Source organism: Cetorhinus maximus, chromosome 20 (genome assembly GCF_964194155.1).
Source record: "Cetorhinus maximus chromosome 20, sCetMax3.hap1.1, whole genome shotgun sequence".
NCBI classification, from domain to species: Eukaryota; Metazoa; Chordata; class Chondrichthyes; order Lamniformes; family Cetorhinidae; genus Cetorhinus; species Cetorhinus maximus.
This window is the reverse complement of record NC_135898.1, coordinates 29,614,916-29,759,094: the sequence shown is the minus strand read 5'-3', so window position 1 is coordinate 29,759,094 and position 144,179 is coordinate 29,614,916. Positions and strand designations below refer to the sequence as shown.

At 45.3% G+C, this 144,179-nt stretch overlaps 2 protein-coding genes across 8 annotated transcripts; one reads left to right on the top strand and one right to left on the bottom strand.

The window, feature by feature from the left end:
* Positions 1-29,558: 29,558 nt before the first annotated feature.
* On the top strand, positions 29,559-120,920 carry rufy2 (RUN and FYVE domain containing 2). Of its 2 annotated transcripts, XM_078565830.1 has the most exons (18): positions 29,559-30,024; positions 34,769-34,942; positions 41,082-41,199; positions 45,014-45,115; positions 46,107-46,230; positions 48,583-48,647; positions 49,270-49,335; positions 53,274-53,343; positions 54,123-54,224; positions 59,433-59,549; positions 72,872-73,039; positions 83,737-83,834; positions 89,494-89,613; positions 94,133-94,262; positions 95,162-95,256; positions 102,046-102,094; positions 111,914-111,991; positions 119,643-120,920. In XM_078565830.1, exons 1-18 carry the CDS (start codon positions 29,781-29,783, stop codon positions 119,784-119,786), a joined length of 2,064 nt encoding a protein of 687 aa, XP_078421956.1. In that variant the 5' UTR covers positions 29,559-29,780; the 3' UTR covers positions 119,787-120,920. The 2 variants fall into 2 exon arrangements, with proteins under 2 accessions (XP_078421956.1, XP_078421957.1); XM_078565831.1 differs by lacking the exon at positions 45,014-45,115.
* Positions 120,921-122,102: 1,182 nt separating this feature from the next.
* On the bottom strand, positions 122,103-142,116 carry hnrnph3 (heterogeneous nuclear ribonucleoprotein H3 (2H9)). 6 transcript variants are annotated; one of them, XM_078565833.1, is made up of 13 exons: positions 141,981-142,116; positions 140,963-140,995; positions 140,777-140,878; positions 140,531-140,686; positions 138,126-138,269; positions 137,274-137,412; positions 135,988-136,175; positions 133,364-133,456; positions 132,043-132,158; positions 131,769-131,904; positions 130,234-130,320; positions 130,064-130,153; positions 122,103-122,482 (listed from the first exon to the last, which is right to left on the bottom strand). In XM_078565833.1, exons 1-13 carry the CDS (start codon positions 141,994-141,996, stop codon positions 122,316-122,318), a joined length of 1,467 nt encoding a protein of 488 aa, XP_078421959.1. In that variant the 5' UTR covers positions 141,997-142,116; the 3' UTR covers positions 122,103-122,315. The 6 variants fall into 6 exon arrangements, with proteins under 6 accessions (XP_078421959.1, XP_078421960.1, XP_078421961.1 ...); XM_078565834.1 differs by having other exon boundaries at positions 122,103-122,480; positions 130,067-130,153; XM_078565835.1 differs by having other exon boundaries at positions 122,103-122,164; positions 130,067-130,153; positions 141,981-142,115.
* Positions 142,117-144,179: the final 2,063 nt, after the last annotated feature.

The following is a 144,179-nucleotide window of genomic DNA, read 5'->3' as shown; positions in this document are numbered from 1 at the left end:
GGAAAATCTGTTACTATAATTGGAATGCAGAAAAGTTCTGGATGTAAGGGTACTGTGGGTTCCGAGGTTCAGGCACAGGATAAAACAATGGTTTGTGTACAGATAAAGCAGGAAGAATCAGTGATAGGTAAAGAAGTGGGAATGTGTTCACAATTTACCCAAGAGAATTCGGAGGAGCAGGTTGCAGAAATGTTTAAAGATTTTGTATGTGAAGGGAAAGTCTTTCCATGGGTACAGGGTGGAGCACAGGTAAATATATTAAAATTTTAAGAGACACAGGGGCTAGTCAGCCTTAATGTTATAGGATAGTGATATTTGTTGTTCAGAGGGAGTACTGCTGAAACAGGATAATAAGTGGGGTTCATGGAGATGCTAAACCTATTCCATTTGTGGAAGTTAAATTTAAAGAGTAAGTGGAAAATAGGTGAGGTGATTGTTGGAGTAGTGGAAAAACTGCCCATTGTAGAGGTTCAATTTATTTTAGGTAATGATTTAGCTGGGTCGCAGATGTGGGTGATGCCTATGGTAGTTGAGCAGCATGTAGAGGTGCTTTCAACAGAAGTGTTGCAGAAAGAACATCCTGGATTGTTTTGAGGTTGTGTAGTAGCGAGATCACAAGCTCACAGGTTCAAACAGGAAGAAGGGGAAGTTAAAAGACAGGGAAAAGGTGTTGAAGTTCAATTGGCTGATACTGTCTTTGATAAGATTGCTCAGGAAGAGAGAATGGAAGAGAATGAAGCTGAAGTGTTTTGCTCAAGGCTGTTGGTAGAGCTACAGCAAAAGGATCCACTTATAAAGCAGTTATATCAGGCAGCTTACTCAGGAACACAGTCCGAATATATGCCTGAATGTTATTATCTCAAGGATAATGTGTTAATGAGGAAGCGGTGAACATATCAAGTTTCAACAGATGAAAAATTGATGGAAGTGCATCAGATTGTGATACCATAGAATCACAGAATTTTAACGGCACAGAAGGAGGCCATTTGCCCATCACGTCTGCACCCACTCGCCAAATGAGCAATATAACGTAGTGCCAATGCCCTGCCTTTTACCCCTGCATGTTATTTCTATTCAAATAATCATCTAATGCCCTCTTGATGGCCTCAATTGAACCTGCCTCCACCACACTTCCAGGCATTGCATTCCAGACCTGAACCACTCGTTGTGTGAAAAAGTTCTCTCACGTCACACTTGCTTCATGTGCAAATCACTTTAAATCTGTGTCATCTTATTCTTGATCCTTTTATGAGCAGGAACAGCTTCTCCCCATCTACTGTCCAGTCCCCTCATGATTTTGAACATCTTGATCAAATCTCCTCTTAGCCTTCTTCTCTCCAAGGAGAAGGGTCCCAACCTCTCCAATTTATCTTCATAATTGAAGTTTCTCATCCTTGGAACCATTCTTGCAAACCTCTTCTGCACTCTCTCCAATGTGTTCACATCCTTCCTATAATGTGGCATCCAGAACTGTACACAATACTCCAACTGATATAGAAATGAGATACTGAGAATAACTCATGAAATTCTAATAAGGGGGCATTTAGGAATTAGGAGGACACAGCCAAAAATACAAAAACATTTTTAATGGCCTGGATTGCAAAGGGATGTAGTCAAATTCTGTAGAACATGTCACACATGTGAGGTGATAGGGAAACCACAAGCAATGATTAAGCCAGCACCTTTAATTCCAATTGAAGCATTTGAGGAACATTTTACTAGAGTTATGATTGATTGTGTAGGACCACTCCTTAAGACTGAAAGTGGAAATCAGTACTTGCTGACAATAATGGATGTGTACCAGGTTTCCTGAGCGATACCTTTGAGAAATATTACAAAGAATTGTGGAAGAGTTGACTGAATTTATTTTAAAAGATATGGCTTGCCAAAAGAAATACAATCAGCTAAGGGTTCAAATTTTATGTCACAGCAGTTTAAGGAAGTAATGAACAGTTTAAGTCAACAGCGTACCATCCTGAAACACGAGGAGTTTTAGATAGATGGCATAAAACTTTAAAAACCATGATGAGGGCTTATAGTCAGGACTATCCACAGGATTGGGATGGGGGAATTCCATTCTTGTTGTTATTTGCTATTGGGGATCCTCCTAATGCAATGATTGGATTTAGTCCTTTTGAATTAGTCTATGGTAATGAGGTAAGGGGACCACTAAAGCTCATTTATGAGAAATTGGTGGATCAAAATTCAGATGCTAATCTCCTGGATTATGTATCAAACTTCAGAGAAAGATTGAATTAAGCATGCGAGTTAGCTAGGAAACATTTAAAGATGTCACAGCAAGTGATGAAATTGAAGGCAGATAAGAGAGCCACAGCTGGTAGTTTTGTTGCTGGGGGGAAAGTATTAGTTTTGTTACCAGTACTGGGTGACTCATTAAAGGCAAGGTTTAGTGGGCCTTACAGGAATGAAAATAAACTGAGTGAAGTAAATTATTTAATAAATACTCCAGATAGAAGAAAAAAAAAAGCAGAGGGTGTATCATGTAAATATGCTTTAAAAGTACTTTGACAGGGAAGAGGACCAAAAGAAAGTATTAGTGGTGTTATAAATGCAGGGTGGGGTACTTAAAAAATTTAAATGTAATAGTGAGTTACCTTCCAGACAAGTGTCAAAGTAATTTGGAATGCTATTGCAGTAACACAAAGCTATTTGTGGGAATAAGCTGGGGAGGACAAATTTAGCTACACACGATGTGAGTATGGGGGATTCATCTTCAATAAGGCAACATCCTTCTAGATTAAGTCCAGAAAAGTCATCACAAGTACAGAGAGAAATTGAATTCATGCTTCAAAATGACATAATTGAGTCTAGTTGCAGTAACTAGAGTTTGCCTATTGTGATGGTACTGAAGCCAGATGGAATACAAAGACCATGTGTGGACTATCAAAATGTGAATGCAGTGACAAAAGTGGATTCCTATCCCATACCATGGGTGGAAGATTGCATTGAGAAAGTTTATCACAAAGATTGACTTGCCGAGAGCATATTGGCAATATTGGAGAGAGCAAAGGAGATATAAGCTTTTGTGACACCAGATGGACTACATCAGTTTAAAGTCATGCCACATGGTATGAAAAGTGCACTTGCAACATTTCAAAGACTTACAAAAAAGTAATAGCAGGGCTGAGAAATTGTGCTGTTTATATTGATGACTTGATAGTTTTCAGTCAAACATGGGACTAGCATACACAACATCTGGAACAATTATTTACTCGACTGCAAGAAGCTAATTTGGTGATGAACTTGGCTAAAAGTGAATTTGCAAAACAGCAAGTTACATATCTAGGCCATACCATTGGACATAGTAAGGTGGCTCCGAGAGATGTGAAAGTCAAAGCCATTGTGGATTTCCCCATGCCTACAAGAAAACGAGAAGTTTTAAGATTTCTGAGCATGAGTGGGTTTTACCAAAAATTTGTACCAAATTTTAGCAGTGTGGTTGCTCCATTGACTGAACAATTAAAAATGAACAAGAAATTTCAAAGGCCAGAGGAGTGTCAAAGGCATTTGACAGTTTAAAAACTATACTGACTACAACACCAGTTTTGGCAGTAGCTAATTATGCCAAGCAGTTTAAGTTGGCTGTTAACCCAAGTGATGTAGACATTGGTGCTGTACTCTTGCAAGATGAAGAAACTGGAATTGAGAAACCAATAGGGTATTTTTCAAGAAAGTTGATTGATTATTTTCTTTGTTTTACAACGATCAAAAAGGACACTCTAGATTTCATGTTAGTGTTGCAGCATTGAGGTTTATGTTGCAAACAATTCATCAGATACAATTGTTTATACAGATCACAATTCTTTAAAATTTCTGGACAAATTTCAAAATTGAAATGCAAAACTGTTCAGGTGGAGTTTATTATGGCAACCATTTAATTTACAGATTATACGTGCAGCTGGTCAAGACAATTTAATTACAGATGTACTGTTGAGAGTTTAAAGCTCAAAGGGAAATTGAACATTTAAAATGTGAACACTGGACTGAAATGTCCTCTGTTGATACAAAGAATTTATACATACATTAAGTTAAAGCATTCATCTGGTAATGTAATAGTGTGGGTATATAGATAAGTATAGTAGGTAGTGTAAGATGGGTTAAGAAAATGAAGCTGACTTATTAAATTATGACATTTCATTTTGTCATAAGGATGGAGGTGTCATGAAACTAACATTTTTTCATAATATTTTTCTGGTTTATTGTAAAGTAGGTTTATGGAGGTAAGTATAGGTGGGTGTGTCGGTGTGTGATTTAATTACATTTGGAGTCAAGTGGACTACAAGTTTAAATCAAAAGAAGGTGCTTGACATGCTAATGAGTAAACATGGATGTTGGTTTAGCATGTAAGGTGTGAAGGGAATTTGCATTTTTAGAAAAATGAAGGGACATTTAGATTTCAAAGGGATCTCAGTCTATGGAATGAAACTACTGGAAATAGTAGTAACATGAAAGTTTTTTATATTGTGAGGAAGATATAGTTTCAAAGACATATGAAACAATAGAATTTACATATTAGAAAGAGAGAAACATATATAAAAGGAGAATGAAGGGCTATGTAAAACAAGACCAGGTAAGATCTAACAGGAGTATGTAAAATAGCCTTAATGAAGCCTCCAGCATTTATGTACAAGTCTGCTATCCAACAAAACTGAAGGTGGAGAAAAGCCATTTGAACTGCCACTGTCCATGGTATTATGTTATTTTGCTGGATCTGTTTAAAATCTAAAATCTCCTTTTGGACCATTTCCTTTAAGGGAGTTTGACTGGGGCAGTCAGGTTAATTAGGAATTTTAGGAATTATTATAGTAGTAGTTGTGGTCTTATGATTGTGTTTGACATCTTTTCTTTTGTTAATAAATATTTTAATCTTTAGAATCTCTAAAGATCTTGGTGGATTTATTACTTCTGAATTTAGTGCACACAACTTCACGTAATTAATACAAATTACAAAACTGTTGTGATAGCGCAACAAAGTTTCCCTCAGATTTGGTCCGCCTGGCACTCATCATCTGCCATGTCATAACACATGACACGGATTTTCTTCACAATCAGCTTCTTGACACTGTTGTTGTCTACAAGTGTATGTTTCAAACCAGCCACAATCTGGATTTTTCCTCTTATCCAGCTGTGAAAGAACAACCCTGATAAGATGCTTGGATACTTAATGTTCCCAGTCTAGTTTGTGGATTGGTGATATCCAGCTGGGGGAAGCAGGAATTCCATGAGTGAATTGGTATCACCTTGGGCAAGAACTGATGGTCCAGTCTATATATGGTTTGCTATTATTTTGTGCCATTATTGTCAAGCAATCAGTCTCACATTCTGGCTCAGAGACTGTTTCATTTTTCTACTTCGTGTCAGGAATAATTTTGTGATCTTGATGGATTCTTCTGCAATTTGAATTATCACAATGGACTGGACATAAACAAGCTTCCAGGAGATTTGGACTGGCTAACCGACTGGGCAAGAACATGGCAGATAGAATATAGTGTGAATAACTGAAGTTATTCACTTTTGTAGAAAAATAGAGGCAGAATATTTCTTAAATTGAGAGACGTTGGGAAATGTTGATGTCCTTGGATCTGGGTGTCCTTGTTCATGGTCACTAAAAGCTAGCATGTAGGTGCAGCAAGCAATTAGGAAGGTGAATCGTACATTGGTGTTCATCACAAGGGGATTTGAGTACAGGAGTAAAGATGTCTTGCTGCAGTTGTACAGAGCCTTAGTGAGACCTCACTGTGTATTGTGTACAGTTAGATAAGGAGGGATATACTTGCTATAGAGCAGAGATTCACCGGACTAAATTCCTGGGATGGCAGGATTGTCTTGAGGAAAGATTGAGGAAACTGGAGCTATATTCTACAGAATTGATGAATGAGAGATGATCTCATTGAAAATTCTTAAAGGGTGGATGTGAATAGGATGTTTCCCTTGGCTGGTGAGTCTAGAACCAGGGAACACAGTCTCAGAATAAGGGGCAGTCCATTTAAGACTGAGATGAGGAGGAATTTCTTCACTCAGAGGGTGGAAAGTCTTTGGAATTCTCTACCCCAAGAGGGCTGTGGAGACTCATTGAGTATGTTCAAAACAGAAATCATTAGATTTCTGGACATTAATGACATCAAGGATATGGGGATAGCATGGGAAAGTGGCGTTGGGATAGATGACCAGCCATGAACTAGTTGAATGGTGCAGCAGGCTCGATGGGCTAAATGGCCTACTCCTGTTCTCATATTCCAAGAAGGACATAAGAAAATGTCATTTCATCCATTGACTTCAGCTCTAGAAAACCAACTCCCCCAGCCCAGATACCAACTGTAGGGTGAACCCCTCCAATGTCTTGAACTCATCCCATTGCCTGGTGGAACATTCCAAATATTGCTCACTCTTTGATTAGTGACTTTTTCTCCTCCATCTCTACCATTTTCCCTCTTTCCTGTAGACATTGTGAGCTGGTATATTTTAGTTCCAAGTCCTGACCATCTAGCAGCCATGCCTTTCCTGAACACTTTTGTCACTCAGAATTTTAAGTCCTCAATCCTTCACTTTTTGGAGCCAGATCCCCATTGTTGCCAATCAAAATCCCATGTGGGACATGTACCTACAACTCACCAAGCTTATTTACCAGACTGACTGGATTGTTTAAGGACATGCACAATCAATCTAAGACAACTTTACCTTTGCCCCTGTCTGGGGTAGGTGGTGTGACTGGAATTTGGGGTTGATGTGTGATGGGGAATGTGTTGTGTCTGAGAGTATGGGAGTGGTGTGTGATTGCTGACCCTCCATTCTTGGTGCTGGCTGGGCCCTGGCCTTCTGGCTTTTATGGTGCTCTAGAGATCCAGAGGATATTGAAACAAGGTGACCTGGTATATCACCTTCATGATGGATAGCACACATCCCATTGGAATTGTACATAGGCTTTCTGTCCACCACTTTGCCTATGTGAGAAGTCACTTGTGTCTGTAAACCAAGGGCTATGTAACCCATTTCCAAGGCCATAATCTTCTGGAATAAAACCATTAAATTCTTTGATCTGCTGCATCCCCCTGAGATATTGAGTCAGATATCCCTCTCCTGTTCTCCAGCCTAAAGCCTTGCAAGAACTGCTGGAAGCCAGAACCCTCTCCCATTACTTCCAACCCGCAGACTCCAAGATGTCAAAACCTTACCCAGTGTATTCAGACTGTCCCCAATGTGTCCAAAAGCTCTGCAGTGTAGACAAACGGATCAAAATCACCCTTAACTCTTGTGAACAAGAGCCATCCTTAACTAATGTTTGTATTCCAATTGGTTAAAGTCTCAATCAGGATTCTTGAATATCAATTCAGAGAAGTTTTAGAAAGTAAAATTATACTTAACATCAGGATAGTGACTTTACAGCCCTAATTAGTGCACATTCTGTTATAGCACAGGTCACAGATGTGACATATACCCTCTCTGGACTCCATGTTGACAACTGCTCATCATTTGCTGCCCCAAAATTCTGTTTTTAACCCCTTTCTGAACATCACACCACCACCATGCAGTCAGAGTTAAACTGGCCTGAAAATTGGCTCTGACAGTTAACAACCTAATTTGATTGCTTTTTAATTACAACTTTGAATTGACAAGACACCTACATAACATTCATGTAGTACAAGACACTATTCACTTCGTTACTCACTGCAATGATTGTAGTGGAAGGATTAATCCAGGCTGGTCTTTTAGTTCAAACTAGCTCCTCAGTGCTATTGACATCCAAGTAGCTTCCACACAAAGTGTTCCAGTTCTATCTTTTTATTCTGTTTAGATGGGATAATCAATGCCCATCACCTGTTTAACTAGCAGTTGTCTTTAACAAGGTGATTGCCATGTGGTGTGATTATTTATACATTGACCCTTTTCTTTTTTTAAAAAACTTTGAAAAAAGTTAAAGAACATTTTTTTGAAACAAACCAAAGGAAATAATGTCATGTATTTCCACACCTGTAGAACTGATATTTCCTTTACCAAATATATATAAAGGAATTATAAAACAAAAAATGGTTTTCTCTCCATCTCATCATTATAACAAATACCATACTCTTGACACATTTGTTCAATTTCCACAACTTTCCTTCTACATCACCGGCTTCTTTGGGAGGTTTCAAAAAAACTTCTCCCTGTAAAAATGCAGCCTTTATATCAATCAATTTGCACTCCCATGAACAGGATGCCAAAATAGCCAAAAAAATCTTCAAGCTCACTTTCCCTGCAATAGTGAGTCCACTCTGACATCCTGATCCCCTACTCTCTCTTCAAAGCCTTGGGCTACTAATCTCGCTTTGGCCTTGTGCCATCTGGGAGTACCTTTTCTGCACCGATCCATCTGAGAGATAAAGCTGGCTGTTCTCGCAGGTATTTCAGAATATACCCCAAATTCCTTTCAAACTCTTTCCGTTTGGCTTCCTTTATCAGCTTATTTTTCAATTTATTAGCAGCTACTAAAATCTCAGTCATAAGGACTTCTACTCCTATTGAGATTCCAAGCTTGCTCTCTAGTCTTCATTCTTGTTAAGCTACAGCCTCTACCTTGCATTCCTCTCCCTTTCTGACTACTGCATGATATGATCTTTCTCCCACGCAAGCAGAATCCTGTTTGCAAATCCGTGATTTATTTCTGGGTTCATGGCCACTCTCTGGTCCACTGTCAGAGCTCATACTGCACTTTCTGGGTTTCCACATCTTTACCTCGGTTTGCCAATCCATAAATCTTATCTCCTGACCTTCATCCCCATCACATTTAGCCAATGTTTGTATTTACCACTGGCCTTTCCTGCTCTCCCTATGATGGTGGCATCCCTCCACACACTGGTCCCTTCTGGCATGTATGTTACCTTTGTTCCTACTTTGGGTAGTTGCCCTTTTGGACAAATAGCTCTTAGCTGCAGTGTGCATAACTATGATGTTTAAACTTTCACACATTGAAATACCTCATTGGCAAATTCCCCACCATTATCTGCCAGGAACTTCATTGGTGTTCCTACCCTTTTCTCCATGACCCTATTGACAATGGTCCTTTTGTTTTTACTATGTACCACCGCGGATAGGCTAAATCTGATTGCCACATCTATGAAGTGTAGTAAAAAAATATCCCTATCCTTGTCCCAAACTTTCAAGTCCATTGCCACTGCATCGTTAAACTCCCTGGCTAGTGGCAAGCTCACAACAGGTCGCAATGGTGTCTTGATATTTAATACAAATTTCACACTGAGCAGTGATTTGTTCAAAAAGGTCATTATATCCTTTATCGACCACTCCCGCATCTCGAAGTAGTCTTCAGTTTCTGTGGCGCCGAATGCGCAAACTGTATATGTAATTTCCAGATGATCTTTGTGTCCACCAAATTCTTATTCCCAGAAGTTAACAAAACTTCATGAACTTTTTGATGAGAAATCTCTGGTTTCCTTAGTGGTAAGCAGTAATGACCGAGCAAAATGTGCATCCACATTTTTTCCAAACACAATGGCTCGATCATTCTTTAGATCTAGCATTATCTGAGCCTTTCTCATCACAGTTTTACTTAATAGTGGTACCTCACTAGAAACCACATCAGTACTGATGAACAGACTGATCACTGCTATCTTACAAAGGAAGACCATCCGTTTGGAGGGTGTTAATGAATTATCATTTTCGAACCTGAAGCAGGTAGAGCTGTGACACTTCTGGACGTTCTGCCAGTCTGCCTCATCGAGAGGCTCCAGAAAGCAGTTAAGCCAGTCCATGCCACACACCGTAGAAGTGCAACCACTGTCCAGAACTGCACAGTTGAAGGAATCTACCATCAAGATCACTGGATTCAAACTCTCAGTGATCAATACAATTCCATCATGGCAGTCAACATCATCATTTTCAGTTTCAGAGGAATCCGTCTCGTGGGTCACTTCAAATGCACGATTCCTTCGCTGTGAGCAGATCATTGCATAATGATACTGGGAATCACACCAAAAACACCGATTAACCATTCCCCGTGCATTTTTTGTGTTTAAACGCTTACATTCACCGTCCCAAGCATGCTTTTTGTCCGACTCTCAAATTGGCTAGGGTTACGACCATTTTCAGACCTCCTGTCATTAACCCCATCTTTGTATTGGAATCTTCATCTAATATCTGGGCAACCTCAAAATTTGGCCACCATTGCATCCTCTATCCTTTGTTTCACAGCATAGCTGTTTGCACTTGCTAAGAAAGTGGCTGAGAACAACTGTTTCCCCAGAATCATCTGGTGTCCCTGACATCGAGTCTCTCAATGCTGCTCACTGCACCAGATGGGAGGAAACAACAGCTGGGCTCAGTTTCACTCATTCCAGTCAGGATTGCTGGAGCCTGATTTGCGGCCTTGGAGCAGCCCAAAAATACCTGTATTAAATCACCCATCAGGCACGCCAAAGTAAGTTGCTCACCATCTTATCAATGTAGCAAGGGCACCATTGGATAAGGAAAACAAAATACACCCATCTGTAATGAACTGAATAAACAACACCAGCAACACGCAGAACATGGCAGTCCTGATCCCTTCAAGATCACAGAACTGGAGGCAGCATTAAGGAACCTGAAATGTGGCAAAGCAGCGGGATTTGACAACATTGCAGCAGAAGTTTGTGAATATATTAGAATGAGTGAAATGTGAATGTGACACAAAGAGTGTGAACTGGAAACACTCGGAAGAGTCTGAAGGGGCCGAGAAGGATATGTCGGCTCCTGGGGAGAAATTAAAGTAGTGCTGAAAGTCTATAGGCACTGGGAGGGTCTGAAGATACTGGTGTAGGTAGATTTGGGTGGTCTGACTTGGCTTAATTATACGATAATAACACTTTGGTTAAACGGTAGGTTTTATTTTATATCATTGCCTAAAGAGAAACCAATCAATTACAATTAAACCTAAAACTTGATTGAGCTATGTATGTATTGATTAAGTTACAGTATTGATTAATCAGCTTTATTAATGTAGAAGTTTAAACAATTGTTGAAATGTACTATAATTCAAGCATATGACTGTCTATGTTAGGCAGCACAAACTCCAGTGACCCTGGTAAGTTTAAAGTTGGTGGGCCTTGATACAGCCAAACCCTAATCAGGTTGTATCAGTGAAAATGAATAGAGTTTTGTGCAAAATTAATATCGTATCAGTAAAATGTATCAATGTATAAATAATCACACTGCATGGCAATCACCTTGTTAAAGACAATTGCAAGTTAAACAGGTGATGGGCATTGATTATCCCATTTAAACAGAATAAAAAGCAACAGCTGGAACACTTTGTGTGGAAGCTACTTGGAAGTCAGCAGTATTGAGGAGTTGTCTTGAAAATAAACCAGCTTGAATGAAAAGACCAACCTGGATTAATTCTTCCACTTATTGTGAGTAACATGGTAGCAGAGGATGAGCTTTAAGCTTTGCTGATTGATTACTGTCCTCGCCAACATCACTCCCTCACATAACCGCCAAATGATGAAAACCCACAAGTTGGTTGAAACAATCCATGTTGCACCTCACTTACCACTCCACAATGATATACTCAATCCACCTGCTGCCCACCTTCCATCTCAGTGCCCAATATGGGGTAATCTCCCTGAGCAAGGTCTACCAGCAGACATTCTTTGGACCAAGGAAGTCACTAATAACTTCCTTGTGACAAACACCACCTGTCGAATGGCAGGTTTTGATCTACCACTGCAGGAGTGGTCCTTGTTAAACAGATTCAGGACAAGTCAGAGTCCCTGTGCAGCCAAGCTCCAACACTCGGGCCTCAGTACAAACCCCTTGTGCACTTGTGGAGAGACACAAACAATGCTGCACATTACTGAGGAGTATCCCCTCTACAGACTAAGTGGCAGGCTAATCACCTTAAACTCAGATAATGAGGAGGCGATGGCTTGGCTCTGGGGATTTGCATTTGCTATTTATTTGCTATTATAAATAATAATTCACAAAATTTAAATTTTTAGAATTCAGAACCTCCATAGCTTATCAATCTGAATAATAACCAATTTTATAATAAACAAATCAACTACTCACAGATAAACAGCATAATTTATAACATAACAAGTGTGTGAAAACATTATAAAAATTCTTTCTAAATATATTCAGTATTTCCCAGAATAATTTTGGCATGAGGCATATATGAGCTCGGAAATTGAGCTTAGCTCAGAGGGTTATGTTCTGTCCCTGTCAACACTCTGGTGTGGCAGCTTTCTCACTGTCTTGTGTAATGCTAATGATATACTGCTGAATGCGGCAGATGAGTTTTACCCAGGATGGCACCGGGGATGAACAACTTCAGTTCCGTGGAGAAGTGAGAAAAACTGAGGTTGTTCTCCTCAGGACTGAGAAGGTTAAAGGGAAATTTGATGTAGGTGTTCAAAACCTTGAAGGGTTTTCATCATGCAAATAAGAACAATCTGTCTGCAGTAATAGCAGCGTCACTAACCAGAAGGCACAGTTTGAAGGCAATTGATAAAAGCACCAGAGACAACATGTGGAAACAGCCTTTTTTTAAACTGTCCAATTGTGATCTGGACTGCACTTTCTGAAAGAGTGGTGGAAGCAAATTCAATTATAAATATCAAAAGGGAATTAGATAAATGTTTGAGGGAGAAATGTTGCAGGGTAATGGGGAGAAGAGCAGGTTATTGGGAATAATTGGATAGCCCTTTCAAAGAGCTGGCACAGGTACAATGGGTCAAATGGCCTCCTTCTATGTTGCATGCTTCAATCGTTTTATGAATTACCAACTCAGCCCTTCTCCTGAGTGCTCCTGCACCCATCACTTCCACCAAGTATTTCCCACATCAGTGCTTCCTGCCTCAATGGCTCACCATCCCAGGTGCTTTGCCTGCCTGCCTACCTGTGCAGAGTTGCTTCCTGCCCACCTATTCACCCATATTCCACATACATAGCAACTGCCCTTGTCTCTCCAATCACATTAGTTCCCAATATACCTGAATGCCTGACCCCAGTGCCCTGTTCTACTGGTAAATGTAAAGCTTCAGTTGGTGCCTCCCTAACTGACCCCTCACAAATCTCATAACTCCTCCTTCTTTCCTCATTTCACTTTTCATACTGAATTTCAATGGATTTTTTAAAAATTGAGGTCCATTGTATATGAACCTGCCGTTGCTTTACCCCACATCCCTGTACACTTCCTCTCTCATTTCTTCCAACAATGCCTTATAGATCTGTTCTGATCTAAGGAGATTAAAGGGATGATTCTCTGCTGTTTCTAATGGCAGAATCTCACTGTTAAACCATTTCATGTCATGTGGTAATCATCAAACAAGAATTCCGTCTTTCATTTACTCAGCCTGAAGTCACCCTGTGTGTCCTCGATGACTCTGCACTGATATTTGAAGAAGAGTTATCAGTCCATTTCTAATCCGATGAATTTAAGAACCAAATTCTGTAAACAAATAGTTTTTGCTCACCAGTTTAGATTTACAAATTAAATGGATTAGATCTCCATTTTGATGAGGTTATAAACTGAGTTGCATTCATAAACAGTTTTGATCTCCACAGATTCTGAACACTTTGGTAAACATTAAACAAACTTCCCCTTCCTCCTTGAGAGCTTTTCAGCATCTGCACTTCAGCTACTGGGGAAAGCACTTCCCTCTGGGTTGCCATGGTTTTTACTGTGATGTCATGCCCCTCCTCCACTATAATGTGGAGGGAAACTCTTTCGAGTTACCAACAGTCACAGATTGCAACTTCTTTCGAGTACAATCACAGTTCTTGGTTTTCCGGGAGTGGGACATGAACCCACAACCCTCTGATTCAAAGGCGAGGGTGCTATGAACTGAGCCACAGCTGACACCTCAAAATTCTTTCGAGTTATCAACAGTCACACATTGCAACTCTTTTGAGTACAATCACAGTTCTTGGTTTCCGGGAGTGGGACACGAACCCACAACCCTCTGATTCAAAGGTGAGGGTGCTATGAACTGAGCCACAGCTGACACCTCTAATGTGGAGGGATGATGCAGTTCCTGGGCTGAGAGCCCATATAAGGACTGCAAGCTGTTTGAGGCTGGGTTGGACTTAAGCACAGACCCAAAATGCACTGGGGGAAATTTTAATCTAAGCTGCCATTGGGAAACCAACAGGGTCTGGTGCAAATCTGGTTTCACACCCCAACCCAATCTCACTCTCCACTGAAGCCATTATCTGGAGCATAAACACTGGCATAGGCATAACGAGCCAAATGGCCTGTTTCTGTGCTACAGCTTCAACGCAATTCTATTTAAATGTTGATTCATTTTCCCAGATCCTGCACTCTGGAGTTGTCCATTTTGTGAAACTAATGAAATGGAGGAGAGAATGGTGAACTATTAGCATGCAGCTGGATAAGGGGCATTAAGTTGACTGTCCACAATCAGCAAGGACAACTTATTTGACTAAAGAATGAAGGGAGGCAATATAAAATAAAGGTTACAATTCTAAAGAGGATACAGGAACAGAGTAGACCTGGGATATATGTTGAATTGTTGAAGTTGGCAGGGCAGGTTGAGAAAGTGTTTTAAAAGGGTGCACAGGATCCTTGGTTTTATAAATATACACAAGTACAAAAGTCTCAAGTGGAGTATTATATCCAGTTCTGATGCCTTAGGAAAGAATTGAAGGTTGTAGAGAGGGTGCAGAAAAGATTTACGAGAATAGCTTCAGAAATGAGGGACTTAGTTACATGAATAGATTGGAGAAGCTGGAAAATCTGAACACTTTGTATGACTGAATATTAAGAAGCCAGTCCTCACCATTTTTAAACGACGTTTCTGTAATTGCCACTACATCATGTTCCCACACATATGTTGTGCTTGTGGCTCACCAATCTTATTATCAGCACTGTGTCTGCATTGCCAACACATTTCAATAATTACCACACGATCCCGGCAACGATTTGTGTTTGTGGCAGTAGGTGGTATAATGTGGGTTGTGAGAAAGTTAGCAGCAGCTCAAATTCAGATTCACCTCCTTAATGGCAGGTGATCTTATACAGGAAGAAGGCTAATTATAACCTCACCCACCCAGCAGGAAGCTGATGAAACTGGATTGGGTACCAAAGGATCAGATGATGAGAGTGGAAGGGTGGATAGAGAAGAACTGGTTTTGGTGAGTGGGGAAATTTTCTTTTCTTTGTTTGTTCACTGGATGTGGGCATTCCTGGCTGGGCCAGCCTTCGTTGCCCATCCCTAATTGCCCTCGAGAAGGTGGTGGTGAGCTGCCTTCTTGAACCGCTGCAGTCCATGTGGTGTAGGTGTTGTTAGGGAGTTCCAAGATTTTGATCCAGCGACTAAAGGAACAGCGTTATATTTCTAAGTCATGATCGCAAAGAAAATATTTTTTTCCTAATAGTACTGTGGTAATAGTACTGAAGCAAGCTTGTGTTTGTGTATGTGAATAATTTAATTAAACTAAAGACAGTCAGACTGCAAGGAGTGAGGAATGGTGTGGTGAGTGGTAATGGGTTTTTAAGGATGAAGAATGGGATGTGGTGAGTGGGAATGTGTTCTTAAGAGTGACGAATAATGTTCTTCGGGGACTGGGTTTTTAAGAGTGAGAATGGTGTGGTGAGTGGGAATGGGTTTTTAAGATTGGGGAATGGGTTGGTGAGTGCGAATGTGTTTTTAGAAGTGGGGAATAGGCTGTGGTGAGTGGGATTGGGTTTTTAAGAGTGAGGAATGGGTTGAGGTGAGTGGGAATGTGGTTTTGAAATTGGGAAAAGGGGTATGGTCAGTGGTAATGGTTTTTTAAGAGTGGGGAATGTGGTGTGGTGAGTGGAAATGGGGTGGTGAGTGGTAATGCGTTTGTAAAAGTGAGTACTGGTGTGATGAGTGGGAATGTGTTTTTAAGAGTGAAGAATGGTGTCTGGTGAGTTGGAATGCGTTTCTAAGAGTGAGGAAAGTTGTGAGTGGGAATAGGTTTTACAGAGTGATGAAAGAGATCGAGAATGGGTTTTTAAGAGTGGGGAATAAAGAACAAAGAATAAAGAACAAAGAAAAATACAGTACAGGAACAGGCCCTTTGGCCCTCCAAGACTGCGCCGATCATATTGCCTGTCATACTAAAACATTTTGCACTTCCGGGGTCCGTATCCCTCTATTCCCATCCTATTTATGTATTTGTCAAGCTGCCACTTAAACACCACTATCGTACCTGCTTCCACCACCTCCTCTGGCAGCAAATTCCAGACACTCACTACCCTCTGCGTAAAAAACTTGCTCCGCACATCTCCTCTAAGGTTTTCTCCTCTCACCTTAAATCTATGTCCCCTAGTAATTGACTCTTCCACCCTGGGAAAAAGCTTCTGACTATCTACTCTGTCCATGCCACTCATAATTTTGTAAACTTCTATCAAGTAGCCCCTCAATCTCTGTGGCTCTAGTGAGAACAATCCAAGTTTCTCCAACCTCTCCTCATAGCTAATAACCTCCAGACCAGGCAGCATCCTGGTAAACCTCCTCTGCACCCTCTCCAATGCTTCCATATCCTTCTGGTAATGTGGCGAGCAGAATTGCACGCAATATTCCAAGTGTGGCCTAACCAAGGTTCTATACAGCTGCAGCATGACTTCCCAGCTTTTATACTCAATACCCCTGCAGATGAAGGCAAGCATGCCATATGCCTTCCTGACTACCTTATCCACCTGCGTTGCCACTTTCAGTGACCTGTGGACCTGTACACCCAGATCCCTCTGCCTGTCAATGAACTTAAGGGTTCTGCCATTTACTGTATAATTCCTACCTGTATTAGACCTTCCAAAATGCATTACCTTGCATTTGTCCAGATTAAACTCTATCTGCCATTTCTCTGCCCAAGTCTCCAACCGATCTACATCCCGTTGTATCCTTTGACAAACCTCTTCACTATCTGCAACTCCTCCAACCTTAGTGTCGTCTGCAAACTTACTAATTAGCCCAGTTACATTTTCCTCCAAATCATTTACGTATACTATAAACAGCAAAGGTCCCAGCACTGATCCCTGCGGAACACCACTAGTCACTGCTCTCCATTCAGAAAAGCACCCTTCCACTGCTACCCTCTGTTTTCTATGACCAAGCCAATTTTGTATCCATCTTGCCAGCTCACCTCTGATCCCATGCAACTTTACCTTCTGTACCAGTCTGCCATGAGGGACCTTGTCAAAGGCCTTACCGAAATCCATGTAGATAACATCCACTGCCCTTCCATCATAGATCATCTTTGTCACCTCCTCGAAAAACTCGATCAAGTTAGTGAGACACGACCTCCCCTTCACAAAACCATGCTGCCTCTCACTAATACGCCCATTTGCTTCCAAATGGTAGTAAATCCTGTCATGAAGAATCTTCTCCAATAATTTCCCTACCACTGACATTAGGCTCACCGGCCTGTAATTTCCTGGATTATCCCTGCTACCTTTCTTAAACAATGGAATAACATTGGCCATTCTCCAGTCCTCTGGGACCTCACCCATAGCCAGTGAGGATACAAAGATTTCTGTCAAGGCCCCAGCAATCTCCTCCCTTGCCTCCCTCATTACTCTGGGGTAGATCCCATCTGGCCCTGGGGACTTATCCACCTTAATATTCTTCAAGATGCCTAACACCTCTTTTTTGATCTCAACATGATCCAGGCTATCTACACACTCTTCCCTAGACAAATCGACTGCCAAGTCCTTCTCTTTGGTGAATACTGATGAGAAGTACTCATTTAGTATCTCTCCCATTTCTTCTGGCTCCATACATAGATTCCCACCTCTGTCCCTGAGTGGGTCTCCCCTTTCCCTGGCTACCCTTTTGCTTTTCACATATGTATAAAAGGCCTTGGGATTTTCCTTAATCCTGGTTGCCAATTACTTTCCATGACCCCTTTTAGCCCTCCTGACTCCTTGCTTAAGTTTCTTCCTACTTTCTTTATATTCTCCACGGGCTTCATCTGTTCCCAGCCTTCTAGCCCTTACAAATGCTTCCCTTTTCTTTTTGACTAATCTCACAATATCCTTCGTTATCCAAGGTTCCTGAAACTTGCCATACTTATCCTTCATCCTAGCAGGAACATGCCGGTCCTGAAATCTTAACAACAGACGTTTGAAAGCCCCCCACATGTCAGTTGTTGATTTGCCCTCAAACATCCGCCTCCAGTCTAGATTTCTCAGTTCCGGCCTAATATTGTTATAATTAGCCTTCCCCTAATTAAGCACCTGAACCCGAGGACTCCTGTTATCCTTATCTACCTGTACCTTGAAACTTGCTGAATTATGGTCACTTTTCCCGAAATGCTCCCCTACTGAAACTTCGACCACCTGGCTGGGTTCATTCCCTATTACCAGGTCCAGTATCACCCCTTCCCTAGTTGGACTATCTACATTTTGTCTCAGGAAGCCCTCCTGGATGCACCTTACAAATTTTGCACCCTCCAAACACCTAGCACTAAGTGATTCCCAGTCAATATAGGGAAAGTTAAAATCACCCACCACAACAACCCTATTGCTTTTACATCTTTCCAAAATCTGCCGACATAACTGTTCTTCAGTCTCCCACCAGTAATTGGGAGGCCGTTAGTAAACCCCCAACATTGTGACTGCACCCTTCCTATTCCAGAGCTCTACACATATTGCCTCGCTGCATCAGCCCTCCGAGGTGTCCTCCTGTCGTACAGCTGTGATATTCTCCGTAACCAGCAGTGCAACTCCCCCAGCTCTTCTACATCCCTCTCTATCCTGCCTGAAACATCTAAATCCTGGAACGTTTATCTGCCAATCCTGTCCATCCTTCAACCAAGTCTCTGTAATAGCAATAACATCATAGTCCCAAGTATTAATCCAAGCTCTAAACTCATCTGCCTTGCCTGTTATACTTCTTGCATTGAAACAATTGCATTTCAGACCCCCAGTCCCACTGTGTTCAGTAATTTCTCCCTGCCTGCTCTTCCTCTTAGTCCTACTGGCCATATTCACTAATTCCCAGTCATTTATTTCACCTGTTGACCCTATTGCTCTGGTTCCCATCCCCCTGCCATACTAGTTTAAACCCTCCCGAGTGACACTAGCAAACCTCGCAGCCAGGATATTGGTCCCGCTCCAGTTTAGATGCAACCCGTCCTTCTTGTACAGGTCCCACCTGCCCCAGAAGAGATTCCAATGATCCAGATATCGGAGGCCCTCCCTTCTACACCATCTGTTCAGCCACGTGTTTAGTTGCACTGTCTTCCTATTTCTAGCCTCATTGGCACGTGGCACAGGGAGTAATCCTGAGATTACAACTCTAGAGGTCCTGTTTTTTAACTTTCTGCCTAACTCCCTGAACTCCCATTCCCGCTGCAGGACCTCGTCCCTCTTTCTGCCTATGTCATTAATACCAATGTGTACCACAACCTCTGGCTGTTCTCCCTTCCCCTTCAGAATGTCCCATACCCGATCAGAGACATCCTGGACCCTGGCACCAGGGAGGCAACATACCATCCTGGTGTCTCTTTCACGACCACAGAAGCGCCTATCTGAGCCCCTGACTATAGAGTCCCCTATGACAATTGCTCTTCTGTGCTTTGACCCCCCTGCTGAACAACAGAGCCAGCCATGGTGCCACTGCTCTGGCTACTGCTGTTGTTTTCCCCTGAGTGGTCAGTGGGAATGGGTTTTTAAGAATGAGGAATGGTGCGGTAGAGGGATTGGATTTTTAGGAGTGAGGAATAGTGTGGTAGAGGGATTGGATTTTTAGGAGTGAGGAATGGTGTGGTGAGTGGGAATGGGTTTTCAAGAGTGAGGAATGGTGTGATGTGAGAATGCGTTTTTAATAGTGGGGAGTGGGGCAGTGAATGGCAATGGGTTTTTAAGAATGAGGAATGGTGCGTTAGTGGGAATGGGTATTTAAGACTGAGGAGTGGGGCATGGTGAGCAGGAATGGCTTTTTAAGAATGAGGGATCATGTAGTGAGTGGAAATGGGTTTCTTAGGGTGAAAAATGGGATATGGTGAGTGGGAATGTGTTTTTAAGAGTGACGAATAGTGTTCTTGCGGGAATGGGTTTTTAAGAGTGAGGAATGGTGTGGTTAGTAGGAATGGGTTTTCAAGAGTGTGGGATGGTGTGGTGAGTGAGTATGGGTTTTTAAGAGTGGGGAATGGGTTGGTGAGTGGGAATTATTTTTAAGACTGGGGAATGGGGTGTGGTGAGTGGGAATGAGTTTTCAGAGTGAGGAACGGTGTGATAGTGGGAATGTGGTTTTAAGATTGGAAAATGGAGTGTGGTCAGTGGGAATGAGTTTTTAAGAGTGGTGTGGTGAGTGGGAACGGGGTGGTGAGTGACAATGTGTTTGTAAAAGTGAGTAATGGTGTGGTGAGTGGGAATGGGATTTTAAGAGTGGGGAATATGGTGTGGCGAGTGGGAATGGGGTGGTGAGTGGTAATGGGTTTCTAGGAGTAAAGAATGGTATCTGGTGAGTTGGAATGGGATTTTAAGAGTGAGAAAAGTTGTGGTGAGTGCGAATGGGTTTTTAAGAATAAGGAATGGTGTGTTATTAGGAATGGGTTTTTGGGAGTGAGGAATGGTGTGAAGTAGGAATAGGTTTTTTAGAGTGGGGAGTGGGATATGGCGAGTGGGAATGGTTTTTTAAGAGTGAGGAATCGTGTAGTGAGTAGAAACGGGTTTTTAAGGGTGAAGGATAGGATGTGGTGAGTGGGAGAATGTGTTTTTGAGTGATGAATAGTTTTTTTGTGGGAATGGGTTTTTAAGGGTGAAGAATGGTGTGTGGTGTGTGGGAACGTGTTTTCAGAGTGAGGAATGGGGTGAGGTGAGTAGGAATGTGGTTTTAAGAGTGAGAAATGGTGTGGTGAGTGGGAATGTGTTTTCAGAGTGAGGAATGGTGAGGTAGTGGGAATGGGTTTTTAAGAGTGAGGAAAGTTGTGGAGAGTGGGAATGGATTTTATGGAGTGCGGAAAGGGGTAGTGAGTGGGAATGGGTTTTTAAGAGTGAGGAATGGGGTGTTAGTGGGAATGGGTTCTTAAGAGTGAGAAATCGTGTAGTGAGTAGAAATGGGTTTTTAAGGGTGAAGAATGGGATGTGGTGTGTGGGAATGTGTTTTTAAGAGTGGGGAATGGGTTGATGAATGGAAATGTGTTTCTGGGAGTGGGGGGTGGGGTATGGTGAGTGGAAATGGTTTTTTAAGAGCAAGGAATCATGTCGTGAATGGAAATGGGTTTTTAAGGGTGAAGAATGGGAAGAGGTTAGTGGGAATATGTATTTAAGAGCGACGAATAGTATTCTTGTGGGAATGCGTTTTTAAGAGTGAAGAATGGGGTGGTCAGTGGGAATGGGTTTTTAAGAGTGGGTAATGGGGTATGGTGAGTGGGAATGGGTTTTTAAGAGTGAGGAATGGGGTATGGTGAGTGGGAACAAGTTTTTAAGAGTAAAAAATCATGTAGTGAGTGGAAATGGGTTTTTAAGGGTGAAGAATAGGATGTGGTGTGTGGGAATGTGTTTTTAAGAGTGGGGAATGGGTTGGTGAGCAGGAATGTGTTTCTGGGAGTGGGGTATGGTGAGTGGGAATGGGTTTTTAAGAGTGAAAAATGGTATGTAGTGTCTGGGAATGTGTTTTTAAGAGAGGAATGTTGTGGTGAGTGGGAATGGGGTGGTTAGTGGTTACGCGTTTGTAAAAGTGAGTACTGGTGTGGTGAGTGAGAATGGGTTTTCAAGAGTGAAGAATGGTGTCTGGTGAGTTGGAATGGGATTTTTAGAATGAGGAAAGTTGTGGTGAGTGGCAATGGGTTTTACGGAGTGGGGAATGGGGTGTTGAGTGGGAATGGGTTTTTAAGAATGAGGAATGGTGTGGTAGGGGAATGGGTTTTTAAGGGTGAAGAATAGGATGTGGTGTGGGGGAAGGTGTTTTTAAGAGTGACAAATACTGTTCTTGTGGGAATGGGTTTTTAAGAGTGAGTAATCATGTAGTGAGTGGAAATAGGTATTTAAGGTGAAGAATGGGGTGTGGTGAGTGGGAATGTGTTTTCAGAGAGGAATGGGGTGATAGTGGGAATGTGGTTTTAAGATTGGGGAATGGGGTGTGGTCAATGGGAATGGGTTTTTAAGAGTGAAGAATGTTGTGGTGAGTGGGAATGGGATTTTAAGAGTAGGGAATGTGGTGTGGTGAGTTGGAATGGGACGGTGAGTGGTAATGCATTTGGAAAAGTGAATACTGGTGAGGTGAGTGGGAATGGGTCTTTACGAGTGAAGAATGGTTTATGGTGAGTTGGAATGGGTTTTTAAGGGTGAGGACAGTTGTGGTGAATGGGAATGGATTTTTAAGACTGAGAAATGGTGTGGTAGTGGGAATAGGTTTTGAAGAGTGGGGATTGGGTGATAGTCAGCAGCCAGTTGGTAAGTGCGTAGTGTACAGATGAATATTTACGCTCCCTCTCCTTGCTTGAGCAATGGATCTGTCCCTCAGCTCATAAAAACATTCCATCTGTCCCTATCTCATTGTGAACTTCCACCTCCAAACTGCTTCCTTGTATCCTCCGAGAGTGAAGTTGAGGCCAAGACATTAACAGTTAAAAATGGGCAGAATGACTTCAGATAAAAGTCAAAGAAAACTGAAGCTTGACTGTAATGTGGCTCGAACTTCCGGGTTTCACTGAGACCTATTTTCCTGCTTGTGAACCATTTGATCCCTGGAGTCAATGTCATCATTAGCACAGGCAGGTCGGCAATTACCACAGCATTTAACATCATAATTACATAGAAATGAGGGTATTTTACATTCATTATCATATTCCTTTGGATGTAATGCCTCTGGCACAGGTTTCCTGCGGACCAGGAAGCTCTCTGGTGAAAAGGAGGCGAGATTGAGCTGGGGTTAGGGGAGATCTATCAACTTCAGATAAACCAAACTCAATAAAGGCTGTGCTTCCAGCTGTTTGGCAGTTCCCTATGTCAAACACCTTGCAGAGATATTGGACTCAATTTTAAAATTCAGTCCTGCTCACAACTTGGGGAAGCTGGCAGTGGATCGGAAACCCAACAGATCAAAGATCAGGCTTTGCCGAGGCTTTTAACTCAGCCACAGTATTATCATCCTGCCTGCAGGTTTCCTGACCAATCAGAGCAGGCGGATTATTTAAAGAGACCCTAGCAGGGATCATAATTCATCCATTATCCAAGTATCAACACAAAGACAGCAACTTTTGTGATCAAGGGCTGCCATGGGATGGTCACTCCCCCTCGGTTCTCAGACACATTCCTGGAGCTAATGCTGCAGGTCAATAAAGAGCCACAGAGATGTGTTATCCCGGTGGATGGGAGGAAGAGGCTAGCATCTGTGAGCAAACAGGCATAGCTGGAAAGGAGGAAGTGAACAGCAGGGCTGTATTCCCACAATCCTGGTTACAAATGCCAGAAGAGGTTCCATGATCACATCAGGACAGGAAACGTGAGTGGAATGCCACCTTCAAGTGCAAAGCCCCTCACTCTGACATCCCCAGCCTTCCCCTGCACAGCACTCAGACCAATACTTGGGCCTCGATAAATGCACACAGACTGAAACTGGTTGTTGGGTTAGGAGGTACTTACTTGCAAACTATAACTGAGTAAACAAATGCTTCTAAAAGTATGTAAAGATTGGCTCCAGTTATAGCCTTCACTACCTCGTTTTCTGGTAGACAGCAATCATTACTGGATTGCGAGGAGAGTTAGTGTTGCTGATCTTGCTGTGGCCTGGAGCCTGGCGGAGGAAATGTTTTTGAGCAGCTTTGCTGTCGACAGGCCATGTTGGAAAGGGGAGGGAAGAAGTGAAAATAACAAGAATGAACAACATCTGCTTCAGAGGAGGGAGAGGGAAAGAGACCAGCTTTCACAGCGAGAGGTGACTGCTTGGTGCACTTTTTGATAAAGACTTAGTTGAAGATGGGGGGAAGGAAAGGAATATAGAGGTTGGAAGATTGTGAGGAGTGTACATGTGTGTGTTCCTGTAACTTGTTTAGGCCATGCACAAAAATGCCCCTCCCACATTGCCTAGCCTGGACCAGTTGGATTTGCCAGGGTAACAGTTTCTTTGAGACCTGGTGGGCGGACTGTGCCTGAGCAATTCTGGTCGTCCTCACAGAATCACACAGTGCAGGAGACCCTTCGGCTCATCGAGTCTGTACCAACACATGAGAAACACCTGACTGACCTACTTAATCCCATTTACCAGCACTAGGCCCATAGCCTTGAATGTTATGACGTGCCAAGTGCTCATCCAGGTACTTTTTAAAGGATGTGAGGCAACCTGCCTCCACCACCCTCCCAGGGAGCGCATTCCAGACTGTCACCACCCTCTGGGTAAAAAGGTATTTCCTCACATACCCCCTAAACCTCCTGAGCCTCACCTTGAACTTATGTCCCCTCATGACTGACCCTTCAACTAAGGGGAACAGCTGCTCCCTATCCACCCTGTCCATGCCCCTCATAATCTTGTACACCTCAATCAGGTCGCCCCTCAGTCTTCTCTGCTCCAACAAAAACCCATGTCTATCCAACCTCTCTTCATAACTTAAATGTTTCATCCCAGGCAACATCCTGGTGAATCTCCTCTGCACCCCCTCCAGTGCAATCGCATCCTTCCTATTATGTGGTGACCAGAACTGCACACAATACTCCAGCTGTGGCCTCACCAAGGTTCTATACAACTCCAACATGATCTCCCTACTTTTGTAATCTATGCCTCGATTGATAATGGCTAGTGTCCCATATGCCTTTTTCACCACCCCACTAACATGCCCCTCCACCTTCAGAGATCTATGGACACACACGCCAAGGTCCCTTTGTTCCTCAGAACTTCCTAGTGCCATGCCGTTCATTGTCAAATGACTCCTTCCAAAGTATATCACCTCACGCTTTTCAGGGTTAAATTCCATCTGCTACTTAACTGCCCATTTGACCATCCTGTCTATATCTTCCTGTAGCCCAAGACACTCAGCCTCACTGTTAACCACCCGGCCAATCTTTGTGCCATCCGCAAACTTACTAATCCTGTCCCCCACATAGTCATCTATGTCGTTTATATAAATGACGAATAATAGGGGACCCAGCACAGATCCGTGTGGTACACCACTGGACACAGGCTTCCAGTCACTAAAGCAGCCTTCTGTCATCACCTTCTGTCTCCTACAACTAAGCCAATTTTGAATCCAGCTTATCAAATTACTGTATCCCATGTGCATTTGCCTTCTTTATAAGTCTCCCATGTGGGACCTTGTCAAAGGCTTTGCTGAAATCCAAATAAACTACTTCAACTGCACTACCCTCATCTACACACCTGGTCACCTCCTCAAAAAGTTCAATCAAATTTGTTAGACATGACTTCCCTCTGACAAAGCCATGCTGACTATCCCTGATCAAGTCTTACCTCTCCAAGTGGAGATAGATTCTCTCCTTCAGAATTTTCTCCAAGAGTTTCCCTACCACTGATGTGAGACTCACTGGCCTGTAGTTCCTTGGCTTATCTCTACAACCCTTCTTAAATAGTGGAACCACATTAGCTGTTCTCCAGTCCTCTGGCACCTCCCCCATGGCCAGAGAGGAATTAAAAATTTGGGTCAGAGCCCCTGTGATCTCCTCCCTTGCCTCCCTCAGCAGTCTGGGACACAAATCATCTGGGCCTGGAGATTTGTCCACTTTTAAGCCTGCCAACACCTCCAATACCTTGTCACTCCCTATATCAATTTGCTCAAGAACCTTGCAGTCTCTCTCCCCGAGTTCAATACCTTCATCCTCATTCTCTTGAGTGAAGACGGATGTGAAGTATTCGTGCAACACTCTAACGATGTCCTCTGGCTCCACCCATAGATTGCCCCCTTGGTCTATTATGGGCCCTACTCTTTCCCTGGTTATCCTCTTCCCATTGATATACTTATAGAATATACTTTTACCAGCCAGAGCTTTCTCATATCCCCTCTTTGCTCTCCTAATTGCTTTCTTAAGCTCCACCCTGCACATTCTGTACTCCACTAGTGCCTCTGCTGATTTGCTTCCCTTGTACCTGCTAAAAGCCTCTCTTTCCTTTCTCATCCTATCCTGAATATCTCTGGTCATCTATGGTTCTCTGGGCTTGTTACTCCTTTCTATCACCCTAGAGGGAACATGTTGAGCCTGTACCCTCCCCATTTCCTTTTTGAATGCACTCCACTGCTCCTCTGTAGAGTTCCCTACAAGTAGCTGTTCCCAGTCTAGCTTGGCCAGATCCTGCCTTATTTTACTAAAATCCACTCTCCCTCAATCCACAAAATTTTTTTACAACCTGTCTATTTCTTTGTCCATAACAAGCTTAAATTGTACCACGTTGTGGTCGCTATCACTAAAATGCTCCCCCACCACCACCTCAGCCACCTGTCCGGCTTCATTCCCCAGAATTAGGTACAGCATTGCGCCATCCCTTTTTGGACCCTCTACATATTGACCTAAAAAGTTCTCCTGTACACATTTCAAGAAATCCTCTCCATCCAAGCCCTATGTCTATCCCAATCAATGTTGGGAAAGTTGAAATCACCTAATATAATTACCCCATCATTATTGTTTTTACACACCTCCGCAAATTGTGTACATATTTGCTCCTCAATTTCCCGCTGACAATCTGGGGGTCTATAATGAACACCCTTTTTATTCCTAAGCTCTACCCAAAGCTTCATTCGATGCCCCCTCCAAGATATCATCTCTCCTTACTGCAGTAACTGATTCCTTAACTAATAATGCAATGCCACCTCCTCTTTTACCCCCTCCCCTGAGGCGCCTGCAGATTCTATATCCCGAAATGTTGAGCTGCCAATCCTGCCCCTCCCTCAACCACGTCTCTGTAATGGCTACTATATCACAATTCCACGTGTCAGTCCTCACCCTTAACTCACCCGTTTTACCTGTAATGCTCCTGGCATTAAAGTAGGGGCCATCCAGCCTTGCCTTACTCCCTTGAAACTTAATGCAGTTGTACTCCCTCTGACTTGATTGTTTTACTGTATTATGATGTGTCTCTATTCTGCTAACAGTCTGTGTGTCACCCCCACCTGCTGAATTAGTTTAAACTCTTCCCAACTGCACTAGCAAATCCGCCTGCAAGGATGTTAGTCCCACTCTCGTTCAGATGTAGACTGTTCCGCTTGTACAGGTCCCACCTTCCCCAGAAACGGTCCCAGTGATCCAGGAATCTAAAACCCTCCCTCCACGTATTCATCTGCACTATTCTCCTATTTATGAGCTCGCTAGCACGTGGCGCTGGGAGTAATCCAGAGATTACAACCCGAGAGGTCCTGCTTTTTAGTCTACTGCCTAACTCCCTAAATTCTTGATGCAAGACCTCATCCCTCTTTCTACCTATGTCATTGGTACTAACATGTACCATGACCTCTGCCTTATCACCCTCCCTCTTCAGGATGCACTGCAGCCGTTCAGTGACATCCCGAACCCTGGCACCAGGGAGGCAACACACCATCCTGGAGTCACGTTGACAGCCACAGTAGCGCCTATCTGTTACCCTGACTATAGAATCCCCTATTCCTATTGCTCTTCCTCTCTTCCTCCCCTACTGTACAGACAGGCTGCTTGTGGTGCCAGAAGCTTGGTTCAGTCTGCACTCCTTGGAGGAACCAGCGCCCTCATAAGCCTCCAAAATGGAATACCGATTTGCAAGTGGGACCCCAGGGGACTCCTGAACTACTTGCCTGTTTCTCTTGGATTACCTGGTGGTTACCCATTCCCTTCCTTCCTCAAGTCCCTTCAGCTGCAGTGTAAACGTGCTATCCACAATGCTCTCAGACTCGCGGATGTTCCACAGTGTCCCCAGCCGCCGCTCCAGCTCTGAAACCTGAGCTTCCAGGAGCTGCAGCTGGACACACTTTCCGCACACATGCTGGTCCCAGGCACTGGAAATGTTCCCGGCTTCCCACATGGAGCAGGAGGAGCACACCACGGCTTTGAGCTCTCCTGCCATGATTTATCCCTTTAAATTAAACCTTTTAAATCAATTACTCTAGGGCACTTCTTTCCTGGTCCTTATTACTACAGAATATACAAACTATAAACCACAAAAAGACCTGAAACTATGTGATAAAAGTAGTAAATACTTATCCGACCTTACCCACTACTTACCAGTCATTCCTTTCCCTTGTAGCCTCTACTGCTGCAGCAGAGCAAGACCACTCTCTGAAGATTGAAGTAGCTGGATAGCAAAGAAAAAATGCAAAGAGCACCTCTTCCCCAATGCACCAAATTCCCACTGTGCACCAAATTGCCAATACCCACACTCACTGGCTGTGTCTCACTCACGATGAGGTCTCTCCCCTGTTTGTGTGCAAGCACACTGTAGTCCTGGATGAAGACATCTCCTTCCCCCCACCAGGAAAATCACTACCAGAGAATTAATTAATCTCCGGAAGGTGTACTCCTGAAGCACCCACTAAGCCCAACTTTGAGTTTCAGCCTTGCCCTGCACCGCACCCTTCTGAACTTTTTCTTTCTTTATCGCTCCCTTTGAGGGGTAACTGACTTGACCTTTGGAGTCCTCACGAATTATTGTTGTATTTTGGAACTGTGCAGAAGGGGAGAAGCCCCTCTCCCATCCCAATCTAAGGGGTGATGGCCTTTCCTTTTCAATGCCCTTCTGTGCAAAGGTTGCCATCAGGGGCATTAGGCCTGAGTCTTGGGGTGGGTGTAGCTCACAAAGCTTCAATAGTGACTACATTGGTGTGGGGTGACCGGTGCAGGGTTTGGGGGGACAGGAGTGACTGGTCTGGGAATGGAAAGAAGTTACTACTCCGGGAATGGGGATAGAATGGGGAGTGACTGGTTTGGGATTGGCAAAGAGTGACCGGTCCAGGTTTGGGAAGGAATGATTGGTCCAGAAAAGGGAACGAGTGACTGGCCTGGGAATGGGGACAGAGTGGGGCGTGTCCGGTACTGATTTGAGAACGAGTGACCGGTCTGGGAATGGGGTCAGGGTGAGGAGTGACCAGTCTGGGAACGGGAAGGAGTGACTGGACTGGGATTAGGAGGGAGTGACCAGTCCAGGATTGGGGAATAATTGGTCTGGGATTGGCAAAGAGTGACCAGTTCAGGATTGGGGAATGATTGGTTTGGGATTGGGGACAGAGTGGGGAGTGACTGGTCTGGGATTGGCAAAGAGTGACCAGTCCAGGATTGGGGAGTGATTGGTCTGGGATTGGGGACAGAGTGGGGAGTGACTGGTCTGGGATTGGCAAAGAGTGACCAGTCCAGGATTGGGGAGTGATTGGTCTGGGATTGGGGACAGAGTGGGGAGTGACTGGTCTGGGATTGGCAAAGAGTGACCAGTCCAGGATTGGGGAGTGATTGCTGTGGGATTAGGAGGGAGTGACCAGTCCAGGATTGGGGAGTGATTGATGTGGGATTAGGAGGGAGTGACCAGTCCAGGATTGGCGAGTGATTGATGTGGGATTAGGAGGGAGTGACCAGTCCAGGATTGGCGAGTGATTGATGTGGGATTAGGAGGGAGTGACCAGTCCAGGATTGGCGAGTGATTGATGTGGGATTAGGAGGGAGTGACCATTCCAGGATTGGGGAGTGATTCTGCTGGGATTGGGGACAGAGTGGGGAGTGACTGGTTAGGATTGGGAAGGAGTGACCGGTCCGGGATTGGGAGGGGCCGGATTGGAGGGAAGGTTCTGGAAGCCCCACTCGGGAGTCACCCACTGAGTGGGGGAGGAGCCGGAGCCGGAGTCAGAGCCGGGTTTAATCCAGAGGGTGGAGTGAGGCCGGGCCTTGAGGCCGGGGAATGGAGTCGGCGGAGCAGGAGCTGCCCCCGGGCCTGGGCCTGGCGGACGGGGAGAATCGGGATCGGGAGCGGCCTTTCGGCATCCTCCGGCTTCAGGAGGAGCGGGGCCCGGTGTCCGGGTCTGGGGCCGAGCCCGGCTGGCAGGCTCCCATCTTCGCCTTCGCCCGGAAAGCATCGGAAACCTTCACGGCGGCGGCACAGAGCCGAGTCCCGGCGACAGAGGGAGGAGTGCCGGAGCCGAGCGGTGAGCGGTAGGGGTAGTTGGGGTGGGAGGTATAGGTGAGGAGGGGGGGGGGGGGGGGGGAGAGGTGTAGGTGAGGGACGGGCGGAGGGGGAGGGGGGGGAGGGGAAGTGTAGGTGAGGGGCGGGCGGGCGGAGGGGGAGGGGAGGTGTAGGGGGGGGAGGGGAGGTGTAGGGGGGGGAGGGGAGGTGTAGGTGAGGGGGGGGGAGGTGTAGGTGAGGGGCGGGCGGAGGGGGAGGGGGGGGAGGGGAGGTGTAGGTGAGGGGCGGGCGGAGGGGGAGGGGGGGAGGGGAAGTGTAGGTGAGGGGCGGGCGGGCGGAGGGGGAGGGGAGGTGTAGGGGGGGAAGGGGAGGTGTAGGGGGGGGAAGGGGAGGTGTAGGGGGGGGAAGGGGAGGTGTAGGGGGGGAGGGGAGGTGTAGGTGAGGGGGGGGGAGGTGTAGGGGAGGGGGGAGGTGTAGGGGAGGGGCGGGCGGGGGGAGGGGGGGAGGTGTAGGTGAGGGGCGGGCGGGGGGAGGGGTGGGGGGGAGGTGTAGGAGAGGGGTGGGCGGGGGGGGAGGTGTAGGAGAGGGGTGGGCGGGGGGGGGAGGTGTAGGAGAGGGGTGGGCGGAGGGGGGAGGTGTAGGTGAGGGGCGGGGGGAGGGGGGAGGTGTAGGTGAGGGGAGGGGGGAGGTGTAAGTGAGGGGCGGGAGGAGGGGGGAGGTGTAAGTGAGGGGAGGGGGGAGGTGTAGGTGAGGGGCGGGCGGAGGGGGGAGGGGGGGAGGTGTAGTGAGGGGAGGGGGGAGGTGTAGGTGAGGGGCGGGGGGAGGGGGGGAGGTGTAGGTGAGGGGCGGGCAGAGGGGGGGGAGGTGTAGGTGAGGGGCGGGCGGAGGGGAGGAGGGGGGAGGGGGGAGGAGAGGAGGGGGAGGAGGTGTAGGTGAGGGGCGGGCGGAGGGGGGGAGGGGGGAGGGGGAGGTGTAGGTGAGGGGCGGGCGGAGGGGGGGAGGGGGGAGGTGTAGGTGAGGGGCGGGCGGAGGGGGGAGGTGTAGGTGAGGGGCGGGCGGAGGGGGGAGGGGGGGAGGTGTAGGTGAGGGGCGGGCGGAGGGGGGGAGGGGGGAGGTGTAGGTGAGGGGCGGGCGGAGGGGGGGAGGGGGGAGGTGTAGGTGAGGGGCGGGCGGAGGGGGGAGGGGGGGAGGTGTAGGTGAGGGGCGGGCTGGGGGGAGGGGGGAGGGGGGAGGTGTAGGTGAGGGGCGGGCGGAGGGGGGGAGGTGTAGGTGAGGGGCGGGCGGAGGGGGGGAGGTGTAGTGAGGGGCGGGCGGAGGGGGGGAGGTGTAGGTGAGGGGAGGGGGGAGGGGGGGAGGTGTAGTGAGGGGCGGGCGGAGGGGGGGAGGGGGGGTGAGGTGTAGGTGAGGGGCGGGCGGAGGGGGGGAGGTGTAGGTGAGGGGCGGGCGGAGGGGGGGAGGTGTAGGTGAGGGGCGGGCGGAGGGGGGGAGGTGTAGGTGAGGGGCGGGCGGAGGGGGGGAGGTGTAGGTGAGGGGCGGGCGGAGGGGGGGGGAGGTGTAGGTGAGGGGCGGGCGGAGGGGGGGGAGGTGTAGGTGAGGGGCGGGCGGAGGGGGGGGAGAGGTGTAGGTGAGGGGCGGGCGGAGGGGGGGGGGAGGTGTAGGTGAGGGGCGGGCGGAGGGGGGGGGAGGTGTAGGTGAGGGGCGGGCGGAGGGGGGGGGAGGTGTAGGTGAGGGGCGGGCGGAGGGGGGGAGGGGGGGAGGTGTAGGTGAGGGGCGGGCGGAGGGGGGGAGGTGTAGGTGAGGGGCGGGCGGAGGGGGGGAGGGGGGGAGGTGTAGGTGAGGGGCGGGCGGAGGGGGGGAGGGGGGGAGGTGTAGGTGAGGGGCGGGCGGAGGGGGGAGGTGTAGGTGAGGGGCGGGCGGAGGGGGGAGGTGTAGGTGAGGGGCGGGCGGAGGGGGGAGGTGTAGGTGAGGGGGGGAGGTGTAGGTGAGGGGGGGAGGTGTAGGTGAGGGGGGGAGGTGTAGGTGAGGGGGGGGGAGGTGTAGGTGAGGGGGGGGGAGGTGTAGGTGAGGGGCGGGGGGGGAGGTGTAGGTGAGGGGCGGAGGGGGGGGAGGTGTAGGTGAGGGGCGGAGGGGGGGGAGGTGTAGGTGAGGGGCGGGCGGAGGGGGGGGAGGTGTAGGTGAGGGGCGGGCGGGCGGGGGGGGTGGGGACGTGTAGGTGAGGGGCGGGCGGGGGGCATGGGGAGGTGTAGGTGAGGGGCGGGCGGGGTGGGGAGGTGTAGGTGAGGGGCGGGCGGGCAGGGGGGGTGGGGGAGGTGTAGGTGAGGGGCGGGGGGAGGTATAGGTGAGGGGCGGGCGGGCGGGGGGAGGTACAGGTGAGGGGCGGGCGGGGGGAGGTACAGGTGAGGGGCGGGCGGGGGGAGGTACAGGTGAGGGGCGGGCGGGCGGGGGGAGGTACAGGTGAGGGGCGGGCGGGCGGGGGGAGGTACAGGTGAGGGGCGGGCGGGCGGGGGGAGGTACAGGTGAGGGGCGGGCGGGCGGGGGGAGGTACAGGTGAGGGGCGGGCGGGCGGGGGGAGGTACAGGTGAGGGGCGGGCGGGCGGGGGGAGGTACAGGTGAGGGGCGGGCGGGCGGGGGGAGGTATAGGTGAGGGGCGGGCGGGGGGGAGGTATAGGTGAGGGGCGGGCGGGCGGAGTGGGGGAGGTATAGGTGAGGGGCAGGGGGGGAGGTATAGGTGAGGGGCGGGGGGGAGGTATAGGTGAGGGGCGGGGGGAGGTATAGGTGAGGGGCGGGGGGGAGGTATAGGTGAGGGGCGGGGGGGGAGGTAGGTGAGGTGGGTGGGTGGGCAGTGGGGGGGGGCGTGGGTGAGGAGGGGTAGCGGAGGGGGGGTGAGGAGGAGGAGGGGGCGGGTGAGGAGGAGGAGGGGGGGCGGGTGAGGAGGAGGAGGGGGGGGCGGGTGAGGAGGAGGAGGGGGGGCGGGTGAGGAGGAGGAGGAGGGGGGCGGGTGAGGAGGAGGAGGAGGGGGCGGGTGAGGAGGAGGAGGAGGGGGCGGGTGAGGAGGAGGAGGAGGGGGCGGGTGAGGAGGAGGAGGAGGGGGCGGGTGAGGAGGAGGAGGAGGGGGCGGGTGAGGAGGAGGAGGAGGGGGCGGGTGAGGAGGAGGAGGAGGGGGCGGGTGAGGAGGAGGAGGAGGGGGCGGGTGAGGAGGAGGAGGAGGGGGCGGGTGAGGAGGAGGAGGAGGGGGCGGGTGAGGAGGAGGAGGGCGGGTGAGGAGGAGGAGGAGGGGGCGGGTGAGGAGGAGGAGGAGGGGGCGGGTGAGGAGGAGGAGGAGGGGGCGGGTGAGGAGGAGGAGGAGGGGGCGGGTGAGGAGGAGGAGGAGGGGGCGGGTGAGGAGGAGGAGGAGGGGGCGGGTGAGGAGGAGGAGGAGGGGGCGGGTGAGGAGGAGGAGGAGGGGGCGGGTGAGGAGGAGGAGGAGGGGGCGGGTGAGGAGGAGGAGGAGGGGGCGGGTGAGGAGGAGGAGGAGGGGGCGGGTGAGGAGGAGGAGGAGGGGGCGGGTGAGGAGGAGGAGGAGGGGGCGGGTGAGGAGGAGGAGGAGGGGGCGGGTGAGGAGGAGGAGGAGGGGGCGGGTGAGGAGGAGGAGGAGGGGGCGGGTGAGGAGGAGGAGGAGGGGGCGGGTGAGGAGGAGGAGGAGGGGGCGGGTGAGGAGGGTGAGGAGGAGTGGGGGCGGTGGGGGGCGGGTGAGGAGGAGTGGGGGCGGTGGGGGGCGGGTGAGGAGGAGTGGGGGCGGTGGGGGGCGGGTGAGGAGGTGGGGCGGAGGGTGCGGGTGAGGAGGAGGGGCGGAGGTTGCGGGTGAGGAGGAGGGGGGTTGCGGGTGAGGAGGAGGGGGGTTGCGGGTGAGGAGGAGGGGGGGTGCGGGTGAGGAGGAGGGGGGGAGGGGGCGGGTTGGGCGGGTGAGGAGGAGGGGGGGAGGGGTAGCCGGGGTGGGCGGGTGAGGAGGGGTAGCCGGGGTGGGCGGGTGAGGAGGGGTAGCGGAGGGGGGCGCGGGTGAGGCGGGCTAGCGGAGGGGCGCGGGTGAGGCGGGCTAGCGGAGGGGTGCGGGCTAGAGGAGGGGGGCGGGTGAGGCGGGCTAGCGGAGGGGGGCGGGCTGGCGGAGGGGGGCGGGGTGGCGGAGGGGGGCGGGTGAGGCGGGGTAACGGAGGGGGGCGGGTGAGGCGGGGTAGCGGAGGGGGGCGGGTGAGGCGGGGTAGCGGAGGGGGGCGGGTGAGGCGGGGTAGCGGAGGGGGCGGGTGAGGCGGGGTAGCGGAGGGGGGCGGGTGAGGAGGGGTAGCGGAGGGGGGCGGGTGAGGAGGGGTAGCGGAGGGGGGCGGGTGAGGAGGGGTAGCGGAGGGGGTGGGGGGGTAGGTGAGAATGGGTTGTGGCGGGGGGTGGGTGAGGGCGTAGTGGAGATAGTGGGGGTGAGGATGTGGACTTTGTGTGAGGGTACGTGGGGGTGGAGCGGGAGAGGGTGAGGGGAGAGTGCGTGGGAGGAGGTGAGGGGGATATACAGGGACAGGGAGAGAGAGTGAGGGGGACGTGGGGAATGAGTGTAGGGATTTGGGGTGAGGGGAGTAATGGGGTCGTGAGGGAGGAGTGGGACGGCAAGGTCTTGGTTGGGGGGTGGTGGTCGTTGGGTGTTACCCTGGGGTATCGGTGGGGGCGGGTGTGCTCGTCTCTTGTCCATCCCACCTTAACCTAGCGCGCTCTCTCTCTCTCTCTCTCTCTTTCTCCCTGCACAGGTCTGAGGGAGCCGGTGGCCATCGAAAGGACAAATCTGTTGAACATGGCGAATCTCAGCATCAAAGGGCTGATTGAATCAGCTCTGAGCTTTGGCAGGACTCTGGACTCAGACTATGCCCCATTGCAGCAATTCTTCATTGTCCTGGAACATTGTCTGAAACATGGACTGAAAGGTAAAATAACCAACCTGAAAATCAACCCACAGTCAGATTATACAGCAGGAGTAAGATCACCTCCTTCTAAACTCTAATGGATACAGGGCTAAACTGTCCAGCCTTTCCTCATAAGATAAACCCCAGGAATGAGCCAAATTGCTTTTCATGCAATTATATCCTTTCTTAAGTAAGCAGGCCAAAACTGTATGTAGTAGTCCAGATGTGGTCTCAACTAAAGCCTTTTTTAGCTGTAGCAATGCTTCCCTACTTTTATACTCAATCCCCTTTTCAACAAACAACAATCTTCCATTTGTCTCCCTAATCACTTGCTGTACCTGCATACTAACTTTCCTGATTCATTTTTTTTTCTAGTTTAAAATAGATTATGCTAAGGAAAGGTAAAGGTTCTAGTTTTTATTTAAAGTACATAAATAGCTTAACTTTTTTACTGTATTTAATTTAAAGTAAGGGTTTTTTCAACTAGAGGCATAGCAGGGCAGCTCAGTCCCATGTTATGTACCGCCTGCAACATGTGGGAAGTTCCAGACACTCCTTGGGCTCTGACTGACCACGTGTGCGGGAAGTGCCACCAGCTGCAGCTACTTGAGCTCCGGGTTTCGGAGCTTGAGTGGCACTGAGGTGCATCCGCGAGGCTGAGTGTTTCGTGGATAGCACGATTTTAGACGTGGCCACCCCACAGCTTACAGAAGTGCAGACAGAGAGGGAATGGGTGACCATCAGTCAGAAGAAAGGTGTCAGGCAGTTGTCAGGAAATCCCCAGGATGCATCTCGCTCGAGAACTGTTTTTCTGTGTTGGAAAACGGTGAGAGTGACTGTTTCTCTGGGGAGTGCAGCCACGCTCATGGCACTGTGAGTGGCTCAGCTGTGCGGGGGGGAGGAAAAAAAGGGGAAGAGCAACAGTGGTAGGAGACTCGATAGTAAGGGGAACAGACAGACGTTTCTGCGGCCATAGACGTGACTCCAGGATGGTATGTTGCCTCACTGGTGCCAGGGTCAATGATGTCACTGAACGGCTGTAGGGCATTCTAAAGGGAGAGAGCAAACATACAGAGATCGTGGTACATATTGGTACCAAAGACATAGGTAGAAAGAGGGATGGGGTCCTGCAAGCAGAATTTAGGGAGTTAGGAAGCAGATTAAAAAACACAACCTCGAAGGTTGTAATCTCTGGATTACTTCTGGTGCCACGTGCTAGTGAGTATAGAATTAGGAGGTTAGTCCTGATGAATGCATGGCTGGAGAGATGGTGCAGGAGGGAGGGCTTTAGATTTCTGGGACATTGGGACCATTTCTGGGGGCGGTGGGACCTGTACAAGGCGGGCAGGTTGCACCTGAACCGGATGGGACCAACATCCTTGCGGGGAGGATTGCTAGTGCTGTTGTGGAGGGTGATGGGATCCGGAGAGGAGGTTCAGCAGGGGGAGATGCACAGCCAAAATTAGAAGAGAGAGCAAGTGAGTCTGGAAGGCATAGAAATTATCGACCAGTTAAGGCACAAGGGAGTTTGGCAAGGTTGGATGGTATTTATTTTAATGCAAGGAGTCTGACGAATAAGGCAGATGAGTTGAGGGCACAAATTAACACATGGAAGTATGATGTCATTGCTGTCACAGAGACATGGTTGAGAGAGGGGCAGGATTGGCAGCTCAATATCCCAGGATATAGGGATACAGGGAAAGAGGTAAAAGAGGAGGGGGTATCACAATATTGATCAAGGAATCAATTACAGCAGTAAGGAGGGATAACATCTTAGAAGGCTCCTCAAATGAAGCCATATGGGTAGAACTGAAAATCAAAAAAGGAGCAATCACATTGCTGGGAGTGTAGTATAGGCCCCCAAACAGTCAGAGAGAAACAGAAGAGCAGGTGTGTAGGCAAATTTCAGAGAAGTGTAAAAATAATAGGGTAGTAAGAGTGGGGGATTTCAACTTTCCCCAACATTAACTGGGTTAGTCATAGTGTGATTGGTTTAGAGAGAGCAGAATTCTTAAAATGCATCCAGGAGAGCTTTTTAAGCCAGTACGTAGAAGGTCCTACAAGAGAGGGGCTGGTCCTGGACTTAATTTTAGGGAATGAAGCCGGGCAAATGACAGAGGTATCAGTGGGGGAGCATTTTGCAGATAGTGATTATAATTCTGTTGGATTCAAGGTTGTTATGGAAAAGGACAAGGATGGGCCAGAAATCAGAGTTCTAAATTGACGGAAGGCCGATTTTAATCAGATCAGATATGATTTGGCCAGAGTGCACTGGGAGCAGCTACTTTTAGGTAAATCTGCGCCAGAGCAGTGGGACTCATTCAAGAAGGAAATAGGGAGATTATAGGGCCAACATATTCCAGTAAAGACAAAGGGTGGGACCAACAAATCCAGGGAACCCTGAATGTCAAGGGATATACAGGATTGGATAAAGAGAAAAAGGAGGCTTATGGCAGATACCAAGGGTTCAAAACTGCGGAAGCCCTTGAGGAGTGTAGAATGTGTAGGGGGGAATTTATAAAGGAAATTAGGAGAGCAAAAAGGGGGCATGAAAAAACATTGGTAAGTAAAATAAAGGAAAATCCAAAGTTATTTTACAAGTACATTAAGAGTATGAGGATAACTAGGGAAAATGTAGGGCCCATTAAGGACCAGTGGTAATTTGTGTGTGGAGCTGGAAGATGTAGGTAGAGTTCTAAATGAATACTTTGTGTCAGTGTTCACAAGTGAGAGGGATGACGTGGATATGGAAATCAGACAGAAGGACTGTGATATAATTAAAGAAATTAGCATAGAAAGCTAGGAGGTTCTAAGTGGTCTGGCAGGCGTAAAAGTAGATAAATCTCCAGGCCTGGATGAAATGTATCCTTGGCTGTTGAGTGAGGCAAGGCAGGAGATAGCAGGGGCACTGGCAATAATTTTCAATACCTCTCTGGCCACAGGAGAGGTGCCAGAGGACTGGAGGACAGTCAATGTGGTACCGCTATTTAAGAAGGGAGGAAGGGATAAACCAGGGAACTACAGGCCAGTCAGTCTAACCTCAGTGGTGGGGAAACTATTGGAAGCAATTCTGAGGAACAGAATTAATCTACACTTGGAGAGGCAGGGATTAATCAAGGACAGTCAGCATGGTTTTGTTAAGGGAAGGTCATGTCTGACCAATTTGATTGAATTTTTCGAAAAGGTGACCAGATGTGTAGATGAGGCCAATGCATTTGATGTAGTCTACTTGAACTTCATCAATGCTTTTAATAAGGTCCCGCATGGGAGACTGATAACGAAGGTAAGAGCCCATGGGATCTAAGATAATTTGGCAAATTGGACACAAGTGGCAGGAAGCAGGGGGTGATGGTCGAGGGGTGTTTTTGTGACTGGATGCCTGTGTCCAGTGGGGTTCCACAGGGATCAGTGTTGGGTCCCTTGCTGTTTGTGGTATATATAAACGATTTAGACTTGAATGTAGGAGGGTTGATCAGTAATTTCGCGGATAACACGAAAATTGGTGGGGTGGTAAATAGTGAGGAGGATAGCCTTAGGTTAGAGGAGGATATGGATGGGTTGATCAGTGGCAAATGGAATTTAATCTGGATAAGTGTGAGGTGATGCACTAGGGAAGGACAAACTAGGCACGGGAATACACGATGAACGGTAGGACCCTGGGAAGTACCAAGGGTCAGAGGGACCTTGGTGTGCATGTCCACCGGTCCCTTAAGGTAGCAGGACAGGTAGATAAGGTGGTTAAGAAGGCATATGGGATACTTGCCTTTATTAGCCGAGGCATAGAATATAAGAGCAGGGAGGTTATGCTGAAACTGTATAAAACACTGGTGAGGCCACAGCTAGAGTATTGCGTGCAATTCTGGAGTCTGTATTATAGGAAGTATGTGATTGCACTAGAGAGTGCAGAGGAGATTTACCAGGATGTTGATTGGGCTGAAGAATTTTAGTTATGAGGAGAGATTGGATAGAGTGGGGTTATTTTCCCTGGAGCAGAGGAGATTGAGGGGGCGACATGATTGAGGTGTATAAAATGATAAGGGGCATAGATAGGGTAGACAGGAAGGAACTTTTCCCCTTGGTGGAGGGATCGATAACCAGGGGGCATAAATTTAAGGTAAGGGGCAGGAGGTTTAGAGGGAACGTGAGGGAGAATTTTTTCACCCAGGGGGTGGTGGGAATCTGGAACTCACTGTCTGAAAGGGTGGTAGAGGCAGAAACCCTCAACATTGAAGAATTATTTGGATGTGCACTGGCGATGCCATGGCATACAAGGCTATGGGCCTAGTGCTGGAAAATGGGATTAGAATAGTTAGGTACTTGTTTGACTGGCACAGACTCGATGGACTGAAGGGCCTTTTTCTGTGCTGTAGACCTCTATGACTCTATGTACCAAGACATACAGATCCTTCTTGCCATAGAGTTCTGTAGTGTGTCTCCATTTAAATAGTAGACTGCCTTTCTATTCTTCCTGCCAAAATGGACAAATTCACATTTTCCCACATTATATTCCATCTGCCAAATTTTTGTCCACCCACTTTATCTATTTCCCTTTGTAGACTCCTTGTTCTCTTGATAACTTACTTTTCTACCTATCTTTGTGCCATCACCAAATTTAACTACTATACATTCAGTCTATTCATTGAAGTCATAGATTAAATTGTTAAAAAGTTGAGTCCCCAGCACCTATCCCTATGGCACTCCATTCATTACATCTTGTCAACCTGAAAATGACCCATTTACCCATATTCTCTGCTTGCTGTTAGTTAATCAATCCTCTGTCCATGTTAGTATGTTACCCCCTGGGGGCACAGGTACTCAAATCACTAAACGTAGTGACACAGATTAATAGGACCACTTAGGAAAGTCCATGGCTCAACTATCTCACCTTGAAATTTAATTGGGGTTCTGTTGACATCATAGAGTCTGTTTTCACTGGCCACCTTGTTTGCCGCTTTCAAGGACCCGACGAAGCTAGTGGAGAGTATATGCTGGTAATTTCTATTTCTAGTGGAGGGTAAGTGCTGGTACTTTCGATATTTCTAGTGGAGAGTATATGATTTCTATATTTCTAGTGGAGGGTAAGTGCTGGTAATTTCGATATTTCTATTGGAGAGTATATGATTTCTATATTTCTAGTGGAGGGTAAGTGCTGGTAATTTCTAGTGGAGGTTAGTTGCTGGTAATTTCTATGTTTCTAGTGGAGTGTATATGATGGTAATTTCTATATGTCTAGTGGAGAGTATTTGATTTCCATTTGTCTAGTGGAGAGTATATGATTTCCATATGTCTAGTGGAGAGTATATGATTTCCATATGTCTAGTGGAGAGTATATGATTTCCATATGTCAAGTGGAGAGTATATGATTTCCATATGTCCAGTGGAGAGTATATGATTTCCATATGTCCAGTGGAGAGTATATGATTTCCATATGTCTAGTGGAGAGTATATGATTTCCGTATGTCTAGTGGAGAGTATATGATTTCCGTATGTCTAGTGGAGGGTATATGATTTCTGTATGTCTAGTGGAGGGTATATGCTGGTAATTTCTATATGTCTAGTGGTGAGTATATGTTTTCTGTATGTCTAGTGGAGGGTATATGCTGGTGATTTCTATATGTCTAGTGGTGAGTATATGTTTTCTGTATGTCTAGTGGAGCGTATATGCTGGTAATTTTTATATGTCTAGTGGAGGGTAAATGCTGGTAATTTCTATATGTCTAGTGGAGAGTATATGATTTCTGTATGTCTAGTGGAGGGTAAATGCTGGTAATTTTTATATGTCTAGTGGAAGGTAAATGCAGGTAATTTCTGTGTTCCCATTTTCCCTATGCTGCTGCCCTGTTTATGCCCAAAAATGTGCACCTTTGGTTTCACTACTATAGGTTGGGGTCTTTCAGGGGATAGAATAGGGGGAACAGGATTACTTGGGGCAGTGGATGGAGTGAGGCAGCGGGTGGTGTCCGCTCTGTGGCCATAGGTAGACTATTTTATCACGGGGGCATCACAGGTAAGTCAGCTCCTCTTTTCTCCCAGCATCCTTTCCAGGAGTGGGAACACTGGCCCTGAGGCGTGAGGGTGTTTGTTATGCCCAAGGGCTTGCGCAGAGACTTCAGATAGCAGTTCTGTTTATAACCTGACCTTTCCCTCTCTTGTGCTGCAGTAAAGAAGTCATTCCTGGGTCACAACAAGTCACTGTGGGGTCCTCTGGAGCTTGTGGAGAAACTTTGTCCAGAGGCCGGCGAGATTGCAGCCAGTGTTCGGGATCTGCCCGGGTTAAAGTAAGGATTTGGATTTCACATTCTTCAGGAAAGGTTGCAGTATATCTAAAACATGATCAGGGAGATGCTGCTTCAGGCCCTAATCTCATTTGGAGCAATCTTGGCCTGAGCTAGGAAGGACATCAGCTTCTGCTCCTACTCTTGGTTCTCTGTGATCCCTTTGAGAATGGGTATGGACTCAATGGATCAGCTGTAATGTTCGCTCTTCAGGTTCATAGGAATGTTATCTTTGTGGGGGGGTTAGTGGTGGGTATGTGGGGGAGACTTGAGGGGGAGTGAGTATGTCCTCGAAAGCAGAAATTTAGTTACAGGAGGAGGTACTCAGTCCTTCGAATCTGTATAAAGGAGCTGCTTGTTTGAGCCATTTGAACTCTGGTATCAAAAGTGGAAAACTGGATGCTGGAAATTTGAAATAAAAAGAAAAAATGCTGGAACCGCTCAGGCCCAGTAGCATCAGCTTCATGACCTTTTAACAGAACTTTTGAAGGTTATAGATATAACAGTTTTTCAACAAATAAGAGGCAGGGAAAATGGGGAGAGGACGAAAGAACAAAAGGAAAGGTCAGTGATAAGGTGGACGCATGTAATACGTACCTTTTAACCCTGACAGGTTACTGGGTGGTTTGGACATGAGAATTACAAGAAATAATGAGATAACACATGGAGCCGTGCCGTCCCCGTACCCCCATTGCGCCATGCTGTCCCCGTCCATCCCCCCCACCCTTGCTGCGGCGAATTTCAGTAGCTGAGGCAGGGGTGGAGTTGGACGATATTATGGAGATGGAAATAGGTGGGTTAGTGTGTAATCAGAATCTCATCTTGGGGTCAAATACTGAGACTAGAAATGAGCTCGTTCAGCCTTCGATGGCTGCCAGGAAGAGAGGGATGGAGTTGGTAACTTGGGAACGGAGTTTGTGGCACGGTGGACAGGCAGTGTGATTAGTTCGAGGCAGGGGTGGAATTGAGGTAGTTGTTAAGTAGAGCTGGGTTATCAGTGTTCCTGTGGAACCTGATGTGTTTACAAGTGATGTCACCAAAGAGCAACACGCAAATGAGAAATAGGAGGGGCTAAGGATAGATTTATGGGAGGCTCTAGAGGTAACTGAAGAGCAGCAATAGAGATGAATAAAAGCAGGTAAGAGCAGTTCCATCCAGTTGATGGTGTTGAAGGAGGATGATGTAGTCAACTGTATGGAAGGCTTCAGACATGTGGAGGGGGACAAGGAGGGATAGTTTCCCTTTGTCACAGTCAGTTAGGATGTCATTTGTGACTTTGGTAAAAGCTGTTTCGGTTCTGTAGTAGGGGCAGAAACCTGATTGGAGGGATTCAAACATGGAGTTTTGGAGACGAAAAGTCTCTCGATTGGGTGGTAGTTTGGTAGGTCAGTAAGGTCAAGAGTGGTTTTTGTATTGAGGGGAAGAGTGATGACAGCAGATTTGACAGCACCCGAGGGAGAACCCTTAACAATATGAGCAAACGTGGGGGGTAGGAAGGATGTTGGGTGGTTAATAGTTTGCTGGGAATAGGGTTGATGGTGTAGGTGATGGATCTCAAGGACACGAGGTGCTTGGAAAAGTCATGGTGGTGATGGGGCGGAAGTTGGAGAAAGATGTGAGTTCAGGGCTGGTGAGTGGGACAAACTTAGTTGAAAGTTTGGCTCGTTGGGCTAGGAAAGAGAGGGAAGTAAGAGAGGCAGCTGATTGGATGGCCTGCATCTTGGTGACAAAAGAAGTTTGTGAGGTTCTTGTATTTGTTGGAGGTGGAGACGGACGAGGCAGGGGCGTCTTGTAATGCAGGATAAAAACTGGGATGATCCTGGAATGGTGAGCAGTTTTGGCAGAGGTGAACAGGACACAATAATTCTTTAGGTGATCCTGCCAGTTCGAAGGATGAATGTTTAAACCATTTGTCTGCCATTGCATTCAAGTCTATGCCCCTTGGATTGAAGGGAGCAGAGATTCAGGCTGTAGTAGGGGCAGAAATGGTTTTAATGGGCCATCAAAGGTGGAGATGAGGGTGTGATGAGCAGATTGGTAGAAATGTCTACGGGAAGGGATGACCCAAGACTGGATGTTAAGAGTTTGAAAGGATTTGGGGGAGTTTTTTTCCAGGATGGACACAGAACAAAGTAGGATTGCTGGGGAGGGTGATGTGGGTGGAGAGTGATACAGGGAAGTGATCAGAGATGGCCTCATCTGTTTTTGACATTATGGCAGTAGTGAGGACACTTAGCGTAAATGGCATTATTCAAAGAAGAGCAGTGGAGTGTTATCCTTGATATCTTTGCCAATGTTTACTCCTCAATCAACATCACAAAATCCGGTCGTTATTGTGTTGCTGTTTGTGGGATCTTGCTGTGTGCATATTGGCTGCTACATTTCCTACATTACAATAGTGACTACACTTCAAAAGTACTTTGTTAGCTGTAAAGCACTTTGGGACATCCAGTGGCCGTGAAAGGTGCTATAGAAATACAAGTCCTTTTCATTTCAGTGCAGGGCTTAAACTCCAAGGTACCTGAGCAATAGAGGGCTGCTCTCACACACACACACAAGAATTCTGCATTTGATGTGTGGTTAGATTGTCCCTGCACCTCCCCCAGCCCGAATCCTGCTGAAAACTTGAACTCATCCGAAATACTGCAACCCATATCCTAACTCATATCAAGGTCCTTTTCCCCCATCAGGCTCCAGTTGTTTGTCATGAAACTTTTCCCTATCGACCCCTGTGGACTGGAATGTCTCTTGGGTGATTTTGATTTTAGTAACTATCCATTTAAGAGAGTGGTGTGCTCGCAGTGACCAGGCGTTGTCTGAATTATATCGCCTTTTTCCCTAGTTTGGAGGCTTACTTCTGATCTGGTCCTGAATCTTCAACAGGTGCCTGCCCACCTAGGAGCCAGTGGATTGCTTATTAATTTCAAAAATAAGATTCCTGGGATGGAAGCAGACCATTGGGCTGGACACAGCTGATCAGAGAGATGTGCCTCAGGAGAGTCAGGTTATTTGCAGGAGGGACAGGTAATAGTTCGAAGGACTTTGGTGAGAGTGTTGGAGAAATGGGCTTCAATAGAGTATTAAGGAGAAGAAGCTTTGTTTTTATGGGAAGGATGAATTATGATGAGCTGAAATCCAGGTAAGGAGCTAAAGACACATTCTACCTGTTTGGAATAAAAACAAAAAGCACTGGAAAAGCTCAGCAGGTCTGGCAGCATCTGTGGAAAGAGAAAGAGTTAGCATTTCGAATCCAATATGACTTCTTCAGAACTCCTGCCTCTCTTCAGTTCTGAAGAAGAGACGTATTGGACTTGAACGTTAACTCTGTTTCTCTCTGCACAGATGCTGCCAGACCTGATGAGTTTTTCCTGCACTTTTTTATTTCTGCTTGTTTGGGCTGAAGATCACAGCTGAAGCCAGAATGATGGACATGACCCAGCTGATGCTATCAGCTATTGGTTTTGCTTGTCCCCTGGTGCTGTCCAGTGGCTGGAGTGAGCATGCAAACCCCCAGAGAGAAGGTTGGGGTTCCTTTGTTACCCGGTATGCCTCCAGCAGTGTCCTTGATGTTGGAGTCAACCGTGTAAAGGGTTTCGACAGAAACTGCCCGAGCTAAATAAAAAATAAAGCTTGCTCCACACTGTCTGCATCAAACGCTCCCAGGGCAGCTACAGCACGGGTTCAATCTACATTGAACCATGAAACACTCCCAGGTGAGCTGAAATGCATGCCTTAATCCCACAAATGCCCCTTTTCTTTCTTGGAGAAGTATAAAGTGAAAATGTAGCTCACACTTGTGACCTCTTTTCTTATGCAGGACCCCTCTGGGCCGAGCCCGTGCCTGGTTACGGCTTGCCATGATGCAGAAGAAGCTGGCGGATTATCTACGATGCATGATCATCAGGAGAGATCTATTCAGGTGCTTCTCTTTCTCTTGTTTGTCTTGTTTATCATGTAGTGAGAGAATTGTAAGAATCTCTTTGTGTGGCTCCCCCAATGCTAGTCCCTTTAGCACCATGGGAGGTACTGATCTATGGTTAACAGGTGCAAAACTGAGTAAGTTAAGTTGGCAGCTCACTGAGGTCTGTGAATCATAGACTAGAATCTCGGTGGGCTCTGTGTCTCGTGCACGCTCTCCACATGCACCTTGTCACTCTGTCTCAGTGAGTTGTCCTGTTAGTGGTGTGGTAGATCTCTACTCGTTTCTATTCATCATGCAGACACGGCCAACTTTTCACTGGATTTATCATTGCGTGACACAGTAGAAATCTTTTTTCACCTGTAACTATGAGTATTGGAGCTTGGACCTCCCTGAACCTGGCTCTCTAATTTAACACTACTCATCCTACTGGTCTCATTGGGGGTTGTTTTCAGATCAGTGTTTACACGTTTGCATGCAGTGTGGGCCTGAGCACTGCTGACTGGGGAGGGTCCAGCTTCCAGGTCTATGCCGTGCTCAGTGAATTGAGCCCTGTTGTGAGCAGGCATGGGACTGGGAGACCAAATGTTGGACAGTTTGAGAATGTGGCAGTGATGGGTAAAGAAAGGAAGGACTGAGTAGTGGTGGCATCTATGGTGGAGCAGCCTGTGGAGTTGCATTGTCTGGCCTTACAGGTGGAGAATAGCACTGACAGAGGTAGCAGAGGACTGGCAGCAACCAAACTCCAGCAAGTTATTGCACTTGGGAGAGGGAGAGAGAACAGTTGGGGGAATCTTAACAGTTGCAGTTGGTAAAAGTGAAATTATGGGAAGAAGCTGCCTGTGAATTTTTTTAATTCATTTGTGGATGTGGGCGTCACTGGCTAGGCCAGCATTTATTGCTCATCCCTAATTGCCTTTGAGAAGGTGATATGATCCAAACTGAGATGAGCGACATTAGGTCATGATGCTGTGTTTTGCTTTGGTTGCAGTGAGTTTTACGAGGATCATGCAGTGATGATGGAAGAGGAAGGGGCAGTGATTGTTGGACTCCTAGTCGGACTCAATGTGATCGATGCTAATCTGTGCGTCAAGGGAGAAGATCTGGATTCCTTGGTAAGGCAGCTCTCAATATTGGTGTATGACAACCAACCTGAAATCCTAAACTTTTACTATCCTGTCACTTGCTGGAACAGATCAGGTGCTCTGCCAGCTCAACATCACCGTTTTCTGCACATCCTTTTCTGTACATGCTGACTCTCACTGGGGGACAGTTCCTGAAGGTGCTGACTCTCACTGGGGGACAGTTCCTGAAGGTGCTGACTCTCACTGGGGCACAGTTCCTGAAGGTGCTGACTCTCACTGGGGGACAGTTCCTGAAGGTGCTGACTCTCGCTGGGGGACAGTTCCTGAAGGTGCTGACTCTCGCTGGGGGACAGTTCCTGAAGGTGCTGACTCTCGCTGGGAGACAGTCCCTGAAGGTGCTGACTCTCGCTGGAAGACAGTCCCTGAAGGTGCTGACTCTCGCTGGGGGACAGTCCCTGAAGGTGCTGACTCTCGCTGGGGGACAGTTCCTGAAGGTGCTGACTCTCACTGGGGGACAGTTCCTGAAGGTGCTGACTCTCACTGGGGGACAGTTCCTGAAGGTGCTGACTCTCGCTGGGGGACAGTTCCTGAAGGTGCTGACTCTCGCTGGGGGACAGTTCCTGAAGGTGCTGACTCTCGCTGGGGAACAGTTCCTGAAGGTGCTGACTCTCGCTGGGGGACAGTCCCTGAAGGTGCTGACTCTCGCTGGGGGACAGTCCCTGACTTTTGCAATTTATATCAGGGGTCACTGAATTGCAATCAGTCATAGGTACCTAGTTCAGGTACTGCTGATCAGCAACAACCAGGAGATGGTAGTGTAGGCCAGAATGAACTAGCTAATAGTAGAGTAAGTCAGAAACAGCCAGTCTGGAAGCAGTAACCACAAGCTGATGTAATTTATAGTTCAACTAATGATGGAAACAGATTGAGCTCAGTAGAAATATTAAATGTTAATGGCAGATTGTTGAGGGCTGAGTTCAGGAAACTGAACCTAATAGTATGTTAGAGAGGGAGAGATGGGAAGGAAAGTGAAACCTGTTATAGGATTACCAACAGATTAAGTATATAAGACAATCGAAGGGTAACTGAGGAACAAGGTGGTAAAGGTAAATATGGAATTAATTAACCCTATATTATAAAGCTACAATGGTGAATTGAGACAAAGGTAAAAACAGGTAAATCATAGAATAATACAGCCAGAAAAGTCAGCACCTTCAAGAAATACAAATGTAAGATCTGCTGGTCTCTGATGTGCTGAGGATATGACAGGAAGGTCTAGGAACTGAAGGGCAGTAAACTTTGATTTTGGTAAAGTATTAGCAGGTGACCCAAATTAATTCCACTTCCCTGATCTTTTCCCCATGGTCCTGTATCAATCCCAAACTAATCTCGCTTCCCCGATCACTTCTCATAGCCCTGTATCAGTCCCAAATTAATCCCACTGTCCCATTCTTTCTCCCAATAGCCCTGGATCAATCCCAAATTATCTCATTACCCCACTCTATCCCCGTAGCCCTGCATCAATCCCTCAACTAATCCCACTGCCACGTTCTTTCTGATGGCCCCACTGCCATGCACGTTCCATATTATCCAGCATTTTCCACTACTTCGGACATTTATCCAAATTTCCCTTTTAAAAAAAAAATTGTGATCTCAGAAATTGTCATTGTGGCAAACCGTGCTATGGTCTGTGTAAATAAGATTTCTCCTGCTACTGGCCTGAAAGATGTTCCACTCCTGCTGTGGAGGGTGGCAGGCATACAAGGGATTGTAAGGCTTGCAAGCATGAGGCCTTGTTTTCAATTAACCTGTCACAGATGTCAATAACAAGACTGGTATTAATATGTGATCAACTGAAATGTCCTTCCCTTAAATGTATAAAATAAGAGGTTAGTGAATCTAGAACACTTTGCCAGCTCACGAGGGTCTCTTGAGTCAAAGCACAAGTGGACCTGGGTTTGATGCTGGCCAGGGTTCTGTTTAGTCCCCACAGAGTCGGCACAACTGATGTCAGTGTCCCTGAGCTAGAGAAGTGTCCGCTGTCATTTCCTCTGATCTTAATTCAGGCACCCTCATTGAAAGCACACATGGGTGTTAGCTGAGGGTGAAATGGGGCTCAGCTTTGACTTCTGTCCAATCCCTGCTTGAATAAGCTGCTGGAACACAACTGTCCAGCTCACTGAGGATTCACGGGTGGTACGTGGTGTAGTTACCTAGCACACACACTACCTTCAGCAGAGAAGAGAAAAACTTCCAATACTGTATAGGGAAATGCTGTGCACAGACTCCAGAGGCCCATATTCTACTGGTAGCTGGAATCAAAGCCTGCGCTTGGGTATGAGCCAAAGGCATAGTCTCAACTTGTTCTCACTTCCTCCACAGGTTGGAGTCATTGACTTCTCCTTGTACCTAAAGAACGATAATGACAGCAACGGATGCTTTGAAAGGTAATACTCGCAGACGTGGAATCCAAACGGTTCATCACAATTCGGGTTTGGTGGGAATGGTTCTCAGTGGAAAGAAACTCCCACAGGTAACTATTTGAAAATCTCCCACTTAGTGGTGAGGATTTCTCAATTCGCTGACCCACATGCTCACCTGGGTGCATTGCTGACCCATGCTCAGCAGGGTGAATTCACTGACCCCTCGCGCTCACCCGGGGCGACTGCTGGCCCTCGCGCTCACCCGGGGCGACTGCTGGCCCTCGCGCTCACCCGGGGCGACTGCTGGCCCACGTACTTGCACAGAGAAAGATGTCCTTGGCATGTAGCCTGGTTGTGATGTTAGTGGATTTCTGAGGCAGTGACCTTCAGCAATCTAATACTGCAGTAATCTTCAATGTCACAAGGCATTGAGGATGGTTGTTCCAGTTTCCCCCTCATTACTATTGACAACTCCTGTGGAGTCAGTGTTAAAACATTGAGAGGTTACATCGATGAAGAGATGATACTCTTGGATATGGAGTTTGATTTGAATTAATTTTAGCTCGCATTGTAAAACTCATCTATGGAGTTGTTTTTGTATTTTGTTTGTTTCTCTGATGTTCTCCAAATTGTGCCTTTCATTCAGAGATGGACAGATCGCTGCGATGCTGGACCAGAAAAACTATGTGGAAGAACTCAACAGACAGCTGACGTAGGTTCCTGTCTGAATGTTGATCTCTGCCTCACGCTGGAGGAGGCAGCCCTCTCTGTTTTGTACATTAAAGGCCTTTGATTTTTAAAGGGCTGTAACCATTTGTAGAGTGAATTTGAAATTGGGTGTAAATTCATAATCTCCAATCAAGGCACCATTTGTTCTCTATTTTGTTTATCTCTCTCTCTCTCTGCTCTGCAATTCTTGAATGTATCAAGCTGTCTGTTGGAAAATTGAAATTCAGCATTCATGTATTAGCATGTACCTGTTGAAATTATTTATTTAACTTATTGGACCTTAGTCACCTTCCTCTTAGATATTCACCACAGCAAAATACAATGGTCAAGTGCTCCTGAAGGTTATATCTTAGTACCTTTCATTGGAACAAATTACAATACTTCATTCAGTGACATCAATGTGGTTTTCTATTCCTAAAGTGTAATATTGTGAAGAATATTCTGATTGAAGTTATGATCAAGTTATTATGGAACATGGAATTAACAGGAATGTTACCACAAGAAAGCGAGCGTGTTAGAACAAGGAATGTAAAGAGTTCAGTAAAGGAAGTCTCAAGTTGGGAAAAATGCATTTCAAGTGGTTCGGTACTGGATTGACCTTCCTCATTACGTGTAGGTAAATGATGTGGGGAATTGAGAGCAGAGTTAGCATTTGTATTGACACAAGTGAGTGTGATGGCAGATTGTGAGGAGGATTGTGAAGGACTATGGGAGATTGAGGTTGGCTGCTAGATGGGGCACAAGGAGACGAGGTTATTAAAATGGCAGAAGTAGTTGAGGCTTAGTATTTAGAAGCTTGGATTAGAAAGACAAGGTTGAACTAGTGCAAGAACATAAATAGGAACTGGAGGAGATCATTCAGCCCCTAGAGCCTGCTCCGCCATTCAATAAGATCATGGCTGATCATCTTCTGTTTCGATTTCCACATTCCCATCTGACCCCGATAACCTTTGATTCCCTTGCCTAACAAGAATCTATCTACCTCTGCCTTAAAAATATTCAATGACCCCGCCTCCACCACTTTCTGAGGCAAAGAATTCCAAAGTTGCACAATCCTCTGAGAGAAAAAAGTTCTCCTCTGTCCTAAAAGGGCAAACCCCTAATTTTAACAGTGCCCCCTAGTTCAGGATTCACCCACAAGAAGAAACATCCTTCCGACATCCACCTTGCCAAGACCGATCAGGATCTTGTATACTTCAATCAAATCATCCCTTCACTCTTCTAAACTCCAGTGGAAACAAGGCCAATCTGTCCAACCTTTCCTCATAAGACAACCTACTCATTCCAGATATCAATCTAGTAAACCTCCTTTGAACCGCCTCCAGTTCATTTACATCCTTCCTTAAATAAGGAGACCAAACTGCTCACAGTATTCGAGGTGGGATCTCACTGATGCCCTGTACAACTGAAGCATAACTTTTTATGTTCAATCCGTCTCATAATAAAGGATAGCATTCCATTAGCCGCCTTAGACGTGAGTTAGGTCTGAGTATTGTTATCAGAAGGAAATAAAGCCAAGCAGGATGTCCTGGATATTATTAGGGACCATGGGTTGCTGTTAGGAATTCTGTGTGTTGCATTGAAAGCAATTTCCCCATGTCGCTGCTCAGGGCAAGTTCAAATATCTGACAAGTGTCATTGAACTGAAATGATAACACTGCTTCCCTCTCCATGGACCTGATGAGTATTTCCAGCATTTTCTGCTTTTATTTTTTAAAAATGGGACATTTTGTAGAAAAAGCTGGACAGCTGATTTGATAGATCTGTTTAAAATGATGATGAAATAGGGCAGTAGATGGGAGAGGGTTATTTCCAATGACTGAGGAGTCTATAATGAAAGGATGTTGATATAAGAGTAAATGCAAGACGTTTGGGAAAGAGAGAGCGACATCTAAATACAGAGGGTTGTGAGACCGTGGAATAGAAAGTCTGGGTTAGTGATTGAAAGTGAGACCATGCCAACATTTAATAATTCCAATCATGGTTGAAGGAAAGGGGGACAAAGAGATAAAAACAGAAAATGCTGGAAGTACTCAGCAGATTAAGGAGCATCTGTGGAGAGAAACAAAGCTAACACTTCAGGTCGGTGGCCTTTCATTAGAACCGAGGAAAGATAGAAACGTTATAGGTTTGGAGAAAGGGGAGGGGCAGAAAGAACAAAAAGGAAGGTCTGTGATAGGGTGGAGGGCAGGAGAGATTAAAAAAGGTTTCATGGTAATGGGTGAAGCAAAGGAACAAAATATGTGTCTAGATGAGGGGTGAATGGCAGGTTAGCAGCTGTCCGAATGCAAAGTGAAGGAATGAAACAAAAAACACCAAATCAGCAAAAAAAACAAAGCAGATTAGGGACAGAGATGATCTAAAATTGTTGAACTCACTGAGTCCAGAAGATTGTAAAGTACTCAATTGGAAGATGTGCTGTTCGAGCTTGGATTGAGCTTCATTGTAACATTGTGGCAGGCCAAGGATGGAAAGGACAGCGGAAGTAAAGTAGAGAATAAAAATGACAGGTGACTGTTAGCTCAGGGTCACGCTTGTGGACTGAATACAGGTGTTCCACAAAGCAGCCACCCAGTCTGCGTTTGGTCTCCCCAGTGTAGAGCAGACCACATTGTGAACAGTGAATACAGTGTGTTAAATTGAAAGAAGTACAAGTAAATCACTGCTTCACTTGGAAGGAATGTTTGGGGCCTTGGATGGTGAGAAGGGAGGAGGTAAAAGGGCAGGTGCTGCATTTCCTGTGCTCACATGGAAAGGTGCCGTAGGAAAGGAAAAGGGCTTTTGAGGGTGACTGAGCGGTGGACCATGCTGTCTCGGAGAGAATAGTCACATAGGAATGCTGAAAGGGGAGAGAAGAGAAAGATGTGATTAGTGGCATCATGCTTGGGAACATTGATACTCCAGGGGCATTGACAGTGTGACTGTAGCTCTGGGGGTATTGATGGTGTGGCTGCACACAGAGCATTTTGACATTCTGACTATGGCTCTGGGAGTTACTGCCAACATGACTAGCTCGAGCATTTTAACAGTGTGATGGTATCTCTGGGGCATTTTGGCACTGGCTGTAGCTTGGTGCAGGGGAGGGTATTGACAGTGTGACTGCAGCTCAGGGTAGGGGGTGGTATTGACAGTGTGACTGCAGCTCAGGGTAGGGGTGGTATTGACAGTGTGACTGCAGCTCGGAGTAGGTGGTGGTATTGACAGTGTGACTGTAGCTCGGGGTAGGGGGTGGTATTGGGAGTGTGACTAGCTCAGGGTAGGGGGTGGTATTGACAGTGTGACTGCAGCTCAGGGTAGAGGGTGGTATTGAGAGTGTGACTAGCTCAGGGTAGGGGGTGGTATTGACAGTGTGACTGCAGCTCAGGGTAGAGGGTGGTATTGACAGTGTGACTAGCTCAGGGTAGGGGTTGGTATTGACAGTGTGACTAGCTCAGGGTAGGGGGTGGTATTGACAGTGTGACTGCAGCTCAGGGTAGGGGGTGGTATTGACAGTGTGACTGCAGCTCAGGGTAGGGGTTGGTATTGACAGTGTGACTAGCTCGGGGTAGGGGGTGGTATTAACAGTGTGACTGTAGCTCGGGTGCGGGGACTGGTGGTGCTTTGACTGTACAAAGAGGAAAAATACTAATTTTCATTAGTGCCCAGTGGGAATGCGCACCCAAATTTGAGTGCACACTTGCTATAATTTTCTTGGAAAGTTTGGAACATTCTGGGCGGTGCGGCCAATACTTCCAAAATATGTGCTCCCAGTGGACAAGACCTGTCCCCCACATTCCCACCCCTGATGGATTTACTGAAATTATCCCATAGTTTAAACTCTCAAATTATTACTGTCCAGTTATCTCTTCCAGTGAACACTTAGTATAGCCTTGACTTATTTCAACGAATATATTAATGCAATTCTGTGTTTCTAACTTTCAGTTCAACGGTTGGCGGTCTGCAGGGCAGAGTTGATTCACTTGAGAAGGCAAACTCTAAACTAATTGAAGAGGTAGTGCTTTTAAATTTAAGTTTCTTTAACATTCTCTATTTTTTACGTGTTTCAAACTTTCAGCCACATCTAAGGGAGAGACTCGACATTCTAACCAGTGAATATGGGGAGTTGGTTGACGTTATCTTCACACTGCTGGATATTTATAAGGCATTGACTGTTAGCCGTTTGGTAGTACAGAACTTGAGTAATGCTGAAAAAAGAGACATATCTAAAAGCTTAGACATGTCTCTTTTTTTCAGCAGTATTGACAGTTCTTAAGTCTCCATCATTCAGCCGTTCTGTGGACCCATGCTGGAATGTACTGTCATACTACTGCACTCTGTCCCACACTGGGATTACTCCAGGTGGTAAAGTTTGACACTATACTAGGATTACTCCCGAACTCCAAACTGATATTGGCTCATGCGAGAACAGGATTATTCCTGGATCCCCAGGGATAGAAGCCCACAGTATACCACGAGACGTCCCGGTGCAGTGTTTGCTGTATCCTCTTGGAGTTCAGGAGAAATCCTGGTGTACTGTATACTTGCATACGAAGCTGAAAATTTCGAAATGAGGTGACGATCTGTCAGATTTAATGTTTTTGGCCTGGGCTGTGTGTGGCCTCTGTTCTACACATTGCAGTTAATGGAGCTCTATTCTCCATTGTTTGAGAAAACTGAAGTTGTAGGAAATGAGTGTAAAGTAGCAATGTTCAATGAGAGCCCATAACCACAATAGACAAATATAAAGAGAAAGTTGTGCTAAATTCTAACTCTCTTTCTCTCCCCCCATAGTTAGCAATCGCTAAAAACAGCATAATACGATTGCAGGAAGAAAACCTTCAGTTTCGAAATGAAAATATCCAAATGTTAATGAAAACCCAGCAACATCTGGAGGTACATATGTGAGTTCCTCAGTCTCAATGTGTTGCTTCAAAGATTCAAAAATAAAACTAAAGGCACAAAGCCTTTCTGCCTCCATCTCGCCTCCACCTCCCCTCGCTCGCGCCCTCGTGCCCCCCACCCTCAGGCCCTCACCTCGCGCCCGCGCCCCCAAAAAGATGATTTATTAAGTACTTACGAAGCATGATTTTGACACATTTAGAAAGTTGGAGGATAGTTCCGTAGACGATTACATAATGGAATTCAGTAGACTATCAAAGATTGCAAAAATTCCATCTAGAAATTCCCGAATCAGTGCTGGTGTTCAAGTTACTAGACTGTGCCAAAGTATCGAATATGGACAGGCTTCTAGTTCTAACTGGAGTTAAGTTTGCAGAAAGACATGCACACTGCTAGAACAGATGTCAGAAGCTCTTTGTAAAAAAAAAAATTCCTCGGCAAACCTTCCGGCAGCGTTTGTCTCACAAATGAGCCATTTGGCGGTAAGACAGTAAATGGCGGATACAATGTTAACGGGATGGTGAGATAGTTTAGAAACAGGACACAGGCATCAGTACAAAAGGAGATTTGTAACTGGAAACAATGGGGACAGGAACACCTTGGACAGTTATGGCAGGAGAGAAGAATTAGGGATTTATGACACAAGAATGAACCCCAGAAATGCTCAGGGTATGGTCAATCTGTGTTTTAGGTGCGATTCAAAATACTATTTTGCAATAAATTGTCCTAAACAATATAATGTGCTCCAAATTGAACATGAGACAGAAGACTCAGAAGAAGAAGATGGAGATAGTGACCAAAGAGAAGGCGTTGTATTAGTTGTAAGAAGCTTCAGCCCGGTGTTGAATGTCTTGGTGGCAGAGACCTTCAACTATGCAGTGCTAGATAGCGGTTGCACGTCTACAGTCTGGAATAGACTGTTTAAAATGCTATCTGGACTCCTTAAATGACAAGGACCGGAATAAGGTTAAAGAATTTGAGAGTTTTAGATGTGGAGGTGATAATACCCTAAAATCTTTAAAAAGGGTAGTGATTCCCTGTAAGATAGCTGTAGTCAATCTTTTCATCAGTACAGATGTAGTGTCTAACAAAATACCATTACTACTGAGCAGACCATCGATCAAGAAAACACAAATGAAGCTGGACATGGACAACAACGAGGCCATTGTATTTGGGGAAAATCTGTGGATTTACAATTTACGCAATCTGGACACTATTGCATTCCTTTAATGAAACCTAACTTTTCTGCTAAGGTGATTAAAGAAGTCTTAATGCCAGAGGATTGGAATCTGGAAGACAAAAAGCAAATTGTATTAAAATTGTATCAGCAGTTTGCCCACCCTTCTTCATGAAGATTAAAAATTTTACCAAAAATTGTTCCCCTTGATGGAGAATTCTAGAACCAGGGGACATAGATTCAAGATAAGTGGCAGAAGGTGTAGGGGGGACATCATGAAGAATTTTTTTACGCAGAGGGTAGCGGGTGCCTGGAATTTGCTGCCCAAGTTGGTGGTAGAGGCAGAAACTCTAAACTCTTTAAAAAGTACCTGGATCTGCACCTAAAGTGCTTACAGCAGGGTGCAGGAAGGTGGGATTAGAAAGGGCAGCTGGGTGTCCTCGGGCTGGCATGGACAAGATGGGCCGAATGGCCTCCTTCTGTGCTGTAACTTTTCTATGGTTCTATGGATGCAGGAATAAGAGATGGAGAGTACGTAAACTTATAGAGGAGATAAGCGGTAGATGTGATATATGTAAGAAATACAGAAGGACACTGTCACGGCCGATAGTGAGTCTACCTTTAGTGAGGGATTTCAATGAAGTTATGATTATGGATTTAAAGGTATGGGATAAAGAAAACATTTTTATTACACATTTTGTAGATTTGGCAACAAGGTTTAGCCAGTCAACAATCATATACAGTAAAGAAAAGAAAATAATTGTGGATCAGGTAATGGAGAAGTGGACAGGGACTGGATTGGGACCACCAGTGAAATTCCTCACTGATAATGGGGGAGAATTGGCTAATGACGAGTTCTGGGATATGTGCGAAAACATGAATATAATAGTTATGAATACAGCAGCTGAAAGCCCCTTTAGTATCGGAGTGTGTGAAAGGAATCACGTGGTTATGAGATGCCTCGTAAAATATTGGCGGACAGACCAAGCTGTAAATTGATGTCAGCTCTAGCATGGGCTGCCCATGCCAAGAATTCACTGCAGATGGTTGGGGGCTATAGTCCATATCAGTTGGTTTTTGGTAGAAACCCAAAAATTCCTTCAGTCCTGAATGAACATCCCCCAGCTTGGGAGGGAACTACGATTAGCACTACCTTTTCTGAGCATTTAAATACACTACACACGAGTAGAAGAGCGTTCCTTAAAGCCAAAGTTTCAGAAAGAATGTGGCGAGCTCCAAGACACAATGTACGTCCATCGGAAACTATTTTCAATCAGGGAGACATGGCATACTATAAAAGAGAAGGACTTAATGAGTGGAAAGATTATAAGTAAGGATGGTAAAACAATCATTTCACAACATGGGAACCAGACTACTTGGAAACACTCGAGGTTAGTTGGCGTGGACTACAAATTTACAGGTTAGGAAAGTGTTATAGGAAGGGATGAGGAACCATGTACTTCTCATACCCATATGTTGCATGATTGTGAGAACCAGGTTGTTGATGTTGACAGGGTATCTAAAGATGGAGACAGTAATGCGGATGAACGAGATGAGGCAATTTGTCCCAGAGGACAACTGCTGAAAGCTGGCATTAAAGTTACATACTTGCCAGAAGGGGCCAGTCAGTGGCGGGAAGCAACGATCGGAAGAAGAGCAGGGAAGGCCACTGGAAAATATTTAAAGACTGGTTAAATGTACAAGATAAAGGACTGGAGGTTAGGCCTATGGATTGGACATGAAGTACAAAAATAGAAGGCACGGAAACACAGTATCAGTTCAGACAGTGGTTTTGGGAGTGAACATGCCTCTAGGAAGGGACTGCAAACTGTTGAAAGAACATCTATAAATGGGAGAGGGAGATCAGTAACAGTCTGGAGATTGATAGAAGGCAGGTTAGAGGATGTAGCTTAACAAGGTCAAGGAATATGGCACAGACTGGTAACGCTGCAAGAAGCAGAAGCCCATATGATTGAGAAGTCTTAGCTTCAAACAAATTAGATGATAAATTAATTAAGGATGCCAAACAGCAAGAACTACATAGTTGGAGAGAATTTGGGGTATACACAGAGGCGCCAGATAGGGGACAACCAGCTCTGTCTCATAGATGGAAATGCATGGAAAAGGTGCTTCCTGATGGGACTTATAAAGCTAAAGGCAGGCTAGTGGCACGAGGGTTTGAAGAAAAATTGGATGACTGGGATATAAGTGTAGGTTCACCTACGGCAGGGAAAGTTATGCCGACGATCTTTTTAGCTCTTTTAGCTACAAATGCTTGGGAATGTAAGTCCATTGATATTAAAGCTGCTTTTTCCCTTTGGGATGGGAATCTAAAAAGATATGAAGAGTTGTAAAAATTGGAACACCAATTTAAAAGGGAAACTTTTCTCCATCCACCAAAAGAGGTGCCAAACGCAGAAAGGACTCCCTGGAAGCTAAATAAATGCGTATATGGTTTAAATGATGCCTCCAGAGTTTGGTATTTCTCAGTGAAGTCAGTTTTGTAAAAGTTGGGCTGTCTTCAGTTGGAAGCAGACCTGGCAATGTTTTTTTGGCACCATGGAGGGAAACTTGCAGGCATCTTTATGATGCACGTAGAGTTTTTTTGTGGGGTGGTAGTAGCGAATTTGAAACAGTTGTCATTAATGGGCTCAGAACGGAGTTTAAAATTGGAAGTCAGGCTTCTGGTGCGTTTAAGTACATTGGATTGGAAATCAGGCAGAGTAGATCACACATCCTTTTATATCAGCAATCCTACTTAGAGAACGTAAATCAGGCAGAGTAGATCACACATCCTTTTATATCAGTAATCCTACTTGGAGAACGTAAATCCCATTGCAATTAAACATGGCAGGGCCTCTCAAAGATACAGCAGCTTCTGAAACGGAAAAAGAGGAACTCCAAAGTCTAATTGGGCAATGCGATTGGCTAGGCAAACAAACAAGGCCAGACGTCAGTTTTGACATTTTGGAATTGAGCACAAAAATGAACGATCCCAAGGTTGAAGAAATCATTCGCGCAAACAAAACATTGACAAAATTATAAATGGAGCAGTGTGTTTTGAAATTCCCATCTTTGGGTGATCTTAAAAAAAATGAAACTGATTATGTTTAGTGATGTGTCTTATGCAAATCTGTGTGATGGATTTTCAAGTGCAGGAGGATTTATAATATATCTCACGGAGGGAAAAAGCCAAATGCTGCCCTCTGGCATGGGAATCTAAAAAGAAATGAAGAGTTGTAAAAAGTATGCTGGCAGTGGAGACTCTTGCCCTTGTTGAGGAGGTAGATATGGCATTCTTTATACCAAAGATACTGGCAGGAGTTTTAAATGGAAAAGGGTATTCAGGAATGGTACCTATCGAATGTGTTATAGATAAGTCACTTTGGGAAATTGTTCACTCTATGAAGCACATTAACGAGAAGAGTTTGCGAATTGACATTGCAAGCTTAAACCAGATGCTTGAGAATAAGGAAATTGCCAAGATCAAATGGATTGATAGCAGCTACCAATTATCTGACTGTTTCACCAAAAGAGGAGCGAGCTCCAAGAAGTTACTAGAGATCCTCAAAGAGGGACGTCTTTTTCTTTAAGAAAAAAATACTACTTTTCTGTGGACATATCTATACATGTGTTTTTTTTTGAGGAGGGGAATAAGGTCAATTTATTGAATGAAAAAATGTATAGAGATGTTTGTTATTACCATTTTTTGTATGATTATATAAACTTAAGGGTTATTTTCTTTGTAAGAAGAGGGGAATCTGTTAGGGAAAGAAACAGTTAAAGAAGCTCAATTGCTAATTATTAGGTTATTTAACTAAGTATCCATTTGGCTGTGTAAAAGGTATAACAGCTGAGACTAGTTCTCTCGGTGGAAAGTTTTGTGACGAGCAAAAAAAACTCTGAAGGAGTCTGTCTTAGTTTCAGTCTTCATTTCTAAACAACTATTGGAAACTTAACAGCTGTAATCTTGCAGCTGCTACTTGTTACTGCAATTTAACTCTCAGAAGATGTTACCTCTTCAGCTGGTGAAACTGGATGTGTCTGCGGAACTCGAGACCTACAAGGGCAGCCGGCAGGGGCTGGATGACATGTTCACTGAGGCTCGGAGACAGCTCAGAGAGGAGTCGCGCATACGTCAGGTGTGTGTGTCCTTTAGATGATTGCCGTTCAGGTTGCGGTTTCCTGTGGATGCCAATTGTGGATTGAATAGAATGCCTACAAAAGTCATAGACCGGTTACTGGCTCCCTTTCTGCCCTTTATGTATATTACTGAGCTTGACCGTCTCTAGGGGTGAACTTACTGTCCACAGGAAGAGCCGTTCTGGGTCATCTTTATACATAGACATAATTCAGAGAGGCAATCAAATAAAGACTAAGAAATAATAAGTGGGGAGTGAAATGGCAGAAGGGTAAAACCTGATTCTACCTCTGTCATATTACAGCTAATCCATTGCAACAATTCCATGTTGATTAAACAGTGCAGAAGGATGAAAGGGATCAAAATTGGGGACCTGCTGGAGCTCTGAACAGGTCTTAGAAGAGTTAAGGTATAGATTGGGTTTTCACTCATTACTTTAATGTGAGGAGGAATGTTATAAGGTTGGTGCGTTGAGGAAGAAGTTTGAATGTAGGGGCACTATGACTGATGGTGGAAAGGAGGGAGGAAGAAATGCACTTTAGGCAGAGTCATGAGTGGAATGTACAATGCAGCATTCATACTTTTTGGGGGAGCTTTAATTTAAAGTTCCATTTCCTTTATCCTGGACTTCCACCACCAGAGGGAGTAGTTTCTCCCTAATTATCCTATCAGATCCTTCTAACATTCTAAACCCCTTGACTGGACCATTCCTCAATCTTTTAAACTCAAGGAAATAAGAGTCAACTTTGTAACCCTTTAAGCTCTGGTAACAGTGGTGAATTTGAGCTACACCCCTTCCAAGGCCAATATATTCTTCCTGAGATACAGTGCCCAGAATTGAATGAGGTTTCTCAGAAAAATACATTCTGGAACCTATCAGGGAACAGGTTATTTTGGAGTTGGTAAAGTATAATGGGACAGGATTAATTAAAGACCTCATAGTAAAGGATCCTCTAGGCAAGAGTGATCAGAACATCATTGAATTTTACATTCAGTTTGGGAGTGAGAAATTTGGTCTGAAACTAGTGTCTTATCCTTGTAATTATCTTTTTATGAAGACAGAGATGGCTAAAATCGAATGGGAAAATAGGTTAAAAGGGAAGACTGTAGAGAAGCAGTGACAGACATTTAAGGAGATATTTCATAACTCTCATCTAAGATCTATTCTATTGAGGAAGGAAGAATCTACCAGAAGGATGCACCATCCGTGTCTAACTAAGGAAATTAAGGATAGCATCAAATTGAAAGAAAAGGCGTACAATACTACAAAGATTAGTAGTAGAGCCGAGGATTAAGAAAATTTTAGAAACCAACAAAGGATGACTAAAAAAATAATAGAGGGAGAAATTGGAGTATGAGAGAAAACTCGCAAAAAATGTAAAAACATTCTATAAGTATATAAAATGGAAAAGTGTAGCCAGTGAGCATTGGTCCCTTGGAGGGTGAGAGAGGGGAATTGATAATGGGCAACGAGGAAATGGTGGAGACTTTGAATAAGTATTTTGTATTTGCCTTCACAATTGAAGACACAAAGGCATCCGAAGAATAGTAGAAGATCAAGAGGCAAAAGGGAGAGTTGAACTTAAAACAATACTCTTACAAGAGAAAAACTAATGGGAAAACTAATTAAACTTAAGGCTGATAATCCCTTGAACCTGATGTATCCTAGGGTCTTAAAAGGAGTGCCTGCAGATATAGTAGATGCATTGATTGTAACCCTTCAAAATTCCCTAGATTCTATAAAGGTCCCAGCAGATTGGAACACCTCTATTCAAGGAAGTGGGGAGACCAAAAGCAGGAAATTATAGGTCAGTTAGTTTAATGTCTGTCATTGGGAAAATACAGGAACCCATTATTAAGGAGGCAGTAGCAGGTGTTATGACATGGCAGAGGATGTGTGCCAGGCAGACCAAATCCACAAGGGAAACTTGACTACGCTATCACAACAGTTTTGCAACTTGCATTTATTATGAGAAGATGGGTGCACTGAATTCCAAAATAATGAGTCCACTAAGACCTTTAGAGATTTTTAAAATTAAATTAAAATATTTATTAACAAAAGAGAAGATTTCAAGCACATACATAGACTGCAATTACTTACTACTAGAACAAATCCTAAAATTCCTAATTAACCTGACTCCCAGTTACACACATCCTTTTTAAGGCAACGGTCCAAAATAGATTTAAAATTTTTTTTAAAAACAAACCAACAAGTTACTACAGTACCCACTTGCTAGTGGAATCCCAAAAGCTTGTCTCCAATTTTAGTTACTGGACACAGCAGACTAATGCACAAATGGCTGGAGGCTTCCCATTTAAGAAGGGTTGTAGAGATAAGCCAGGGAATGACAGGCCAGTAAGTCTCACGTCAGTGGTAGGGAAACTGTTGGAGAAAATTCTAAAGGAGAGAATCTATTTCCACTTGGAGAGGCAATGTTTGATCAGGGATAGTCATCATGGCTTTGTCAGAGGGAGGTCATGCCTAACAAATTTGATTGAATTTTTTGAGGTGGTGACCAGGTGTGTAGATGAGGGTAGTGCAGTTGATGTAGTTTATATGGATTTCAACAAAGCCCTTGACAAGGTCCCACATGGGAGACTTATAAAGAAGGCAAATGCACATGGGATACAGGGTAATTTGATAAGGTGGATTCAAAATTGGCTTAGTTGTAGGAGACAGAGGGTGATGACAGAAGGATGCTTTAGTGACTGGAAGCCCGTGTCCAGTGGCATACCACAGGGATCTGTGCTGGGTCCCCTATTATTTGTCAGTTATATAAACGACATAGATGACTATGCGGGGGGTAGGATTAGTAAGTTTGCGGATGACACAAAGATTGACCGGGTGGTGAATAGTGAGGTTGAGTGTCTTGGGCTACAGGAGACATAGACAGGATGGTCAAATGGGCAGATAAGTGGCAGATGGAATTTAACCCTGAAAAGTGTGAGGTGATACGCGTTGGAAGGAGTCATTTGACGAGGAAGTATTCAATGAACGGCATGACACTAGGAAGTTCTGAGGAACAAAGGGACCTAGACGTGTGTGTCCATAGATCTCTGAAGGCGGAGGGGCGTGTTAGCGGGATGGTGGAAAAGGCATATGGGACACTTGCCTTTATCAATCGAGGCATAGATTACAAAAGTAGGGAGGTCATGTTGGAGTTGTATAGAACCTTGGTGAGGCCACAGCTGGAGTACTGTGTGCAGTTCTGGTTGCCACATTATAGGAAGGATGTGATTGCACTGGAGGGGGTGCAGAGGAGATTCACCAGGTTGTTGCCTGGGATGAAACATTTAAGTTATGAAGAGAGGTTGGATAGGCTTGGGTTGTTTTCGTTGGAGCAGAGAAGACTGAGGGGCGACATGATCAACGTTTACAAGATTATGAGGGGCACGGACAGGGTGGATAGGGAGCAGCTGTTCCCCTTGGTTGAAGGGTCAGTCACAAGGGGACATAAGTTCAAGGTGAGGGGCAGGAAGTTTAGGGGGGATGTGAGGGAAAGCTTTTTTACCCAGAGGGTGGTGACGGTCTGGAATGCACTGCCTGGTAGGGTGGTGGAGGCAGGTTGCCTCGTATCCTTTAAAAAGTACCTGGATGAGCACTTGGCACGTCATAACATTCAAGGATATGGGCCAAGTGCTGGTAAATGGGATTAGGTAGGCAGGTCAGGTGTAGGTAGGTCTCACTTGTCGATGCAGTCTTGATGGGCCGAAGGGCCTCTTTTGCACTGTGAGATTCTGAGATTCCCGAAGGCTGTTACACACACTCGTGTTAGATCTTACGTGGCCCCCCAACATAGCCTTTCATTCTCCTTTATATATGTTTATCTCTCTTTAATATATAAATTCTAGTGTTCCATAAGTATTTGGAACTTTACCTTTCCCATAATATAAAAATCTTTTAAGTTGCCAGTACTGTCAGTAACATTTGGGAAAAATAAACACACTGCTTAGCCTTGCTTTTCTGGTTAGTTGTAAACATCCTAACACCCCTTTGAAATCCAAACAGCCCCTTCACTTCTCTAAAAATACAAATTCCCTTCCCACCTTACATGCTAAGACTCCATCCAAGTTTACTCATTAATATTTCAAGTACATTTCTACCCCTAATTTCTTCTGATAATTTCAAGCTTGCAGTCTACCTGACTCCAAATGTAATTAAATCACACAGACAGAGCCAACTACACTCACACCAATAAACCTACTTTATAATAAACCAGAATAATATTATGAAAATTATTATACTTTTGTAACACAGGACATTTAGAAAATCATAATACAATCAGGCAGAATCAACATGGTTTTGTGAAAGGGAAATCGCTTTTGACAAATTTATTAGAGCCCTTTGAGGATGTAACAAGTAAGGTGGATAAAGGGGAACGAGTAGATGTGGTGTATTTGGATTTTCAAAAGGCATTCGATAAGGTGCCATATAAAAGGTAACTGCACAAGATGAGAGCTCGTGGTGTTGGGGGTGATACACTAGCATGGATAGAGGATTGGCTAACTAACAGGAAACAGTGTCGGGATAAATGGGTCTTTTTCAAGTTGGCAAACTAGTGGAGTGCTGGGGCCTCAAATATTTACAATCTATATTAATGAAGGGACCAGCCGTATTGCAGTAAAAGTTGCTGACGATACAAAGATAGATAGGAAAGCAAGTTGTGAGGAGGATGCAAAGAGTCTGCAAAGCGATATAGATAGGTTTTAGTGGGCAAAAATTTGGCAGATGACGTATAATGTCGGAAAAAGTAGAAAATTGTCCATTTGGGCAGGAGGAATAGAAAAGTAGAATATTATTTAAATGGAGAGATACTGCACAATGCTGTAGTACAGGGGGACCTAGGCATCATTGTACATGAACCAAAAAAGTTAATATGCAGTTACAGCATGTAATTAAGGTGGCAGATGGAATGTTGGTTTTTACTGGGGGATGGAGTGCAAAATTAGAGAGGTCTTGCTACAACTGTGCAGGGCATTCCTGATACCTAGACTACTGTGCTCAGTTTTGGTCACCTTAAGCAGGGATATACTTGCAATGGATGCAGCTCAAAGACAGTTCACTAGGCTTATTCCTGGGATAAGGGTTTGTCTTGTGAAGAAAGGTTGAGCAAGTTGAGCCTATACTCGTAGAAGAATGAATTGTGATCTTATTGAAACAAATAAGATTCTGAGGGGATTTGACAAGGTAGATGCTGTGAGGATATTTCCACTCATGGGGGAATCTAGCACTAGGGGGCAAGTCTTCTCTCAGGGGCATTAGTGTTTGGAATTCCCTTCCCCAGAGAGCAGTGGAGGCTGGATCATTGGCTATATTCAAGGCTGAGTTAGATTTTTGAATAACAAGGGAGTTATGGGGTGCAGGCAGAAAAGTGGTGTTCAGGCCACAATCAGATCAGCCATGATCTTGTTGAATGGAAGAGCAGGCTCAAGGGGCCAAATGGCCTACTCTTGTTCCTATGTCCTGTGTTCCTATGTAGTACTTAGCTGACATCAAACCTGAACTCTCCAACTGAAGCAACGCTTCCATCCCTTTGTATTTCAACCCCCTCATGATAAAGGCCAACATGCTAATAACTTATTTGATGAAAGTAGATGCAGGCCTGAATGTACAACTTAGGAGGTATCCAAATAAAGATATCTAATGGATCAATTTAATGTGCTGTTGGGAAATAACATTTTTAAGAATGCTTTATTCAGCTTAACCTTATTTTGGACATTATAACTTTCAATTATTAAGGAAAATGGACAAGAAGTTTTTTCAGAGTATAGGTAAAACATTTACATGTTTGCTAAGGTTACACCATTGAAAATGTTTTCATAGCAATTTTTATATTCATCTATTCATTCATCCATTGTATGTAGACATTGCTGGTAAGGCCAACTTTTATTGTCCATCTCCTTTGGTGAGCAGTGATGGTTTGCCTTCTTGAACCGCTGCAGTCCGTGTGCTGAAAGTCTTGTTCTTGACAGTGGGCTGATACAATTGAGTGGCTGGCTAAGTCATTTCACAGGGCCATTAACCACATTGGTGTAGGACTGAAGTCACATGTGGGGCAGACAGCGTCAGACCAGCAACTTTCCTTCTTCAAAGAATATCAGTGAACCACTTGAATTTGTAAGACAATCGGACAGCTTCATGATCACTTTCTCTGACACCAGTTCTTGACTTCCAAACAGATTTTCAATAATAAATGTTAACGTAAAAAGTGTGGTTGAAATCATCGGAATATAGGAACAGGTGTAGGCCATTTAGCCCCTCAAGCTACTCTGCCATTCAATGAAATCATAGCTGATCTACAACCTAACTACACATACCACCCAATTGCCCCATATCCCTTAATACCTTTGGCAACAATAATCTATCAATCCCAGGCCTAAAATCAACGATCGATTTAACATCCATTGCCATTTGTGGAAGAGTTCCAAACTTCTACCACCCTTCGTGTGTAGAAGTGTTTCCTAATTTCACTCCTAACAAGTCTGGCTCTAACTTTTAGACTATGTTCCCTAGTCCTAAACTCCCCGACTAGCGGAAATAGTTTCTCTTTAACTACCCTTTCTGTTCCCCTTAATAGCTTGAAAGCTTCGATGAAATCACCCTTTTACTGTCTAAATTCCAGGGAATACAATGTAATTTAACCCTTGGAATCCAGGCGTCATTCTGGTAAATCTACACTGCTCTCCCTCCAAGATATACCTTTTCTCAGGTGTGGCACCCTGAACTGCTCATAATAACTCCAGGTGCAGTCTAACTAGGGTTTTGTGTAGCTATAGCATAACTTCTACCCCCTTGTATTCTAGTCCTCTTGACATAAAGGCCAGAAATCCGTTAAACTTTTTAATGATCTTTTGTACCTATTCTTGGATTCCTGGATTCCCATGTCTCTTTGGACCTTCATTTAGAAATTATCCTGTTCTATCCTTTTTAAAGTCAAAAATGGATGACCTCACGTTTGCCTACATTGAAATCCACTTGCCACAGATTTGCTGATTCACTAATCTATCAATACCTCATTGTAATTTTATGCTTCCATCTACACTGTTTACAATGCTGCCTATCTTTCTGTTGTCAGCAGATTTAGGTAAATGTCTTTCTATCCCATTGTTTAAGTCATTGATGAATGCAGTGAGCCATTGAGGCCCCAACAGAAATACTTGCGGACATCACTAGTTATATCCTGCCATTGGAGTACCAGCTCATTACCCCCTACTCACTGTCTCCAGCCACTCAATTTCCTAACTAAGTCAATAATTCTATGAGTTTCAACTTTGTCACAATCTCTTATAAGGGACTTTATCAGATACCTTCTGGAAGTCCATATATATTCCTCTGTCCATGACTTATGGTCATCCCTTTGAAAAATTCATTCAGGTCCATCAGGCATGATTTACCCTTCACAAATCCACGCTGTTACTCTCTGATCAGCAGAAAGTTTTCCAAGCTTTTATCCTTAATTATAACTCTAGTAATTTACCAACAACAGATGTTAGACTATTCACATCTCCTCCTTTACTTGTCCTGTTACCATTCCTTTTGGCCTGCAGTGCCAACTCTTTTGTCATTTAATTTCTCCTGTCTTCCAGCCTATCACAGACCTTGGCTTTTGTTCTTTTTTCTATTCTCCCCACTTCACCTGTTCAAATCCTATTACATTTCCAACTTTCTCACTTTGAAGAGTTGAAGACCTGGGACATTAACTTCATTTCTCTCTCAACAGTTGCTGGCAGACCTGCATTTCCAGCATTTTGTGTTTTTATAGCACTGTGTCTCTTGCCAACGCAATATGGTTGTGCAAGATGGCTACCTATACCAGTGTGCGCGTGCGCACGCACAGAAATCCAATGATGTGCACACATCAGCTTAGCCAACCTGCCGCCAACTCATTTTACTTTCAACTTGGTTATTGCAGTACACTCTCAGTTTGTGGATTCCATGGAAAATATTGTATGTTTTCAAGAAGGAGTTAGATATAGCTCTTGGGGCGAAAGGAATCAAAGGGTATGGTGAGAAAGCGGGAGCAAGCTATTGAGTTGGATGATCAGCCATGATCATAATGAATGGCGGAGCAGGCTCGAAGGGCCGAATGGCCTACTCCTGCTCCCGCTCCTAGTTTCTATGTTTCTATCACTTAGCCGGCAGGTAGCTTAGAATATCTTGCTCTCTTTAATGATTTCTGTCATCTCACAATTTATAAGCACTGTGAACATATGTTGCTAAATATTCAGTGATCTGAAAGATTAAATCAAGACAGAGAAGAAAACTGTTGTAGTGAGCTCACTAATTCTAGTGGCTTAGCGAAGAGGCAGAATCATTCCTAAAAATGTCTGCATATTTTGCCACGTTCTCAAATCTCTTCAGTTTAAGAAAGATCAATGAATTAATGACGTTGCGGAACTAAACATGATTTTGCAAAGTACTGACAGCTACTTTATTTTGATGTATGATACATAGTTCTTGAAAGTCAGTAAACTGGGTTCATATAGCGCTTTGCCCCCTATAAAGATGGCGGCCACACATGTGCTCTGCTGCATACTGCCTCCACAAAGATGGTGTCCGCATGCACGACATTGGCAGTTTCTATAATTTTTTTATTCTTTCATGGATGTGGGTGTCGCTGGCTAACCCAGCATTTATTGCCCATCCCTAATTGCCGTTGAGAAGGTGGTGGTGAGCTGCCTTTTTGAACCATTGCAATGTGGTGTAGGTACACCCACAGTGCTGTTAGGAGTTCCAGAATTTTAACCCAGTTACAGTGAAGGGACGGCCGATATAGTTCCAAGTCAGAATGGTGTGCAGTTTGGAGGGGAACTTGCAGATGGTGGTATTCATACGTCTGCTGCCCTTGCCCTTATAGGTGGTAGAGGTTGCAGGTTTGGAAGGTGCTGTCAAAAGAGCCTTGGCGAGTTCCTGCAGTGCATATTGTAGATGGTGCACACTGACACCACTGTGCGTTGGTGGTGAGGGAGTGAACGTTGAAGGTGGTGGATGGGGTGCCACTCAAGCACACTGTTTTGCCCTGGATGGTTTTGAGCTTCTTGAGTGTTGTTGGTGCAGGCATGTGGAGGGTATTCCTTCACATTCGTGACTTATGCCTTGTAGATGGTGGACAGGTTTTGGGAGTCGGGAGGTAAGTTACTCACTGCAGAATTCCCAGCCTCTGACCTGCTCTTGTAGCCACTGTATTTATGTGGCTAGTCCAGTTCAGTTTCTGGTCAATGGTAACCTCCAATATGTTGATAGTGGGGGATTCAGCGATGGTAATGCCATTAAATGTCAAGAGGAGGTGGTTAGACTTTCTCTTGTTGGGGTTGGGCATTGTTTGGCACTTGTATAGCACAAATGTTATTTGCCACTTATCAAACCTGAATGTTGTCCAGCTGTTGCTGCAAATGGATACAGACTGCTTCAGCATCTGAGGAGTCACGAATGGTGAACATTGTGCAATCATCAGCGAACATCCCCACTTCTGACCTTATGATGGAGGGAAAGTCATTGATGAAGCAACTGAAGGTGGTTGGACCTAGGACACTACTACAGATGAGGAACTGCTGTAGTGATGTCCTAGGTCTGAGATGGTTGGCCTTCCAACAACTGGAACCATCTTTCTATGTGTTAGGTGTTAGATGTGGGAGAGATGCAAACTGAACTCCTTTTATTTTCTTGCCTTCTGTCCGTAAGCCAAGGTGTTTTAATTTTTGCAATAGGCTGTGGCGTGTTTCTCCAACCCCTCTTTGTGAATTCAGTTTCAAAGTGCCTTGCAGCAAACCAGAAGAATCAGAAGAATTGTTTATTCATACATTCAAACCTGGGGAATGATCGTCGCAACTACATACACGCACACAAGTAGGGGACTTTAACTACCCAAATATTACGTGGGATAGTTTTAGTGTGCAAGGTAGGAAAGGAGCAAAATTCTTAAATGGCATCCATGAGAACATTTTTAGCCAGTACGCAGAAAGCCCAACAAAGGAGGGGGCAGTTCTGGACCTAATATTCAGAAATGAGCCCTGGCAGGTGGAAGTTGTATCAGTAGGGGAGCATTTTGGAAATAGTGACCATAACTCAGATTTAGGATAAGGTTGGGCTGGGAATAAAAGTTCTAAACTGGGGAAAGATGAATTTTAGTAAGATGAGATATGATTTGGCCCAAGTGGACTGGGAGCAGCTACTTGCAGATAAAACTGTCAGAGCAGTGGGAGGCATTCAAGGAGGAAATAGCGAGAGTACAGGGCAAATATGTTCCGGTAAAGTCAAAGGAGGGGACCAAATCCAGAGAACCCTGGATGTCAAGGGACATAAAGGTTAAGATTAAGAAAAAAAGTAGTAGTTTATGGCAGATACCAAGGGCTCAATACGGCAGAGTCTCTAGAGGAGTATAAAAAGTCCAGTGGGGAACTTAAAAAGGAAATTAGGAAAGCTAAGAGAGTTCATGAGAAAGCATTGGTGAGTAGAATAAAGAAAAACCCAAAAGGGGTTTTTTAAATATATAAACAGCAAGCGAATAAATAGGGAAAGAGTAGGGCCAATTAGGGACCATAGAGGTAATCTGTGTGTGGACCCAGAAGACATGGGTACAGTTCTTAATGAATACTTTGCATCGGTCTTCACAATGAAAAATGACGATGCATATATAGACATCAAGGTGAAGGACTGTGGAAATATTAGAGGGAATTAACATAGAGAGAGAGGAGGTAGTAGCGGGTTTAGTGGCCTTAAAAGTGGATAAATCCGCAGGCCTGGGTGAGATGTATTCCAGGCTGTTGAGGGAGGCAAGGGAAGAGATATCAGGGACCCTGGTAGTAATTTTCAAATCCATTCTGGCCACAGGTGAGGTGCCAGAGCACTGGAGGACTGCTATCGTTGTCCCATTATTAAAAAAGGGAGGAAGGGATAGACCAGGAAATTACAGGCCAGTCAATCTAACCTCCGTGGTGGGGAAATTACTAGAAAGAATTCTGAGGGACAGAATATATTTGCACTTGGAGAGACACGGATTAATCAGGGATAGTCAGCATGGACTTGTTAAGAGATCATGTTTGACAAATTTGATCGAATTTTTTGAAGAGGTAACCAGGAGTGTTGATGAGGGTAATGCATTTAATGTGGTCGGCATGGACTTTAGCAAGGCTTTTGATAAGGTCTCTCATGGCAGACTGGACAAGAAAGTAAGAGTCCAAGGCAAAGTGGCACATTGGATCCAAAATTGGCTGAGAGACAGGAAGCATAGGGTGATGGTAGAGGGATGTTTCTGTGACTGGAAGTCTGTTTCCAGTGGGGTTCCTCAGGTCTCTGTGCTGGGGCCCTTGCTGTTTGTAGTGTACATAAATGATTTGGACTTAAATGTAGGGGGTATGATCAAGAAGTTTGCGGACGACAAAATTGTTAGGGTGATGAATAGTGAGGAGGATATCCATAAACTGCAGGAAGATATCAATGGACTGGTCAGGTGGGCAGAGCAGTGACAAATGGAATTCAACCCAGAAAAGTGTGAGGTAATACACTTGGGGAGGGCTAACAAGACAAGGGATTACACTATGAAGGGTAGGACCCTGGAAAGTACTGAAGATCAGAGGGACCTTGGAGTGCATATCCACAGATCCCTGAAGGTAGCAGGGCAGGTAGATAAGGTGGTTAAGAAGGCATATGGGATACTTGCCTTTATTAGCTGAGGCATAGAATACAAGAGCAGGGAAATTATGCCAGAACTGTGTAAAACGCTGGTTAGGCCACAACTGGAGCACAGTGTGCAGTTCTGATCACCACATTATAGGAAGGATGTGATTGCACTGGAGAGGGCGCAGAGGAGATTTACCAGGATGCTGCCTGGGCTGGAGGGTCTGAGCTATGGGGAAAGGTTTGAAAGGCTGGGGTTGTATTCCTTGGAGCAGTGAAGGTTGAGAGGGGACCTGATAGAGGTGTATAAGATTATGAGGGGCATAGATGGGGGGGATAGGAAGGCACTTTTTCCATTAGTAGAGGGGTCAATTACCAAAGGCATAGACTTAAGGTAAGAGGTAGAAGGACAAGAGGGAAGTTGAGGAGAAATATTTTTACCCAAAAGGTGGTGGGAGTCTGGAACTCACTGCCTGGTGGTGGAGTCAGAAATTCTCATAACATTTAAGAAGTATTTAGATATTTACTTGCGCTGCCATAGCCTCCAGGGCTATGGGCCAAGTGCTGGAAAAAGGGATTAGTGTAGTGTAGACATGATGGGCCAAATGGCCTCCTTCTGTGCTGTAAACGTCTGAGTCTATGAAGTAGGAAAGAGAAGAGTTTTACAATTAGGAATAACTTTAAAAAAAGCAAAGATATTCATTGACATGAATGTCAGAGTCCAGTGAGGGTTCCATCATGTAAGAGTTAAAGTTCAGGCAGATTCAGCTAACTGAAAGCAAGAGTTGCAGAATTCATTTAAAGTTGGTAATGACCCAGCAAAATGAGGGTTGGTCTACAGGGACTTGGTCCACTCTACTGGCGGTGGCTGGAAACTTCCCGACAACCAGGCTTCCTGAAGTAGGCTTTGTTGTCAACCTGGAGTCCAGCTTTGGTGTTCACAGGCTGGATGGGGGTCCAGGAATGTAACAATCAAACTTTCCAAAGGCCAGTGGAGCTTAGGTCATGTGGCGTTGCCCATTGATGATTCGGTTTCAGGGTATCAATCAGTTTCTATGTCTCCGCTCAAATTTCATTGTTCACCTTAGGAGATAGATGGTGGCTAGTAGCGCCTCTGCAGATATAAGGAGTTCTGATGGCACTTTCTTTGTTATAAGTCCAGGCTCTGGAGACAGACTGTCTGCTGCTCCCTTGTTTAGTTGATTGTAAGGGGTCTACACCATGATAGGTGTGAGATTCCCCAAGGATGAGGGTTGAGCTTTGCCCTGTAATTACTGTTGGAAGCTTCCAGAACTTAGCTGACTTGAAAATCATGTGACCTGTAGCAGCCATGTGTTTGGTCTATCAAAGTCCATTTTTAAATAAGCAGAAAGTAAGGCTTGATTTAAACAGTTTATGATCTCTTTCATGTCCTATGGACATGACATTGGTATGTCTCCAACCAGTGGACAGTTTTCCCCCTGATCCCAATTGACTCCATTTTTGCTAGTGCTCCTTGATGCCACACTTGGTCAAATTCTGCCTTGATGTCAAGGGCAGTCACTCTCTCCTCACCTCTGGAGTTCAGCTCTTTTGTTCATATTCCAGGCCCTCTCTCTCTTCTCTCTTCCCCCAGGCCCCCTCTCCTTTCTTCCCATCCCCATTCCCTATCCCATGATTGTTGGGTGAATGGTGACATTGCTGAGCTTTTCTTTCTTGCCTGGCAGGATGTAGAGAGTGACCTGTTGGTGCAGATTAACATGAAGCAGGAAATGGAGCTGGCCATGAAACTGCTGGAGAAGGATATCCATGAGAAGCAGGATGCACTAATTAGCCTTCGGCACCAACTTGAGGAGGTAAAGGCCATTAATGTGGAGATGTTTCAGAAGCTCAAGGTAAGTCACTTTGTGTCAGAGGCTGCTGGCTTTCAAATGGCTTGAGAATTTAAAGATGCTGCACTATAGTTACCGGGATGACCATTGAATATCTGCTTAAATAACCTGTTGATGATGTTGTGATTTTCTAAAAAAAAATCTAGTTGATCTCAGGCAGTGCAGTCTTCAGATTAAGCAGGGCTCGAGGGCAGGTGATAAGGCTATTCAATCTCCTGAATTCATAAGAACACAGAAATTGCTTGTTGTTAAAAAGACCACAGTTCATCTAGATTATCCTCTTCCATCCTGGTAGTCACACATTAAGACGATGGTTGAGTAGTTGACTAATCACAGAAATCAATCTCTATCGGTTAGTCCACACAGACCCTGACATGAGGTGAGGAAAACCCCCCCAGTGGCAGAGAGCTTTGGAAATCATAGGTCCAAGGTTACCTGTTCCTCCCAAGCATGCTACACTAACCATGTCATATCTCAAATTACACTCATATTGAAGTGTTCTTTTCTGAAAGAAACCTATCTAATTTCATTTGAATAACTCAACACTATCTCCTTCTACCATCTCCTTTGGAAGCCTTTCCATAGATTGACATGGGGGAGATGGTGGTGCACTGGTAATGTCTTTGGACTAGTAAAATGCCCAAGCTAATGCCCTGGGGACATGGCTTCAAATTCCACCACATTCCCATCAAATTAAATTCCGTTAATAAATCTGGTATATAAAAATGTGATGGTGACTATGAAACTATCATTGATTGTTGTAAAAACCCATCTGGTTCACTAATGTCCTTCAGGGAAGGAAATCTGCCATCCTTGCCTGGCCGGCCTACGCGTGACTTCAGACCCACAGCAATGTGATTGACTCTTAAAATGACCTCTGAAACGACCTAACAAAAAACTCAGTTCAAAGGCAATTAGGGATGGGTAACAAGTGCTGACCTCGTCAGCGATGCTCTCATCCCATGTGAGAATAAAGAAAAAACAAAACATCTCACTCACTGAAATAATGTTTCTTCAACTTAGTTTTGAATTTACCTCCATATACCCTTCTTTGACCCATATCCCTTAATAATACATTGGGCTAACAAAAATCTATCAATATCGGATTTAAAATTAACAGCTGATCTAGCTATATATCGCTGTTCGTGTTCGAGAGTTCCATACTTCTATCACTCATTGCATGAAGTGTTTCCTAATTTCACTCCTGAAAAGTCTGGCTTTAATTTTTTGGATATGCTCCTTGGTCCTGGACTCCCCACTGGCAGGAATAGTGTCTCTTTATCTACCTTATCTTTTCCCCTTAAAACCTTGAAAGTTTAAATAAAATCTCCCCTTAACTGTCTAAACTCTAGGAAATATAACCTTAGTTTGTTTATCTCGCTTTGTAATTTAAGCCTTGGAGTCCCAGTATCATTCTGGTAAATCTACACTGCTCTCCCTCCAAGGCCAGTATATGCTTCCTAAGATGCGGTACCCTGAACTGCTCACAGTAATTCCAGATTCAGTCTAACTAGGGTTTTGTATAGCTGTTGCATGACCCCTACCCCCTTGTACTCTATTGCTCCAGATATAAAGGCCAGCAATCAATTAAAATTTTAAATTATTTTCTGTACCTGTTCATGACGTTTTAATGACCTATATACCTGTTGTACCTGGAGCCCCTGCCTCTTTGGACCTCCACTGTTTCTAGTTTTTCACCATTTAGAAAGTATCCTGTTCTATACTTTAAGCCCAACAGGATGAGCTCAAATTTACCTACATTGAAATCCATTTGTGACAGATTTTCTCATTCACTTAATCTATCAATATGTTTATATTTGTGTTGTCAGCAAATTTAGATTTGTGTCTTTCTATCCCATTGTTTAAGTAGTCAATTAATGCAGTGAGCAGTTGAGGCCCAATACAGATCCTTGCGGATCACCACGAGGCATATGCTGCCAATTAGAGTACCTGCTCATTACCCTAACACTCTGCTTGAATTTAATTTCCAAACCAGGTCAATAATTTGCCTTTGATTCCATGAGCTTTAACTTTAGGTAGCAGTCCCTTGTGAGAGACTTTATCAAATGCCTCTGCAAGTTCATGTAAATCACATCAACAGACATTGCCTTTTCCACTATTTTAGTCACCTCTTCAAAAAATTCAACCTGATCAGTCAGGCATCACCTACCCTTTTACAAATCCACACCGAATCCCTCTGATCAACTAAAAACTTTCAAGATGTTCAGTCAGTCTATCCCTAGTTATAGGCTCGAGCAAATTTGCAGCATCAGTTGTTAGGCTAGCTAGCCTACAATTCCTTGCTTTCCTTCTGTCACCTTTCTGATCAATTTAAAGGATTGAATTCAGAATCAAGAGAACTTTGGAAGATTATAGTTAGGCCGTCAGTAATGTTCTTTCTTACTTCTGTTAAACCATCTGGGGGGTTTTATCTCGATAATGCCATTAATTTCTCCACTACTGTTATCTGTCTTTCTTTAATTTTGGTGAACTTCTGTCCCTGATTTAATAATAGTTTCTTTGGGATGTCTGGTATGCTGACTTCTTCTTTACTGTACATACTGATGCAATACTGAAACTGATTCAGCATGTCCTCCATTTCCTTATTTTCATTGACAATATTCATTGAAGTCAGCCTGAATCTTGAATCTTTGTAGCTGTTTCACATTTCTCTCTTTCAAACGCTATGTTGCTCTTCATCGAATTATATTCACTATTTTATAAATTTTCACTCGCCATTAGGCTGTAAACTAAATTTAATTCCTTTCTGTTACTAATTCAGATATGGCCTGTCCCATCGTTAGTTCTAGGACCTATTGTTGCTGAAAGCTATCTCAGACACACTCAAGAAATTCACTGCTTTTCTGGCCTGTGCTAGTCTGCTTATCTCAATCTGTATGAAAGTTAAAATCCCCCATCAAAACCACCCTACATGTCTAATCTAAACATTTATACAATCTGCTCCTTCAGAGCTACTACCATAAAGCCTATACACAACTCCCACTACAGTCTTAAATCCTTTTCTGTTTTTTAATTCTATCCATAAGGTCTGCCTGCTTGCAGCATGTTATATTCTCTCTCTTTGAGTTTAGCATAGGAGAACCAAGAAACTGATAAAGGAAAGAGAAAATAGAATATGAAAGTAAACAACGAGAAACATAAAATGGACCGTAAAAGCTTCTAGAGGTATGTAAAAACGAAAAGATTAGCAAAGACAAATGTGGGCCCATTACAAGCAGACAGGAGAACTTTTAATGAGGAATAAGGAAATAGCAGAGAAACTAAACAAATATTTTGTGTCTGTCTTCACAGAAGATACAAAAAACCTTTCAGAAATACCAGAGGACCAAGGGACTAATGATAATGAGGGACTGAAAAAAATTAGAAATTAGTGCTGTTGAAAGGCCTTTAAATTAACTCGGCAAGGGTGTGGGAACCAAGAGAAAATATTGGAGAGGAACATCAGGGTGCGCAAATTACTGAGAGGGACAGGTAGCACTAGTATAAAGAATAGTAAGTTAATAAGTGAAGTTGAGGTGAGGGAGAAAGTAACAAAATCTAAATCAGGGTTACTATGCATGGGTATATGAATGCAAGGAGTATGGTAAATAAAATTGGGGAGTTACAACCGCAGATTGCCATGTGGAAATATGATGTTGTGGCAATAACAGAGACCTGGCTCAAGGAAGGGCAGAACTGGGTGTTAAATATTCCTAGGTACAAGGTGTTCAGAAAAGATAGGAAAAGGAGAAGAGGTGGCGGTATTGGTTAAGGAGAGCATTGCAGTGCTGGAGAAAGAGGATGTCCTGGGGGTTCAAGGACAGAATTTAGTTTGGTTAGAGCTAAGGAACAAAAAGGGTGCAATTACATTGCTCGGTGTAGTCTATGGACCGCCAACTAGTGGGAAGGACGTAGAAGGGCAAATTTGAAGGGAAATTGTAGAGAGATGCAAGCATTATACAGTAGTTATAATGGGGGACTTTAATTACCCGAATATAGACTGGGACAGTGCTAGTGTAAAGGACGGAGAGAGGCAAAAGTTCCTAGATTGTGTTCAGGAAAACTTTCTGCAGTATGTGCCCAATCCAACAAGAAAAGACACACTGTTGGGGAGGTGAAAAAGCATATTAGAGAATTGAAGAGGGATTATGAGAGAAGACTGGCAACCAACATAAAGGGGAACCCCAAAGTCTTCTATAGGCGTATAAACAGCAAAGGGTGGTAAAAGGAGTAGGGCCGATTAGGGACCTAAAAAAGAGCTTACATATGGACGCAGGGGCCATGGCTGAGGTATTAAATGAATACTTTGCATCCATCTTTACCAAGGAGGCAGATGCTACGCAGGCCATGGTGACAGATTAGGAAACTCTGTCACTAGTAGGGTTCAAAATTGATAAGGAGGAAGTGTTGAATAGGCTGCCGGTACTTAAAGTTGACAAAGCACCGGGACCGGATGAGATGCATCCAAGGATATTGAAAGAAGTGAGAGTAGAAACTGCAGGGGCACTGGCAATAACTTTCAATCTTCCCTAGACTCGGAGGGAGGTGCCAGAGGACTGGAGAATTGTAAATGTTACGCCCTTGTTCAAAAAAGGTTGTGAGGATAAGCCCAGCAATGACAGACCAGTCAGTTTAATTTCAGTGGGCAAGATTCTAGAAACAATTATTTGGGATAGAATTAGTAATCATATGGAAAAATATGGGTTAATAAGGAAGAGTCAGCATGGATTTCAAAAGGGGAAATCATGTTTAACTAACATGCTGGAGTTTGTTGAAGAGGCAACAGAAAAGGTCGATGAGGGTAATACTGTTGATGTGGTGTACATGGACTTTCAAAAGGCATTTGATACAGTGCCACACAACAGACTTGTGAGAAAAGTTATTGTTCATGGAATAAAAGGGAAATATTTCACCTCTCTATTTTTACTTAGTTCTGTTGAAGGGTCATTCGGACTCGAAACGTTAACTGTGTTCCTCTCTGCAGATGCTGCCAGACCTGCTGAGTTTTTCCAGGTATTTTTGTTTTTGTTAATGATCTAGATCTTGGTGTGCAGGGGACAATTTCAAAGTTTGCAGATGATACAAAGCTTGGGAGTGTTGTAAACTGTGAAGAGGACAGTGTAGAACTTCAAAAGGACATAGACAAGTTGGAGTGGGCAGATAGGTGATAGATGAAGAAGTTCAGTGTGGAGAACTGTGAGGCTATGCATTTTGGTAGGAAGAACATGGACAAACAGTATAAAATAAGGTGTGTAATTTTAAGAAGTGCAGGGGCAGAAAGACTTGGGTGTATATGTGCATAAATTATTGAAGGTGCAAGTACAGGTAGAGAGAGCAGTTAATAAAATGCACAGTATCCTGGGCTTTATTAATAGAGGCATAGAGTACAAGAGCAAGGAGGTTATGCTGAATTTATGTGAGGCACTATTTAGACCTCAGCTGGAGTATTGTGTACAGTTCTGGGTGCCACAGTATAGGAAGGATGTGAACACATTGGAGAGAGCGCAAAAGAGGTTTACAAGAATGGTTCCAGGGATGAGAAACTTCAGTTACGAAGATAGATTGAAGAGGTTGGGAATGTTCTTGGAGAGAAGGCGGCTAAGAGGAGATTTGATAGAGATGTTCAAAATCATGTGGGGCTGGACAGAGTAGTTAGGGAGAAGCTGTTCCCGCTCGTAAAGGGATCAAGAACGAGAGGGCGCAGATTTAAAGTGATTTGCATAAGAAGCAAATGTGACATGAGAAAAAACTTTTTCACACAACGAGTGATTCGGGTCTGGAATGCACTGCCTGGAAGTGTGGTGGAGGCAGGTTCAATCAAGGCATACAAGAGGACATTAGATGAATATTTGAATAGAAACAACATGCAAGAGTATGGGGAAAAGGCAGGCCAATGGCACTAGGTCATAATGCTTATTTGGAGAGCCAGTGCAGACACGATGGGCTGAATAGCCTCCTGTGCTGTTAAAATTCTATGATTCTGTGAAAAGTAGTACTGGAGAAATTAATGGGACTGAAACTTGATAAATTCCCTGGACCTGATGATCTCCATCCCAAACTGTTGAAAAAGGTGACTGTAGAAATAGTGGATATATTGGTGGTCATCTTCCAAAATTCTATAGATTCTGGAATGGTTCCTGCAGATAGGGGGGTTGCAAATGTAACCCTACTATTTAACAAAAGAGGGAGAGAGAAAACTGGGAACTGCAGACCTGTTAGCCTGACATCAGGGAAAATGCCATTTGCTTTATTAAGTGCTCTTTCAACCTATCCTGTCACCTTCAATGATTTATGCACATATGCCCTCAGGTCCCTCTCCTCCTGCAACCCTTTTAGAATTGTACCTTTATTTTAAATTGCCCCTCTACATTCTTCCTACCAAAATTAATCACTTCACACTTTTTAAAATTCTTTCACAGGATGTGGGTGTTGCTGGCTAGCCAGCATTTATTACCCATCCCTAATTGCTGTTGCAAAGATGGTGGTGAGCTGCCTTCTTGAACCGCTGCAATCCATGTGATGTAGTTACACCCACAGTGCTGTTAGGAATGGAGTTCCAGGATTTTGACCTAGCTACAGCGAAGGAGCAGTAATATAGTTCCAAGTCAGGATGGTGTGTGGCTTGGAGGGGAACCTACAGGTGGGGGTGTTCCCATGCATTTGCTGTCCTTGTGCTCCTAGGGAGTAGAGGCCATGGGTTTTGATGGTGCTGTCGAAGGACCCTTGGTGAGTTGCTGCAGTGCATTTGGCAGAGGGTACAGACTGTTGTCACTGTGTGTCAGTGGTGGAGGGGAATGGATGTTGAAGGTGGTGGATGTGGTGCCAATCAAGCAGACTGCTTTGTCCTGGATGGTGTTGAGCTTCTTAAGTATTGTTGGAGCTGTACTCATCCAGGCAAGTGCAGAGTATTCCATCACACTCCTGACTTGTGCCTTGTAGATGGTGGACAGGTTTTGAGGAGTGAGGAAATGAGTTACTCACTGCAGACTTCCCAGCCCCTGACCTGCTCTTGTGGCCACAGTATTTATATGGCTAGTACAGTTCTGGTCAATGGTAACTCCCAGGATGTTGATAGTGGGGGATTCAGTAATGCTCATGCTACTGAGTGTCAAAGGGAGATGGTTGGATTCCTTCTTGTTGGAGATGGTCATTCACTGGCACTTGTGTAGTGTGAATGTTACTTCCTACTTACCAGCTCAAGCCTGAATAAGATGTTCTGCAGGTCTTCTTGTATAAAGGTATGGACAGCTTCTGTATCTGAGGAGTTATGAATGGTGCTGATCATTCCTGCCTCTCGCCTTATAATGGAAAGAAAGTCATTGATGAAGCAGTTGAAGGTGGTTGGGCCTAGTACACTGCCCTAAGGAACTCCTGAAGTGGTGTACTGGGACTGAGATGATTGGTCCCCAACAGCCGCAACCATCTCCCTTTGTGCTAAGTATGCCTCCAACCAGTGGAGAGCTTTCCCCCCAATTCCCATTGACTCCAATTTTGCTCCTTAATGCCACACTTGGTCAAATGCTGCCTTGATGTCAAGGGCAGTCACTCTCACTTCATGTCTTGAGTTCAGCTCTTTTGTCCATGTTTGGATCAAAGCTGTAACGAGTTTGGGTGCTGAGTGGCCCTGACAGACCCAAAATTGAGTGTCAGTGAGCAGGTTATTACTGAGTAAGTGCAGCTTGATAGCACTGTCGATGACCCCTTCCATCACTTTGCTGATGGAAGAGAGTAGACTGCTGGGGTGGCAATTGACTGGGTTGGATTTGTCCTGCTTTTTGTGGACAGGACATACCTGGACAATTTTCCACATTGCCAGGTTGATGCCAGTGTACTGGAACAGCTGGGCTCGGGGCGTAGCTAGTTCTGGAGCACAAGTCTTCGGTACTATTGCCGGAATGTTGTCAGGGCCCATAACCTTTGCAGTGTCCAGTGCCTTCAGCTGTTTCTTGGTATCATGTGGAGTGAATCAAATTGGCTGAAGACTGGCATCTGGAGCCCACAAGGGGAGGCCGAGATGGATCATCCACTTGGCACTTCTGGCTGAAGATTGTTGCAAATGCTCCAGCCTTATCTTGTACACTAATGTACCAGGCTCCTCCATCATTGAGGATGGGGATATTTTTGGAGCTGCTTCCTCCAGTTAGTTGTTTAATTGTCCACCACCATTCATGACTGGATGTGGCAGGACTACAGAGCTTAGATCTGATCCATTGGTTGTGGAAACACTTAGCTCTGTTTATTGCTTGCTGCCTTTGCTCTTTGTTATGCAAGTAGTCTTGTGTTGTAGCTTCATCAGGTTGACACCTCAATTTTGGGTATGCTTGGTATTGCTCCTGTCATGCCCTCCTGCACTCTTCTTTGAACTAGAGTTGATTTCCCGGCTTGATGGTAATGGTGGAGTGGGGGATATGCCATGCCACGAGGTTGTATACAATTCCTCTGCTGCTGATGGCTCACAGCACCTCATGGATGCCCAGTTTTGAGTTGCAAATCTGTTTGAAATCTATCTCATTTAGCACAGTGGTAGTGCCACACAGCACGATGGAGGGTGTTCTCAATGTGAAGCTGGGACATCGTCTCCACAATGACTGTGCGGTGGTCACTCCTACTGATACTGTCATGAACAGATGCATCTGCGACAGGTAGATTGATGAGGACGAGATCGAGTAGGTTTTTCCCCCTTGTTGGTTCCCTCATCACCTGCCGTAGACCCAGTCTAGCAGCCATGTCCTTTAGAGCTCAGCCAGTAGTGGTGCTACTGAGCCACACTCTGAACATTGATGTCCCCCGCCCAGAATGCATTCTGTGCCCTTGTTACCCTCAGTGCTTCCCCCAAGTGGTATTCAACTTGGAGGAGTACTGATTCATCAGCATGGTATTACCACCAGGGATGGTGATGGTGGTGTCTGGAACATTATCTGGAAGCTATGACTCTGAATATGATTATGTCAGGCTGCTGTTTGAACGGTCTGTGAGACAGCTCTCCCAATTTTGGCACAAGCTCCCAGATGTTAGAAAGGAGGACTTTGCAGGGTTGACAGGGCTGGGTTTACCGTTGTCGTTTCCAGTGTCTAGGTCGATGCCGGGTGACCCTTAGCGGTTTTGATACAACTGAGTGGCTTACTAGGCTATTTGAGTGCATATAAGAGTCACACATGTAACAGCAATGTGGGTCTCTTATATGTAGACCAGACCAGGTAAGGATGGCAAATTTCCTTCCCTAAAGAACATTGTGAACCAGATGGGTTTTTGCAACAATTTACAGTGGTTTCATGGTCACTATTGCTGAGACTAGCTTTTAATTCCAGATTTATTAATTAAATTTAAGTTCCACCAGCTACCGTGGTGGGATTGAAACCTGTGTCCCCAGAGCATTAGTCTGGGCCTCTGCACTACTAGATCGGTGATATTACCAGTACACAAGCACACTGCAACCCCCGTCCCCGACCCCCACCACCATGTCATGCATTAATTTCACCTGATACTCGCCTTCCAATTCCACTAACCTGTCTATATTCTTTTGAAGTTTTAACACTATCCTGCCACACAGTTCATAATGCTTCCATGTTTCATATCATCCACAAATTTTGAAACAGCCCTGTACACCATGGTCTAGGTCATTAATATACATCAGCAAGAGCAGGGGTCCTGACACTGACCCCTGGGGAACTCTCCTACAAACTTTCCTTCAGTCAGAGAAACAACCATTCACCACTAATCTCTGTTTCCTGTCGCGCAACCAATTTCCTATTCATGTTGCTATTGTCCCTTTTATTAAGCTACTTCATTGGCTGTAAAGTGCTTTTGGATGCCCAGTGGTCATGAAAACTACTATATAAATGTATGTCTTTCTTTATTTGCCCTCTTTATACTCCGTATAGAGAACTTATTTTGGCCACGCACCTTAACTTGTCCTTCTGTTCTAATGTTTTACTCTTTTTTTGTCTCCTATTTCTCTCTTCTGCTTTAATTACTTCACATCTTTTAATTTCCCTTTACCTCTCTGCCTGTTTCTCTACTTTCTTCCTTTTATCTGTTTTTGAACTATTATTCTTACTACCTTTTCCACTTGTGCATTCCACTGTTTTCCACCCCCTCCGGCGCGCGTGCCCCCGTCCCCACCCCAACATCACTTACAAGATTGCCTGGCTATGGAGATTCAGCCCCCCGTGCCTGCTCTGCCATTCAATGAGATCATTGCTGGTCTTCAACTTCAACACTTTTCCTGCATTTTCCCTGTATCCCTTGATGTTTTTAATATGTAGAAATCTATTGATCTCAATCATGAACATACTCAATGACTGAGCCTCCACACCCTCTCGGGTGGAGAATTCCAAAGATTCACCACCCTCTGAGTGAAGAAATTCCTCATCTCAGTCCTAAATGCCCTGCCCCTTATTCTGAGATGTTTCCCCTGGATCTAGGACCCCCGCCCCCCCCCAAGCCAGGAGAGACTTCCTTCTTGCATCTACCCTGTAGATCCCTTTAAGAATTTTGTATGTTTGAATGAGATCACCTCTCATTTTCTAAACTCCAGAAAATAAAGGCCCAGTCTATTTAATCCTTCCTCATAGGACAATACCCCAATCCAAGGAATTGTTTCTACTTTTCTGACTACTTTAGTCCTAAGAGCTCGGTGACTGATGAATTCCATTACCACCATATTCTGTACAACATTGCATTGTTTCTTTGGAATCTAGGGTTCTGAAGATGGTTTGAAACAGAAAAGTGAGATGATGAGTCGACTGGAGGAGAAAACCAACCAAGTTACAGCTGCAATGAAACGGATGGAGCAAAGGTAAAACATCCCAGTAAATTTCCTCCCCTGCTGCTCGAGCCTTGCTGGGAAACAGTTTGACAGACACCTGGCTCCTGTCCTTCGCCCATATAGTTATTCTCCATGCATCACCTTTGACAGCGTGAGCCTGGTACCACTCTTGCCCTTGCTTGGCATGCTAGATTTAAAGGTCTCAAACTATCAGGAGCAGGATCCTTGGGCTGATTTATTTTTCCCCATCTCTGGAGTGCTGAGATTATTTGTCATTTGTCTACCTGATAACCTAGCTTAACGCTGCTGCAAACAAAGCTGGGTAGCAACTGTAGAGAGAAACTGAGTCCTGAAGAAGTCATATTCAACTCAAAACATTAACTCTGTTCAGCTCTCCACAGATGCTGCCAGACCTGTCGAGTTTTTCCAGCATTGTTTTTAATCTCTGATTCTGACTACTTAATGTAGTTTCAGTATCTTCCGCTTCCAGAATTGGGTATCAAGTGTGAGTGGGATCAAATTTACAGACACTCATGATGGAATAGTTTGGTCACACACACCATCTGCACTCTCACACTGAGTACCAGAAGACAGCTATTGGGGTACAAGGAATCCGGCCAACTGATTATCCCTCTGGTTGCAGGCTGAAGACTTTGATACAGATCAACAGTAGACAGTAGAAATGAAACATTTAGCAGTGTTAGGTGGGGTCCCAATGGGGAGTTTCTCTGGTCTGTATATTGGGAACTTGTAGGAGGTTCCTGACTACAGAACAGAGCTCACAGTTACCACCTCATCTACATGTGTTGTATAACCTCCTCCCCTCCCATCTATTCCTATCATACTCATTGTATTGAGGTACATTGCTGCTACAGTGTTTAGAAATGTCACTGCTATTAACATCTCTTTCTTTCTTCCCCTTTTATTTTTATTTTCCACTTTTCTTTTTCTGCCTATTTGCTTCTCCCTATTTGTCCCATTTCGTGACCTCATTAAGTGACAAAGATTTATTGGATCAAACACGAACTGTTGCAATCTCTTGTTTGAAGTGTGTTGGTAGAGAGAATAATATTTAGAATTTCTTTATAACTTAATCCCTGTCCATTTGACCTGAGATGCAAAACTGAGGATGTAATCTTAGAGCGTGTTTGGTGGAGATTATGTCCAGATTAGAGTCCAGATGATGAAGGGACAGAATATTCTTCCAAATATTCATTGAATTCATCTGCCTCATTTGTCTGCTGATCCTTCTATCTGCCTCTCCTGTCCATGCTCCTGTGAGACACTTGCCCTCCTCCCCGGCCCGTGAAACGTTCCGGCCTGCGCCCCCCCTCCCCGGCCCATGCAGCGCAACCTACCCCCATCCTGTGCAGCCCTCCCTCCCACTCTCTCTCTCCCCCCTTCTTCCTCCTTCTCTCCCCCCTTCCTCCTTCTCTCACCCCTGCCCCCCCTCTCTCTCCCACACCCCCTCTCTCCCACACCCCACCATCTGGCCTTATTCTGTAAACCTCCTCAATCTTTTATTTTTTAATGACATCACGCCTCATTTTTCTAAACTTCAGGGAGCATTAGCCCATGTTACTCAATCTCTGTACGACCCTTTTATCCCAGGAATCAATCTAGTGAACCTTTGTTACACCCCCTCTAGGGCAAGTACATCTTTCCTTATGTTCAGAGACCAAAACTGTACACAGTACTCCAGGTGTGTTCTTCCAAAAGACCTTTACAATTGCAGAAAGGCTTCCTTACTCTTGGACTCCAACCTACTTTCAATAAAGGCCAACATGTTATTTGCCTTTCTAATCTTTTGCCATACCTGTTTGTTAACTTTCTGTTTCATGTAAAAGGACTGGCAAATTCCTCTGAACACCAGTGGCTTTTCACCATTTAAAAGTATTGTTTTTCAATTATTCCTACTAAAATAACCTCTCATTACCCCCATATCCCTTTTCAGGCTCTCACATGCTTTCCCACCTGGCTTTGTATCATTAGCAAACTTAGATGGATTACTCTTGGGCTTTTCATCTAAGTCATTGATGTAGATTGTAAATAACTTGTAGCACCCCGGTAGATACATCCAGCAAAACCCAAAAATGAGCCGTTTATTCCTACTCTTTGTTCTGCCCTTAATTCAAAATAACACCAACTTGTTTTTGTTTAACTGCCTTTAAAATAATAAATGTCTAAGGCCGTGCACAGGAGCGTTATAAAGCAATATTGGATACCGAGCCACAAAAGGAGATATTGGGGCAGATTGCCAAAAGCTTGGTCAATGAGGAGCGTCTTAAAGGGTGGAGAGGTGGAGAGGCGGAAAGGTGTAGGGAAGGAATTCCAAAACATAGGGCCCAGGAAACTGAAAGCACGGCCACAAATAATAAAGCAATTAAGATCAGGGAACCGCAAGTGGCCAGAATTAGAGGAGTGCAGAGATCTCGTAGGGTTAGGAGCGTGAGGCTGGAGGATATTACAGAGATAGGGAGGGGTGAGGCCACAGAGGGATTTGAAAACAAGGATGAGAATTTTAAAACCAAGGAGTTGCTTGACCGGGTGCTAATGTAGGTCAGCAAGTACAGGGGAGATAGTGGAATGGGGTTTGGTCAGCAGAGTTTTGGATAACCTCAGGCTTATGGAGGCTAGAATGTGGGTGACTGAGAGAGAGTGCATTGGATTAATCAAGTCTAACGGTAACAAAGGCGCGGATGGGAATTAGAATCCCCATTGGCAGCCAATGAACTCGGACTGGCAAAGTCAGGTGATGTTACAGGTGGAAATAGGTGGTCTTATTGATGGCACAGATATATGGTCGGAAGCTCACCTCTGTTCAAATATAACATTACAGTTGTGAACAGCTTAGTTTAGCCTCAGACAGTTACTTTGGAGAGGATGGAGTCAGTTGCTAGGGAACAGAATTTGGAGCGGAGACTGAAGATGATGCCTCCAGTCTTCCCAATATTTAATTGGAGGAAATTTCTGCTCATCCAACACTGAATGTCGGATAAGCAATCTGGAAGTTTAGCAACAGTGGAGGAGTCAAGAGAGGTGGTGGTGAGGTAAATCTGGATGTTGTCAGCATGCATGTGAAAACTAACGCTGTGCTTTTGGATGATGATGCCAGGGGGCAGCATGTGGATGAGAAATGGGAGGAGATCAAGGATAAATTTATGGGGAAACCAGAGGTAAAGGTGTGAGAGGAGGAGGAGAAACCATTGCAAGTGAAACTCTATTCATGCTAACATATTGCTGCCAGCCAATAAGCCTTGTGTAACAACCTTGGCAACTTATTGAATACCTTTTGAAAATCCAAACATACATCTATTGGCTTCCCTTCTATCTAACCTGCTACCCTCCTCAACACTTTTAATAGATCTGTGAAATTCTATTTCCCTTTCACAGAACTATGTCGACTCTGCCTAATGTTATGATTTCTAAGTGCTTTGTTACCACTTCCTTACTAATGGATTCCAGCATTTTCCTGATCTGTAGATCCATTTTCTTCCTGCCTGCTTTCCTGATTAGCAGTGTTGCATTTGTTACCTTCCACACCCCTGGAACTGTTGCATAATTTTGCAAGATGACAACCAGTACGACCTGTTTTAGAACTCCAGGCTATCAGGTCTAGGTGATTTGTTGACTTTTAGTCCCATTAATTTTTGCAGTATTTTTTTCTTTACTAATATTAATTACATTATGTTCCTTGTTCACATTAGACCCTTGCTCCCCATGATTTCTGATTTTTTTTTTCTTATTCTGTGAAGTCAGATACAAAATATTTAAGGTCTTTGCAGTTTCCTTATTCCCCATTATAATTTTTCCTGTTTCAGCCTCTAAGTTACTTTGACTACTTTGTTCTTTGTTAATACTTGAAGATGCTCTTACAATTTGTTTTTAAATTTCTTAATAATTTATTCTCATTCTGTATTATCCTACTGGATCATTTTATTTTTTTGGCCATCCTTTGCTGATTCTAAAACTCCCAATCCTCAGGCTTACTCTTTTATGGCAATATTATACTCTTCCTTTAATCTAGTACTATCCTTAGCTTCTTTAGATAGCCATAAATGAATCATTTTCCTTGTGCAGTTTTTATTTCTCCGTGGAATGTACATTCATTGTATATTCACTGCATATTTCTCTCTCCGATATCTACTGTTCATGGTGTCTCTTTTTCTCTTTCTCTTCCCTTCTCAATCTCTCTCTTTCCCCCCTCCCCCCTTCCATTCCTCAGATATTTGTACTATTCCTGGTCAGTACCCTCTCGCTCCCCTGTCCCACCCTTGTGCTTCCTCCATCCTGTCCCCTCTCACTCCCCCCTGCACCCTCGCTCCACCCTCCCGCTCCCCCTCCTCACCTTCGTGCACACGCTCCCACTCCCCCCTCTGCCCTCTTGCTCCACCCCTCTCACTCCACTCATCCTCTCCCAGCAATCCATACTGTTGCTTGTATTTTTTTGGGGGTAGGACTCCTGCTTCAACTCCCAGCCTGGGTTCTGTGAGGAGCTGCCCCATATAGTTGTAATGCATGGTGATGTACAACTGGGATTTGCGCCTGTGAACCACACCCCATAAAGGAGTCCACTGAGGTCGGCTGGGATTTAATAACGTGCATGTGTCAGGATCCCAAGGTGTGGTCTGGAAAGATGGTGGTGCTGGTGGTAAAATGCACTTGCCTCAGAATTTCTGTAGCTGTCCAGCACTTTAACTTAAAACACAGTACTGAGAAAGTTTAGACATGTTTGAGTGTTCACGGCTGTGGGCATTTCTATAATATTGAAATTCCTTGCAATGTCAGAATCTGTGATAAGGAGCTTGATATTTCCTTTCCTGAGTGTATGTGTAGGATGGAGCTAGCTGTATGTTGTCATTTCCTGGTTAGTTTTAACACCGCTTGTGATTTCAGTGCTATTATCTGACTATCCAACCTTTGTTGGATCAGCAGTAACGCCGCTCTGTTGGATCAGCAGTAACGCCGCTCTGTTGGATCAGCAGTAACGCCGCTCTGTTGGATCAGCAGTAACGCCGCTCTGTTGGATCAGCAGTAACGCCGCTCTGTTGGATCAGCAGTAACGCCGCTCTGTTGGATCAGCAGTAACGCCGCTCTGTTGGATCAGCAGTAACGCCGCTCTGTTGGATCAGCAGTAACGCCGCTCTGTTGGATCAGCAGTAACGCCGCTCTGTTGGATCAGCAGTAACGCCGCTCTGTTGGATCAGCAGTAACGCCGCTCTGTTGGATCAGCAGTAACGCCGCTCTGTTGGATCAGCAGTAACGCCGCTCTGTTGGATCAGCAGTAACGCCGCTCTGTTGGATCAGCAGTAACGCCGCTCTGTTGGATCAGCAGTAACGCCGCTCTGTTGGATCAGCAGTAACGCCGCTCTGTTGGATCAGCAGTAACGCCGCTCTGTTGGATCAGCAGTAACGCCGCTCTGTTGGATCAGCAGTAACGCCGCTCTGTTGGATCTGCTGGAAAACACTTTATGGTTGTTATTTCATCAAGGAGTCATTAAAATTGTAAATCAGAAAACCTGGTGTCTGCATCTTGGTTGAGTTTGTTGAGCTGGGCTCATTCCCTGCTGTTTAATTTGCTGATGTTTGCGTCATGTTGTTTGCTTCTTTTGTCTTTTTGTTCTATTTTCCACCCTTCACCCCTGATGTGAGCATCAGTTTTACCCAGAATTGATTTAACTTGCACCAGATTGCAACAAGCAGAGAAGGATCAGGATACAGCGGAGAAGGGGAGTGACAAGTTCAAGCGTGAACTGGAAAACAAAATGGAAACTCTGCAGAGAGAAATGGAACAGAAGGAGCGGCAGCTGTAAGCACTGGGCGGGGGTGGGGGGGGGAAACTGGTAGCATTGAACAGAATGGAATGACTTTCAGCTGAACTTTAACTGCTGAATTGCTGACAGCTTCTAATAAACATTATTAATATTGGTAATTGAGGAACTCCAACATGAAAAGCTGTAATACTAACTCCAGATGGTGCAATGTCTACATAAAATACCAACACTTAGCTGCAGTCCCTCTACTGTTGCTATCCCTCATTCATTTTCTCTCTCCCACTCCCCTTATCCACACACCCCTCTCTCTGCTCCGTGTTCCTCTTCCCCTCTCTCTGCCCGCCCATCCTCTCCCCCTCTCTCTGCCCGCCCATCCTCTCCCCCTCTCTCTGTCCGCCCATCCTCTCCCCCTCTCTCTGTCCGCCCATCCTCTCCCCCTCTCTCTGTCCGCCCATCCTCTCGCCCCTCTCTCTGTCCGCCCATCCTCTCCCCCTCTCTCTGTCCGCCCATCCTCTCCCCCTCTCTCTGGCTGCCCGTCCCCTCGCCCCTCTCTCTGGCTGCCCGTCCCCTCGCCCCTCTCTCTGGCTGCCCGTCCCCTCGCCCCTCTCTCTGGCTGCCCGTCCCCTCGCCCCTCTCTCTGGCTGCCCGTCCCCTCGCCCCTCTCTCTGGCTGCCCGTCCCCTCGCCCCTCTCTCTGGCTGCCCGTCCCCTCGCCCCTCTCTCTGGCTGCCCGTCCCCTCGCCCCTCTCTCTGGCTGCCCGTCCCCTCGCCCCTCTCTCTGGCTGCCCGTCCCCTCGCCCCTCTCTCTGGCTGCCCGTCCCCTCGCCCCTCTCTCTGGCTGCCCGTCCCCTCGCCCCTCTCTCTGGCTGCCCGTCCCCTCGCCCCTCTCTCTGGCTGCCCGTCCCCTCGCCCCTCTCTCTGGCTGCCCGTCCCCTCGCCCCTCTCTCTGGCTGCCCGTCCCCTCGCCCCTCTCTCTGGCTGCCCGTCCCCTCGCCCCTCTCTCTGGCTGCCCGTCCCCTCGCCCCTCTCTCTGGCTGCCCGTCCCCTCGCCCCTCTCTCTGGCTGCCCGTCCCCTCGCCCCTCTCTCTGGCTGCCCGTCCCCTCGCCCCTCTCTCTGGCTGCCCGTCCCCTCGCCCCTCTCTCTGGCTGCCCGTCCCCTCGCCCCTCTCTCTGGCTGCCCGTCCCCTCGCCCCTCTCTCTGGCTGCCCGTCCCCTCGCCCCTCTCTCTGGCCGCCCGTCCTCCATCCTCTTACGCCCCTCTTCCTCTCGCCCCTCTTCCTCTCGCCCCTCTTCCTCTCGCCCCTCTTCCTCTCGCCCCTCTTCCTCTCGCCCCTCTTCCTCTCGCCCCTCTTCCTCTCGCCCCTCTTCCTCTCGCCCCTCTTCCTCTCGCCCCTCTTCCTCTCGCCCCTCTTCCTCTCGCCCCTCTTCCTCTCGCCCCTCTTCCTCTCGCCCCTCTTCCTCTCCCACCCATTTTCTGTGTCCATCCCTTCACTGCCCCTCTTTCTGTTTGCCATTCCCACCTCCCCCTCGCTTCTCATCTCCCCCCGCCCCCACCTCAACCCCCACTGCCCCCTGCTGTCACTGGCGCTAGTACTGGGGAATGAGGGGGCTATTGGACTGGCTCGGGCTCCACTTAAACCATGCCGGGATCAGTCTCCTGGCAAGTTGAATAATTAGGGCAGAAAATATGCCTTTAAACTAGAAGAGTGGGAGGGTTCAGACCTGGGTAAATTTTATCAATTTTAAGATCAAAGTCAAGGTCATAGTGTGGTCTAATTAACGTCACTATATCTGAGTGCACGAAGCATTCATAAGAAGATAAACAAATTAATGGCACATATAGAGAGAAGTGGTTTGATCTATTAACCATTACAGAGGTGTGGTTGCATGGTCACCAAGGTTGGCAGTTAAATGATTCCAAGGTCTTTAACTATTCAAAAAGCCAGACAAAATAGAAAGTGGGGGGCGGTGCAGTCCTGATAATTAAAGGATGACATAAGGACTGAAGTGAGGAAGGATTTGACTCAGAATAACAGAAAATGGAATCTGTATGGGTAGAGATAAGAAATAACAAGATGCAAGAACACTGGTGGGAGTCATTTATAGGCCCCTTGTTACAGCGTTGGGCAGAGTATTAATCAAAAAATAAGAGCTGCTTGTAGCAAGGGTTATACAATAATTGTCTGGGAACTTTATATAGGCTGAACAAATCAAATTGGCAAAAGTAGTTTGGAGGATTAGACATGGAATGCATGCAGAACAGTTTCTTGGAATAACACCTATGGAACCAACCAGAGAAGAGACTGATCTTGTCGATCTTGTCTTGTATGATGAAACAGGGTTAATTAGCAATCTCATAGTAAGGGATCATAAAATTTCACATTGAATTTGAGACTTAAGTAGAGTCTTAAATAAAGCCAATTACATAAGTATGAGGTGATGAGTTGGCTAAAGTAGATTATGAAATTAGATTAAATGATATGTTGCTAGATAAATGGTGAACGTTTCAAGAAATATTTTATTGTCAAGGAATATGCATTCCATTGAGAAATAAAGACTGCACAGTGAAAGAGGTCCATCTTTGGATAACACCAGAGGCTAAGATTGGTATTATGTTAAAATAAAAGACTTTAATATTGTCAAGAAGAATAAAAATCCTGAGGATTAGGAGAGTATTAGAAAGCAGCCCAAAAATTGATAAAGGGAGAGAAAATTGAATATAAAAAGTAAATTAGCAAAAAAAATATAAAATCCATCTGTAAGAGCTGCTATAGGTATGTAAAAAGGAAGAGAGTAGTGAAGTTAGATGTGGATTGAAGGCTTTAGAAGAAAGGTGTGTGGGGATTAAGGAAATGGTAAAGATGTTAAACAAATAGTTTGTGTCTGTCTTCACAGTAGAAGGCACAAAGAACATTCCCAAAACAGTGGGAAATCAAAGGTCTAAAAGAGGAACACAGGGACAGCAGTAGGCATTTTCCCCTTCAAGCATGCTCCACCATTCAGAGCAATCATGGGAGATCTACGACCTAACACCATACACCTGTTTTTACCCCATGTCCCTTAAGTTGACAAAAATCTGATCAATTTCAGTTTTAAAATTAACAATTGATCTAGCATCAATTGCCAATTGTGAAAGAGGGTTCCAAACTTCTGCTTTTTGCTTGGAAAAAAATGTTTCCTAATTTCACTCCTGAAAGGTCTGGCTCTAATTTTTAATCTATGATTCCCCCAGTCCTGTACTCTGCAACTAGCAGAAATAATTTCAATCTACTTAAAGTAATTTATATTAGTGAAGAAAATGCACTGGAGAATTTAATGTGACTAAAAGCCTACATATCACCCTGGATTTGATAGCCTACATCCTAGGGTTCTCAAAGAGCTGGCTGCAGACAGTGTTCCCTCTAAGCAGCGCAGGTGTGCACCTTGGTGCAGCAATTGGGAATCTGATGCGCAGGAAACAGACAGGTGATGTGGCTGCTGCTTGGTTGCAGTACCTGCTGTGACATACTAGTGTAAAAGATTATAATCAGGACAACTGCCTTCGTCTGTGAAAATTGTGTTAATTTGATGTCTATGGCAGATTTTCTCTTAGTTTCAGTGCCTAATGGACACTCCCATCGGTGGGTATCCTGTTCCCTATGATCTTACAACCCACTATCTTGTCATTCAATAATAGGATCCGGGGATTATAACAAATAGGCCCTTGCCATCTGTGCTGGGTCTGACTTTCTCTCGCATGTTATTACATGCCTTTTATTTTTTGATAAGATGGAATGGAAGGCAGTCTGAAGCCACCTGTAAGTCAACAAACTGGCTTATCTAACATGTAATATTTGAATAAACAGTACAAAGTGAAGAACACCTATATTTTATTGTACAGTGAAAAATAAACTAAAAAAATAACTAACTTTATCCCTATTAATGGGCTAAACTCAAAGTTAGTAGTTACTGAACTGGTACTGTCCTTTTCTTTTACCTGCCATATATGTTCACACTTGAGCCTGGAGCATGTCAGGCCTGTCGTCTGGTGACTAGAGAGTAAGATCTCAATCTGCACTAGTCTCCCTGGAGTGTAGTCCAAAGCAAACCTCTGATACCTCCTCTAAATCTGGTCCAGGGGCCTGGCTAACACCAAGACTTAATCCCTCTCTCTTTAGTTATGGAGAGTACCATGCCATTATCTGTTCAGCCAAGTCACTCCTGCCACATATATTGAATGTAAACTCATTCAAACCTCATGGTGTCAAATGCCATTGAAGGTGCAAACCAATTTTTAATTGCCTCAAATCTGCAGTGCCCAATTTGTCTAGTATTCCATCAAATTGTCCCAATCACTTATTTGAGACTGCTTGACTATTCCTGGCATTAACCTTCCAAATGGTGAACCTGAACATTTTTCAGTAACATTCTAAACTAAAACTCTTCTTGGGCTAAACGAGGTTAAGTTTCAGATATCTAATTTCCTTTCCTGGGAGCATTCCCTTGTGCACTCGTGCCATGTGTTGTGTGCACTCGCGCCATGTGTTTAGTGGCTGAGCTGGTTGTGAATTAACAGGGTCCAACTGGAAACAGATCTGAAAATCGAGAAGGAGTGGAGACTGGCTCTGCAGAGTGATCTTCAGAGGGAGAGAGAAACCATCTCAGAACTGAGAGCACAAACACTGCAACTCAGCACCCTGAAGAAGGTACAGAAAACATGAGACTTGTCATTTCTGGTCATCTAAGACAGTAAAGTGTTTGACGATTCTCTTGCCATCCATATAGTTTCACTCACTGTATGAAAATGAGAAATGGTCCTATTCAGTGAAAACACTACCTACCCTTGAATGTTGACAGTCAAGGTGATTCTCTCTAAATCTCATTATCTGCTTGGGTTTCACACATCAGTTTGGTTAGCCAGGGTCTGTGTATTGTCTGTGCTCTCATTCTGTTTTTTGCTCTCTGTCCTACGAGTTCCCTCTCACGTTATTTCTCTCCATCAGTCTCATTTACTCTTGAGCTCTCTCATGCCGCACTCTGATTTTCCCTCATTTGCCTACATCCTGAGTTGACATATTCCTGTTGCCTCTCTTGTATTCTGTCTCTTGCACTTGCTCTCACTTTACCTCTTCATACTCAAAGTCTTGCCTGTAAGTTTGCATACTTCCTGTTTCACGTCTGCTTTGGGCCATGTGAGTGAGTGAAAGGGAATGTTGTAATTCATTCCAGATATTGGGATGAGTGATTTATAGATTATAAACCGGACTGCGTCTGAAATCCAGGTGCAATTACTGCTCGTAACACAATTTCCAATCACTTCGATGGGTAAATGCAGGGTGGGTGCGGGCAGGGGAGTGGGTCAGTCAGACGGGGTTTGGGGGTTATTGTGGGTGACAGTCAGTTAGATCAGGGTGGGGGTGGTGTTAACATGATTGGGTTCTGCCATCATATGGTTGGGGGTGTCCACAGGTACTAGGTTCCACCATTGGGTGAATTTTAAGGGGTCCATTGCAACTGGACCAGTGGGGAAGACCTTTACAAAGATGGATTAATAAACTGACAGTCAGAGCCAGTTGATACATCTGAGCTTGATTCTGTTCCACAGGAATTCCTTCGATTACAAGAAGAGAATGGACAACTGCAGACAATCTGTGATGAGCAGGAACAAGCTCTACAGGAGCTGGGCTACAAACTCAGCGAGTAAACCATCCTATTCATCTTGTTGATCACATTGTTGGGGCATTTGCATATTTTATTATCTGTCCATATGAAGGTGTTGCCCGCCTATGGGGTACAGTGAGTGTGTTTGTGTGAGAGGTAGGGATGGTACAGTACCGTGGGGGGGTGTGTGTTGAGAGGGGCTGGCTGTTGAGAGGGGCTGGCTGTTGAGAGGGGCTGGCTGTTGAGAGGGGCTGGCTGTTGAGAGGGGCTGGCTGTTGAGAGGGGCTGGCTGTTGAGAGGGGCTGGCTGTTGAGAGGGGCTGGCTGTTGAGAGGGGCTGGCTGTTGAGAGGGGCTGGCTGTTGAGAGGGGCTGGCTGTTGAGAGGGGCTGGCTGTTGAGAGGGGCTGGCTGTTGAGAGGGGCTGGCTGTTGAGAGGGGCTGGCTGTTGAGAGGGGCTGGCTGTTGAGAGGGGCTGGCTGTTGAGAGGGGCTGGCTGTTGAGAGGGGCTGGCTGTTGAGAGGGGCTGGCTGTTGAGAGGGGCTGGCTGTTGAGAGGGGCTGGCTGTTGAGAGGGGCTGGCTGTTGAGAGGGGCTGGCTGTTGAGAGGGGCTGGCTGTTGAGAGGGGCTGGCTGTTGAGAGGGGCTGGCTGTTGAGAGGGGCTGGCTGTTGAGAGGGGCTGGCTGTTGAGAGGGGCTGGCTGTTGAGAGGGGCTGGCTGTTGAGAGGGGCTGGCTGTTGAGAGGGGCTGGCTGTTGAGAGGGGCTGGCTGTTGAGAGGGGCTGGCTGTTGAGAGGGGCTGGCTGTTGAGAGGGGCTGGCTGTTGAGAGGGGCTGGCTGTTGAGAGGGGCTGGCTGTTGAGAGGGGCTGGCTGTTGAGAGGGGCTGGGGTGTGAGCGGGTTGGGCGTGTGTTTGTGGGTGAGAGGGGCGGGCCCAAGAGAGGCGGGCGGGCATGTATGCGCAAGAGGAGGGTGGGCGCACGCATGCGAGGGGAGCGGGAGAGAGTTGGGTGTGTGTGTGTGAGACATGGCTGTGTGTGAGAGAGACGGAGGTTGGGTGGGGGAGGGTATGTGAGAGAGGTGGGGGGGTTTGAGGTTGGGCTGGTACAGTACTGTGTGCATGTGTGCGGGGCATCTCATCGTAGTGGGAAGGGGTGGATCCAGTTGTTATGGTCCACATAGGAACCAACGACATAGGTAGAGTCTGGAATGACGTTCTGCTAAGAGAGTTTGAGAAGTTCGGGCCCGAATTAAAATGCAGAATATGAAAAGTAATCATCTCTGGAATGTTACCTGAGCCACGCGCCAATTGGCATAGGGCCAAACAGTTTAGAGAACTAAACACATGGTTCAAAGAGTGGTCTGGGGGGAAGGGGTTTTGATTCATGGGGCACTGGCATCAATACTTGGGGAAGAGTGAGCTTTTCTGAGAGGTGGGCTACACTTAAACTGGGCTGTGATCAGTGGCCTGGTCAATAGTATAACTAGGGCTGTGGACAGGTTTTTAAACTAATGCAGGGGCTGGGGGGAGGTGGTAGTGTTGGCGGGGGAGAGCAGTGACGGGAGATTTAAAAATCCAAAGGATAAGGTCAAGGCCATGAAACATTGTACTGATGTGGATAAGGACAAGCAGAATGGGACAGCAAGGGACAGAGAGTTTAATTGTGCATCCTTGAGTTAGGTCCTTGCAGGAAGTAGGAATAGAAAAAATGAAATTAAAGGTTCTTTATCTGAATGCACAAAGTATCTGCAATAAGATAGATGAACTAGTGGTACAAATAGAGGTAAATGGTTTAGATTTAATCACCATAACAGAGACATGATCAAGGTTGGGAAATAAATACAGTAGTCCTCACTTAGTTGTGGTTGCATCCCTGAAAATCGCAATCTTAAGTGAAATGACTTTAAATGAATCATAGAAGGAGCCCAGGACTTTCATGTGAGTTCATCATTAGCAGAGGCAGCAGCAGAGCAAGCAGCCAGGAGAAAAAGAACAGATCCTGGGGCCTAAGGCAAGAACAGTGGGCAGGAGACAGGGCTGGAATGTGGGAGGCAAGGAGCAGGGGCAGCAGTGGAGGGAAAAGGCACTGAGGGCAAGAGCAGAAGTGCTGGTGGAAAGGTTTCATGAGCAGGTAGGTCACAGAGGAGGAAGTCTGTGGCAAATGACGTTAAAATGAAACTGACACCTTTTAATCGATAGATTGACACTACCTTATTAATGAAATAGCGAGGCAACGTTAAGCGAGGACTTGCTGTATTCCAGGGTACACAATGGCCTATAACTTCCACGCTCCCCAGTGTCAGATTTGGGGGGCACCCCAAAGATGCACTGGGGATTCCCTCTGGGAAGTTCCCAGGTAAGTGTTTGCATGTCAGTTGCCCAGAAGTGTACACTTCCTCTGGACAATTGTGCTGTGAACCATCTGAAAATGCAGTTTAAATCACTAACTTTGGATGGTTCTGCCGGAGTTATACCAATAGTTATCTCGGAAAGGTTTGAAGAATTAAAATCTCTTCTAACTTCTGATTAACTATTGTAAAGACCCAGACCGACCCCACAGGACTCCCCAACATCCCCTGATCCCTGACAACCTCCCACCGGATTCCGACCGACCCCCTAGACAACCCCACCCCCAAATCCTATCCATTTGCCTAACATCAGTTATACCGTTGGACAGAGCATTAAACAGTAAATTATTGGAGCTTGTAACAAAAGCAATTTAATAATAGTGGTGGACTTTAATCTTCAAATTGGCAAGATTGGTATAGAAGATGAGTTTTGTAGAGTGTTTTGTGACAGTTTTCTGGAGCAATACGTTGTAGAACCAACTATTGAGTTTGACAGTATATTGAGTATAGACACTAGACAGTAAAGCTATCTTCGATCTAGTATTGTGCAGTGAGGCAGGGTGAGACAGTGTAAAATAAAGGGAGAAACTTTAAAGGAGGTGCAGGACCTCGGTGTATATGTACATAGGTCATTGAAGATGGCAGGGCATGTTGAGAGAGCAGTTAATAAAGCATATAGTATCTTAGGCTTTATTAATAAGAGCATTGAGTATAAGAGTAAGGAGGTCATGTTGAACTTGCATAAGACACTAGTTAGGCCACATCTGGAGTAGTGTGTCCAGTTCTGGGCACCATACTTGAGGAAGGATATGAAGGCATTGGAGAGAGTGCAGAGGAGATTCACAAGAACAATTCCAGGGATAAAGAACTGAAGCCATGAGGATAAATTGGAGAGGTTGGGACTGTTTTCCTTGGAGAAAAGAAGGCTGAGAGGAGACTTGATAGAGGTATTCAAGATCCTGAGGGGTATGGGCAGGCTAAATAGTGAGAAACTTCCCACTCAAGAGAACATCAAGAACTAGAGGGCATAGATTCAAAATAATGGACAAAAGAAGTAAAAGTGATGTGAGGAAACATTTTTTCACCCAGAGGATGGTTGGAGTCTGGAATGAACTTCCTGTGAGTGTGGTGGAGGCGGGTTCAATGGAGGTATTCAAAATGGATTGCTATCTGAAAAGAGGGGATGTTCAAGGTTACTGGGATAAGGCAGGGCTGTAGGACTAGGTAGAATGCTCTTTCAGAGAGCTTGTGTAGACTTGATTAGCTGAAAGGCCTGCTTCTGCACTGTAAGGTTTGAGATTCTGTAATTAGTAGTGTCATAGTAAAAGATCCACTGGGCAATAGTGATCATAATACAATTAAATTCCATGTTAAGTTTGAAAGTGACATACTCCAATCACAAACAAAAATCTTAAAGCCAATTACATAAGTATGGGGGAGAATTAACTATGGTTGATTAGGTAAATAAACTAAAAGGTATGGCAGTAAATGAACAGTGGAAACATTTAAAGAAACAATTCAAAATGTTCAACAAAAATGTATTCCATTGAAAAACGAAAACTCAGCAAGAAAGACCCATCTGTGGTTCACTCAGGAAGATAAAGATAGTATTAGATTAAAAGAAGAGGTTTATAATGTTGCAAAAAACAGTAGCAAGTCTGAGGATTGGGAATGTTTTAGAAACCAGCAAAGGGCCATCAAAAATTTGATAAAAAGGGAAAAAATAGAATCTGAGAGTAAACAAGTCAGAAATATAAAAACAGATGGTAAGAGCTTTTAGAAGTGTATAAAAAGGAAGAGAGTAGCTCAGATAAACTTAGAAGTTGGTTAAGGAGAAATTATCATGGGGAATGAGGAAATGACAAAGGCATTGGGCAAATATTTTGTGTTTTCTTCACAGCAGAAGGCACAAATTTCATGCCAGAAATAGAGGGTAACCTAGGGGCTAAATAGAGTGAGGAAATTAATATCAGTAGGGAAAAAGTATTGGAGAAACTTAAGGGACTAAAATCTGAGAAATCCCTGGGACATGATGGCCTACAGCCTAAGGTTCAAAAAGAGAGAGCTTCAGAGATGCGCTAGATGCGATTTTCCAAGATTTCTTAAATTTGGGAATGTTCCCATCAGATTGAAAATTGACAAACATAACACTGCTTTTCAAGAAAGGAAGAGATAAAACAGGGAACTGCACACCAGTTAGCCCAACATCAGTCAGGAAAATGCTAGAATCCAATATTAAGGAAGTCTTAACAATGCACCTAGAAAAGTATAGTATGATTAGAAGAAGTCATCATAGTTTTAGAAAAGAGAAATCCTGTTTGACAACTTTATTAAGAGTTTTTTTGAGGATGGAACTATTAGGGTAGATAAAGGGAAACCAGTAGATGTAGTATACCTGGATTTCCAAAAGGAATTTGATAAGGTGCCACTCAAAAGATTAATAAACACGATAAGGGCTTGTGGAGTTGGGAGAAATATATTAGCATGGATAGAGGATTGGCCAACAGACAGGAAGCAGAGTGTGCGCATAAACAGGGCATTTTCAAGTTACCAAGCTGTGACTGGTGCTGTGCCACAAGGGTCAATGCTGGGGCCTCAGCTATTTACAATCTATATCAGTGACTTAGCTGAACAGACAGAGTAATGTAACTAAGTTTGCTGATGATACAAAACCAAATGAAGGATAAGCTGTGGTGAAGATACAGAGGCGCTACAAAGGGATATGGACAGGTTATGTTTTTTTTTATTCATTAGCGAGTGGGCAACAGGTTGGAAGATGGAATATAATGTCGGGAAGCATGAAGTAATTCACTTTGGTCGTAAGAACAGAATATTTTTTTAAAGGTGTGAAACTTGTTAAGTGTTGATGTTAAAAGAGACTTGGGTGTGCCTGTACAAGGAACGCAGAAAGTTAGCATGCAGGTGCAGCAAGCAATTAGGAAAGTAAATGGCATGTTGGCCTTTATTGCAAGGGGATTGGACCTCAAGAATAAAGAAGCCTTGCTGCAATTATACAGGGTTTTGGTGAGACTGCATCTGGAATACTGTGCAGAGTTTTGGTTTCTACATTTTAGAGAGGATATACTTACATTGGAGGCAGTACAGTGAAGGTTCACTAGATTGGGATGAGGGAGCTGTCATATGATGTAAGGCTGAGTAAATTGGGCCTAAACTCTATGGAGTTAGAAGAATGAGAGGTGATCTTATGAAACCTGCAAAATTCTGAAGGGGTTTGATAGTGTGGACGCTGAGAGATTGTTTCCACTGGTCGGGGAATCTAAAACACAGTCTCAGGATAAGAGGCCGATCATTTAGGACTGAGATGAGGCGAAATTACTTCACTCAAAGGGTTGTGAATCTTTGAAATTCTCTACCCCAGAGAGTTTGGATGCTTCATCATTGAGATTTTTGGTCTCCCAGGGGATCAAGTGATATGGGGAGCTGGCAGGAAGGTGGAAATAAAGCCCAAGGTCAGCAGTGATCATATTGAATGGCAGAGCAGGCTCAATGATCTGCTCCCACTCCTACTTGTGTTCTTGTGGTCCAATACTGTGTATGTGTGTGTTTGTGGGGTGGAGGTACAATGCAGGGGATTTGTGTGGGGGTCTGGGGGTATGAGACTGTGGAGAGGTGTTGGATGGGGTGCCTGTGGGGCGGGTGATGGGTGGATAGGGGGTGGTATGATAATGTGGAGGTTGGGTACATTGCAATGGGGGTGGGCAATACAGTGCAGTGGGTGAGTGTTTATGTATGGGGGTGGGGGGTATGACACTGTGCAGGGGTACAGCACTGTGTGTCTTTGTTTGGGAGTGGGGGGGTTACAAAAGAGGTCTGATCCCTCTCACTAGAACTCATTATTATTTCCCCTTTGTAGATCGATTTGAGTGGTGGAACAAACTTGAGGGGCTAAATGGCCTCCTGTTCCAATATTCCCTGTTTCCTATGTTGGCCCTACAATCTGTGATACCTCTGGTCTGGTCCCCTGCCCCCTCTCTTCCACCCAGCCATCTGTTCGCCCCACCCACCCTGCCCAGTGCAGACCCCCCCCCCACTCCCCCGGGCCTGGTGCTTTCTCTCCCCCCGCCCCCTGGTGCGTTCTCTCCTCCCCCGACCCTTGTGCGTTATCTTTCCCTCCCCCCTCCCCGCCTCCTGCCCCCTGGTGCGTTTGCCACCCGTCTGTCTGTTCGGATTGCCCCACCACCCCCAAGTGAGTTCCCCATTCACCCTCCCCCCACTATCTGTTGCCCTGCCCAGTATGCCTCCACAATCTTTTCATCTCTAGTATTTATTCATTTTCTGAGTCTGCATCAAGAAGTTGAAATGTGGGAGATATCACAATGAATCCTGTTGACAAATTCTCTATGTTCCCTGTCATTATGGAGCTGCTTGGGTTTTATTGTATTTTAATATGCTATGTTGCTGTTTAGAAATTTCACTTTTTACAAGCCTTACCCTGTTGGAATACACTCTCTCACTTTTTATAGGTCAAAGCTCAAAATCGAGACCATCAAAGAAGCTAACAAAGCATTGCAGGTAATTCTCTCACACGCTCGGGTACTTGTGCACACGGGTGCAGACATGTACACCATGCATACTCACTCATTCTCTCTCTCTCTCACACACACACACTCACACTCTCACATGCACTCTCTCTCTGCTAAGATGTCCCTTTAATGTCAAAGTTACCCCCAGATCATAGTGTTGTTCTGTTATGGCAGAGTGTCTCTTTAACGTTCCAAATTGTCATTATAAACGAGGGCAAACAAATGCAGCTGAGGAAACTGAGTGCAAACCTGAGAGTTTGGTGAGTGCGGGGAGTGTGTTGAAGGGGGAAGGAGGTGTTCATTTCCTTTTGCTTTTTCTACCTTTCTCACCCTGTAGGAATCAATTCTTATTCTGCTACTAAATGGCTAAGGTCTGTTTGATTCCAAAGGTTTAAAATAGTGTAAAAACAGGTGGTAAAGTTAATAAAATATGTAAAAAAGCAACATAAATAAGTGAATAATATAATTAAGTAATTAATTAAAACACATTAAAAATGGCATGACAGGTGTTGTGTCAAGGCTGCAGTATGTGGGAGCTCCTGGATAACATTGTGATCCAGGGCAACATGTCAGCAGTAAGTGCGGCTCGAGGAACTTCGGCTCAGACTCATTGACCTGGAGGCTGAGCTGCAGACTCTGCGACACATCAGGGAGAGGGAAAGTTATCTGGATGCTTTGCACCAGGAGACAGTCACACCACTTAGGATAGGATCTTTTTATTTGGTCAGTGGACAGGGACAGGAGGGTGTGACTGTGAGTGAGGCAGTTAAGGGGACCCAGAGTGCAGGATTGTCAGACTCTGCAATTGCCCAATAGATTGAGGTTCTCTGAGTTGTTTAGATGAGAGTAAGGGCTGCAGGGTGGATGAGCAATCTGACCATGACACTGTAGTACAGAAACCAGGCAAGTGGGGGGAGCAAAAAGGAATTTAGCTGTAGTAGGAGACAGTGTAGTGAGGGGGATTGACACTGTTCTTTGCATCAAAGAGTGAGAGTCTAGGCGGCTGTGTTGCCTGCCTGCTGCTAGGGTTCGGGACATCTGCTCAGGGCTGGCGAGGAACTTGCATTGGGAGGGAAAAGGTCCAGTTGTTGTGGTCCTTGTAGGTACCAACGACAAAGGTAGAACTAGGAAAGAGGTTCTGCATAGAGAGTATGAGGAGCTAGGCACTAAATTTAAAAGCAGAACCTCAAATGTTATAATCTCTGGATTATTACTTGAGCTGTGTGCGAGTTGGCGCAGGGTACTTAAAATTAATGTGGCTCAAAGATTGGTGTGGGAGAAGTTGGTTCCGGTTTGTGGGGCACTGGCATCAGTACTTGGAGAAATGGGGGCTGTACCGTTGGGACAGTCTATACCTGAACCACGCTGGGACCAGTGTTCTTGCGAACTGCCTAACTAGGGAAGTACAAGGGGTTTTAACTTGAATAGTGGGGTCAAGGGATCAAATGTGGAAAGAGGTGGTATATCAAAGAGTAGAGACAAGGTAAGAGAGGAAAATAGAAATATGGGAAATGAGGGTCAAAGAAGGGACAGAGAGAAAAAACTTAAGTATACACTGACAATCAAAATTAGATGTTACAAAGATAAGAAAAAGACAAAATTAAAGGCTCTGTATCTGAATGGTAAATAAATATGATCTGATAGCCATTACGGGGATTTGGCTGCAGGATGAAGAGGATTGGATCCTGAATATTGAGGGGTAATTTAAAGAAGAAAAGGAAGCTAAGTAAAGGTGGAGCGGTAGCACTGTTAATCAAGGGTGGCATTTGTGCAATAGTTAAGAGATGACCTTGGTTCAAGAGACCAGGATGCAGAATTGGTTTGGGTGGAAACAAGGAATAGTAGGAGAAAGAAGTCACTAGTGGGAGTGGTCTACAAGCCCCCTAACAGTAATCACAATATAGGACAAGGTATATAAGAAGAAATATTGGATGTCTGTGATAAAGGGGCAGCAATAATCATGGGTGACTTTCATTTACATATAAACTGTAAAAATCAGATTGGTAGTAGTAGCCTGGATGAGGAGTTCATAGAATGCTCTTGAAGTAGTTTCTTAGAGCAGCAGGTCCTGGAACCAACCAGAGAGCAGTTTATATTAGACTCGGTATTGTGTAACGTGACAGGATTAATTAATGACCTCCGAATGAAGGCACCCTAGGTAGCAGCGACCACAATATGATTGAATTTTACATCCAGTTTGAAAGGGAGAAGAGTGGGTCCAAGACAAGTATCTTAAACTTAAATAAGGGCAACTACGTGGGCATGAAAGCTGAGCTAGCTGAAGTGAACTGGGAAACTAGGTTAGGGGACAGATCAATAGAGAAGCAGTGGCAGACATTTAAGGGGATATTTCAGAATAAGTATATTCCTACTATGAAGAAAAATTCTAAATGGAGGATCCACTATCTGTGGTTAACTAAAGAAATTGGGGAAAGCATCAAACTTAAGGAAAAAACTTATAACTGCGCAAAGATGAGAGGCTGGTCAGAGTATAAAGAGCGACAGAGAAATGACTAAAAGGTTAATAGGAGAAAGAAATTAGTATGAGAGGAAGCTAGTTAGCAATGTAAAAATGGATAGCAAGAGTTTCTACAGATATTTAAAAAGGAAAAGAGTAAGTAAAGTGAGTGTTGGTCCTCTAGAGAGTGACAGTGGGGAGTTAATAGTAGATAATAAGGAAATGGCGGATGAAATGAACAAATATTTTGCTTCTGTCTTCACTATAGAGGATACAAAAAACATTCCAGTAAAAACTGTAAATCAGGAGGTAGAAGGGAGAGGGGAACTTGGTGAAATTACAATCACTAGGAAAGTGGTACAGAGCAAACTGATGGAGCTGCGGGCTGACAGGTCTCCGGATCCTGATGGACTTCATCCTAGGGTCTTTTAAGGGTTGGCTAATGAGGTAGTAGATGCATTGGTGTTAATTTTCCAAAATTTGCCAGATTCTGGAAAGTTTCCATCAGACTGCAAAGTAGCAATGTTAACCCCCCCCCCCACCCCATTCAAGAAGGGAGGGAGGCAGAAAACAGGAAACTATAGGCCAGTTAACTTGATGTCTGTTGTGGGGAAGGTGTTAGAATCGATCATTGAAGAGATTATAGCTGGGCACGTGGAAAAATTCATGGTAATTGGAAGAGTCAGTATGGTTTTGAGAAAAGGAAATCATGTTTAACTAATTTATTAGAGTTCTATGAAGGAGCCACACGTGCTATGGATAAAGGGGAGCCTGTACTTGGATTTCCAGAAGGCATTTGATTTGATTAGGTGCCACATCAAAGGTTATTGTGGAAAATAAAAGCTCCTGGTGTAGAGGGTAACATATTAGCATGGATAGAAGATTGGCTGGCAGAAAACAGAGTATACATAAATAGATTTTTGTCTGATTGGCAGGATGTGACGAGTGGAATCCTGCACTTCCCTCAATTTGGTCTACTGCATTCGCTGCTCCCAATGCGGTCTCCTCTACGTTGGAGAGACCAAACGCAGACTGAGTGACCATTTGCGGAACACCTTCGGTCTGTCCGCAAGCATGACCCAGACCTTCCTGTCACTTGCCATTTCAACACACCACCTTGCTCTCATGGCCACATGTCCGTCCTTAGCCTGCTGCAATGTTCCAGTGAAGCTCAAGGCAAACTGGAGGAACAGCAACTCATCTTCCAATTGTACACTTTCCAGGCTTCCGGACTTAACATTGAGCTCACCACATCAGATCATGAACTCTCTCCTCCCTCCCGCGCCCTCCCCCACTCCCTCCCTCCCATGATGCACCTCCCCCCAGACCAGTCACAGCACTAACCCACACTCTCCACTAGTGCAGAGACGCACACTTCTGTGGGGCCTAGTTCTAGAGTAGCCCCGTGGTCTCGATCTGGTGAGCCAGTCACAATGTCTGATCCACAGCAGATGGAGGCAGTATTTCCCAGGTTTCAGGCACTCGGAGGACTGCTGCAGGCCAGATATCTCCTGAGTCTTGAGACAAATGAGGAGCCTCTGGACTTGGTCATAACTCAGTTGCTGGAGCTGGAAAGGCAAGCTCGAGATCAACAGGAAGGGACAACCGCTGCACTCCTCAGATTGCAAGGCACGATGGAGGAGTCCTTCCACCTTCTCTGAGGTAATAGTGCCGAGGACAACTCTAGCAGATGGCAGCCATAGAGACCTTTGTCCAGGACTTCGCTCCTGCACTGCTGTGTGGGCTAAACTCCATCGCTGACACCATAGTTGGCCTCCAACAGTGTGCATGTGAGAGGGGTGTGGGGCAGCTTGATCTCACTCCAGCTTCCCCTTCTCCTTCTCCTAAAGGAGTCAGCCAGTGGCCCTGGGGCACCCATACGGAGAGGAGGATCAGCAGGTGCACACCCTGGGGCCATCTGCCCTGGTGATTCTGGGAGTGACCGGCCCATCCAAATCCCGTCTTCCTGTGACCTCCGCAGCTCCAGCTCCATAGGAAGGTGCCACTGTCACACAGCAGGTCTCGGCCCTCCAGAGGATGCCCGCCAAGGTCATCGTAGACAGGGCATAGCAGTCAATAGGCTGCCTCCACCTCCACTGTGGATGTCCAGGGAGCACCAAGGTGTAACGGCAGGGTTTGGAAGATTAAGGAGGTGTAATTGCACAGCCTGGGCACAGGTGTTAATCATGACTATTTCACAACGGTGTGAAACCAATTTTTGGATTTCTCGCCATATGGTTTCCCCCCTGCCTGCCTGCCATGACACCTGACGCCAACTGGGACAGGGCAATTTTGCCCAGTGTGTTAGTTTAGTTTTTACAAAGATTAGGTGAAGCAGAACTGCTCGACTTCCAAAGGCAGCAAATCTCTTCAGTTATTTAGGACAGTTTTCTGGAACAAGAGAACAGGCCATCTCAGATGTGTCTGAATTGTTTTTTTTATTTGTTAATGGGTGTGGCCACTGCTGGCTCGTAGGTGTGGAGTCACATGTAGACCAAATCAGATAGGGACAGCAGATTTCCTTCACTATAGGACATTAGTGAATCAGATGGACAGTGGTTTCATGGTCATCATTACATTTTTAATTCTAGATTTTTATTGAATTCAAATTCCACGATCTGCTGTGGTGGGATTCAAACCCAGGAATTACCTTGGGTTTCTGGATTACCAGTCCGGTGACAATACCACTACGCCACCCCATCCCCCAAGTCTCACTGGCAAGGAAACACCTAGCTAACAATGACCACAATATGCTAGAATTCAATATTAACTTGGAGAGGATGAAGAGCGAGTCATGAATCAGGGTTTTAAATATAGTGAAGACTAACTTTTGGAGGGATGTGGCAAAAATTGACCATAACAGACTGGGCAGAACTACTAACTGATAAACATATAGATGAGCAGTGGGTGGTGTATTTGGTCGAATACATCTAGCATTTGCCTGAGGATAGGAGATGTATGTATGTAATATTATCTTAGTCAACAAAGGCAAGATATATAAAACTATAAAAAAAAGCTTATACAAAGATGTGAAACAGTAGAGATCCCATAGAGTGGGAGAGATATAAGGAACAACAAAGGGATAGAAACAAAGTGAAAAACTGTAAAAAGAAAATATGAGAAGAAAACTTGTGAAGGATGTCAAGGACAACACTAAAGGATTTTATAAATATGTTAAGAGAAAGAGGGTGCTAAGAGTAATGTGAGCCCCTTAATGTCAGTCACAAGTGATGTTGTAATTGGAAATCAGGAAACAGCAGACTTACGAAATAGCTATTTTGCCTCAGTCTTTACAATCCTTGCTCTAGTACCGAAACAGCTCTTATCAAAGTCGCAGAAATAACAACCTATCCGACTGTGGCAAACTATCCCCCCTAGTTTTTCTCAACCTGTCTGCAGCCTTTGACATGATTGACCACACTATCGTCCTACAATGCCTCTCCATTATCCAACTGGGTGGAACTGTTCTTGAATTCTTTGATTCTTACCAATCTGGTCATAGCCAAAGAATTTGTGCAGTGGCTTCTCTTCCTGCTCTTGCACTATAACTCTGGAATCCACAGAGAATCTTTAATTGACCCCCTTCTATTTCTCATCTACATGCTTCCCCTTGGTGACATCATCTGAAAAGCATCATGTTTGCTGCTGATATCCAACTGTGTTTCACCGCTGCCTCTGAATGTCTGATTACCAGTACTGAATGAATAGAAATTTCTTCCAACTAAATGTTGGAAAGACCAAAGCCATTGACTTCCTTCCCCAGCCACTGACTCCATCTCTCTCCTTGGCAACTGACTGGTCTGTGTGCAACCTTGGTGTTGCACGAGCTTCCGAGCACATACCGATCTATCACTAAAACTGCCTACTTCCACCTCCGTTCTATTGGAAGATTCTTCCTTGCCTCAGCTCATGTACTGTTGAGACTCTCACCCATGCCTCTATTACTTCTAGACTTGACTGTTCCAACACACTGCAGGCCAGCCTCTTTCATTCATAAACTTGAGATCTTCCAAAACTCTGCTGCTCAAGTCCTTACTCGCACAAAGTCCTGTTCGCACATCACCCCTATGTTCGCTAACCTACACTGGCTCTTAGTCAGCAATGCCTCAAACTTAAAATCTTCCCTTTCTTCAAGTCCCTAAAGAGCCTGACTCTCCCTACCTCTGTAACCTGTTTCAGACCTAAAACCCTCTACATGTGCTCTTCCAATCTTGGCCTCCAGATTCCAAATTTTTAAAAATTCATTTATGGGATGTGGCTAGGCCAGCATTTATTGCCCATCCCTAATTGCCCTTGAGAAGTTGGTGGTGACGTGCCTTCCTGAACCGCTGGAGTCCATGCGGTGTAGGTACACCCACAGTGCTGTTAGAGAGGGAGTTCCAGGATTTTGACTCAGCAACCGTGAAGGAACAGCAATATATTTCCTAGTCAGGATGGTGAGTGGCTTGGAGAGGGACTTCCAGATGGTGGTGTTCCTATGTGTCTGCTACCCTTGTCCTCAAGATGTTAGTGGTTGTGAGTTTGGAAGGTGCTGCATAAGGAGCCTTGATGAGTTTCTGTAGTGCATCTTGTAGATGGTGTACACTGCTGCCACTAATTGTCAGTAGTGGAGTGAGTGAATCAACCAATCAAGCGGGCTCCTTGTCCTGGATGGTGTCAAGCTTCTTGAGTGTTGTTGGAGCTGTACTTATCCAGGCAAGTGGGGAATATTCCATCATACTCCTGACTTGTGTCTTGTAGATGGTGGGCAGGCTTTGGGGAGTCAGGAGGTGAATTACCTGCCACAGAATTCCCAGCTTCTGACCTGCTCTTGGAGCCACAGTATTTATATGGCTAGTCTAGCTCAGTTTCTGGTCAATGGTAACCCCCAGGATGTTGTTAGTAGGGGATTCAGCGATGAAAGTGCCATTGCACGTCAAGGCGCGATAGTTGGATTCTTTCTTATTTGCAGTAGTCACTCCCTGCCACTTATATGGCTCGAATGTTATTTATCACCCCAAACCTGAACATTATCCAGAGACTGCTGCATGTGGCCACAGGCTACCTTATTATTTGAAGACTTGTGAATTTAACTGAACATTGTGCTATCAGCAGAGAACATTCCCATTTCTGACCTTATGATAGAGAAAAGCATTGATGAAGCAGCTGAAGATACAGCCAAGGCTCTGGAGCCTAACAACAACCTGGCAGTAGGACTGGGAACTTGTGCTCCAGAACTAGCCGCGTTTCTAGTCAGGCTGTTCCAGTACAGCTACAACACTGACTTCTACCCAACGATGTAGAAAATTAGACCAGGCCAATTACCGCCCCATTTGTCTACTTGCAATCATCAGCAAAGTGATGGAAGGTGTTGTTAACAGTGCTATCAAGTGGCATTTGCTCACTAATGCTCAGTTTGGATTTTGCCAGGATCACTCGACTCCAGACCTCATTATAGCCTTGGTTCAAATATAGACAAATGAGCTAAATTCCAGAGGTCAGGTGAGGGTGACGTCAAGGCAGCAACATTGACATCATTGGAATCGATGGGGAAGATTCTGCACTGATTGAAGTCTTACATAGCATAAAGGAAGATAGTTGTGGTTGTTGGAGTCAGCCGTCACAGCCCCAGGACATCATTGGAGAATTTTGTATCCAAGGCCTAATTATCTTTTTTTAATTTGTTCACTGGATGCGGGTATCGCTGGTAAGACCAGCATTTTTTGCCCATCCCTAATTGGCTTTGAGAAGGTGAGCCACCTTCTTGAACTGTTGCAGTCCATGTGGTGTAGGTACACCACAGTGCTGCTAGAAAGGGAGTTCCAGGATTTTGACCCAGTGACAGTGAATGAACGGCGATATATTTCCAAGTCAGAATGGTGAGTGACTTGGATAGGAACTTCCAGGTGGTAGTGTTCCCATGTGTCTGCTGCCCTTGTCTTTCTAGGTGGTAGTGGTTGTGGGTTTGGAAGGTGCAGTCCATCGTGTAGATGGTACACACTGCTGGTACTGTGCGTCAGTAGACAGGGAGAAACTATTCCGTTGGTGGAAGAGTCAAGAACAAGAAGGCACTGATTTAAGGTAATTGGCAAAAGAAACAATAGTGACATGAGAAACTTTTCACACAGCGAGTGGTTAGGATCTGGAATGCCCTGTCTGAGTGTGTGGTGGAGGCAGGGTCAATCGAGAATTTCAAAAGGGAATTGGGTAAAAATCCAAAGGGAAATCATTTGCAAGACCGTGATAAAAGGGCAGGAGTGGGATCTGCTAAATGATCTTGCAGAAAGCTAGCATGGGCTGAATGGCCATCTTCTGTGGTGTAACCATGATTCTAAGATTTCATTTGAAAATACACTGAAAGCTCCTTGATTATAAAAACCATTTTAAGAGTGACCTTTACCTGCAACATCTGTTATCTCTGTGATTGGCATTTAAAGTTAAAAGAAGTGCCATGTAACATTAGCTCCAAACCCAACATTTTGCATTCTCCCTCTCATCATGGTCAGTATATGTGTTAGTGTGTAGCTCCTTTATTGGTACTGTGTGCCAATGCAGGACAAGTGGGTATATTAGTAAAATCCCTTCTTCTCAGTTCTCCAAACCAACAGCCATTGGATTGTTAAGTTTTCCCTGTCCATCACCAGACCTGAAATTCTCAGTTTGGCTCCTCATTTATTGATTAGTTCCCCATCCGTCTCCAATTTCGCCATCGTTTTCTAGCAGGATAGTTACCATCTTCTAATCTACACCGAGTGCCTTCTGTCACCATTCTCTCCCCTTCCCAAGTGTTGACTCCTCAAGTGTCCATTTATTGCAGACTATTTCCTGATTGCTGCTCTCTCCATTCTAACTATTTGGGATTTCTTGACACTGGACTGCGATACAACTCCGATTGAAGAACTCTGCCTTCCAGCCAGTTCAGATCAGTATCTCTCTCCACTGACCTACGGCAAACTTCTAAAGGACCCCAAAGTTTTGTTTTTGACTGCTAACTTCAAAGCCTTGCCCCTGCCCTCTTTCTCTGACAACACTACCCTCCCCAAATTGTAGGCTTTCATTTATGTTCCACAGAGTCATAAACTGTAGCAGTATCATGATGCGGTGATCAGAGTGCAAAATGGCCTCTTCTAAAGTGAGCGAGGCTGAGGCCAGTTTTAGTGCCATTTCATTTGAGTGAGCTTTGCGTAGCACAAAGTGAGTCTGGGGCCTTCAGGTTGATGTGATGCATTATCTCTCTGGAAAGGGTCTTCAGTCATTGGTCAGTGGTGGCACTTTAATCTAAAAGGTTTATTCACCTTTCAAACTGCACCAGGAGCAGATTGGTTTCAGTTTGTGTTCATGTGACATGTACATTGTATTTCCGATCTCCAGGGTTTGGTGTGGCTGAAGGACAGAGACGCCAGCAGCTGCAAACTGTGTGAAAAGGAATTCTCCATCTCTACGAGGAAGGTAAATGACACTGAGAATAACTTGTCAGTATGAGAAAGTTCCTCTGGTGGGAGAGTCCAGAAGGAGGTACAATCTCAACGTTAGAAATCAAAATACTGCAGATGCTGGAAATCTGAAATAAAAACAGACTGTCAGTGCTGTTTCCTGCTCTCACCCTGAACTGGAAAATTTCATCAACTTTGCTTCTGTTTTCCAACCTTCGCTCTCCTTCATATGGCCCATCTTCGACTTTTCCCTTTCCTTCCTCAACTTCTGTGTCTCCGTTTCAACTAATATTTATTATAAACCCACTGACTGCCTTAACCACATTTCCACACACCATACTTCCTATTTGGACTCCATTCCATTCTCCCAGTTTCTCGGTCTCCATCACATCTGTCCTGATGATGCCGCCTTCCATACCAGCTCTTCCAATTTGCCTTCCTTTTTCCTGAACCAAGGATTCTGCCCCCACCGTGATTGATAGGACCCTCAACCATGTCCATTCTATTTCACGCACTTCTGCTGTCACCCATTCCCCTCCCTCCCAAAAACAATGATAGGTTTTTTTGTCCTCACCTTCCACTCCACCAGCCTCCTAATACAACAGATCATCGTCCGCTATTGCTGTCACTTCCAGCATAATGCCATCACCAAACACATCTTTTCCTCCCCTTCCTTTCCACATTCCAAAGGGGCCATGCCTTCTGCAACACCCTGGTCCGATCCACAATCACATAGAAAATAGGAGCAGAAGGTCATTCAGCCCTTCAAGCTTGCTCCGCCATTCAGTATGATCATGGCTGATCCTCTGTCTCAATGCCATACTCCCGTGCTCTCCCCATACCCCTCGGTGCCTTTAGAGTCCAGAAATCAATGTATTTCCTTCTTAAATATATTCAGTGATTTAGCCTCCACAGCCCTCTGTGGTAGAGAATTCCACAGGTTCACCACCCTCTGAGTGAAGAAGTTTCTCTTTGTCTCAGTCCTTAATGGTCTATCCAGTATGCTGAGACTGTGCCCATTGTTCTAGACCCCGCTCCCCCAGCCAGAGGAAATATCATTCTCACATCCAGTCTGTCCAGCCCTGTCAATGTTATGTTTCAATGAGATCCCCTCTCATTCTTCTAAACTCCAGTGAATACAGGCCCAGATGGCCCAATCTCTCCTCATATTACAATCCTGTCACCCCAGGAATTAATCTGGTGAACCTTCACTACACTCCCTCTGTGACAAGTATATCCTTTCTTAGGTAAGGAGACCAAAACTGCACATACTACTCCAGGTGTGGTCTCACCAAGCCCCTGTACAGATGTAGTAAGACTATCCTTGCTCCTGTACTCCAGTCCACTCGCAGTGAAAGCCAACATACCATTTGCCTTCTTAACTGCTTGCTGCACCTGCATGCTTGCTTTCAGTGATTGGTGTACAAGGACACCCAGGTCCCTTTGTACATCACTCCAACATCCCTCCTTTTCCCACAGTACCTTTATTCAAGTACAGGAGATGCAAAACCCTACCTTTTTAACTCCTCCCTTCCCACCATCCAAGAACCCAGGTGATGCAGTGATCTACATGTACTTCTCTCATTTTAGTGTATGAACATATGTACAAACATATGAATTAGGAGCAGGAGTAGCCCATTCGGACTCTTGAGCTTGCTCTGCCATTCAATAAGATCATGTCTGATCTGATTGTAACCTCTGACTACTCCCAATAATCATTCACCGCCTGTTTTATCAAGAGTCTATCTACCTCTGCCTTAAAAAATATTCTAAGACTCCGCTTCCACTGCCTTTTGAGGGAGTTCCAAAGACACTCTACCCTCTGAGAAAAAATTTCCTCTCATCTGTCTTAAATGGGTAACTCCTTATTTTTAAGCAGTGACCTCTGGTTCTAGATTCTCCCACAAGAGGAAACGTCCTCTCTACATCCACCCTGCCAAGACCCCTCAGGATCTTAAAGGTTTCAATCAAGTTGCCTCTTACGCTTCTAAACTCCAGTGCATACAAGCCGAGCCTGTCTAACCTTTCCTCATAAGACAGCCCACCCATTCCTGGTATTAGTCTAGTAAACCTTCTCTGAACTGTTCCTAATGCACTTACATTCTTCCTTAAATAAGGAGTACTATACACAGTACTCTAGATGTGGTGCCACCAGTGTCCTGTACACCTGACACATAATCTCCCTACTTTTATATTCAATTCCCCTCAATAAACAATAACTTTTTATTAGCTTTCCTAATTACTTGCTATAGCTGCATAACTAGCCTTTTGTGATTCATAGAAACATAGAAAATAGGAGCAGGAGTAGACCATTCGGCCCTTCAAGCCTGCTCCGCCATTCATTATGATCATGGCTGATCATCCAACTCAATAGCCTGTGCCCGCTTTCTCCCCATATGCTTTGATCCCTTTCGCTCCAAGAGCTATATCTAACTCCTTCTTGAAAATATACAATGTTTTGTCCTCAGCTACTTTCCGTGGTAGCGAATTCCACAAGCTCACCACTCTCTGGGTGAAGAAATTTCTCCTCATCTCAGTCCTAAATGGTCTATCCCATATCCTCAGACTGTGACCTCTGGTTCTGGACTCCACCACCATTAGGAACATCCTTCCTGTATCTACCCTGTCTAGTCCTGTTAGAATTTTATATAGGTTTCTCTGAGATCCCCCCTCATTCTTCTAAACTCCAGCAAATATAATCCTAATCGACTCAATCTCTCCTCAGATGTCAATCACGCCATCCCAGGAATCAGTCTGGTAAACCTTCGCTGCACTCCCTCTATAGCAAGAACATCTTTCCTCAGAAAAGGAGACCAAAACTGCACACAATATTCCAGGTATAAAGCCCTGTATAATTGCAGCAAGACATCCCTGCTCCTGTAGAATCCTCTCGCTATGAAGGCCAACATACCATTTTCTTTCTTTACCGCCTGCTGCACCTGCATGCTTACCTTCAGCGACTGGTGTACAAGGACACCCAGGTCTTGTTGCACATTTCCCTCTCTCAATTTATAGCCATTCAGATAATCTGCCTTCCTGTGTTTGCTACCAAAGTGGATAACCTCACATTTATCCACATTATGCTGCATCTGCCATGCAGTTGCCCACTCACTCAGCTTGTCCAGATCCCACTGAAGCATCTGTGCATCCTCCTCACAGCTCACCCTCCCACCCAGATTTGTCTCATCTGCAAATTTGGAGATATTACATTTAGTTCCCTCATCTAAATCATTAATATATATATATTGTGAATAGCTGGAGTCCCAGCACCGATCCCTGCGATACCCCACTAGTCACTGCCTGCCACTCGGAAAAAGACCCATTTATTCCTACTCATTTTCTGTCTGCCAATCAGTTTTCTATCCATCTCAATACACCACCCCTAATCCCACGTGCTTTAATTTTACACGCTAATCTCTTATGTGGGACTTTGTCAAAAGCCTTCTGAAAGTCCAAATATACCACATCCACTGGCTCCCCCTCATCAACTCTACTTGTTACATTCTCGAAAAATTCCAGTAGATTTGTCAAGCATGATTTCCCTTTCGTAAATAAATCCATGCTGACTGTCCAATTCTGCCACTGTTTTCCAAGTGCTCAGCTATTAAATCTTTTATAATGGACTCTAGAATTTTCCCCACTACCGACGTCAGGCTGACTGGTCTATAATTCCCTGTTTTCTCTCTACCTCCCTTTTTAAATAGTGGGGTTACATTAGCTACCCTCCAATCTGTAGGAACTGTTCCAGAGTCTATAGAATCTCGGAAGATGACCACCAATGCATCCACTATTTCCAGGGCCACTTTCTTAAGTACTCTGGGATGTAGATTATCAGGCCCCTCTAATGTGCTAATACCGTGCTAGGCAATGACCAGCTCCAACAGGAGAGAATCTAACCATCCCCCCTTGACATTCAATGGCATTACCATCGCTGAATCCCCCACTATCAACATCCTGAGGTTTACCATTGACCAGAAACTGAACTAGACCCGCCATATAAATACTGTGGCTACAAGAGCAGGTCAGAGACTAGGAATCCTGCTGAGGGTAACTCACCTGACTCCCCAAAGCCTGTCCACCATCTACAGGGCGCAAGTCAGGAGTGTGATGGAATAGTTCTCCACTTGCCTGGATGAGTGCAGCTCCCACAACACTCAAGAAGCTAGACACCATTCAGGACAAAGCAGCCCGCTTGATTGGCACCCCTTCCACAAACATTCACTCCCTCCACCACCAACACACTTTAGCAGCAGTGTATCATCTACAAGATGCACTGCAGAAACTCACCAAGGCTCCTTAGACAGCACCTTCCAAACCCATGACCACTACCATCTAGAAGGTCGAGGGCAGCAGATACATGGGAATATCACCATTTGTAAGTTCCCCTCCAAGCCACTCACCATCCTGACTTGGAAATATATCGCCGTTCCTTCACTGTCGCTGGGTCAAAATCCTGGAACTCCCTCCCTAACAGCACTGTGGGTATACCTATGCCACATGGACTGTAGCGGTTCAAGAAGGCAGCCCACCACCACCTTAAGGGCAATTAGGGATTGGCAATAAATGCTGGCCTAGCCAGCGAACCCCACACCCCTTGAATTGAATAAAAAAAACATAATTTGCTACCCCTCCGCCTTTTCCTAGCTTCCTGTCCTTCCTAAATGTCACATACCCTTCAATATTCAGGTCCTAATCTGTCATCCTGTAGCTATGTTTTCTTTTCCAAATTCATTTACAATTCATTGCCTTCGCTGTGATGGCTATCAGATCGTACTTATTTATTTCCATTTATGCTATCAGTTCATCTGTTTTGTTTTGAATACTACGTGCATTTATATGCAGAGCCATTAGTTTTGTCTTATTATTTTTGTAACATCTAGTCTTATTTGCTAATTTACTCTTAGATTTGTACTCTCTGTCCCTTCCTGTCACGGTTTGTTTTATCATTTCCCATATTAGTGCCTTTCTCTCTTGCCTTGTCTCTACTCTTCGGTTTACCACATCTTCCCAAATTTGACCCCTTGCCCTCACTATTTAGTTTAAAATCCTCTGTATACTGTATTCACTGTTCAAGTTGTGGCCTACACAGGGGAAGACCAAATGCAGACAGGGTGATGGCTTTGCAGAACACCTCTGTTCAGGCTGCAAGTGGGAACCTGAGCTTCTGGCATTTTAATTCTCCACCTTGCTCCCACTCTAACCTCTGGCTCCTGCAGTGTTCTAATGAAGCTTAAGGAGCAGCACCCAGTCTTTCAGCACTTTACAGCCTTCTGGACTCAGTTGAATTCAGCAGTTTTAGATTGTCACCTCTGCCCCATCGTGTTTCCTCTCTCTTTGCTGGTTTTGGTTTTCCTCTTGTTTTTGGAGATACCTGTTCATTCACACTTCCTCCAGACACATCTTTTGTTTATTTACTTGTCCCATGGCCATACCCTATGGCCTTGCACCATGAAACATTTTATCATCTAATCTCTTGTTTTCCACCCTATCACAGACCTTTCTTTTTGTTCTTTTCCACCCTCCCACTTGCTTAAAACCTGTCGTATTTTCTAACTTTTCCTAGTTCTGATGGAAGGTCATTGACCTGAAATGTTAACTCTGTCTTTCTCCACAGATGATGCCTGACCTCTTGAGTATTTGCAGAATTTTCTGTTTTTACCTTATATCATAGCTAGGCTATTGAGGGGAGATATCAGGAAGCACTTCTGCACACACTGGAAAGCTGAAACTCTGCATCCCCCTACAAGTGCCCCTGCACCCCTGCCCGACTGCCACCACACCCCACCCCACCCCCCCCCCTCCTCCCCTAAAACCCAACAAAAGCTGCTGAGGCAGCAACAATGTCACTTGAAACTTTCAAAACTGAGATTGTTCATTTTTTGTTAGGCAAAGGTATTCAGGGTTACAGAACCAAGGTGGATAGATGGAGTCAAGATACAGATTAGCCACAATTGAATTCAGTTACAGAACAGGCTCGAGAGGTTGGATACCTCCCCCTCTTCCCACAACAAATCTTAAGTGAAGCACTTTTCTCAACTCAACAGGGTGACCTTTCACCTTGGGCCAAATCCAATCAAATCTTACATTGCACCTGCGCTGGGAGTGTTTAATTGCTCATTGTAGAGGGATCTTTATTCTGTACCTATCCTGTGATATACGTGCCTTGGGAGTGTTTGACATAGAAATTTGTTTTCTGAATTAGGAAAAGCATTCTTGCCTTGATGAGAACAAAAGTGTTAAAACTTGTGTACGATGTTTGTCTTCTGATGGGGTGAGCTACCTAGATATTGTCATCAGAGTACTTGCTATGATCCATTATTCATTAGAGATTTCTATGTATCATTTTACAGTCTGCAGAGACTTGCTTTTGAAATGTTTGTGAGGCTGTAGCTTATTCCTACTAGTGTTTCTCCCTCCTACTGCCTGAGGCTCAGGTTCTGGCTCACAGACACTCAGCACTTTCCTCTACCTTATTCAGCTATGAGCCTAGACAGTCAGTTTGAGGAGAGAGCTCACAGCCAACAGCAATCCTGTCCTCATTTTCCTGCTTGAGGATTGTAGATGAACATTTGGGAAGCTACATATGAGCAACTATTTCCTTTTTCTCTCCAAGGTCCTTGAATTTGTCACCACCTAAATCTTTATCCAGCTTTCCTGCAACTTCATGTTTGAATCCAACCAATCAGGTTTCTGCCTCTGCTACAGCACTGAAATGGTCCTTATCAAAGTTACAAATTTACATAATCAGAAATCATCTCAGGTTCAACATGTACACTGAGAAGACCCCAACCCCAACACCTCATCCACTCCACTGGCTGTGTGTTGTTATACTGCCTTTCTGACATCCAGACTGGATGAGTAGAAATATCCTGCAACTAAATATTGGGAAGACTGATGCTACATTATCTTCATTTCCCTACCACAACTTCCTTCCCTACCAACCATTCTTCCTCCTAACTGTCCGGAGCTGAACCAGACTGTTTGCAACCTTTGACCCCCCCCCCCCCAAGATGAACTTATGACTCCACCACCTTAAACATCACTGACTCTATCCCTGCCCTCAGCTCATCTGCTGCAGAAACCCTCATCCATGTTTTAGTTTATTTTCAGACTTCCAACTATTCCAATGCTCTTTTTCTGGCCTCCTATCTCCACCCTCCTCAAATCCCAGCTCATCCAAACCCTACTGTCCATGTCCTAATTTCATAACAAGCCTTGCTCGCTCGCTCGCTCACTCACTCATCATCTCTCGAGCTGGCTGAACTATCACTGTCTCAAATCCCCCTCTGGTCTCACTCCCTCTCTCTCTAATTTGCTCCAGTCCTACAACCCTGCACTAATTTGGCTTCTTCCAACTCCTGGCCTCTTATCCATTCCTGATTTCCTTCACCCCATCATTGGCAGCTGTGTGTGCCTTCAGCTGTCAATTCCCTAAACTCAGGAATTCCCTCCCTCAATCTCTCCACCTACATCTGACCAAGCCCCCCATCAACTCTCATCTTTTGCTAAAATGCTTTTTGTTCAGTAATGCCATTGGGGTGTTTTCCCATGTTAAAGGCACCATATAAATGTTGCTGATGAGCTGAATTGAGCTTTCTTCAGTGTAGTTGAATATGGAACTGCAATATTGTTGAAGCAGCTTTGATTTGACATTATCCTCTCTTTAGCATCACTGCAGAAACTGTGGGGAAATCTTCTGCAATGCCTGCTCTGACAACGAGCTTCCTCTGCCCTCCTCTCCAAAACCTGTGCGTGTGTGCGACAACTGCCATGCACTGCTCTTGCAGCGATGTTCCTCCAACACCACCTGAGGTTTCTGGCCCAGCTCATGCTGGTTGCCAGCGCTTAGATCTTTGGAAAGATTTGCCTTTTTACAGACCTCTGCTGGTGCCCATCAAAAATGCTGAGCAACTAATGAATGTAACTATAAGCAGGCAAGGTGGGAGACTGATTGATTGTTAAACTACTGTAATTGATTTATTACCCTCTGATCAGAACCCTGCATTGTTAGTGGAAACTCTTGCCCCTCAATGCTGTACCAATGAGGTATTGGATGTAGACTGTGTTCTTTAATCCATGAAATAGAAATGATGAAAAAAGTACTGTATTTGTAGAACAAAATTGTTATAGTATCAGTAAATGGTGTCCCAGATTCCAGACCCTTTTTCTAGCTTAGTTCGCCCCCCCAGTTTATCTAACCTGAAGAGCCAGGGCAAGGTTAGTATAAAACACTGATGGATCTGGAGCTTATTCAAGCTTTAAATTTGATGACAGTTCCAATGTGAACCAGATCTCCAGTAGCAAGATGAAGTTGGTGGGGAACTGTGTTTAAGCATTCCCACCAGGAGTAAAAGAGACCATTTGCGCATCCCTGCGCTGGTCTCGTTGGCCTGGGAACATGCTTGGAAGCTGCAGGTGACCATAATGGCAAAAAACTGCAAGAAAATTTGTGTTTCTGATATAAACAGCATTTACTTCAGGTTGATGTAGAGTTCTACATGGGCTTGCAATAACCCACTTTCCTGTTTTGTGAGGAGTTTGATATTGACAGTTTAGCAGTTTTATACCAGTCTCAATTCTACAGGTTATTGGGCAGTTGCTGCACTGCTCCACCCCACTGACTGACTCTCAATTCCAAGCAGGCACTGATTTTGAAGTCTGTACAATTTTGATTTAACAATGGTTGTATTAATATATTTAACAATGCAATTGTGTTTGCTTGAAAAGCTGAACTTGGTGTATGATTTGTTTGTGCCTTTCAAATTACACTAACTGAGGAGCAGGTAATGGGATAAAAGTTTTCTTGACTTCTCTGGATTAATCTAGTTGTTTAACATCTCAGTGTAAGTGGAAACAGGTGTGTCTTAACATTGTGGCAGTAGTGGTTTTATATTAAAATCTCTACCTGTTCAAGGACACTTCAGTCATTAAAAGTGTTGTTACAACTCAAGTGTACTAGCTTCCTGTTTGTGTACTGACTGGGGGTTTATAGTGACTCTCCTGATCTTATGTTTACAATTTTGTAGCATAGTCACAAATCTATATTATTTTATTGGTTTCATGTGGTAGAGTGGAGATGTGTTCTTAAGGGAACATTTACATTCTAATCCAGATTAAACTGAACTCAATCCAGTTCTGGTGGCTGTAGACTAAATCTGGGATATTAAACAACGGTCATGAGCAATAAATGAAACAGCATATTTCAAAGAAACCCACTGCATGTAATATTGAACAAATGTGTATTAACCCTTTAACAGATTAATGTTTAAAAACCCTGCATTTACATAATGTGTCTCAAAAGATCCAGAGATGGTCTGTTTTCAGGAAGAACATCAGTATAAAACACCAGGTGAACTCCCTGCTCTTGTAAATAACAACGTTGGGGAATCTTTTACTGCTCACATGAATGGGAAACAAGACGTCTGTGTAGCAGAAACACTCGACCTGTAATCAAGCTGACTGATCACAGTGTGCAACCTGGCCCCAATTGATGACTTGTAGGCTATGGAACGATAAAACATATTCATACCTCCCACCAACTGGTAGTTCATGTCAAACAGCACACCCCTTCAGCTGTTTGTAATGGGCAGAGTACTGATGGTTTTCCAAGCATGAGCTGGTTGAGTACTCAGAACATAAATGTCTAATGTTAGATGTGAGTCTGTGATTGAATAGCACTTACTGAACAACCCCAAATGTGCTAATAATTACACTAACAACCAATTTGAGAATAGACAGGTTTGTAATGTACTTAGGCTTGTGATGTACTATACTTGCTAGCAACTACATATATTCATGCAGAAATCTGACATGTGCAGGCAAAAGGAACATGTCCAGCAGGCATTGAACCTTTTTTGAATTAAACACAAGTGATGCCAATGATGCATTCACCACTCAGCACCTTTTCATTTTGTGTAAGTAGTTGCTCCCTTTGAAATTTGGCATTATCCGTCTTGTTGAGTGTGAGGTGAAAAGCTTCAACAGCATGTCTCTGGTCAGTAATACTCAAGTTCTTTAATACCAAGTGACTTCAATTTTTTTTTAATAAAAGATATTAATTTAATCACAAGTTCTTGGGATTCTTTTTTGTAATAAGACTACAAGTCACAGAACCAACCATTTCCGAATAGCTTTTAAAATTTTTATTACACTTGGGATCTTTCATGAGAGTTTTCTTCTTATCACTCAACTAAAAAGGAAAATAGAAGCAAAAAATGAATTCTGAAAATTTGAAGGAACATTATCACCAACTTAAACTATAGTATACAGATCCTGTTATAGAAACAGCAGGAATATTATTGACTCAGAACTGTAAGTCCTGCACAAAATGAAAACAATGTCTAGAAGCGGCCAGTGTCACCTTGGGGCTGTGCAGAATTACTGGTACATCCGCCAGGCTCCACTCCCACCCATGCCCCCCATTCCTCCCATGTTACTCCCCATTCCCATGCCTCCAGAGTTGCCGTAGTATCCCCCAGCACCGTTGCTGTTTCCACCGTGACGACCTAGAATGAAGAATTCAATTGTAAAGCCTTCCAATTTTTTTTAAAATGGCAATTAATGTTGCTAGCCTGCCAAATTATATAAAACTGCAGTAGTTGTAAAAAGGGAATTACTTTCATGTAACATTAATTAATTATCTCATTTTACTCTAGGATACCCACAAGTATTTTGGTTAAAGATGCTATAGGCTTTTAACCAAGAAATCCAGCATCTACACATAGATCCACTCAACCCTGCACAAACTCATTTTTTCATTCAATTGCGGTATATGATCACCTTTCTTGCCCATCCCTAACTGCCATTGTGAAGGTGTTGATGAGCCACCTTCTTGAATTGCTGTAGTCTGTGTGGTATTAGGGAGTGAGTTCCAGGATTTTGACCCAGCGATAGTGAAGGAATAGTGTGTGACAAAGGGGAATTAGCAAGTGGTGGGGGGGTTTAGCAAGTGTTGTCGAAGGTGTGTTGGCAAATTGTTGCAGTGCATCTTGTAGATGGTACACTGTTGCAAATGTGAACAGGAAATGGAGTGCTGATCAAGTGCGTTGTTCTGGATTGTGTTGAACTTCGAGTGTTGTAGAAGCTATACTCATCCAGGCAAGTGAAGAGTATTTCATCACAGTCCTGTCACCATAGAATTCCCAGCATCTGACCTGGTCTGATTGCTACTGTATTAATATGGGTGGTCCAGTTCAGTTTCTGGTCAATAGCAACCCTCATGATTTTGATAGTGAGGAATTCAGCAATGTCATTGTGTGACACAAATGTTACATGGCACAAAAATGTTACTTGCCACACATCTGCCCAAGCCTAAATGTTGTCCAAGGTTGGCTGCACATAGACACTAACTGCTTTTGTATATGGTGTTCAGTACCCAACTCAATCATCGGCAAGCATCCCCACCTTTGTCTCTCTGTTGGAAGAAAGGTGGAACTGAAGATGGCTGGGCCTTGGACACTACCCGAGGAATACCTCCTGCAATGCCCAGGGGCAATTTTGTTAAGGCTCCTTCATCCCAATCATCTCTATCGCCATTCCTGGGTATGTCCTATCCCACTAGCAATGGCACAATGGTATAAAGTCGGAGGGAGTTGCCTCAAGAGTCCTCAACATTAACTCCAGACCCCATGAAGTCTCATGCTATCAGGTCAAACATGGGTAACTTGGAAGCAGTGTGGCTAGGACACAATGTACTCAGGGTGGGGGACTTCATTACCCATTGCCAAGAGTGGCTCAGTTGTACCACTACTGACCGAGTCCTAAAGGGTTTAGCTGCTAGATTGGGTCTGCAGCAGGTGGTGAGGGAACCAATAAGAGGGAAAAACCTACTTACGCTCAACCTCACCAATCTACCTGTTACATATCAATATGTCCAGATGAGTATTGGTAAGAGTAACCACAGCACAGTCCCTGTTGAGATGAAGTCATTTTAAGGATACCCTCATCATGTCGTATGGCATTACCACCATGCTAAATGGGATAGATTCAGGAACAGATCCAGCAGCTCAATGCTGGACATCCATGAGGGTGTGGGCCATCAGCAGCAACAGAATTCTATTCAACCACAATCTGTAACCTCATTGCCCAGCATAAATCTGTACCCCTGTTCCGTGATGAGTGCAGCAAAGCACACCAGGAGCAACACCCGGTATACTTAAAAAATTATAGACCAACCTGATGAAGCTACAAGGACAGGACAACATGTACATCAAACAGAAGCAGCATGCCAAATTTCCCACAACCAACAGAGCAATTCAATGGAGCAGTCCTGCCACATCCAATTGAGAATTTTTTTTTATTCATTCATGGGATGTGGGCTCCACTGGCTGGGCCAGCATTTACTGCCCATCCCTAGTTGCCCTCGAGAAGGTAGTGAGCAGCCTTCTTGAGCTGCTACAATCCATGTGGTGTAGGTACACCCACATTGCCATGAGGGAGGGAGTTCCAGGATTCTGACCCAGCGACAGTGAAGGAACGGTGATCTATTTGCAAGTCAGGATGCTGTGTGGCTTGGAGGGTTACTTCCAGGTGGTGGTGTTCCCATCTATCAGCTGCCCTTGTCGTTCTAGATGATTGTGATCATGGGTTCGGAAGATGGTGACTAAGTGAGTTTCTACAGTGCATCTTGTAGATGGTACACACTGCTTATGGGAGCTGCACTCATCCAGGCAAATGGGGAGTGATCCATCAGACTCCTACTTGTGCCTTGTAGGTGGTGGACAGGCTTTGGGAAGTCAGGTGGTGAGTTACTCCGCAGGATTCTTAGCCTCTGACCTGCTCTTGTGGTCACAGTATTTATATGGCTAGTCCAGTTCAGTTTCTGGTCAACAGTAACCCCCAGGATGTTGATAGTGGGAGATTCAGTGATGGTAATGCCATTGAATATCATGGGGCGATGGTTGGATTCTCTCTTGTTGGAGATGGTCATTGCCTGGCACTTGTGTGGTGTGAATGTTACTTGCCAATTGTCAGCACAAGCCTGGGTATTGCTCAGGTCTTACTGCATTTGGACTTGGACTACTTCAGTATGAGGAGTCACAAATGGTGAACATTGCACAATCAACAGCGAATATCCCCACTTCTGACCTTATGATGGAAGGTAGAACATTGATGAAGCAGCTGAAGATGGTTGGGCCGAGGACATTACCCTGAGGAACTCCTGCAGCGATATCCTGGAGCCGAGAACGCTGACCTCCAAAGTGCTAGGCGTGACTTCAAACAGTGGAGAGTCCCCCACCCCCGCCAACCCCAGCCAATTCCCATTGACTCCAGTTTTGCTAGGGCTCCTTGATGCCATACTCGGTCAAATGCGGCCTTGATGTCAAGGGCAACCACTCTCACCTTGCCCCTGGAGTTCAGCTCTTTTGTCAATTCTTGAACCAAGGCTGTAACGAGGTCAGAAGCGGAGTGAAAGCAAAATACTGTGGATGCTGGAAATTGGAAACAAACAGAAAATGCTGGAAAAACTCAGGTCTAGCAACATCTGTGGAGAGAAATAGAGTTAATGTTTCGATTCCGTTTGACCCTTCAGTGGTCACACAGACAAGAAACGTTAACTGTTTATCTCTCCACAGATGCTGCTAGGCCTACTGAGTTTTTCCAGCATTTTCTGTTTTTGTTTCAGAAGCTGAGCGAACCTGGCAGAACCCAAACTGGGCGTCAGTAGTCGTGTCATTGCTAAGCAAGTGCCGCTTGATAGCACTGCTGAAGACCCCTTCCATCACTATACTGATGATCGAGAGTAGGCTGATGGGGCAGTAATTGGCCGAGTTGGATTTGTCCTGTTTTTTGTGTACAGGACATACCTGGGCAATTTTCCACATATCTGGGTAGATGCCAGTTTTGTAGCTGTACTAGAAAAGCTTGGCTAGGGGCGTGGTTAGTTCTTGAGCACAAGTATTCAGTGCTATTACCAGAATCTTAGCCTTTGCACAATCCAATGCCTTCAGGCGTTTCTTGATATTATGTGTAATGAATCGAATTGGCTTAAGAGTGGCAGCTGTGATGCTGGGGACCTCCGGAGGAGGCAGAGATGGATCATCCACTCGGCACTTCCAGTTGAAGATTGTAGCAAATGCTTCAGCCTTATCTTTTGCACTGATGATAGCGAGCCCAGCAAGAGGATGGGGATATTTGTGGAGCCTCCACCTCGCGAATTATTACTTATCCACCACCATTCACAGCTGGATGTGGCAGGACTGCAGAGCTTAGATCTGATCCATTGGTTGTGGCATTGTTTAGCTCTGTCTATCACTTGCTGCTTACGCTGTTTGGCACGCAAGTAGTCCTGTGTTATAGCTTCACCAGGTTGACACCTCATTTTTCGGTATGCCTGATGCTGCTCCTGGCATGCCCTCCTGAGCTCTTCATTGAGCCAGGGTTGATCCCCTTGCTTAATGGTAATTGTAGAGTGGGGGATATGACAGACCATGAGGTTACAGATTGTGTTGGGAGTACAATTCCACTGCTGCTAATGGCCCACAGTGCTTCATGGATGCCCAGTCTCGAGTTGCTAGATCTGTTCAAAATCTATCCCATTTACCACGGTGATAGTGCCACATAACACGATGGAGGGTAGCCTCAATGTGAAGACGGGACTTCATCTCCACAACGACTGTGCAGTGGTCACTCCTACTGATACTGCTTTGGACAGATGCATCTGCAGGCAGGCAGGCTGGTGAGGATGAGGTCAAGTATGTTTTTTTCCTCTTGTTGGTTCCCTCTCCACCTGCCACAGGCCCAATCTAGCAGCGATGTCATTTAGGATATGGCCAGCTCAGTCAGTAGTGGTGCTACCCAGCCACTCTTGCTGATGGACATTGAAGTCCCCCACCCAGAGCACATTCAGCACCCTTGCCACCCTCAATGCTTCCTCCAAGTGGTGTTCAACATGGAGGAGAACTGATTCATCAACTGTGGCGGGGGGTGGTTTACGTGGTAATCAGGTTTCCTTGCCCATGTTTGACCTGATGCCATGAAACTTCATGGGGTCCAGAGTCGATGTTGAGGACTCCCACTGTGCCGCTACTCCTGCTGGTGGGCAGGACATATGCACGGATGGTGATGGTGGTGTCTGGGACATTACCTGTAAGATATGAATCCGTGAGGATGACTTTGTAAGGCTATTGCTTGACTAATCTGTGAGACAGCTCTCCCAATTTTGGCACTAGCCCCCAGATGTTAGTAATGAGGATTTTGCAGGGTCGACAGGGCTGAGTTTGCCGTTGTCGCTTCCAGTGCCTAGGTCAATGCTGGGTGGTCTGTCCGGTTTCATTCCTTTTTTGAGACTTTTTGCAGTTTGATACAACTGAATGGCTTGCAAGGCCATTTCAGAGGACATTTAAGAGTCAACCACATTGCTGTGGATCACAAGTCACACTGCTGCCACTGTGCATCAGTGGTGGAGGGAATGAATGCTGAAGGTGGTGGATGAGGTGCCAATCAAACGGGCAACTTTTTCCTGGACGGTGTCGAGCTTCTTGAGTGTTGTTGGAGTTGCACTCATCCAACTAAGTGGAGAGTGTGAATGATTCTTCACACTCCACACGATATCCAGAAAAGGTTAAAGGCATTATGTACAGCAAAAGCTATGGGCTCTGACAACATCTCGACAGTAGTACTTATAGCTGTAATGGGACAGCTTTGCTTGGGATGTGGCTACTTCTAGAGCAAAATACTGGCATTTACCCAACCATGTGGAAAGTTGTCAAGGTATGCCCTGTCCAAACTGAGCCTGAAGGAGCTGAATTCTAAAGCTGAGGTGAGAGCAACTGCCCTTGACATCACAGCAGCATTTGACCAAGTGTGGCACAAGGAGCCTACAGCAAAAGTGAAGTCAATGAGAATCCTAGCACAAAGGAAGATAGTTGTGGTTGTCTCAGCCCCAGGACAGCAGTGAAGTTCCTTAGGGTAGCAGCCCAAGCTCAACCATCTTTGGCTGCTTCAATGATCTTCCAGGCATCATAGGGTCAGAAGCTGGGATGGTCGCTGATAATTGCACAATGTTTAGCACCATTGCAACTCCTCAGGTACTGAAGTAGCCCGTGTCCACGTGTAGCAAGAACTGGACAACACTCAGGCTTGGGCTGATAAGTGGCAGGTAACGTTCATGCCATACAAGTGCCAGGCAACCAGAGAAAAATATAACCACCTCCTCCTCTTGACATTCAACAGAATCCCCCAGCATCAACATCTTGCAGGTTTACCATTAACCAGAAACTTAACTAGCTACAAAAGGTCAGAGGCTAGAAATTCTGCAGCAAATAACTCACCTCCTTACTCCCCAAAGCCTGTCCACCCACCAGGTACAAGTCAGGAGTGTGATGGAACATCATCCACTGGCCAGGATGAGTGCAGCTCCAATAGCATGAAAGAAGCTCAACACCATCCAGGACAAACCAGCCCACTTAATTAGCACCCCCTCCACCACCGACGTAAAGTGACAGCAGTGTAGCAGTGTGTACCATATGCACAAGATGCACTGCAGCAATTCACCAAGTCTCCTTCATCAACAATACCTTTCAAACCCACAATCTACCACCTAGAAGGACAACGGCAACAGGTGTATGGGAACACCACCACCTGCAAGCTTCCCTCCAAGCCACACATCATCCTGACTTACAACTATATCACCATCCCTTCACTACCAGCGGGTCAAAATCCTGGAACTTCTTCCCTAACAGCACTGCGAGTGTACCCACACAACATGGACTGCAGCAGTTCAAGGTAGAGGCTCACCACTAAATCTCAAGTGCAATTACGGATGAGCGACAAATGCTGGTCTTCCCAGCGATGCCAACAACCCATGAAATATTAAAAAGTGTAATCTTGGTCTTGCTGTCAAGGGCAGTCACTCCCACCTCGAGAATTCTGTTCTTTTGTCTATGCTTGGACCAAGGTCGTAATGAGATCTGGAGCAGAATGGTCCTGGAGGAACCCAAGCTGAGCATTGGTGAGCAGGTTATTGGTTTGTAAGTGCAACCTGACAGCACTGTCAACGGCCCCTTCCATCACTTAGCTGGTGATCGAGGGGAAGCTGATGGGTGGTAATTGGTCGAGTTGGATTTGTCCTGCTTTTCGTGGATAGGGCATACCTGGGCAGTTTTCCACATTGCCAGGTAGATGCCAGTGTTGTAGCTGTACAGGAACAGCTTGGCAAGGGGCATAGCTAGTTCTGGAGCACAAATATTCAGTACTGCTGGGATGTTGTGAGAGGCTATATCCTTTGCAGTATCCAGTGCTTTCAGCAGTTTGAGTAATATCATGAAGTGAATCAAATTGGCTGAAGACTGGCAACTTGGGACCTCAGAAGACCGCAGAGGTGGATCATCGACTTGCCACTTTTGGCTAAAGATAGCTGTAAATACTTCAGCCTTGTCTCTTGCACTGACATGCTGGGCTTCTCCCATCATTATGGATGGAGGCGTTTGTGGTGCCTCCTCCTCCAGTTAATTGTTTACTATCATTCACAACTGGATGTGGCAAGACTGCTAAACTTTGATCTAATCCGCTGGTTGTGGGATTGTTTTGATCTGTTCATGCACACAACAAACCAGACACAGGAACACAATGGATAATCTTACAGCAGGGGCTCCCACACTGTAGGTCACCCATTGGGGTTTGAGTACTGAGACAGCAATGCTGACTGTTGAGCAGACTCTGGCCAGGTCAAGAATTTTTTGCCCCCAAACGGTTTGTCAATAAGGCAGATTTGCATTGAATGGCTGTTGAGTTCAGTGCTCCAACTGGTTGATCAGGTTCTCCCTTGGATGCGTTTATAATGGAGGAGATACTCTGAATGTGCGCTGTGGCGAATGGGTGGGCCAGTCCTGGGATTGACACGGTGGCTCCATTACAGATGTGCACGATTCCTAACTCCCAGAGTCTTCAAAACCTATTACGGACATAACCACTTTCTCCCACTCAAACACCCCCTCCCCCACTCACTCTGGGGTCACATTTTCAATTATTAAAATGGGGTCAGAGTGGGCAAAAGTTTGGAGGCAGTGTAGTGTAAGAGTATCCATTGGAACTTAATTCAGCTCAAATATCATGCCTTCGAGTTGAAATAACAGACTGCAACTTTCCTTACCATAAGAGCCCATACTGCTCTGGCCCCCGTAACCAGCGTAACTAGACATCCCATGGTTCCCCGAGCTCCCGTAACCTCCCTGGTTCCCTGCAGGATACAAGAGGCCTTTAGATATCAATATGGATTTTAAAAAATACATCATGGAGCGGGCTTTAAATTCAACTCACCCATTGCGTGGCCTCCATAGTTACTGCCATAGCCGCCAGATCCTCCTCCCGCAGTGGAGTTCAAGAACAGCTCAATGTACCGATGTTCTGAAACAAGATCAGCAACTTACACAAATGCTTTAATCAAGAAAGTATCTCTCCACACTTTTTGCAGCAAAACATCCTGCAAACTACCTAAACCACACAGCACCTACCCATGCACTAAGTCTGGGAACATTTACAGGCATTTAAAATACCCACTAGATTTGCTATGCTGGCATTTAGAGATCTGGTTATGTAGGGTTTGTGTGACTGGGTTAATAATAGTTCAAATTCCGTCACTACACAGTTTGAGAATCTAAATTCAATTGAATAAAAATCTTAATATCAGTGAAAAAGACCACAAAGCAGTTGATTTATAATAGAGCCCATTTGATTTACTAATGTCCTAAGGAAGAAAGCCTGGCATCCTTCCCTGGGTCTGGCCTCTATGTGACTCCAGACCTATTACAATGTTATTTGTTAACTGCCCTCTGAAATGGCCTAGGAAGCCATTCAAAACATTCCCAGCAATTCAAGACAAGCACATTCACAAAGAAATTAAGGATGAAATCAAGGATTCTTCATCTTGCCAGCAAAATCCTAAGAATAATGAAAACTCACTTTGTTTACAATTCGGCCGATCATTGGTTGGGACTGGATTCATTTCCAGATGTACATACGAATATGCAAATTAGGAGCACTAGATGACCACTCGGCCCTTTGAGTCTGCTCCACCATTCTGAGACCATGGCTAATCTGATTGTAACCTCAACTCCACATTCCGACCTACCCCCTGCTAATCTTTCACCCCTTGCTCAAGAATTTGCCTTAAAATATTCAAAGATTCTGCTTCCACTGCCTTTTGGGGAAGAGAGTTCCAAAGACACTCTACCCTCAGAGAGAAAAAATTTCTCATCTCTGTCCTAAATGAGTGACCCCTTATTTTTAAACAGCACTAGATTCTCCCACAAGAGAAAACATCGTCTCCACATCAACCCTGCCAAGGTCCCTCAGGATCTTATACATTTCATGTGTATGGCTTGAGTCTGGGCAAGGGGATTGCAAGGTGAGAAACATGCTCAGTCTGATCAGATGTAATGGAACTGTCCATTTCAACTCTTGTGTGAACCTCCGCAGTTACCAGCTATCCCATCATCTGCTGAATGGGCATAGTTATCACCATCCAAGAGGAATTCTCCCATTCAAGCTTTGACAGGTGCTATTGCCTTACAGTAACCTGTGTTAATTATTAATCACGGAAAAGGTCACAGAGTGAGTAATAGCAACTAAACTTTCCAACCACTTGTCCATTTACACACAATGAATCCCAGGTAGTAGTACGGACATTGGTTACATTTTATTTTGATCCAACACAAGATGGCTCCCCCATTGGAACAGGATAAGTGAATTCAGCATAACCCTGTGACAGAGCTTGGGAACTTCCTATGTGTACAGCTCAGCTACACAAAACCCCTGGGGGAGTCCAGGTGACAGAGCTACGGTTACAAACTTACGCATGTGAGCTTTATCCTTAGACATAGCAGCTACTGCATCCTCATGCGTTGCAAATTCAACATCAGCCTCCCCTGTAGCTCGACCATCACTTCCATACTCCAGGTGGATACGCAGGGGGTTCAGAGGGGAAAAGAACTACAGGATCAACAAGATGGCAAAATCAAAGAGCAGAACTTAACTTCATAAATTAATGATATGATTTTAAATGTATGTAAAAGATTAGAAATAGTCATGCAGTTTACAAGCAGCTGTGATTTATTACTGGGAACCTACATGGGCGACATCATCCTCCCTTGCCCGGAATGGCAGGCCCCGCATGTGCACAAAATGTCCGCTCATGTAGCCTGAGCTAGCATCTCCAGCCCCTCCGTATCCATGGTTACCCATACCTTTCAACAAAACATATATTTATATAGTACTTTTAATGCAATAAAGTGTCCCAAGCATTTCAGAGGTGCATTATTAAACAAGTATGATACTGAGCCATATGACGAGATTTGTTAGGTGACCAAAGCTTGGCCAAAGAGGTTAAAAGAGGAATGCAATCTTAGTGATAGTGCCAATATGTGGCAAGAACCTCATCTCAGTATCAAATAAGGTTACAAACAGACCGGTTTAGTCTCAGGCTTTTGCCAGCAAAAGGAACAGAGTGGATAGGGTTTGCAGCAGGGATCTAAAACAATGGTTTCCGTCTTCCCAATATTTAATTGGAGAAAATTTGTTCATCCTGTATCGAATGTTGGATAAGCAGTATGATAATTTAGCAACAGTGGAGGAATCAAGAGAGGGAATGATGAGGTAGAGCTGGGTGTCGTCAACATACCTGTGAAAACTAACGCTGGCTAAACCAGTTGTTCCTCATATCCTTTCACGTCTGCATCCCTTGGACTTAAGGAAGTGGAGGTAAGGGCTGTACTGAGAAGCATAGCCAGGTGAGAGTAATGGTTTTATTGGCGACTAGGGCATCAAAGCTTGAGGTGAAGGAACAGTTTTGCAAATCAGTGGCAAATGGAGGCCCAAAGGCTAGATAGTTGGGATTTTGAAAGTGCAGTAAGTGAATCGGGGTATAGGTTGTTCCAGGGCCAGATACAGAAAGTAGTAGTGTTGGGAGTGTGGATGGGAAATGTAGGTGAGGAACAATACAAGAAAGCGATCAGAGATGGCCTTATGACACTATCATGACCACATGAGATGGCAAGGTCAAAGGGGTGGGTGGCTGTGAATATGGGTTGGCGGGTTTACAAGGAGCCAAAGATTTATGCAGGGTACGAGGGAAGTGAACTCAGAGGCAAAAGAACATGAGTTTGAGTTGGAAGTTGAAATCACCAAGGATGAGAAATTGTTCAGTTCGGAGGCTGAGGGAGGAAAGCAGTGGATATATCTCGGAGAAACACAGCAGGAATTGAAGTTAAATTTGAAAATCCAATATGGCCTGTACCACTCAGCCCACATTTTATGCCAACATCATCACAGAGAAGCTAACAGATTCCATTCACTGCTCCACCCATTACCGTACTCCAAACCCCCCACCGCATCCAATCAATTTTCCCTTCTCCCCCTATAAAAATGCAGATAAAACGAAGATTAAACGTACCTCTGCCACCTCTCATCGCCCCAGGTCCATCGTAATCATCATTGCCATAGCCATAGTTGTCATATCCATTGTAATCGTCATACCCACCGTACCCTGCACAAACATTAGTTGTTCACAGATTACTCAGCACCATCGTGGATGAAATGATTGCTTTGATCTCAGTTAGAAAACTTACCTAATTGCTAACTATGAGGAATCTATAATCACACAGGCAGATTTTTAAGATTAACAAAAATCTAGGGAGAAATTGGGAGTTTTTCTTTATTTTTACAAAACGCATCAATTTATTGTATGGAATGTGCTGCCTGAAAGAGAATCTGAAGCAGCTGTTTCAAAATGGAATAGGTAAATACCTAAAAAGAAAACAATTGGAGCTTATGGAACAAGAACAGAGGAGTGGGACTAATCAATAGCTCTTTCAAAACAGTGGCACAGTATGATGGGCCAATTGGCCGCCTTTTCTGCATATAATTCAATGATCAGTAAGTTGGACATGCCACAATTCCACTATGATTCCAACTCCCAACGTCACAACAGTCTCAGCCTTCACATTTGTATCCACCATCATATAAAAAGAAACACCAAGTATTTACAGACATATCAACAAATCTTTACTACTTCCAATCAATGTAAAGAATTATGGGAGCTGCACTCATCCAAATGGGGAGTATTCCATCACACGCCTGGCTTGTGCCTTGTAGATGGTGGACCGGCTTTGGAGAGTCAGGAGAAGAGTTACTCATTGCAGGATTCCTAGCCCTGATCTCCTCTTGTAGCCACAGTATTTGTATGGCTCACACAGCTTCTGGTCAATGGTAACCCCTAGGATGTTGATAGTGGGGGAGTCAGTGATGACAATGCCATTGAACACCAAGGGGTGATAGTTAAATTCTCTCTTGTTGGAGATGGTCATTGCATGGCACCTGTGTGGCGCGAATGTTACTTGCCACTTGTCAACCCAAGCCTGGATATTGTCCAGGTCTTACTGCATTTGGACATGGACTGCTTGAGTACCTGAGGAGTCACAAACGGTGAGTATTGCGCCATCATCAGCGAACATCCCCACTTCTGACCTTACGATAGAAGAAAGGTTATTGATGAAGCAGCTGAAGATGGTTGTGTCGAGGATACCACCATGAGGAACTCCTGCAGTGATGCCCTGGAACTGAGATGACTGAGCTCCAACAACTATCTTCTTTTGTGCTAGGTATGATTCCAACCAGCGGAGAATTTTCCCTTCCCGATTCCCATTGACTCCAGTTTTGCTAGGGATCCTTGATGCCATACTCGGTCAAATGCAGTCTTGATGTCAAGGGCAGTCACTCTCATCTCGCCTCGGGAGTTCAGCTCTTTTGTCCATGTTTGAACCAAGGCTGTAATGAGGTCAGGAACTGAGTGGCCTTGGCTGAACCCAAACTGGGCGTCAGTGAGCAGGTTATTGCTAAGCAAGTGCCACTTGATAGCACTGTTGATGACCCCTTCCATTACTTTACAGATGATCAAAAGTAGACTGATGAGTAATTGGCCAAGTTGGATTTCTCCTGCTTTTTGTGTACAGGACATACCCGGGCAATTTTCCACATAGCCGGATAGATGCCAGTGTTGTAGCTATACTGAAATAGCTTGGCTAGGGATGCAGCAAGTTCTGGAGCATAAGTATTCAGTACTATTGCCAGAATATTGTCACGGCCCATAGCCTTTGCAGTATCCAGTGCCTTCAGCCGTTTCTTGATATCACGTGGAGTTAATCAAATTAGCTGAAGACTGGCATCTGTGATGCTGGGGACCTTCGGAGGAGGCAGAGATGGATCATCCACTTGGCACTTCTGGCTGAAGATTTTTGCAAATGCTTCAGCCTTATCTTTTGCACTGATGTGCTGGGCTCCCCCATCATTGAGGGTGGGGTGTTTGTGGAGCCTCCTGAAAGACACGTTTAGAAATTGTGCTGAGAACAATGAGATGGACTCTGGGAGATTTCCCACTCAACCTGTCCTTAAGAACATAAGCAGCAGGAGTAGGCCATAGGGCTCCTTGAGCCTGTTCCTCCATTCAATATGGCCAGGCTTCAGGCATCCTGAGTAAAAACCTAAACAAACGTACTCAAGACACCAAAACTGAGGAGTCTTACTGTAAAATCTATTTTTTGTTCCCTTAATTACAAATTTTTTTGAATGCTCTGAAAGAAAAATTAGTTGGCAGATCCTCATTCCAGGTTGAGGATTTCTACTGTAGCAAAAAGGATTTAGAATTTGTTTTGAAGGCTTTTTTTTTAATGTTGTCAGAAACCACACATTTAGACCATACATGGCAGAGAGAGAGATCTGTGCACTTTGATTGGCTCATCCTGAACAAGCATTGGCCTTGTAGTTTCCTCCTCTGATTTCTATGCTCCTCCACCTCAGTCCATTTACTGCTATTTATTTTGATCCAGGAAGTGCCATACTCAAATGACAGGTCCTGCATATCTAGACAGGAACTTTCAACCATAGTTTTATACAACACAAGATCAACTTAAGTGCTGCATTCAACATGTGGAGTCATATATGCACAGATATACATTGGATTATTTTATATATATTTTGAATGCATTAAAAAACACAAGATTCCATTTAACCAAAACTCACCACCACCGTATCCTCCACCTCCACGTCGCATTCGGTCATAAACACTTCCTCGCTGGGGACCCGCACCAAAGTAGCCACCTCGCCCCATTGGCCGGTCATACGGACCTGGTCTTTGCCCCATTAACCTTTTCGGTGGATCATAGTACGCTCTGACCTCACCTCTGCTGCTTTTAAAGATCTCAATATACCTAAATCACAATGAGTACAGATTAACATTCAGGAGAAACACTATTGCAAAAGATATTCTGGATAGCAATTAATAAACTGAATGTAAAATATTTAATACATGCCTCAGCTTACTTTAGAACATAATCTACTAGTATTTTCTAGCGCACACCAACACTACACAAATTTAACATTGATTCCTACATGACACAGTTTTTAACTTAATGATTTCTCAATGGAGCAAGCATATTGTACGATTACTATTTTTGATATTTTAATGTTTATACCATTCTGTTAAGCAAGTAATTTCCTCAAAGCTTGGAGACCAACAAATGGACTGGATTCTAATGCATGAAAATATGGTTAAGCATAACACAATCGCGATAGGTGTAGTTACAATAAATTAATATGGATCATCTTGGGCATTCACTGATCTGCAGCTTGAAAAGAGATAGGGGAGCTCCAGGTTAAGATCTGGGTCCTAAAACTGGCAGCTCCAGAGAGGGGCATGACACACCGGGCAAATTAAACCAAGGTTTGTGGGGGGGCGCAGAGACATGCTAGAGAGCAAATCTGACAGTGTAGAGAAGGTGTTGAGCATAAGAGAAAGTAACACAAGTGAGCAAGCACTGTGCTGCCAGTGATGGCAAGGTATGGGGAAAGTGAAACATTACTGCCAGTGCACCAAATCAAAAAAAGGCTCAAGCACCTCAGACACAAAGGGTTTATACAGCACTCCAAATCTGACTCTTACTGGGAAACAAGATCACACAAGCCACCTAGAATTTGAGGCAGCTGTGAGACCTTTTAAACAAAAACAGGCAAAACATTTGTAAACCATTTTGCTGGATTTTTTTATCCATTCAATTTTTCTGAATTTATTCATCACATATTCACTACTTTAATTGGCACAACTAAAATCAAGCTACATCTGTAGCTTTTACCAGGGAATCTCAGGATTATAAAACAGCTCTATAAAAACCATCTTTTATTTGTGTACGAAAATTGTTCTTAACTGAGTGCAAGATCAGTGTGTAGTCCCAACCTCAGTGTCATATACCAGCACCCAGCGTTTAAACTTGACTTTAAGATGAATAACCAACCCGTCCGTCCATCCCCACCTGTGCCCTATTCTTTCCTTGTGTTTCCCCAGTGCTTTTTCTGCTATCTCCTTTGAAGCAAACTGCACGAAGGCCTCCCCTGTGCTTCTCCCCTGGTAGTCCATCGGCAAAGTTATCCCATTTGGCACGATTTCCAACCCTTTAACCCAAGGACAAAATAACCCCGTCAAGGGGAACAATATTAAATGATGCACAATTCCCAACAATATCTACAAATATATAAAAGATTAAAAGCCCAGTTACCAACAGATAAAAAGCAAAATGCTTATAGATCTATATGTAATACTTCAAGACAGTTAAAAACAACAGCTTTATGTTAGTGACCCAACTTTCATACTGATTTATAAGTGTTCAGCTTCAAGGTAATTGGTTAAACAAACAGTACATTTCAACTTCAAAACTTGTTTCAGTTATAACTCTTGAAAACTGAACTGTTCCGGTGTATGGCAGTCATTGTTGGAAACAAACTCCATTCTTTTTTTTCAATCCAACCACATCAGATAATTAAAAATTACATTCGGGTCACGATGCAGATACTCTGCTGTCTGAAGTTACATTTAGGTACCACATGCCACAAACATAAAGACATATATTGCAGTATCTTGTTTGTTTTAGACTAATATTTTTGTCTTAAAATAACCAAAAACTAAAATCCAGTAAAAGTACAAATTGCAGTTCTTGATATTGCTGTCATTTAAAGCTTTAATTTTACACTACATACAGTTCATAAGAATCAGCAGTTAAACATTTCTGATAACAAAACTCAGTAAACAAGTTTGATACCATTTACCCACTATATAAATAACAGATCTAGTAATACACAAAATTAACAGCCAAGTGAGTGAAAAATACCTGTGAAAAACTGAACAATTTCCTCCTTGCTGCAGCCAAATGGAAGCCCACGGAGTCGCACTGTGCCATCGTTGGAAGTGTCGGGATGGCTGCCACCACTATGCTTCAGAACCCAATCCATCTCACTGCCATTAGATTTGAAAACTATTGGAAAAATAGCACACATTACAGTTTGTATACACGATACACACAAACTGTTCCAACCTCAGAACTTCTAACAATTCAACACACAACCATGTGACCCTGATCTGAGCAGGTAGGGGCCTACGGTGTAGTCACATCATCTGTAATCACAAATTTCTTTTTATATGACAACTGATATAAAATGATTTAGAAAAAGTTTTCCAATTAAATTTGAAAATTGAAACCAAAGTCTGTGTAATGACCTTTCTTGTCTCCCCGCCCACTTCTGCCATACCTTCATCCTTTTTCCATGAAGTTCACTACAGCTGCCTGGGCAGCTTTGTGGAAAGACATCTGGTCTAAGATAAGCATCTCCCCCAGAGACTTAAAGGTCCAGGTACAATGATCATTAAAATGTCAAACACGTAGAGAAAATAATCAAAAAAGTTAAAGAAATACTGGCTTTGACATCTGGAGGACTGGAATACAAGGGGTGGGGTGGTAGAAGTCATACTTTAAGCTGTAAAGCCCTGGTTAAACCACACCTGGAATACTGAGAACAGTTCTGGGCACCACACCTTAGGAAGGATGTATTTGCCTTGAAAGGAGAGCAGTGTACATTTACTAGATTGGATCTTGGATTCCACTCAGATTGCATTCCCTGGAATTTTGACAGTTATAGGGCGATTTGATCGAAGCTTTCAAGGTATTATGATGGACAGAAAGGGTAAATAGAGAGCATTTATTTCTGCTGGTTGAGCAGTCTAGGGCTGGGAGCATACTGTAATTTTTCAAATATAATACACAGCAAAATATAATACCTATTCCAATTATCATGAACGGAGTGTCAAAATTGCCTGATCACCATGTATAACACACCTAGCCTTTTGCAATCATGTAGTCAAATGTCATTAATGCCAGGGGCAAGACGGGCCAGTCACAACTGATGGAAGTCAACTGCAGAAGGCTGGGAGGCATCTTTAAGAGTGTCATACACCCAGAATATTCTATTGCTGCCTGCCTCTTGTCATTTGATAGATTAAAGCTTTGCAATCCCTAGATGGTTTGCCTCAGGGGAGAACCATCACCAAAGTAATCTTGAAAGAAAGGCTACCATCTTGTAGGCAGCAATTTTCTTTTGTAGCTGTTTCCTTGAGAGTTTCCATCCTTCATCCTTATACGGTCTCAGGAAGGGAAACTGGGAGGTCTGGCCTGAGTTCCGCTGTGAACCTAATAAAAGGATCCAAACCTTTCCTAGGGAAAGATAATCAGAATCAACTGCATTCCTGTGAGGCCCACTTACCAGCTGCAAAAATCCCACTGATTTATTACAAGGTGTAAAACACAACCTAACTTCTAGGCCAATTTTTCGGGAAAAAATGCACAGAAAATTTCAGTAGTCTAAAAATTAGAGTTAGATCTTTCAGGAGCTAAATTGGGGAATACTTCTTTGTAAAAAGGGTGCTCCTGTTCCTATGTCAAGGGTCACTCCCACCCTCTGCAGGCCGCCTGATTGTTCTTTCAGCTTCCTCACTCTCCCACACCAACTCCACATTTGCATAAAAACTGTTAAACATGTTCCAGTTCTGATGAAAGATTACCAACTTGAAGCATTAAATGTTTCTCTCCACAGATGCTGCCTGACAGCTGGGTACTTCCAGCATTCTCGGTATTTGCAACAGCCTCAACTGTGATCAGCTACCTCAGCATATACTCAGAATCAAACTTGCAACCTAACTGGCACCTGGCCCAGCCTGGTAGTGAGCCACTAGACTAGAACGTTAAGCGTTTGTTACCTTCCAGTGACTAGCCTGCAAGCTTTCAGCCTCACATCTCCAAAAGAGGATCTGCAGTGCATTCCCAATTCAAATACAACTCTCATATACAGTGCTCTTCAATAAAGCAAGTCTTGAGGTGCTCCATTTGGCTGCTGAACCCAAGTAGAGGAGGGGACAAAAGTGAATGCAAGGCTAAAGAGATGTGCTTTAAAAATGAGGTAAGCGGCAGAGAATTCCAGAAGACAGAGTCAGAGATTGACAATAGAGGTCAATAGTGGACACCTGCTGCTTCTAGTTATGGGGGTACTTTCGGTCCCTCATACCTTAGCTGTTGCAGGGAATACAACACTTTAGTCGCTAACAACAAAGGCAATTGACTGGAATATACAGAAACTCCAGCACCAGTGCCACATTGGCCTGTTTTGGTTCATCTGTACTATCAAGTTTGATCTTGCTGCCAAGGTATTTGGGACACTACTCAACACAGAGCTGACAGTTACTGACCTTCGATATACCTGTGACCCATATACTTCCGATCTTTCGCCAAAGCCTTTTTGAAGTCTTCGGCATTACCCAGATGCACATAAGCTTCGCCGCTTGGGCGACCCTCTTTGGAGGTGGTGAACTGCACTCCATTCACCCCGTTTCGGATATCACACTCTGCAAAAAACACAAAGAAAATAACTGCATGAACATGTATTGTTCACAGTAGCAATTGAAATTAATTAATCTTAACCACGTGATGATTACCTGAAAAGAACCGGGTCACTTCGTCCGGTGTACACGACCATGGCAGGCCACGCACTCGGACAACATAGTCCTCTTCCTTTGTGGGAACCTCGGGCTCTTTCTCTGTAATCGCAAACACTAAATAGTAACTGTCTAAGGGCAGTGGCAAAAACAATTCAATTCTTTATAAATTAAATCAATACTGACCTTCAACTGCTGGCTCCAAGTTGGTAAAGATTTCTGTGAAACAAACATGTTTGATTTAGTTTTAGATCTCAGTAGAATTAAATTAATGCACAAATCACTTGGGCTTCGGTCCCTGCAGATTTGGTTTCAATCCCTCACCAGCTCTTTTTACAGGATGAGCATCAGTAGTATACAGATCCACTTCAGATTTTATATTAAAGGTGCAATATGAATACAAGCTGTTGTTCCTGTAGAGCAAACATACCCAGACTACTCCAGCCATTGCATATTATTCAGAGCTCCAATCCTGTATCCAAATGGTAAAGGCATCTCTAACCTGAAACCTCAATCAGAAATACCCCTTTCTGGGGTCTTCTGTGCCTCAGTGTGTCACGCCAACCTTTGAACATTGCATTATCAAGCTGCACGGCAGGGCTTGAGCACATAATGCAAAACTGATATTCCAGTTCAGTTGAGAGCGTGCGCTGCACAGCGCCGAGGGAGCGCCGCGCCGTCTGAGGGTCAGCGCCGAGGGGGCGCCGCGCCGTCGGAGGGTCAGCGCCGAGGGGGCGCCGCGCCGTCGGAGGGTCAGCGCCGAGGGGGCGCCGCGCCGTCGGAGGGTCAGCGCCGAGGGGGCGCCGCGCCGTCGGAGGGTCAGCGCCGAGGGGGCGCCGCGCCGTCGGTGGGTCAGCGCCGAGGGGGCGCCGCACTGTCGGAGCCGCATAATGATTAGCATCAAGAATTCCGAGTACACTGGAAAAACGGGCTCCTCTTGGGCACGATATTTATTCCTCAAATAGCAGGGTTAAGTGATTCCAACCACATACTCTGCGTTCCGTGACTCAGGCAGCGCTGATCCTGGATACGGAATCGGACAAAATCTGGGTCGGACTAGGCCTGGAAACAGCGCAAAACAGCAGCTGACACAGGGCCGGCGGAGGACTCACCATCAACCCGCAACCTCAAACATACATCCCAGGGCCGCACTAAGCTGGGACGGGAGGCGCCCGGGCTCTGAAAATATTTCGTTACTAATTACCGTCTTCCTGCGCCATCGTGTCGAATCGGTCTGACCTCAGTATTCACAAGGCGAACAAATAGCGATGACGGCAACCGCACCCAGCAACACTGCACAAAATGGCGCCGGCTCCAGCACGCCGGATACCAAGTCTCGCGAGAAACTGCCGACACTCCGCCCACCAAATACCGTGACCCCGCCCTCCTCGCCAGCCATTGGGTTCGATCATGTCAATCACCGGGGTTCCGCCAGGCCATTGGTCCAAAGCCTGTCAATCAGCCCGCTTGATGTGTACTGGAGATATAAAGAGAAATTTCTGGAAATACTGAGAAAGACTAGTAGCTTGTGTGGAGAAAGGAAAAACAGTTTCAGGTTGATGATCTTGCATTAGTACTGGAAAAATTTAGAGATCTAACTGATTTTAAACAAATATAGAGGGGGAGAGAAAAACAAAATAAAATGTCAATGAGAGGATGAAATGGAGGCGACGTTAATGGTGCAAGGCTTAAAGAGGAGAGAGAGTAGCATTTTGTTGATGGCTGGCTTTGGGCTATTTGGTCCTTCATTTCCAATTTTTCCTCTTGAATAGTGGAGGTGGGAGGGTTGGGGGTGGGTGGGGTGGGTGGGGGTGGTGGGGGTGGGGGGTGTGGTGGGGGGGGTGGGGGTGGGGTGGGGGGGGGGTTGGGTGGGGGGGAGGGGGGTGGTGGGAGGGATGGGGGGGTGGGAGGGGTGGCGGTGGGTGGGGTGGGTGGGAGGGAAGGAGGGGTGGGTGGGGGGGTGGGAGGGAAGGAGGGGTGGGTGGGGGGGTGGGAGGGAAGGAGGGGTGGGTGGGGGGGTGGGAGGGAAGGAGGGGTGGGTGGGGGGGTGGGAGGGAAGGAGGGGTGGGTGGGGGGGGGGGAAGGAGGGGTGGGTGGGGGGGGGAGGGGTGGGTGGGGGGGGGAGGGAAGGAGGGGTGGGTGGGAGGGAAGGAGGGGTGGGTGGGAGGGAAGGAGGGGTGGGTGGGTGGGGGGGAGGGAAGGAGGGGTGGGTGGGGGGGAGGGAAGGAGGGGTGGTGGGGGGGGTGGGTGGTGGGGAGGGGTGGGTGGTGGGGAGGGTGGTGGGGGAGGGAGGGGGGGGAGGGTGGTGGGGGGGGGAGGGGGGGGGGAGGGAGGGGGGGGGGAGGGTGGTGGGGGAGGGAGGGTGGTGGGAGGGAGGGGTGGGTGGTGGGGGGAGGGAGGGAGGGGTGGGTGGTGGTGGGGGAGGGAGGGGTGGGTGGTGGGGGAGGGAGGGAGGGGTGGGGGGGGGAGGGAGGGGTGGGTGGTGGGGGAGGGAGGGAGGGGTGGGTGGTGGGGGAGGGAGGGAGGGGTGGGTGGTGGGGGAGGGAGGGAGGGGTGGGTGGTGGGGGAGGGAGGGGTGGGTGGTGGGGGAGGGAGGGAGGGGTGGGTGGTGGGGGAGGGAGGGAGGGGTGGGTGGTGGGGGAGGGAGGGAGGGTTGGGTGGTGGGGGAGGGAGGGGTGGGTGGTGGGGGAGGGAGGGGTGGGTGGTGGGGGAGGGAGGGGTGGGTGGTGGGGGAGGGAGGGAGGGGTGGGTGGTGGGGGAGGGAGGGAGGGGTGAGGGAAGGGGAGGGGGCTAGGGTGGGGGAGGGGGCTAGGGTGGGGGAGGGGGAGAGGGTGGGGGGGGGAGAGGGTGGGGGGGGGGAAGGGGGTGGGGAATGGGAGGGCGGTGGTGGGGAAGGTGTGGGGGGAAGGGGTAGAGGGTGGGAAGGGGGAGGGGGGTGGGAAGGGGGAGGGGGGGTGGGGGAGGAGGGAGAGGGTGGGGGAGGTGGGAGGGGGTCGTGGGGAATGGGAGGGCGGCAGTGGGAAAGGGGGAAGGTGTGGGGGGAAGTGGTAGAGGGTGGGGAGGGGGTGGGGAGCAGTGTCGGGTGCAGTGAGTGGGGGGGGTGTAGGTGAGCAGTGGCATGGGGGAGGTGGGCAATGTCGGGCGGCAGGGGTGAGGTGAGCAGTGTCTGGGTCCAGGAGGGGCGGTGAGCAGGGGACAGTGAGCAGTTTTGGTGAGGAGGGGGGGCAGTGAACAGTATGCTGGTTGGCGGGGCAGAGAGCGGTGAGGGGTTGTGCAGTGTCCTGGTTAGGGCGTAGAGTGGATGTGGTGACCGCTGTTCTGGTTTGATGGGGGTGAGGGGCCGAGAAGCATCCTGGTTGAGGGGTGGAGTGTATGGGGTGACCGCTGTGCTGGTTTTGGAGGA

Bases quoted from the DNA above. Each gene is read 5' to 3' on its own strand.
- rufy2 (XM_078565830.1), top strand. From the start codon at position 29,781: ATGGAGTCGGCGGAGCAGGAGCTGCCCCCGGGCCTGGGCCTGGCGGAC. The intron at 48,648-49,269 runs GTAATACTCGCA...CCTTTCATTCAG, and splicing joins AGCAACGGATGCTTTGAAAG to AGATGGACAGATCGCTGCGA. The intron at 95,257-102,045 runs GTAAACCATCCT...CACTTTTTATAG, and splicing joins CTGGGCTACAAACTCAGCGA to GTCAAAGCTCAAAATCGAGA.
- hnrnph3 (XM_078565833.1), bottom strand. The intron at 136,176-137,273 runs GTGGGGATGGAC...ATTGTGATTTAG, and splicing joins AAGGAAAGAATAGGGCACAG to GTATATTGAGATCTTTAAAA. The intron at 131,905-132,042 runs GTAGGTTCCCAG...TTGATCCTGTAG, and splicing joins GGGAGGATGATGTCGCCCAT to TTCTTTTCCCCTCTGAACCC.